This window comes from Notolabrus celidotus, chromosome 23 (assembly GCF_009762535.1).
Source record: "Notolabrus celidotus isolate fNotCel1 chromosome 23, fNotCel1.pri, whole genome shotgun sequence".
NCBI lineage: Eukaryota > Metazoa > Chordata > Actinopteri > Labriformes > Labridae > Notolabrus > Notolabrus celidotus.
Window position 1 is genome coordinate 5,538,031 of NC_048294.1, and position 144,179 is coordinate 5,682,209.

Below are 144,179 nucleotides of genomic sequence, written 5' to 3' on the forward strand. Positions count from 1 at the left end.
ATAATGTCAATCAGGAGAGTTAATTAAGTAAAGATATTTATTTTAAGTCTGAGTGATATTGAATTATTGACAGAGTCTCATTAGCGTGTGAACTCTACAGGGAGATAAGGTGATCGAAGGGTGTCTGCCAACACCTAACCCCCCCACCCCCCCTGTGGAGTTCAGACGCTGGCGGTGGAGGTGTTGCTCATGAGAAAAGGAGCTGATTGAAAACTGCAAAGAGAAGGCGGTGATCTGAGCTGGTTGAGGAAGTCGTCCAGGTCTGATGAAGCTGAAGGACTGCAAAGACTGGACGGTGATAGCAAGAGTGCAAAAGATGACGTCTACAGCGGTGATGGAAGGTGGAGGTGGAGGGGCGCACGAATCAAATGAATGAGGGTAGATTGTGCCGTACAGTGATGTATCAAGGAAAAAAAGTAAATGCACTACACCACCTGACCAGTAGAGGGCAGTAAAACGAAGACGAATGCCATTCAGAACAGATGACACCATAGAAGCAGACGGACAGGCAGGTGTCATTATGAGCAACACAACAGTTAGCCTGTTAGCATCAAGTGAATCACAGATGGACAAACAATGACTGGGAAGGGTTTTTGGAAAAATTTGACAAAAAAATAAAAAATAAATAATAAAAATTTGAAAAAAATATTGGAAGAAACAAATTTGAAAAAAAGTTTTTGAAAAAAAGTTTTTGAAAAAAAGTTTTTGAAAAAAAGTTTTTGAAAAAAAGTTTTTGAAAAAAAGTTTTGAACAAAAAGTTTTGAAAAAAAAAGTTTTAAAAAAAATTTAATTTTTTTTTTTCAAAATATGAATTTGACAAAAAAAATTAGATTTTTTTTTTTTTTGAAAAAAAAAAATTTGACCAAAAAAAATTGAAAAAAAAGAAAAAATAAAAATTTGAAAAAAAATTGACAAAAAAGTTGACTACATGTCAAATGTACATTTTCCTGAAATTTGAAATTGTGCTCCAAAATTAGAAAAACATGAAAAAAGTGAAAATTTTGCGCCTGCGGTTAAAAACATGGAAAAAGCAATGAATGATTCAACACGTGAGAGGAGATAAGCGCGAGTAGCAAAGACGTTTCAACACGGCTTTAAAATCCTTTTGAACTCAAAAAGCCGTGGCAGAGATCGGGCGGTGTTTTGGTTTAAACAGCGACCCTGTTAACTGGAAACTCTCAGCCGGATGCATCCCTCATAAATGTCTTTAGACGATCATTAAATATCTGATGAGGATATTTTGAAATCTTCATAAAAAACTAAACTAGATTGCATTCCCGGGAACTCCCTCTGTGTTTCAACAGCTGTGTAAACTCCACAAACACTGACACGTTCAGCTGAAGGTCTCCAGTTTACAGGGTCACTTTTAAAACCGGAACACCGAGAGAGACGCGTTCGCGGTGGGCTGAGAGAAGACTACTGTTACAAGCTGCTAAATCAAGAGAATCACAGCTTCTTCTTTTGAAAAGTACACACACATACAAAAAAGATAGAACAAATAAAAACTAATGAAAGAAAGAGAAATCAAGTGAATCACAGATGTGTGTGATGTTATTGTGGACGGCGGGCGGAATAAAAACACTGAAGTTAATCTACCAATCAGACACGTTCAGCATTACAGGCCCTGCCCCACGAAAGTCCCAGGACCTTTGAAAAGTACTACCCCACTAGAAGGGGCATTTTAAGGGGGGAGATTATCTACCATTGAACTAAATTTAGACCCTGGGTCCTCCGGTTCAAACGCACGTAGTTCAGGGGTAAAGTTCCACCGGTCGAAAATTGCCTTTAGATGTAGAAGTGTTGTATCAGTCCCCCCTAAATGTTTGGAGGGCAGGTACAAGGGAAGGACCCAAATACAGACATTAATTAGCTGTGAAATTCAATGGTTTCGTCTCCATGTGATAGCTTCAAAGCAGGTTTTGGCAGACAGGGAGGTTCAATAGAATTAGGTCATGTTCGGGTATGAATGCATTTCAAAAAGTAGGACAAGGGAAGAACCTTTTGCAACAAGAATGAAACGACAATAAAAACAAAGGAAAGGTCAACGAGGCGGATCGGGGGAATTGGTGGCAGATGAGCAGATGTGTTGGGAATGTCAAGAAACTGTGAGGCTGAAAAAGGTGTGAAGATGGTTAAAGGAGGGAGAGAATGAGGGCAAATGGTGAAGTGTGAATGAGGGCTCTTGAAAACCTTGAGACACGAGTAGCCAATAGACGGTTTCCATAGCAAAGAGGAACATAGATCACTGAAGAGCAAGAAGATCACCAACAAACAATCCATTAGCCTCATTTCAAGATGTAGAAATATCCATCGGCAGCCAAAACCAAGCATGGACTCCAGCTGAGAGTAATCCAAAAGTCCTGTAGATAATAAGGAGAATGTTTTCACACTGTGTGACCTGAAGGCTTCACACATGTGAAGGTGTGTCATTTCTTACATCAGTACATCTCTCTCGTGAACCGAGTCACTTCACAGGTGCAAGGAAAGTCATTCCATCGTCTTAGGAAATGAAACATCTCGTGTAAGTGAACCCATACGGCCGCTGCTGGCTTCACACTATCCCAGCAAGGGTTTCTGATTCAGTTCCAAAGGGCACGGGTTGGCAGCAGCCAATGCAGATGTACCTGAGGACCCACAGATAGATGCTGCCCGACAGGATGACGGTTAGAGCCAGAAGCAGGAGGCTGACGAGGGACTGGGGACTCATATTGATCAACAACATGAAGGTGTTGAAGGAGTCATCGCCGGATTTCTGAGCTGGAAAAATCAGTCAGAGAAAAGAGACATGAGGGGAAGACATAAGTGTGAGAGAGGATTTATCATCTGGGAACCATGAAGGACAAGATCTGGCAGGTTCTTTGATACATGGATACATAGAGGATAAGCCCTGGTATGACCAACGTTAGTACGGCTTATCCCAAGGAGACCATGAACGTGTACACAAATCTTTTTAGCCTATTTCTTGAGCAGGTATGTCGACGTTATCATGCATAAAAGAAAACTTCGACCTCATGTTCAGGACAGAAGAAAAGTCATGGCATAGCATCTTCTACGACCTTCCTTCAAAACAACTCAACAAACTACAATATATCCAGAACTCTGCCACCCGCCCACTCACCCACACCCGCTCCCGTGACCACATCACCCCTGTCCTCCAAAACCTCCACTGGCTCCCTATCAAACAGCGCATACATTTCAAAATCCTCCTTCTCACCCACAAAGCCCTCCATAACCAGGCCCCCTCTTACCTCACTGACCTGCTCCATCACCACACCCCCTCCCGTAACCTCCCACCCTCCAACGCCCACCTCCTCTCCCTACCACCTGACACCAAGCACTGAACCTGGGGGGACAGAGCTTTCTCTGTCGCCGCCCCCACCCTCTGGAATGCCTTACCAGTTAACATTAGAAACTGCCCCAACCTGTCCACCTTCAAATCACTCACCAAAACCCTCCTATTTAGAACTGCTTTTAACGTATGATTGCTTTTAAATCATGGACAGTGAATGTAAAATTTTGATTTTAAGGTCATGTAAGAGAAAAAGCCATGGAATTACCAAAAACCAAAACGTTTCTATCTTATCCTGAGGGGACCATGAATGTCCCAAAAATACAAAATCCATGACATAGTGAATGTGTTTTACCACAACAAACACAAACATCAACCCCAATGAAGCCACTAGAAAGAAGAGGGGGAAAGAAAACCTACACAATAAAGTCATAAAGGTGTATCATCAGGGGATCATGAATGTCCGTACACAGTTCTGTGTCAATCTGCCTTTTAGGCGCACCTACAGGTCATCATAAGTTGTCTTGATGATGATGTAAGAGGAAGATCCATCCAGTATCATTAAGGTTAAAGTGGTTGAGTCTGAGATGACCAAGAAAACACAGTAAAGTCTAAAAGTTAAAATGTTAAAACATTTCACTTAAATTGAAAATGTCAATTTTGGTAAAACTTTAAGAAAGGTCAAGGGCTCACTAAAGTTTTGGGAGATTTGACATCTGGGAACATTTAATGTATATTTATATAAACATAAATATTTTTTTAGTAAATCTGGGAACATTTAATGTATATTTACATGAACAGAATTTTTTTTAGTAAATCTGAGAACATTTAATGTATATTTATATAAACATAATTTTTTTTAAAGTAAATCTTAGTAAATCAAAAATAAAAGTCAAGGGCTCACTAATGTTTTGGGGGATTTGACGTTTGGGAACATTTAATGTATATATATATAAAAATGAATATTTTGTTAAGAAAATCTGGGAATCTTCAATGTATATTTATTTAAACGCAAATATTTTTTTTGTAAATCTGGGAACATTTAATGTATATTTATTTAAACAAATATATTTTTTAATAAATCTGGGAACATTTAATGTATTTATATAAACAAATATTTTTTTTAGTAAATCTCAGAACATTTAATGTATATGTATACAAACAATTTTTTTTTTCGTAAATCTGGGAACATTTAATGTATATTTATTTAAAAATCCTTTTTTTTTGTAAATCTGGGAACATTTAATGTATATATATTTAAACAAATATTTTTTTAGTAAATCTGGGAACATTTAATGTATTTTTATATAAACATATTTTTTTTTAGTAAATCTTAGTAAATCTGAAATAAAAGTCAAGGGCACATGGGAACATTTAATGTATATTTATTTAAACATAAATATTTTTTTTTAGTAAATCTCAGTAAATTAGAAATGAAAGTGAAGGGCTCACTAATGTTTTGGGGGATTTGACATCTGGGAACATTGAATGTATATTTATATAAACAGAAATATATATTTTTTGCAAGATATAAAATTTGAGATCGATAAAGTGATTAAAGTTCATCCCCTGGAGAGCATGAATGTAAACCCAAGATCCAGAAATACACCCAAAAATTAAGACAAAAATGTAATTGAAGAATAAAAAAGCTAAACTTACGTGGTTCTAGAGACATTGAAGGTATCACCAAAGAAATAGGACTGGAGTCATCCTCTGGGGACCGTGAATCCCATGACGCATTTCAGAAAGGAAGAGAAAACAGAAAGAGAAATCCTTAGAAAAGAAAAGGCACTATATTTGGAAATAAGACCTTTCATGCTGCAAGGGTCAAAGATGCCCCCCCTTCTAATTGAGGCTTTTGAAAATTGGAGGGTGCTGACACAGAGACCATGTTAACATGTAATTGAAGAGTCCTTAATGATAGCAGGGTGTATAAACACTGAGAATGAGGAAGCTGCTGGTCAAGAAGGCTTATTTCTGCTCCATGGTCCCCTCTCTGGTTAATCCAGCCATGATTGTATGTGAGGTGAAGCTCTGACTAAGGTCTTACTGAGAGACTGAGAGGCAACAGAAGATTGTTTTTTTAATAGAGCTGCAGCAGGGGGTTTGACTGGCTTATTGGTGAAAGGTTTATAAAACAGTCTTGCATGTGCACACACAATCAGGAGTCAATACTGTGGTTTATCTTTTCCAATTTCATACACAACATGATTTCAAGGGAAACAGCCAGATTCTCTTCTGAAGTCCATCCACTTGACAGACCACTTTTGAAAACACAATTTGGCTGTAAAATGAGGACGGATGGTACACACAATAAAAATGACAAATGAATGATTTGACATGTTTCTGCACCAGACCTTGAACCAAAATAGTGGTTCTTTTTCAAAAGGCTTTGCTCCAGGTTTCAACAATCTGAAGAATAATTTAACTTCATACTGATCAGCAACTGAAAAGACAAAGGATTGTTTCAGGAGAGAAATACATTTTGCTTAACCCTCCTGTTATGTTTCTTTCTCTGGAACAGCAATAATGTTCCTGGGTCAATTTGACCCGGGGCATATTCAATTATCCAAAAGTGTCAAAACCCCCACAAAAACCCAATACACATTTTTTTAAATCAAATTTTTAACTCCATTACTAACCATTTAAATCAAAACTTAGTCCATTGGTGTTCTTTAATTCTGTCAGAACATGGTTCAATGAGGATAACTCACTAATTTTCAATTAAAAATAATGTTAATTTTTTTTAATGTTCATTGAAAAGACCTAAATATAAATACAATACTTTTACATGACATAGATTTTTGTTTATTTTCTAAAAAAAAAAAAAAAAAAAAAGATTTATTTTTATTTTTATGAAGTGATGTTGATAAACTACCACGACACCTGTTCTGTCACATGCTGCCCATATTTTTTATGCTGCATTTAGCTGGTTTGGAAGGTCTATATCGCCTAAAATAGACTTTTAAAAGGGTCAATTTGACCCGCATCATAACAGGGGGGTTACATATTAGTCACAGTTACACCAGATCTAATATTAGTACACAACCACTTCCACACTGACATAACTGTTTGTGTTACATGATAAAATGGGATGTTAGCTAGCTAAAAGTGATGTTAAGCTAACAGAAATATAAGCTAGGAAACGTATGTTTGCTAGCTAACAATATTGTTTGATAAGCTAACAGCAATGTTAGTGTAGTGACTGTGCTTGGCCTGTCTTTCAGTCACTTTGGGAAGTGATGTCAATGTTCTTACGCATATTAAGTGCACAGAGTGAAACAAATGTGACTTACATTGTCCAGTTTTTGTAGATTTAGTTGTATGCATATGTATGGTAAGAACCATGTGCTCCCTTCACCTTCCATCAGAGACTAGGCTTACCTGCCCTAATTTATATCACCTGGTGATCTGACCTTCAAAGTTAACACTCTGACAAAGAAAACACCAACACCATCTAGTGGCGACCAAAATACCCACACAAGTGGCTCCTGCAGTTAGTGAGGAAGTGTTTTTATGCCAATGTGATGTGAAATGATTACAAAGCTAAAATGAAGCAGTATCCATAGACTGTATCAACATGGCGATTGTGAAGGTCTCTGCCAATCAGCCATTGGTGTCTGAAGAGAGGCAATGATGGCGGCCGCCATATTGGAAACGCTGACTCAACCTCAACTTTTGATGAATATTAAAACAGGCAAAGAGGTGGAGATAAGGCAGGCTTTTAACCTCCTAGCAAACAGCTACTACACATCCACCTGTCAGTGAAATCAGCCGTTGTTAGAGCTGGCTCAGGCTTGGACCAGGTCTTAGTTATGCTGCTATAGGCTTAGACTGCTGGTGGAACTGACACACTGGGACCTCCCCCCCAAATCACTTACTTTAACTCTACCTGTCCCATTAAAGTTACTATCTCATCCTGTCTTGATGTTGGGTCTTTGTTAATAATAGAACACAGAGTACGGTCTAGACCTGCTCTGTTTGTAAAGCATCTTGAGATAATGTTTGTTGTCATTTTGGCGCTATATAAATAAAGATTGAATGATTGAAAAGGTATAGAGTCCCAAGTTGTTTTTGTACCAGGCTGTAAACATGTTTATTTCTGCTGTTAAGTCGGACACTTTAAAATGAGTGCTGGTGAGGATTCCTCAGCTTTGGATACAGCCCCTAGTGGCCACTTAGGGTACTGCAATTTTCCAAACTATCACCCTGGCTCCATTTTTCAACACTGGAGGTTGCTACTTGAGTGTAAAATGGTACTTAGGCACGATTATGGAAATGATTATCATAACTGATGATAACGATGGAGAGATAATTGTCCTGTTATTACTCCGCAGCATCACTAATAGCTTGCAGGAATGAAGGTCCCCAGGGTCACTTACCAGTGTCATGTCTGATACAAGGCTCTGAACATGTTTTCTGAAGGGTACTCAGTTTGACACACTCACCTCTGCTGAAGTGCAGCATCAGGAACAGACTGACGAGGATCCCGACAGCAGCGGCCATCTTCAGGGAGGACTGGATTACCAAGACATTACCTGTGTGATTGAAACATGCAGAATTATTCAAATCTATCAGGTCTTCTTCAAATATAAATAATATACAATAATGTTAGAAGTGAATGTGAATGAAATAGTCTGCCAAAGGGACAAAAGAACATATTTGTTCAAGTACAAGAACAAGTCATACAGAAGTGAGAGGGAACAATTCAGAGTGTTGAAATGAGAATGAAAGACAACAATGCAAAGAGTCAAGGTGATGGTGATTACTTCAGACATGTATGTAAACACATGTCAATGTAGTCAGAAAGAAACCTGCTACTACAAAACAACACAATCTATTTTTAGAATACAGTGAACAGGATCAGATTTTAAATATTTTTTAAGATTTGATCTCCTTCATTCCCAGTGCTTCTGTACATAGCTTACTCTAACTAGTATGTGCTTCTGTATATACTTTATTATTTTATTTGATCTTTATTTTATATTTATTTAATTTTGTTCTATTTGACTTGATCTTTATTTTATTTGATCTTTATTTTATTTTATATTTCTCCTGTTTTTATTTTATTTTGTTCTTTTTGACTTGATCTTTATTTGATTTGATGTTTATCTTATTGTATCCTATTTTTATGTTGTTCTATTTTATTTTATTAAAATTAAATTTTACTCTATTTTTATTTTATTTTGTTCTATTTTACTTGATCTTTTTTTATTTGATAATTATTTTAATTTTATCCTATTTTATTAAGTTCCATTTCATTTGGTGTTTATTTTATTTTATTCTAGTTTTATTTTATTTGATGTTTATTTTGTTGCATCCTATTTTTATTGTGTTCTATTTTATTTTATTAAAATTTAATTTTACCCTATTTTTATTTTATGTTCTATTTTATTTGATCTCTATTAAACTTTATCCTATTTTTATTTTGTTCTATTTTATTTTATTTCATTTGATCTTAATTTATTTTATCCTATTTTTATTTTATTTTGTTTTATTTTATTTGATCTTTATTTTTTTATATTTCTAATTCATTTTATTCGTATTTCTATCTTCTTTTATTCCTTCTTCTAATCATATCTAGCGTTCTTGCATACTGTTTATAAGAGCTCTGTAATGCCTGAAATTTCCCTCCCAGTGATAAATAAAGTATTTCTGATTTTAAAATGAGGTTTTCTTAAAAATAAACAAACATGCTGACTTTCTCTCTAAGAATCAAAAACTGTGAACAAGACAAGTCAACAAGAATCCAGCAAGAAATATGAAACGAGACTGTGAAACAAACACAACGTGGATACAAAAGAAAAACAGAAATACAAATTATTCCAAGAAAAAAAACTTCTCATTACCTCACAGAACGAATAGTGACAAATCCTGCCTGTGCTGCCGTCTCTCCTCTGATAAGACACAAAAGGTTCCTTCACAGAATCACCCCAATGATCCGTTCTCCTCTCAAAGGAACCAAAGACAAACAAATCAATTCAGCGGGGAGCTTCCGCAGCCGGCATCTGCTCCTGAGACGACATGCAGCCTTCCAGTCTGGAGGACTTTGCAGCAACCTCTTCTACCAACACAGACAGCGGCCCATCCCCCTCCTCCGTCATTCAGCGGAGATCTTTGCCTTCTTCTTGAACCAATTCTGATCACACAAACAACCATTACATAGAGACAACAGAGAGAGGAGCTGGAACAGGTTTCACTCCTACACAAGCAAGGAGGAGGAGAGTGAGAGAAGAGGAGAGGAGGAGAGGTAGAAGAAGAAGCAGCAGTGTGCTACTTTAAAACATACAGAAGGTTATTCATTTTCAGTGTATTCACATACTTTTCAGCCTGACATGAGCTGCACATCATTGTCTTAGAGTCTACTTTTAAATGAAAACACAGCTTTTGGCATCCTCTAGTGGTTCAATCAGCACGCTGTACCTCTCCAAACACAACACACAAGAAGAGCTGTGACAGATATGTGTATCAATGCACGTGATCCAATAATATAGTCATGATATTAGATTGAAATTGTGGTTAAATAGCAGTTCTTTGTGTGTCAAGGAGGATGAGTTGAGCACATGGAAAGTGCTTAAAAGAGATTTAAAAACGTGTTATTAAGTCCCAATTAACAAAAAATGACTCATTTTAAAAACAGAAAGAAGATTCAAGATGAAAAATGGCGTTTAAATATCTGTTTGGAGATTATAAGAGGAAAGAGAAGGCACAAACATGGATCTATTACCTCCTCTAGTGATGCATGAAGACATGATGATAATCCTAATGTAGCACAAAAGTGAGAAAATTGCTACTGTGCAACATTTAATGAAGCACAATCTTTCTCCTGCCAAATGTTTGCAAAGATTGTCTCTTCTCTTCACCAAGCCACAGCTTTCAACTTAACTGTCTCAGTTGGAAGCTGAAAACACATCTAGGAAACGTGACAACATGCTTTTGTAGGACTTCAAATTTCCACCACATGGCAGTCATTTCAAAATGATATATAGAATGCGTCTAATTCTGCTAACTTTTACTAACTAGACACTTCCGTGAATCAGATTTTATGTGGTAACATACTGCTTCAATTTGAGGGAAAACTAAAGAAGGTAAGCTAGGCTAGTTAGCTTGTGTTGTGCAGCCTAAAGTCCAAAGTCAGACGCTGTAAGCTAACTGCAGGTATTAACCAAGCGCCAACCTCTGGTCTCAAACGATGAAGCCCATGCCCATGTGTTATAAAGTGCAATTCATCGAGAATCCTCTTGAGGCTGGCTGCAGAAACACCGGAAACCACATAGACATGAATGGGAAAAAGACGATCTTTGCAGCATTAATAAACATGTTTACAGCCTGGTTCAAAAAACGGCTTGGCCCTATGAAGCTAATCTCTCTATCGGCACCATAGACTGTAAATAAAAATGGACAGCATTGCTCCGCCTCTTCCCGTTGTACGGTTCTGAAGCCAAAAAATCCCGCTCCTGGGCGCCGCCATTGTGCAGCCAGAGCCTGTGAAGCCACTGTAATAAGCTCCGCCCTACAGCGTGACGTCACAAGACGCTGTGTGCCCTTTGAAGTTTCCCTCTACGGCGGCTGTGAATCAAAGGAAACAGGAAGTAAAACCCCGTTTTTTAAACTCTAATAACTAACAAAAAATAAACTTTTCAGAAAAAAGAGGCCTTGGACACAAAACAGTCAAATACTAACTACATATCACCACAGCATACGGATGTGAGAAAGATTCGTCCGGCACGCTTGATTGTCACACACTGTACAGGGGGGTGAATTTTTTTCTAACGTGACAGTTCAGAAGATATTAAGATTACGAGTTTTGCCCAAATAAGGACATGACGGACGTGACTCCCGGTCGGAAACACATAGCTATTGGCTAAGAGGCTCACACTACGTCACACTCTGCCTGGTTGAGTTCCGCATTTCCAATATGGCTGCCGCCGTCGATTAGCTTCAAAACAGCGCTCAGGAACAGATGGGTGACGTCACAGATACTACGTCCATATCTTATACAGTCTATGGTATTAACATACAATGACAATAATGCAATGAGTTTCTAATCTAGCTTTAGCAACAATACGACTTATTTTGCTAGCTATTAGGTAGCTTAGCGTCAGATGTCACTCAATAACAAACTGCTGGTTTTTGAGAAAGCTAAAGAAGCGAATGTAAGTTAGCGTAAGTAGCCTCAAATGTTAGCAAATAGACTAGCATCACATTAACAAGATGTGCATTCTCCAAAGGATGTAGCTCTGAACAAAATGCAAGCAGACCTTGTATTGCCACTAATAAGACTGCTCTTGCTAGCTTGGTATGAGCTACACACTTGTCTGTGTTTAATTGTGCTAGGAGATAATTACTATAGTTTGTGATTAACCTGAATTAGCAAACAGATACATACTGTCACTGATAGAGTCACACTTTCAGCTAACTGCTGACATTAGCATGCTAACAATGACAGTAAGGCAATAATGACTCCCAACTGAGCATTGACAATAATATGACCCATTCTGCTAGCAATGAGCTGTACCTAATAGTCTCAGATTTCACTTTATGGAAAACTGTGGGCAAAGTTAAGAAGCTAAAATAGAGCGGTAAGCAGTGCTGGGCTCATGTCCATTAGTCTAATAAGGTATTAACGCAAATATGACTGAGTCAGCTAGCTTAGCATAAGCAACACACTTTGTATTTGATTTTGCTTGAACTTTAACATAAATTAAACTAATAAGCAAATTAGGCCGCTCATGCTCAGCTTGTGTGGGCAGCCTTAAATGCTAACGAAAAGCTAGCCCCCTTGAAACAATGGATGTGCACACCGAAAAAAAAAGGATTGCTTTGTGCTAAATGCTGAGATTAGCATGCTAACAATGACAAGATTATAATGCTAGCATTTACAAGGACGTTTTTACCTTGATAAATATTTTGTGTTTAGCGTGCTAACGTAGCTTATTAGCACTAATAACAAAATTCAGCCACATGTTTTTAGTCTTTAACAACAGCAAACATTAAAGTTTGTGGCTAATTTCAAGGCAGTGTGTCCTTCTGTTGTAATTAAGTTTATAAAGTGAAGGAGCAATTTGACAGACCACCATTTTTAAAGCTATACGGCTAACTTTAAGAATTTAGTCTATTAACAGCAATATTTGACAGAAAATAATGGAAAATGCGAAAATGTACAACCCTGTTTTTGCTGGAGTTTGCGTTTCTATCCACAGACTTTGAAAAGGTAAAGACAGAACAGCTTCATATTGAAGCTATAAAAATGTACCTGATGCACCTCAGTGGGGACATTGTGAATGCCTCTCTGTCTTCACCTGTCGGTTTTCCCAGAAAAACATGATTCACAGCTTTCCAAAACAACATTTACAACAAACTAGAATTGATTCTTTTCAGTCCGCTGCACTGTGAACGCTTCATAAATCGAAGGGGGTGATGGAAAATAGAAACACATTACCAACAGCAAGTTATTATTACGTGTTCTCAGGATCAGTGAAAGGGGAATTTTCACATGGATGGGTGGGTGGTAAAATTACAGTGAATTATCCGTCAAGCAGAACGGGAACTAGCCAGAACATTTTCTGCTTTGACAATCTCATCTATAATTAGAGTTTGATTCCAAGCTTTCAACTACAGAGCAACACAGCTGGATGAGCTGGGGAATACAGTCAGAGAACAGAGACACTGGAGGGAGAGAAATCAAATCAAAACAGGGAAGAAGGAGGAAAGACGAGCAGCTTTAAAGGCGAAAATGTTGTTTTGGTAAAACTGAGGTTTAGTTAATGTCATCAACTAATTATTTTCAACATAGTAGATTAATACTGAAGACATCAAAACTATGAAATAATCTGGTTTTGCCATAATCTGGATTACAACAGTAGTCAAATAGGGATATCCATTGTGTACTAACCCTACCTCTGAACAACACAACTGATGGTCTCAAACACATTAAGAAGGCAAGTCATTCTACAAATGAACTCTTGACAAGGCTCATGTTAATTAGAAAGCATTCCAGGAGACCACTTCATGAAGCAGACTGAGAGAATACCAAGAGTGTGCAAAGCTGTCATGAAGGAAAAAGGGGGCTACTTTACAGAATCTAAAATATAGAACATATTCTGCTTTGTTTAACACTTTTTAAAAAATTAAATAATTCCATATATGTTCTTTGATAGTTTTGATGTCTTCAGTATTAATCTACAGTGTTTACAATAATTAAAATAAATACAAACCCTGGAATGAGAAGGTGTTTCCAAACGTTTGACTGGTAGTGTATACAGTATTGAATATTTGTAATTAAGTGCTTTTTCTTCACAGCAAATGAAACTAGCTCCAAACTGACTGAGGACATTATTAAAGTACTAAAAGTTAAACAAAAATGTTCTTTGACTTTTAAAATATTTTCTTCTTTTTTTTTTGATTTCAATGAAGGTTAAAACATGTTGTGGAATTTTTATTACAAAAGCATTAAACCACAAAACAAGACATTCAAAAGATGTTGACAAGATACAGAGCAGAGCTGTGTCACAGGTTCAAAGTGCGGCTTGCACTGCAGTTTTTTTTTTTAAAGTATTCTTTAAATCCTTTGTTTACTATTTAAAAACTGGAAACCATGAAAATGACGCCATCTTTTTTTTGGGAGACTTTCAGAGGGAAAAAACTGTGTTCCTGTGTCGAGACTAAGAGGCAACCTCCGGTCTCAAAATATGAAGCCCATGCAGAAGTGTTATAAACTGCAATTAATCAAGGATCCACATGAGGCTGGCTGCAGAAACACCGGAAACCACATAGACACCAATTCAAAAAAGACGATCTTTGCATCATAAATAAACATGTTTACAGCCTGGTTCAAAAAACGGCATCGGTCTACGTCACTAATTCCTCTATCGGCACACACTGTAAGGGGGAGAATTTTTTTGTAACACGACGGTTCACAAGATATTAAGATTAGGAGTGTTTGCCCAAATAAGGACATGACTGACTTGATTGACCGGCAGAGCTATTGGCTAGGAGGCTCAAACCCCGCCTCTTTACTTCACACTAACTTGGCAGAAGTTTGGTTGAGTTCAGCATTTCCAATATGGCTCCCGCCGACAATCAGCTTCAAAACAGCGCTCAGAAACAGATGCGTGATGTCATGGATACTACGTCCATTATTTATACAGTCTGTGGTCGAGACTTCTACTGCATTCAGCAATCTGGAGTTCCTATGCAGCCGTGCAGCTCTTTCAAATAATACCTGTATTGCCGACCTGCTAGCTACGTGTGCGATAGTTAAGCACAGTCGATGGTAGCGTTGATAGTTGTGAGGTACAAACAGACCCTCTGCTTGTGATTGATTCCCCAGCATTCGTGCAAACTCCCTCTACTGGTCACAAATTGAAGTTTCTAAAATTGCGTCTTATACACTGAAGTTAATGGTATTCCAAGGATATTTATCCATCTTATTTTATCTGCTGTGCTGCAGAAAAAACGTTTGTCTTCTAGTTTCTAAAACATTTCTGGAGTTTAAAAACACGATGTTAAGAATGCAGGTCTTAGAAAAAGCTTTAAAAGGGGGGAAAAAAAACACCAAACTCTGGATTCGGATACATTTTTTGTATCATCCGGTTACATCTACAAAAACACACATTTGGACCGAGGTGGGATTTAAGTCACACCAAAATAACCACACATTAAAGGGACTTTCCTCCTCGCTCTGCTCTGTCCAGTCACAGTCTCTCAGTTCAGACCGATCCATCCATCTGTTTACTTTCAGGCATTGTCTCCCTCTCTGGATTTATGTGACGAACACCCTGAACATCCGTTGAGTCCCTTCTCTCTGGTGTTGTACTCGAATCGAGGCAGAACAAGGACGTTGCCTTCAGGCTCATTTCTGCCGGCGCCGGCAGCGGAGGCTTCTCTCGACTCTCTCTCCTCCTCCACGGACATGATGTTCCTCACCAGGCAGGTGATGGCGGCGTCGATGTTGGTGTTGTCCTGGAGAGAGAGAGGGGGGAAATGTGAAGAGTTATCAAGACAGGATAAGATCCAGTCCCATCTTACAGACAGGACTTGGTCTGATCTCATCTTAATCCACCATGAGCAGAGCACTTTGCAGCATTTAGCAAGCTACAGTGGCAAGGACAAACTTCCCTTAACAGGCAGAAACCTCCAGCAGGACCGGACTCATGTTAGACACACATCTGCTGAGACCGAGTTGGGGTACAAGGGTACAAAACAACCACTAGATGGCCAGGATCTCAGGCAGTACTACATTAAAACAGACATGACTCTGTAGTGGACGTCACTGCATGGGTCCAAAATCTCTTCCAAAAACGACTGTTCAAGAACACAGATCATCGCTGTATCCACAAATGCAGGTTAAAACTGTACCATGCCATGAGGACACCATACATAAACATGATCTGATGTAGTTTGTCTTTGCGTGACACAAAGGATGAACTGAAAGATGCTCAAATGTGTTTAATTCAGGGTTATCTCTCTTACTTCTTCATCTGGGTTGTAAAAAAAGAGGATTAAAAAGTGATCAGAGGTTAAAAAGGGAAGTGAAAGCAGGGTCAAGAAGTTAAAGATACTGTATAAAGGTTCTTCATTGTTCATCAACATGAAATAAATGCTTCTATCTTACTGCGCCAGATTAAGGTCTGCTGAGTCAGTAAAGAGAATCGAATCAGCAAGACAGAGCAGACGAGCCACAGTACATTCACTGTCTTTCAATCCTTTTATGTTGACCTGGGCTCTAAGTAACAACTGAACGTGCAGATTACTGTTTCTGAATTTAGAGGGAGAGAGAGAGAGAGAGAGAGAGAGAGAGAGAGAGAGAGAGAGAGAGAGAGAGAGAGAGAGAGAAAAATAGTGGTAGTAATCATGTCTTACCTTCGCAGAGGTTTCGTACCAGCCGACGAATCCGTACTCTCTGGAGAAGTTCTCCATTTTGGGCAGCTTCGGGCACAAACCATGACGCCGCTGATCACACTTGTTGGCTAACAGAACAGCTGGGACCGACCTCCCATTGCCAAGAGCGACCTGACAGAACCAGGAATTACAATTTAGTACCACAAAGCAACTTAGATTCACTCCGTCTTTAATGTCACATTCAAATTCAGTTGATTAGAATGGAAGTTTGAAAAAACAACACAAATTTGGAAAAATATGGAAGACATAGCTAAACAATATATCTAACACAAGCTTCCTTTACTTTAGTGTGGATTTACATAGAGTGTAATAATTTCAGGTTTAGTCTAGTTGTGTTTATTAAAGTTTTAGAGTTAATGTTTTTTATGCCTTCTCTGGTCATTCCTCCTTGACTCTCAAGAGAAGCAGCTAAACAGAGCTGTCAATCATGGCGTTATGCTAATTTTATAGCATCAAATAACTAACGAAAACTAACTTCTGCTGAATATCGAACACTATGACATAATTCAACATGATAAGACACAACTATAATGACAGAAATCATGTTTGAGAACAATTTATTGGACGTGTATCTTGATTTTAAAGTTTGACCCATGTCCCATTTGTTTACATGGAGGAGGCGGGGCCAGTCACCATGGGAGGCTCTACTTTGGCGTCACTCTTGCAGGGCTGTCATGTCGTACATCTTTTTATACAGTTGATGATTCCAAGAAAGAAATATTTCACAATTAAATTTTGTTGCAAAGTTTTTGTACATTTTTTATTTAAAAAGATAAAAAATTAAAGTCACATCATCAAGTTTTTTTTTTTTTCAAGTTATATTTTTGGGCTTTTTACATCTTTATTTTAGAGAGGATAGGACAGTGAATAGAGCAGGGAAGCAATGGAGAGTAGGGACATGTAGGGAAAGGAATTGAACCCATGCTGCCCGCTTTGTGGGCGCGCAACTTAACCTTTAGGCTAAGTCCGTGCTAGCAAAGGTTTCTTTTCAACTAAAATATTAAATAAAATTCAAGGACTTTTCTTTTTAATCCTTCATCATATTCACCTTCGAGTCTAGGTCTCCTTTCCATTTGAGGACAGCCTGAAACGTGGACAGCCTGGTCATGTCGAAGACCACCAGAGCCCCCACCGCCTCTCGGTAGTACACCCGGGTCATGTTGCCATAGCGTTCCTGCCCTTTTGAAGGAAACGGAGAAGACGACAGAATGAACACAGTCACATGACATCGGCTTGAGGCTCTGCTGCAACACCAAAGCACCAGAGCTCATCTGAGACTTCGTTTAACTTGATTAAATACATGAATGTTCTCTGAGTTTGAAGCTAAACTCGATTACTGACCAACTCTAAAGAGAGGACGCTTCTTTTTTTGAGAGTAGCAAGGCCTGCCCTCGTGTAAGAGATGGTTTTTGGTCAAACTGCCCTTAAAAGCAACTTGCAGCAGAACTGGTTGATTCTCTGACTAACTGTTGCAAATCTGATATTATTGTCCAGCAGAATGAGGGAAGAGACAGTGTAAGGTTGAAGCATGTGTGTGTGTGTGTCAGTAGGAAAATGTTGCTGATTGTGTGTGTGTAACTCAATGTATGAATAAGTCTCTATCCTGAACGCTAACTTCCTCCACATGATCCTAATACGGTGGTGAATCAGCAAGTGAGGATGTGATACACACACACACACACACCGAGCACACATGACCTACACAGCAACACAACAGCTGATACAAAAAAATTCCAGATGTCACAAACACAAGCATGTCAACTGTTTTCTTATTTACAAAGAAAGAAAGTGACACTCCAAAAACATTCTTGGTACTTTCTAGATATCTTATCAGGATCTCCCCTGGGCGTCTCCTTTTGGAGGTTTTTCGGGTATGTTCAGTTGGAAGGAGGCCTCGGGGTAGACCCAGAGCTAGCTGGGGGGATTATGTATCCCATCTTGCCTGGGAGTTCCTCATAATCCCAAGGAAGGGCTGGGAAGCGTCACTAAAGCCTAATTACCAGAAAAATTCTTTGAAAATTGAGTGTTTATTGAGCCTTCTGACGAAAAAGAAAAAAAAAATGAATAGTAATTTTCATATGAGTATTAATTTGTATCATATGTGATATATCAGACATTTTGGTGCAATTTTTTTGCTCAAAGTTTCTTCTTTTTTTAGAAACTAAAACATTTTTAGCCTATTAAACTTTGAGTTTCCTTCAAATTTTATCCAAAGTAATTTCAAACCTAGAAGTTGTTTTTTTTTCCCATTCTGCACAACACCGTCATACATATTTTGTATCTACTTCACAGAAAAAAATACCTAATTTATTGTATATTTCTTCTCTGACATTTTCAATTTTTAGTGGAGTTAAATGAGCAACAGACATTTTTTTTACTAGGGAGCCATGGCAACATTTAACCAGTCATCAATCATCATGATACAGCAGGTAACATATATAAAAATACAATATTTCCTTTATAAATATCTCAATTTGTTTTGCCTCTGACCACGCCCCCTCAGGAAGTGGATGTGCCCTCGGCTCTCCGGCATGTTGATCTAATGTTTACATGTTGGCTGAATATACACGGCTGCTCACAGACCTGCGTTACTTCAACCCTCTGAATCTGATCCAGAATCTGATCCTGACGGAGAGGCGCCTGAAGCAGGACCTTTCTGAACCATTGGTCACAGATTTAGTGTTTCTTGTTGTTTTATTTATCAGTATGTCGACGTGTGTCTTGGTACACAGCTACAGCTACGACGTGTAGCTATGTGGCTATGCTAACTAGCGCTAGCACTTATCCATGATAATTAAAAATAATCCACTAGATCTTCAAATCTGCAGACGTGGGGAGTAAAACCGACCTTTGTGTTTATTAAGACAGCCTACAACTAGCATGTCTCCCTCCTAAGCTCCTTGTTAGCACACATTTGTGCAGGGAATGAAAAACGGAAGTTGTGTTGTATTTTATACAGTCTATGGGCTGAACAACCTCCGAGCTCTGACTCCGTGACAGACCGGATATTGTTGTTACGTAACAAAAACACGGAAGTCTGAAACGGCTCGTTTCACACACATTTACAGAAAGGTGGAGAAATCAGAACAGGGGCAGAATGGATTTTTTTCATTCTCGGGGGGTTTGTAGACAGGGAAACATATTTCAGGTAAAGAACCATTAAAAAGTCGATTTTGCATGATATGTCACCTTTAATATTAACCTGTAATCTCATTGTTTTACCTTCTTTCAATGCAAAACTGCCAGTTGAAACTTTGCAAACAGCATCTTAAAACTGATCTTTCTTTCTTCATCTTCATCACGACACATGAACCCACTACTAAATCTTTGACACACTCATCATGTTGCGACTGTATATGAATAACAAAGGGGGCGAAGTTTGACGTCATCTAGATAAGCACTCACAACACTGATGTAATTATCCATATGATGATGATTAACTGCCAAGTGTGTGTTAGAAAAGACCCATTGACCCAGTTTAATGAAGGGACTCCAGTGTGAAACCATCCCTGGTTACTGGTGTAAAGTCCAATTGGCTGACGGCCTCAAAAAGATGATTACATGTAAATGAGCGCTGATATCAGCCGTCATGTTGTTAAACACCCAAATACCCAGCGAGAGAAGATAAGTGTTGAGTGTGTTCACAGCAGAGAGAAATGCTTCCACAAGAGCATCGAATTACGAGCGATCCGAGAGACGTGGTGTGTTCTATAAGCAGAAGACAAAAAGCCTTTCTCTGTTGAATGAGCTAACAGGAAGTGATGGAGCGTTAACTTAACATTTTGCAGAAACAAAGGCTAACCACATTGGCTGGGCGGTCAACACTTGAATTGTGCATCATCATTGTTGAGTGTGTCAGCAAGATGCAGCCAAAGATACTAGAGGAGACGTTCAATCAATCTGAAGACTCCTTTCAAACAGAGCAGGTCTAGACCGTACTCTATGTTCTATTATTAACAAAGACCCAACATCAAGACCAGATATAAACCAGTCCCATCTTACAGACAGGACTCGGTCTGATCTCATCTTAATCCACCATGAGCAGAGCACTTTGCAGCATTTAGCAAGTTATAGTGGCAAGGACAAACTTCCTTCAACAGGCAGAAACCTCCAGCAGGACCAGACTCATGTTAGACACACATCTGCCAGATCAGGATACAAATATCTACAATGCATCCATGTCTTTCCAAAGAAGTAATCTATAATGTATCATTTATTCTTAGACACATATATATTTTAATTTAAGGTAACTACTTTACTATTCCAACATAAGGGCCTGTGTCCACTTACAGTATTTTCTACTGGTCCCCAAATTCCCCAGCAAGTGACTTATTTAGACAGTTATTAGGTGTGTTGACATTATTCGTGACCATTTTAGTGGAAGGCTTGTTAGCTTACCTCAAACCTGGCTCCTACGACCTGGAGCCTTGGCTGTTTCCAACCACAAGCTCTTAGCTCTTAGTTGAATGGACAGCTAACACCTTACGTACGCAAAAATGCCTTTAGTGGCGACAGGCCCTAAATGAATAATGCAGCTGGAAGGTAGCATAGAAAACTGTGTAGAAAGAAAGGCTAACAAAGTTTGTAGTGTGGGAATTATATTCACATACATAAAAACACACAGAGGAGAATAAAAACTACATTTTGACTCCAGCTATTACTCCATTTAAAAATAATTCAAAACAAGTTAGAGTCTTTCTTTCAGATTCTTATTAAAGAAGCAGTCAAGCTAAGTATTGGAAGCTAATTCTATGTCATGTATCCAAAGGAAAATAACTTTTTTGGACATTTTTGGACCAATAATACAGCTACTTTAACGTGTATTTAACCCTTTCACTGCTTATAGATTTTGGAACAACATTACATACTGTTGGGTAATTTGATTTAACATACTTCTTTAGCATTTTAGCTCCTTTTGCAAAAAGAAAGCCTCGTTTGAATAAGCTCATAAGCAGAAACAGGCCTGTTTTCAGCTTTGTGACTGTGCATTTTTCAGTTAATCCAGCTGAGGTTTTATACAGTTTATTTAGTGTAAGAAGCAGGAGCATTTTCTCAACCCATAGAGGGACATTTTATTCTTTTGTTTATCGAAATCAGATGAATTTAACATGTATGGTTAACACTGGACTGATAGGGTATGAAAAACTGCACACTGGATGGTATATGAAGCTGTCAGACAAGATTTAAAGGAGTAAAAGAAGTATATGGTATGTGTAACTGTGCAACTTGTTGAAACACAGTCTTGCATGTTTGATGTCAAGAATAATTAAATAACTGTATAAATGATGGTATTGATGATATCTGGTACTGCTGCAAACCCAGTCTGCAGATGACCTCATCCTATATATTTGTAAACTGGGCCAAATTTAACATTTAGATTTCACAGTTTCAAATTTTTTCTTATTTGACTATGCAAATCCAGGGTATCTATATAATAATAATAATTATAATAATAGTAATAATAATAATAACAATAATAATAATAATAATAATAATAATAATAATAATAATAAAGGTATTTGTATAGTTGTAGGACTTCTTACAACGCAAAAAAATACAACGTGGAAGATTGAAAATATTAACCAGAAATTAAACAGAATTAAGTTAAAAATAAGTAAATAAATAAATAAAATTAAATAAATCAAAATCAATAAATTAAATGAGATAAATGAATTAAAATAAAATAAATAAATAAATTGAATAAATTAAAAATAAATGAATAAATCAAATTAAAAAAAAATCAAAATCAATCAAAACAAATAAATAGAAATACATAAAAATAAATAAAATTAAAAATACAAAATAAATTGAAACAAATCAAAACAAATAATTAAGAATTTAAATTTAAAATAAATAAATAAAAATTGAATACATAAATAAATAAAATAATTCAAAATAAATGAGTAAATAAAAACACAAAGGACAATAGAAAGGTTTTAAGAATAAGAGAATACATCCCATATTAATGTTTTCTAACTATCTAACCAAAAATGTAAACACACACACACACACACACACACACACACACACACACACACACACACACTCTCTCTCTCTCTCTGTTCTACATACCAGCAATGTCCCACAGCTGCAGCCGCACCACCGTCTTCTGGTCCCAGTTGAGCACTTTAAGAGCGAAGTCGACCCCGATGGTGGCCCGGTAGTGCTGGGAGAAGACCTGGTGCACGTACCGCTTTATGATGGAGGTCTTACCGACTCCGAGGTCTCCGATGACCAGGACTTTGAGCAGGCGCTCGTGCTGCATCATGCCTGCTGCGGACGGGAGCGCACGCAGAAGAGTGAGGTCTCCAATTAGTAGTATGGGTTCCGCATGAGGAACGGTTGCGAAACACGGAGGGTTTGGCCAACGACGGTCGCTCTGGAGTCATGTACCGAGGCAGAGAGCTAAAACCTGGCTCTGAAATAAGACTTCAAATGTCTTTAAATGGTCTCCACAAGAGAAAAACACACTTAAAAGTTAAGTATATAATAAAAAGTTGATAAAAGACGCTCTGACCCGGAGTTAAATCCAAAGTGGTATTCAAAAAGTGAGCAGCCTGTTGTATTCCATAGTTTAAAAGCACTAAAAGTCGCTCAAATTCAAAATAAATGCTGCAACAGGCAACAAAAAACTGCAGTCTCAAACTTAAAGGTTTGAAAAGTCTCTTCAAAGAGGTAGAAGTGTTTTAAAAAATGTGTTGTCTGTTTAGCCTGCGGTTTGTGTGTACATCTCCTCTTCTGCTGCCAGCTGTTAAGAGAAGACAGTGTCGAGCCTGTCAGCAGTTTGTGCACGAGCTGTCAGGACGGCCACGCCCCCCAGACTGAGTGTGTGTGTGTCTACTAATTTAACACACTTTTGGGGTCACATTGAAGATGAGGACTAACTGGGGACGGCTAGTCCAACCAGCAACAAAAACCTGGATTATAAAAATAATGCAGTTAGTGGAGGTGACTGGGTTTATTGTTTGGGTTGGCACCCTTGTATCTTAAAGAGCTCATAGTGCCCTATTACCCCTCTAGAACTCTACGCTCCCAACACGCAGGCTTGCTAGTTGTACCTAAAATCTCTAAAAGTAGTATGGGAGGTAGAACCTTCAGTTATAAGGCCCCTTTCCTTTGGAATCATCTACCAGTCAGGGTCCGGGAGGCAGACACCCTCTCTACTTTTAAGAGTAGGCTTAAAACTTTCCTTTTTGACAAAGCTTATAGTTAGAGCTGGATCAGGCTTGGACCAGCTTTTGTCATGCTGCTATAGTCCTAGACTGCCGGGGGAACTGGCGCACTGACACACTGGGATCATAGCTCACCCCCTTCCCCCCCCAACCCCCTCAGCACTTACTTTAACTCTGCCTGTCCCATTAAAGTTACTAACCATAGACGTTTCTGGAGTCCCTGAGCTCCCTTGTCTCGTAGGTTCCTCCGAGGAGCTGGACTCCAGCTGTAATATGTATTAAATACATATTATCATCATTATTATTATTGTTATATGTGTGTACGTATGTGTATATATTGTATTTGTATTTAGGCCTATGAAATTGTTTAAAACAGGGGTTCCCAAAATTTTCAGCCCACAACCCCCAAAATATAGGTGCCAAAGACTTGTGACCCCCACTGTCCCTTGAAGTCATTCAATGCAGCTTCATAATTAATTTAGATGGTCTGCAGAAAATTAGCCGCCTACATGCACATGTGGCTGTTTCCTGTGCTGTTATGAATTAACCGCTGCTACTGATGCTTTTGTTAAATAACTGTAAACTAACCCTAATTACTGGAAGAGTAGCATCATGCTAACAGAGCTAACACCGGACACTAACGCCACATTGGAAGGAATTCACCTGCTGTGGGCGGACAGGATACAGGAGAGCGAGACTGAACTAACTGGGGAAGAAGGCCAGCTCAGTCCTGGACCCTGTGGAGGTAGTGGCTGACAGGAGAATTATGGCCAAGCTGTCATCTCTGATGAACATTTTTTTCTATATATATTCTTGTTGAAATTTTTTAACTGTACACCCCTTTGTTTGCTGCTGTAACTCCATGAATTTCCCTGTTGTGGGACGAATAAAGAAGTATCTTATCTTATCTTATTATAACCCTAACATTAGGAGTCATCTAAAGTAAGGCAACTAATGAAAAAGAAGTCATTGCAGGAGTTGAAAGGTTTTATTTCTAAATGAATTACTTTAAAAAAAACATATTTTACAGTAATGGTAATATATGAAATTTAAGATTACTTGAAAAAAAAATAAAAAAAATTGTGACCCCCAATTAGTGTCTGGCGACCCCCCAGGGGGTCCTGACCCCCACTTTGGGAACCCCTGGTTTAAAACACATTAATGTTTGAATATTGGACATGTTTCAAGATTTGCGTTTTGCTAATAAAAACAAATCTAAGCAACAAAAAAAAAAAAATAACTGAGAGAAGATAAAAAAAACTACACTTCCCAACTTGCAGCGCGTGCACTTCCGCTCCTGCGCAGTGGTGCTTGTGCACATGGTCAGCACACTGGCGCAGTGAGTGTGCAGCTTCCTCTATGTTGCTCTCTTTACTGCACAGCAGGACACTTTAAAACAGTGGAAACAAACACCACAGTATTAATAAAGCACTGTTATTGTGTCATATTCATAAATATGAGTGCTTGTGTTTGTTGTTAGCTCGAATTTTCTTAAAGATACAGAAAATACCAGGCTTGTGTCACTTCATGTTGCATGCCCACTTGTACAACATGCACTTTTATATTTATAACATGTAAAAAAGAGATGATAACATGCACAGTTATGTTATAACTTCCTTCCTCTGATCACTTTAGTAGTATTTTGTTGTTAGAGGTTGATCTCGGTGGATTTCCTGGTGTGCTGCGCCTCTCCTCGGTCCTTTACGGTAGTGGTACTGATGCGGGATGAGTCAGGCTATATCATGCTGCTGCTACTGCTGCCATTTCATCAGCAGCGAAAAGCCCACAAACACACAGCAAACACAGACATGATACCTCGGGATTCCCCTCTGACAGCGCTCATCCTGCCTTCATAAACCCCCTGCAGAGAGAGAGAGAGAGAACCAGCCTGGCGCGTCGTTTCTTCTCCACCCTGTTAAGAAAAGCGCATGATCCGGTTTTTCTTATTTTGGTCACATCGCACCTGCTCTGAGTCTGGATGCGTTTTTCCTCTCTCTCTACTCTCCATCGGGGCCTGACATTAGCAAAGGAAATCAGCCCTTAGCTCCAGGGGCCTGCAAGTGTATACAGCAGCCTGTGTTTTTCAAGACAAACACCGAGTCTCGGAGGCGGTGTCAGAGAGTCGGCTGCTTTCCCTGCGTCCTGAGGATCGATCCAGACAGACTCGACGGTGCCATGGAGCCCACATCAGCCTGGTCCTGAGCGGTACAAGGGTACAAGGGAACAAGGAAGCAGTCTGGCCTGAACAACACTCCTGCTCCAAGTAAGGGTTTTTAATTTGGGGGGTATTTATCCTTGTGTTTGTGGTTTGTCAGCCTTGGAATGGATCTCTATATATAAGGACGCACGGGGCCTATTTTACAGTCATGATGTATCTAATAATAGCAGTCCAACCTGATTTTAATTAGCCTGTAATATAAAGTAATTATCACACATACTAGGCTACACATCAGGGTGGAGAGAATAACATGCGCTATGGTGCCATATTATATTTAAATGTTATTCTAACCCTCCATTAAACACCACAAACAACAACAACAACACATCCAAAGTACCCTGTGTGATATCTGGGACGTGACTGGAGACAGATGGGTATGTTAATGTTGGACATGTGATGTGTGTGTGTGAGTGTGCGCGTCGTGCCGGACCTCCATATTGCCATAAAACGCATCCGGTGTGAGAGAGCCCATAAGGCGGCTATTCACCGGGGATTCAGCCACTAATGTTTGCATACCGAGCGAGCTACGCAACCTGACTCTACAGACACACGGAGGGGGCTGATGGGAGGCTCTCTGCCCGCCCTGTGGCCTGATCAGACTCAGTTTGTAGTAAGAGAGGAGACACGTTAGTACTGTGTAGTAAGCAGACTTAAATTAGGGGATGAAAGTATGCAATGCAATCAGGAGTACGGTAGCCTAAAAGTGCAAAAGTGTAAACATCAGAATAAACACAAAAATAAAAATGTTTGTTGTGCAAAACATCAAATGTAGCCCATATTACACATGTAGGTCAGGCATGTCCAAAGTACAGCCCGGGGGCCAATTGCAGCCCAAGGTCCATTTATTTATGGCCCCAAGCTTCCATCTTAAAATGTGTTATTTATAGCAAAGAAATGAATCACCTTCTGAATCATCTGTACATTTTCAGTTTCTTTCAAGCGCACAAACAAAACTAAAGTCAATCCAGAAACGTCACAAAAAGCTTCACATGGACTATTTGTATAAAAGCCAAAGCTCTGGGAATTCTGCAAGACGGCAATAAAGAAGAAACACAAGAACTCTTAAAGTTGACAGGTTTTCAAATTATTGTTTTCATCATGATGTGAAAATGTTCTTGATGAACATTTAAAGTTCAGAAGACACAAAAGAGGACACAAGACAAGATCAAAATTATGAAATTGTACAGAAAAGGCAAAATTTGGTGCTTAAAAAAATGTTCAGAACTCAGGACAATAATTATTTAGTTCTTAGATTGTTGTCTTCTGGTCAGAACAGTCTTAAAAACAACATGAAAAAGAAGTGTGATGAAATCCAGATCGTGATCCTGCCATAGGAAAATAATGATACAATATTTTTCCCACATTGCCCGACCCTAATGAAAAACATTTTCCCCCAGAAGAAGATAAAGTTTGCTAATCTTTACATGGTACTTCCTAGTTACTGTTTTATTGAGAAAACATTTAAAATAATTGTTATTAAATATTTCATATATAACTTTTAGGATTCCAAAGTCTCAGTAGGAGCCACTGGCCCTGAGGTATTCTGACATCATATGTGGCCCTCTTTGAAAAAAGTTTGGACACCCCCTGATGTAGGTCATATTTACTGTAGCTGTCACTGATGTTTGACCCGGAGGAGGTGGAGCCAGTTTCAGACACTGTTTTGAAACTCAGATGTCAAAATCCCACATCATACCTATTGTTACTTATTGGTACAGTAAGGCAATATATGTGTGTGTATCCACACTCTGGGGGTTCAAATAGCACCACAACTCTGTGTCACATGTAGAATGATGAGTGGGATGCATGTTTGTTTGTCTACGCCGGGGGTTCCCAAAGTGGGGGTCGGGACCCCCTGGGGGGTGCTAGGTTGTTGTTGTTTTGTTCAAGAGTACTCTGAAGTGTCATATTTCGTTTATTATTGTAAATTATTTTTAAAAAGGGGGTTAAGGGTTAGGTTTAGGGTAGGGTAGGGTTAAGATTAGGGTTTAGGGTTTCTGGTTAAGGTTTAGGGTTAGTGTTAAATGTATGGTTAGGGTTGGGTAGGGTTAGGGGTTAGGGTTTAAGGTTAGTGTCAGGTTTAGGGTTAGGGTTTGGTTAGGGTTTAAGGTTAAGGTTCATGGTTAGGGTTAGGATTAGGGGCTTGGGTTTAGGGGTAAGGGTTGGTGTTACGGTTATTGTCAGGTTTAGGGTTGGGTTAGGGTTTATGGTTCAGGATTAGGGTTAGTGTTAGGGGTATGGTTAGGGTTGGGGGTTAGGGGTTAGGGTTTAGGGTTAGCGTTGGGTAGGTTTAGGGATAACGGTTAAGGGATACTGGTTAAGGTTTAGGGTTAGTGTTAACGGTATGGTTAGGGTTAGGGTTTAGGGGTTAGGGTTTAGGGGTAAGGGTTGGTGTTAGGGTTATTGTCAGGTTTAGGGTTAGTGTTAACGGTATGGTTAGGGTTGGGGGTTAGGGTTTAGGGTTTAGGGTTAGCTTTAGGTAGGTTTAGGGATACCGGTTAATGTTTATGGTTAGTGTTAACGGTATGGTTAAGGTTGGGTTAGGGGTTAGGGTTCACGGTTAAGGTTTAGGGTTAGGGTTTACGGTTAGGCTTAGGGGTATGGTTAGGGGTAAGGGTTAGGGTTTAAGACTAGTGTCAAGTTTAGGATTAGGGTTAACCTTAGCCTGTAAAATTTGAAATAAACCTTGCAAATCATTTTTTTTTATCAGTTTTCTGTGATTCCTTTTTGCTCGGTGAGTAGGTGGCTAATTCTCTGCAGACCAGCTAAATTAAACATGAAGCTACATTAAATCACTTTGAGGAACGGTCAGGGTCGCTACTCTTCGACACCTTTATTTTTGGGTCGTGGGATGAAAGGCTTGGGAACCCCTGGTCTACGCCGCCATCTAATATCTGGATAGGAACAGAATAAGTTGCGGTCGGTCAGGAAGTTGGCTTGCTAGACCGTACTCTATGTTCTATTATTAACAAAGACCCAACATCAAGCCAGGGTAAGATCCAGTCCCATCTTACAGACAGGACTCAGTCTGATCTCATCTTAATCCACCATGAGCAGAGCACTTTGCAGCATTTAGCAAGTTACAGTGGCAAGGACAAACTTCCTTTAACAGGCAGAAACCTCCAGCAGGACCAGACTCATGTTAGACACTGAGACTGAGTTTTGGTTGTCATCACTTCTAAACAATGTCACATAATTCAAGACCTTTATCCTCACATCAAGCATCAAAAGATCAATCCTATAACACCGGTGTTATGTAGGGATTGGTTCGCGTTTGTCATTGTCCTTGGTCCAGTAAACTCCATTTAACTGCAGATATACACCCCTCCTGATTCACGTGTAGTACTGTAGCAGGAGACTAGAATAACAGAGTGAAGTACACATACTTCAAAAGTGTTCCTGAGAAGAGTATGAGTAAAAGCTTTCTGAAATGGGGTCACTCAGACATCTTTGCAGAGTCTTGTCATAAAAAAGAAATGCAGAAAAACGCTGCTATGATCCAAATTTATCAACAAGCCAACAGGGTCACACATTCAAATACCAAAGCCTGGTATCAAAAGGAGCCAATAATCCAAAAAGCTGGCTTATTAAAACATCAATTGACGCCATCAAGTGACGAGGAAAAGCGTAAGAGGCTTTTCTCATATATCTCGTGGTTTTAATTGAATCACGCACTGACTACAATGAAGCACAGTAATGTGTGTTAAAGGGGCAGAGGGGGGCTGGCAAAGGGCCAAATTTGGGTTCTATATCAGAGTTTTTCCCAAAGTATTTATCCTTTAACATATATCTGTCTCCCATGACTTTTCTGAGTTTGCATTCATGTGATTCTTAAAGGAAGACTGATGAAATGTAAGATTAGACGGCTGTAGAGGTATTATTAGAGCGCAGAGTCAATTATGTGCTTAAAGCTCCAGTAAGGAGTTTTTAGCTGGTCATGAAACATGCTGGAATTAACACTGATGCCTCTTTATGACCTGTGGCCTGATCAGACTCAGTTTGTAGTAAGAGAGGAGACACGTTAGTACTGTGTAGTAAGCAGACTTAAATTAGGGGATGAAAGTATGCAATGCAATCAGGAGTACGGTAGCCTAAAAGTGCAACAGTGTGAACATCAGAATAAACACAAAAATAAAAATATTTGTTGTGCAAAACATCAAATGTAGCCCATATTACACATGTAGGTCAGGCATGTCCAAAGTACGGCCCGGGGGCCAATTGCAGCCCAAGGTCCATTTATTTATGGCCCCAAGCTTCCATCTTAAAATGTGTTATTTATAGCAAAGAAATGAATCACCTTCTGAATCATCTGTACATTTTCAGTGTCTTTCAAGCGCACAAACAAAACTAAAGTCAATCCAGAAACGTCACAAAAAGCTTCATATGGACTACCTGTCCAAAGCCAAAGCACTCGGAATTCTGCAAGACGGTAATAAAGAAGAAACACAAGAACTCTTAAAGTTGACAGGTTTTCAAATTAATGTTTTTATCATGATGTGGAAATGTTCTTGATGAACACTAAAAGTTCAGAAGACACAAAAGAGGACCCAAGACAAGATCAAAATTATGAAATTGTACAGAAAAGGCAAAATTTGGTGCTTAAAAAAATGTTCAGAACTCAGGACAATAATTATTTAGTTCTTAGATTGTTGTCTGCTGGTCAGAACAGTCTTAAAAACAACATGAAAAAGAAGTATGATGAAATCCAGATCGTGATCCTGCCATAGGAAAATAATGATACAATATTTTTTTGGGGGGCTTTTTTTTGCATGTTCAATGGCCAAAATGTAGAATGTTGCTCCCTGTCCATCAAGTGGAACTCCTTCAGCGATCCGTCATTTGCGCACAAGGTAGAGCAACGCAACTTAATTAATTATTCAAAACTCAGGATGCGCCGTCAGTGTCAGAGATATCTAATGATAACTAACAGGACGTGTGTTTAAAATCAAAGAAAGCTAGTCTGTTAATCTGCACTTGCACTCGCAATGGATAACCTACTTTCCGGCCACGAGAATTGCCAATGCGGAAGTGTTAAAAACTGCAGTTCCTCGAGTGTCCACTTGAGGCTGGCTCCAGAAGTACCGGAAACCACATACACACCCATTCAAAGAAGCCGATCTTTACAGCAGAAATAAACATGTTTACAGCCTGGTATAAAAAGCGTCCGTAGTCTGGATAGCTCATTTCTTGATCGGCACACACTGTACGGGGGTGAATTTTGTCCTAACGTTGCAATTTCGAAGGTATTAAGATTACGAGTTTCCATTACGAGAGGCACGGCTGACTTGACTGACAGGCGGGAACACTGTAGCTGTTAGCTAGGAGGCTAAAGGCCTGCCTCTTTACCTTGACAGATGTTAGGTTGAGTTTGGCATTTCCAATATGGCTCCCACCGACGATTGGGTTCAAAACAGCGCTTCAGAAACAGATAGCTGACATTGCGGATATACTACGTCCATTATTTATACGGTCTATGATATTTTTGGGCTCAATGGTTGATGGTACGTGGAAAGTTGAGATTTAGAAATCTAAAATAAATGTTAAGCTCAATAGTGTTGAGGCACTACATGCCTTCTGTGTGGGCCACTTTGTCATTCTTGTAAATAATAGGCTTCTGTCGGGCGTAGCCCAAGGGTTACAGGTGTGTCATTATGCTGTAAGAACTCATTAATTCAGACAGATTCATTTGAGTGTACAGTAAATAAGCACAACATCCTATATATCAGGCCTACTCGTTTTTTCATATACATATGGAACAAATCAGTGTGTATACATTGTTGTATTAAAAAGTACAACAACAACAAAAGACTTACTATTAGGGCTTGCCTGTAAAATTTGAATACTTGAACTGATTTCTAAAAAGAAAATGTGGCACACCCAGTTTTCTGATGCACACCCAACGTCTCTTTTTCTGACTACGCTAGTGTGTGTTTTTGACATTGAACTGATTTACAGCATGTCATTTTGTTTCATGATACTTTTATATAGTACTATTTATTTTTCTCTTTCTCTTCATACAGTCATATTACATACGCATATATATTTGTATTTATTTATATTGCATACAATCTGTCATAACCAAACAATAATCTCACCATGTCAACCTGTTGGTATGGTATAATACTTGCCTACTGCCTGTAATTATAACTATTTTAACAATGTGTAACATTTGTATATACCTTCAATTTTAATTTGTATCTTTATGTATTTTTATTCTTTAATTATTTAAACTTATTCTCAATTTGTGGTTATGTCTGTGTTGCTGCAACAACTCAATTTCCAACCGGGAATCAATAAAGTATTATCTTATTATCTTGTCTTATCTTTTCTAGTAGTTGTTTAGGATTTCAGCATACATTTTTCAGTTATGTTATTGCTGATATTTCCTAATGGATTTTTTTTGTGGCCATGCAGTGTTGGCCCTTTTTGGCCACCGTACAATCTTACAGTATGTTGGGAAAGCTGTCATAAGCTAGACATTAATGAGACATTGCATACACAAATTTAACATTTTCTAGATATTCTGCAGGTGTTTTCAAAAAAATATTTAAATCACAAAAATTAATTAATTCAGGATTTGAGAAACGAACATTGTCCTTATTCTGGAAATATTGTCGAAAAAAAATGTTAAAGCAGGAAACTTCTGAAATATCCATAGACTGTATAAAATATGGACGCAGTATCCGTGACGTCACCCATCTGATTCTGAAGAGCTGTTTTGAGGCCAATCGGCGGCGGCGGCGGCCATATTGCTGCTGTGGAGACAGTGTGACGTGAAGAGGCGGGCTTTGAGCCTCCTAGCCAACAGCTACAGTGTTCCCACAGGCAGCTGTACCTCTCATTGGAAGACTAGTAATCTCAATATCTTCGAAATTGCCGCGTTAGAAAAAATATCCCCCCCCTCACAGTGAGAGGACATCGAGAAATTAGCTATTCAGACTACACTCGTCTTTTGTACCAGGCTGTAAACATGTTTATTTCTGCTGTAAAGATCGTCTTTTCCCCATTCATGTGTATGTGACTTCCGGTACTTCCGGAGCCAGCCTCAAGCGGATCCTCGATGAACTGCAGCTTTTAACACTTCCGCATTGGAGTCATATTTTTAGACCGGAGGTTGCCGCTTTGGAATCAACTGAAGTTGGGTGGCTTTGACTTAGTAAAAATGACAATTACTAATTAGAGGTAACTTCAAAAATGCGAATTTATTAAAAATGTTTATAAAAAATAAATGTGTTTTTTTGGAAAATGTATAAAAACTGAGTTATCTGTTTTTGCAAATGAACTCTTCATGTGTTTTATAGTAGTTGTTTTGGCTTTCAGCAGCTTTTTTTAGTTAAGTTATTGTCAATATAATTTTTAGGGGCCATGCAGTGTTGGCCCTTTTTGGCCACCGTACAATCTCATGTTGTGAAAGCTGTCAGACATTATTGAGACATTGCATACACGAATTTAACATTTTCGAGATATTCTGCAGGTGTTTGTTGAATATTCAGACCGAAAAAGAATTAATTCAGCCTTTTAGAATTAAACATTGTCCTTATTCTGGAAATATTTTTAAATTTTAAAGAAGCAGGAAACTTCTGAAATATCACATTCATGTGCAATATTTTAATTTAATCCGTAACCTAATTTATTATTATATTAACCTGCTAAAATGTCTTGAAATAATACTTTTATACTTATTTGTACAGAAGGTATTTTTACTTAGTATTTTTATATTGAGTTTTCTTTATTGTCTCTACTGTCTTCCTTTAATTCCTTGTGTGTGTGAGCTCACTCGGCAATAAAGCTGACTCTTGAATCTTGAAACTCTGGTGTTAGTTGACGCCTCTCTTTCTGTTTCTCTTTCCCTCACTGACAGATTGACAGACAGACCGACAGACAGACCGACCCAGCGCTGAGAGCGACAGACAGGCACAGCCGAAGTCATGGAGGCGATCTGGCTCTACCAGTTCCGTCTGATCGTCATCGGGGACTCCACCGTGGGAAAGTCGTGTCTGATCCGGCGGTTCACGGAGGGTCGCTTCGCCCAGGTGTCGGACCCCACCGTCGGCGTTGACTTCTTCTCCCGGCTGGTGGAGATCGAGCCCGGGAAGAGGATCAAGCTGCAGATCTGGGACACGGCGGGTCAGGAGCGCTTCAGGTGAGAACAGCTGGGTGTGTGTGTTATGAGTGTGTGTGTGTGCGTAAATATAATAGACTAAAGGTGAAAACATGCAGGATTTTGTAGATACTTAGATTGAAAAATAGAGTTATATCTGAGATTTATGTCTTTATATGACGATAATTAATCAAATGCAGAATTGAAAGGTGGTTATTTGCAGTGTTTGTTTGTTTGTTACAGTATAATTTCAAGGTTGCATTTGCAAAAAAAATAGATGCAGGCTATCTCAAGTCAACTTTCTAGTTATGCAGAATGACTATTCCAAATGTTATGATGTACACTACCAGTCAAAAGTTTGGAAACACCTTCTCATTCAAGGGTTTGTGTTTATTTTAATTATTGTAAACACTGTAAATTAATACTGAAGACATCAAAACTATGAAAGAACATATATGGAATTATTTAATTCACAAAAAAAGTGTTAAACAAAGCAGAATATGTTTTATATTTTAGATTCTGTAAAGTAGCCCCCTTTTTCCTTCATGACAGCTTTGCACACTCTTGGTATTCTCTCAGTCTGCTTCATGAAGTGGTCTCCTGGAATGGGTCTAATTAACATGAGCCTTGTCAAGAGTTCATTTGTAGAATGACTTGCCTTCTTAATGTGTTTGAGACCATCAGTTGTGTTGTTCAGAGGTAGGGTTAGTACACAATGGATAGACCTATTTGACTACTGTTGTAATCCAGATTATGGCCAAACCAGATTATTTCATAGTTTTGATGTCTTCAGTATTAATCTACAATGTTGAAAATAATTAAAATAAATGAAACCAATTGAATGAGAAGGTGTGTCCAAACTTTTGACTGGTAGTGTAGATGAATCAACTGTGTGAGCAGGAGGGCATTTAAAATACAAAATCACATTGATGTTAGGTTTTTAAGCTATATTCAACATGATCATAATTTGATTTTTATAGAAAAGTCAAATTTAGTTTAAAATGATGCACAGTACTCAAGCAATGAGATGAAATTAATTTAAGTGCATGAAGGAGAATTAAAAAAAAAAAAGCACAAGTTAAAAAAGGTAGTGTGTTCTGTATTTTTATTATTTTTTAAAGTTGTGTTTTTGGGCATTTTCACCATTAATGGATAGGACAGCTGACAAGAGACAGGGAATGTGGGGAGTGGAGAGTGGGGGAGGACATGGGGAAATGATCAAGGCTGGAATCAAACCTGCAGCCTCTACAATGAGGGCTATAGCCTCTGTGTATGAGGTGCAAACTTAGACCGCGAGGCTAACGGCGCCCCCCGTGTCCAATAACTTTAAACTATTTGCCATGGAGTCCCTACTTTGCAACATTTCTTCATAAACATGTTAGGACACTGTAAGAGAATGAAAAAGAAAACATCTCTCATATACATGAGATGATTGTGGAAATACAAATGAGTACATAAAGGGGTCTCCTTTAAAGGCACAGTATGTCATTTTTGGAAATGGGAGTTATTGTCTTTATAGCTCAAGAAACATCATTGGTAGTGAAAGTGATGTGATGTAATTTGAATGGGTGTTTACAAAAGAGATAATGATTTGAAAAGTAAGAAATGTTAGCTAGCTTTACAAAAACGTAAGTGACTCAGTGAAATGTACTGTACCTTTAAATTAAATTAGAAATTTGGGGGTGTTGTTACATTTTTGGAAACATAAGAAAGTGTAAACACAGCAAGTAAAGCAACATAGGCATTGATCAGCTGAAACATAGAAACCTATGTGTTATAAATTGTAAATGCCAAGTTGAACTGGTCCCAATCACAGACTGTTATGGAGTCACAAGAGCTTCATGATGGGAGGTAACTCCCTGTGTGTGTCTGACTGAAGAAAAACTTATTCAGCAAAGATTTGTGATGACAGGTCAGAGTATTCAGAATGTACTCTTGTACTGAGGTTATTTCTGGGATATAGAGTTCAGAATCAACCTCAAATGTCTACAAAACTCCCAGAATAGGGAACTTGTGGTTTGTGATATGATAATCTGGTACATGTTGAAACCGAAAGATGCATCCAGTGTTAACAAAAAAATCCATATCTTGTGTCATATGAAGAAACACTGGACTTCCCTCAGTGGGAAAACCTGCTGCTGCTGACCTTTGAACTCTTAGTTGGAATGTGAAACTAAGCAAAACGTCTGATATAGAACGAGAAAGGAAAAAGAAAAAATACACATTATTGGAAAATCCGAAAGATTACCAGCCAAGAAGTGCTTCAAAAAAGTGCAAACTTTGCTTTTCCTAATCAGGAGTTCTGGGTAAGAGGACCTTGAAGTAAGACAGAGGGTCTTGACTCTTTAGACTCACAATTTTTTTTACCACAGTGTCAAACTTCTGCCTGTGAAAAATGAATCCGATATTGAAGTGCTAAAAAAACTGCAGTTCCTTGAGTGTCCACTTGAGGCTGGCTCTGGAAGCATCAGAAACCACATACACACCCATTCAAATAAGCTGATGTTTACAGCAATAATAAACATGTTTACAGCCTGGTTGATTGACAGGCGGGAACACTGTAGCTGTTTGCTAGGAGGCTCAAGGCCCGCCTCAATACCTCTTGCTAGGTCGACCAACAGTAAGTCAGCCTTTTCAATGTGGCGACCGACGTCACAGAGACTACACCCATGTTTTATATTTCATACATCTATGGTCAACAGTCAGTTAGTTCTTCGTTTCCTTACTTTGAGGTCTGCTGAGGGCTAAATAACAGCCTCCAGCTTTTTAAACCTGAATTTCTACCTGAAGTTGAATCCGTTTGCCCTCCTTAAAAGAAAAAGCAGTTACACAAATGAGTCTTTCGGTGATATGAGCACAGCAAACGACTGCAGGGTTTGTTTCTACTGAGTAAACAGCTGTGTTCATGATCACATGGGAAACGTTTAGTGAGTGAAGGTTCTTTGGGTTTTCCTGTGACATGAAGAAATGTTCAACGTTTGAGCTTTGGATGCGTCATGTCATCTCTGTCTTGTAACCTTTGTAATAATATACATTGATAACACGGTGAAACAGTCTGGGTTGTTTTGACGCCAAAACTACCAGTACACGTTTGGGAAGAGCTTGAAATACAGCTTTATCTAAGGTCAGGTGTGTTTGGTATACGACTGATCGACTACACGTGCGTGCCAGTCAACTGTTACATTTGGACATTGGACATAAACACTGTCCTGTGTTTGTTTCACCCACTTATCCACTATGACCTGCTACCTGTGGAGACTTGGTCCTTCTGCACAATGTTATTTTACTACACACCAAATGGCGTGAAAGGCATGTGAAATGCTAAATATGTTATGTTGAAACACCTGAAGAGTGTCTCATTCTCTGCTTTAACATGCCGACAATCCTGAGCCCAAGTATAGTGGAATCATGTGTGTGTGTGTGTGTGTGTGTGTGTGTGTGTGTGTGTGCCCCCATCATAAAAGCGATTACTTTATCATCTTCCTGAGATAGCTAGGCATGCTAACACTGTGTTCCTCAGATGTAATCTCTTTATAGCCTTGTTTTCACTGAGCTGTTATGTAACTGCTTCAGAGATATGTATCTAAACAAGGATGTATAGATAACTTTGAAAACGCTTGTCATCAACATGCCTCATATAAGAGAAAGCGACTATAAATCAGCTGGAACTAGTCATTGGCCGGTATGAGATCCTGATGGTATGCTTACCTTAAGCTTAAAAAACATCATGGTTTCATGGTATTGTGGTTACAGCTCTGACATGTGTTGTTATGAAACGTCTGGGACTCTGGACAAAAACAACACCTGAGAATATTTGGATCATTAGTTAACATGTATGTTAAAGAGGCGGTATTATACTTTCTTACATTTCAAAGATAGATATAAAGAAGCAATGTTGGAAGTCTATACTAAACTGGTGCAAATTTTCAAATTGCTAGGTATTCATATGTTGTAGTAATCCCTGATTTTGTGCGTAAACAGCTCAAAACGGTCCATTCTTAAAATACCGTGAGATCTTAACGAGATCTTGGCGAGATCTTCACGAGACTTGCTGAAATGATGAGGTCATCGCAGGAGCTCGTAAATTTCTATGGCTCGGCTAGCACCAGGAAACCCGGAAGGAAACTGTCTGCCAGTAGCTCCGCCCCCGACAGGCTTCCATAAGGCTAGCCAATCAGAAGAAAGGGTGTTCGTGGAGTGGGGGAGGCCTTAAAGAGACAGCCGCTAAAACAAAGTGTTTCTGACAGAGGCTGAAATGAGGGTTTTCTAAAACACCAGTGTGAGAAAGGTAGGGATTTTTGGGAGCTGTGAATCATGTAACGTTACAACAGAGGTACAAAAAGGACAGAATAAAGCCTGAAAGAAAGCACAACACCCCTTCTTTAAGTTAAAATAATGCACTGAATACTTGATTATTGGGCAGTTCTACTATTACTACTAAGAATAATCTCAAATCAAGCTCATGTTTCTGTTCATTTAATGTAGATGCACCCTAACTGTCCCATAAATGGGCTCCTCTATCTCTCTGATGATTATCTGACATCTACTCTCCATGCTATCTGAGGGACCAGTCCTGCCCCATCGAGCTAGCACAGGCTAGCACTAGCTAGCTAGACTAAAATAACTCTGAGTGATCTGAAAAAGATGCTGGATGCAGCGTTTTTCTCTGTTCTTGCACGCTCTCATCTCTAACTTGGGATCAGCTAAATAGACTTCCACTTTAAATAATTAATACAGTGTTTATTTATTTATCTATCTATTCATCTATCTAAACATCATGTTTTATATACTTCTTGTAAGTTTTATGCAGAAAAATCCTAATCTGAAGTAACAGCTGTTCAAGTTGAGTAAAAAGTATGTTTATAATGTCCTCAAAAAAGTGGATGTTTAATGTTCATTCACGGGAACATAACTCGAGTTAAAGCATACGTTACATCTCACCTCTCCGGGTATTGGACTCTATCGCTCATAAACCAAAAGTGTCACACTCAAATCTTCCCCTCAGTGTGACGTACGTATAACTCACAGCCTGAAATGCATCTTTCACACATGCTTACACCCTCACCCACACAAACACAGCTCCACGCATCATCCTGACAGAAGGGGACTAATCTCACCTGTCAGCATCATCACCGTCTCCATGGCAACTGTGACATGTCCCTTCAAGGCCTGAAGGACGAATCTGAAACCTTCTTCAAACATTGAGGGGCCATTTTGAAAAGAAGGTCTGAGGCTTTCTTACAAACAGATATGATCGTTCTTTGCCTTTAAACCAAGCGGATTACAAATATGAGTCCAATGTGGAAGTGTTAAAAACTGCAGTTCATGGAGGATCAGCTTGAGGCTGGCTGCAGAAGTACCAGAAACCACATACACACCAATGCAAAGAAGGTGATCTTTACAGCAGAAATAAACATGTTTACAGCCTGGTACTAAAGATGAGTGTAATCTGGAAAGCTAATTTCTTGATTGTCACACACTGTACAGGGGGTGAATTTTTTCATAAGATATTGAGAGTACGAGTCTTCCAATGAGAGGCACAGCTGACTTGATTGACAGGTGGGAACCATAGACTGTAAATAAAAATGGACAGCGTTGCTCCGCCTCTTCCCGTTGTACGGTTCTGAAGCCAAAAAATCCCACTCCTGGGCGCCGCCATTATGCAGCCAGAGCCTGTGAAGCCACTGTAATAAGCTCCGCCCTGCAGCGTAGCGTCACAAGACGCTGTGTGTTCTTTGAAGTTTCACTCTACGGCGGCTGTGAATCAAAGGAAACAGGAAGTAAAACCCCGTTTTTTAAACTCTAATAACTAATGAAAAAGAAACTTTTCAGAAAAAAGAGGCCTTGGACACAAAACAGTCAAATACTAGCTAACTAACTACATCACCACAGCATACGGATGTGAGAAACATTCGTACGACGTGTATTTCTTTTTTAAAGTTTGACTGCTCCTCCATTCAAATGAATGTGGGAGACGGATTTTTTGACCTATACTGCAGCCAGCCACCAGGGGGCAGACACACGGCTGAAAGCCTCACCACCAGCCACCGGAACCTCTCCCTTGGTGGGAACATTGTAGCTGTTGGCTAGGAGGCTCAAAGCCCGCCTCTTCACGTCACACCCACTTGACAGCAGCAATATGGCTCCCGCCACCAATTGGCCTCAAAACAGCGCTTCAGAAACAGATGTTTGACGTCACAGATACTACGTCCATTATTTATACAGTCTATGCTTTAAACAGCTCGTTTAATACGAGTTGGCAGGATGATTTTCAAAGTTACATTTCTTTTATTGAGAGCACTGCAATACAAGTTTTTCCCCACCAAGCTCCTCACTGTGTATTTCTCTTCTTCACTTTTCTGAGGGAGTCAAACCGGAGCCAACGCCACATTTGGTGTAACCTCCGTGTACGTATGTTTATGGGGTGCTCAATTAAACACTGCACCAAGCTGGCTCCTTATATCTTCTTCAATAGTTCCTAAAACATAGTCTTGTCAAAGAAATAGACCGTAGATTGACTGAGCTTCGTTTTGTGGTTCTTCTGCTTTTTAGTAAAATATTGCACATCCTTCTTCCTTGAATTTCATGCTCTCGTGGCAGGATCTAGGGCACAAGACAGCATCCTTTGATTTGCTAACGAAACTATTTCGACACACGTACTGTAGCCATTTTGGGAAAGTATTTCAGGCTCATTAATACCCCCAGTTTTACATATATTAGGATTATAAGAAAAGTGGTTAATTTTTTGTCTTATCCAGCTTATACTTCCTAACCGACAGCTTCTCCTCTGACTTTAATCCTCCTCATACTCTGTATTTCATCTCTGTACTAGACGACACACATCTCATCAGAGTCCCCGTCATCTTACGTTTGTGGTCCTTACTTTGACATAAAAACAAACAAATGTGTTTGTCTGTCAAATTGAATTGATTACTCGCTGGGTTCTGGTTTTTTTCCACCCCTCCTTTTTTACTGTATCCCCCTCTCTGCGGACTAATCCGCCCTCCTTCCTCCTTCGTGACACGTCTGTCTTTCCAGCTCTACCTCCAGTCTGTAATTTTCCCTCTCATTATATTTATGCTGACGTTCTCTCTGTGAGGATATTGTGGGAAGATAGAAGCATCACAAGGGGGTTGGTTGGTGTGTGTGTGTGTGTGTGTGCATGTAGGTTGTCACAGCTTGTCAAAATCTAGCAGCACTTCTCTTCCAGTCAGGCTGCAGTGTGAGCTTTGGAGAGTAGAAACGACTGATCTCAGACATTAAAGGTTGAAATTAGAATTTTTGTACGAAAGCTACGACTGTTTTTAAAGGTATCAGTTGAGACGCTAGGCACTAAGGCAGTGCTATTATATAGTTTGACATGAAGTTATATGTCGAGAGGCCGACGAAAGAACCGGCTAGTTGTTATATTTTGATTTTTGAAGTTATTATTTTGTGTCCGACATTTGAACATTTACTCTCCAGAGACATTTCTTTTTATAACACTCCTTGTTCTTGTCTGTTCAACAGCTACTACTACTTGTCTCATCACTATCACCACTCCCTCCATCTCTTATTCTCCTCTATCCCTCTTTCCAACCCTAACTTGGTCTCAGCAGATGTGTGTCTAACATGAGTCTGGTTCTGCTCGAGGTTGCTGCCTGTTAAAGGAAGGTTTTCCTCGCCGCTGTAACTAGCTAAATACTGCGAGGTGCAATGCTCATGGTGGATTAAGATCCAGTCCTGTCAGTAAGAGGGGACTGGATCTTATCCTGTCTTGGTGTTGGGTCTCTGTTCATAGTTTGACATAGAGTGGTCTAGACCTCCTATGTTTGTAAAAGCGTCTTGAAATAACCTTTGTTGTGATTTGGCGCTATACAAATAAAGACTGATTGATTGCCTGCTAGTTAAAGGCGGGATATGTAGCTCCCTGTAATGTTGTTGAGTTCACACCTGACATGAATAAAATCATTATCGCAAGTGAATTACATGTAAAGTAAATGTTAAGATGCGAATAGACGGAAGTTCTTGTCGGGCAAAACAAATGATGCAAATTTCAAATTCTTCACTGATCGAAATCTGACCTTCAGCAAATCATTCACCCCGAAAAGGCCAGTCATCACTGAGACAGTCCTCTAACGTACAGTATGATGTGACAAGTAGTAGAGGTTCATTCTTCTGGAAAATTAAAAACAAATGGATAGCGTCTGTGTGCGGCTATCCTGAATGTACGACACGAATCAGGACCAAACACGAGCTTGCTTGGAGGAAAGTGAGTGAGGACGTCGGATTATCTGACAAGTTGTGAAAACCTTTCTCCATCATTTGATTCTAGCTATCAGATGTAATAGCAAGTTAGCACTGCACCAATTAGCATAAATAGCCTTGCATCTTTGGGAAGTTACGTACACGCAAATTGACACGTGAGAATAACCATAGACCTTTCTGGAGTCCCTAAGCTCCCTTGTCTCGTAGGTTCCTCTGCCATAGTCGGCCTGCTGTGTGGGCGTGCCAGACTCCAGCTGCTACAACTACCACCATCCATCTCACCACTATCAACCTTCTCTCTCTTCATCTCTCTCTATCCCTCTCTCCAACCACAACACAGCCTCAGCAGATGTGTGTCTAACACGAGTCTGATTCTGCTCGAGGTTTCTGTCTGTTAAAGGAAGTTTGTCCTTGCCGCTGTAACTTGCGTAAGGTGGGACCAAGTGGGTTAACACATCATGCCTCCAGTACTTCCATCACACACTGGGACACCAATAACACACCACTTAGAAGCCAATGTTAAAGTACAAAGTTGTACTGATGGTGGAGTTTCGTTGAGATGTTGGTTCAGACTGGTGATATAAAAGGAGACATTTTTGCTGTGTGAAATTGATCTTTTTCGCAACTAGAATCATCAAAACAAAAGAAGAAACTGATCCCAGTCGCTGCCAAAATGATCCAGATTATCATTTCCGCTTGCTTTCTTCTACTAAGATAACTTTAACATCTTCTCTCTCTATAATAAGTTCCAGTTTCTCAGCTCCTCCGGCTGACACCTTCATCACCTCTGCTTTTTTTTCCTTCACACCTCCTGTCATCTATTTTTTCTTCTGATAAGCTTTCCCCGTTTTTTTTTTTTTTCGTGTCTTATCATCCCTTCGACTAAAAAGGCTTATCTGCTGGCTTCCTCAAACTTGGACAGAGATAAAAAAAGTATTTTTGAAACTTAAAAACCCAGAAGCGAAAGAGTTAGAGACGGATTTATCTGTGTGATCGTCTGGGGTGGGGGTGGAGTTGAAAAGCAGGTAAATCATGAGTAGAGTGAAGAAGAGATGATTGGTTGATACTGCAGCAGTTCACAGTGATATGCATCAGGCGTTGGTTTGATGTTCCCAGTTGCTTGCTCACATTAAAAATGGCTTCAACCTTATAATGAAAGGTGTTCTGAAGAATCCATTATGGGACGCCGTGGTCGGTTTGCCTCTGCATCAATCTCACAGTTCGTTAAATGTACTTTGTTACCAAGCGGCGACTGCAGTTCATCGAGCATTCATCGAAACAAATGGGTGATGTCATGGAGACTACCTCCATTTTTTTATACAGTCTATGTTTGTGACTCATCTCTCCCTCTGTCCTGTAACCTCTGCAGGTCCATCACCAGGGCTTACTACCGCAACTCTGTCGGTGGGCTCCTCCTCTTCGACATCACCAACCGCCGCTCCTTCCAGAACGTCCACGATTGGCTGGAAGAGGCTCGCAGCCACGTCCAGCCGCACAGCATCGTCTTCCTATTGGTGGGCCACAAGTGTGACCTGGAGGCACAGCGCCAGGTGTGTACGATGGGAACGTGAATGGAGAGGCTGCTTTTGAGTTGACTGGATAGTGGCGTTGTTGAGCGTTATGTAATGCACAAAGGCGGCAGCATTAAAAATAAACTTTTGTTCACATTTAGATCAGCACATATTTGGATCACAGGCGAGTCATCTTTCTTTGTTGAAATCTCTTGACGCTGCTGGCAGGCGGGGAGCAAAAATATCCTCACTGATACTCAGACATTGCAGGATGACACTGCAAAACTCTCTGCAAACACTCCATGTACACATATAAAACAGAGATATATAGGGGGAGGATTAAAGTCTCCCCTGTGTGCTTCATTTATCACCTAGGCTGTAAACTCAGTCTGTGGCTTCCAGACTAAGTTTCTCTGCTAACGCTTTGATACTTCCTGACAGCCCAAGGACTAATAGGCTTGGGTTTCTCTTGGGTTGTCATTAGGCCGCAGTGAACACTGGAATAGGAATGCACAGAAGACATCTCCAGTTGTCCGGTTGATCTCAAACCAGCCTCCTTTTACTGTAAAGAACTTGAATTGGACTCAGTAGCAGAGGAAAGGACCTCTTTAGGGACCTCCATCCTGACTTTATTATCTAATCTCGCAGCAGACACACCCTACTAATTTTCCAAACCTGAAGAGGCTTTCAGTGAAAGATGGTGGTTTGCTTCAATTGTCATTTGTGTCGGAAGAACCAAACTAACAAGGACGGGTAAAAAAAATACCAACTTGTCCAATGATTCGGACAAGTGCATACAAGCATTAGGTTTTAAAGGTGACATATCATGCAAAATCGAATTATTAATGGTCCTCTACCTGAAATATGTGTCCCTGGCATGTCTACAAACCCCCCTAAAATGAAAAAAAAATCCATTCTGCCCCTGTTCTGATTTCTCCACCTTTCTGTAAATGTGTGCTGAAACGAGCCGTTTCAGACTTCCGTGTTTTTGTTACGTCACAATAATATCCGGTCTGTCACGGAGTCAGAGCTCCCCACGTCTGCAGATTTGAAGATCTAGTGGATGATTTTTATTTTTCATGTAAAAGTGCTAGCGCTAGTTAGCATAGCTACAGAGCTACATGTCGTAGCTGTAGCTGTAGCTGTGTACCAAGACACACGTCAACATACTGACAAATAAAACAAGTGACACAGAATCTGTGACCAATCCTTCAGAAACGTCCCGCTGCCTTTCTGGCAGAGGTCAGTTTTACTCCCCACGTCTGCAGATTTGAAGATCTAGTGGATGATTTTTATTTATCATGGATAAGTGCTAGCGCTAGTTAGCATAGCCACATAGCTACATGTTGGTATCTGTGTACCAAAACACGTCTAAATACTGATAAATAAAACAACAAGTAACACTAAATCTGTGACCAATGGTTCAGAAAGGTCCTGCTGCAGGCGCCTCTCCGTCAGGATCAGATTCTGGATCAGATTCAGAGGGTTGAAGTAACGCGGGTCTGTGAGCAGCCGTGTATATTCAGCCAACATGTAAACGTTAGATCAACGTGCTTGAGAGCCGAGGCCCACATCCACTTCCTGAGGGGGCGTGGTCAGAGAGAAAACAGAGTGTTCTGAGGAGGGCTGAAGAAGAGGGCTTTTCAGGCAGACCAAAATCTGATTTCAAAGTGTTTTTTTGAGCATAAACTTTAAAGACATGTTTTGGGGACCTCTTAGACCAATATATATTGATGAAAAAAAGCGTGATATGTCACCTTTAAAGGCTATGTTCACACTGCAGGCAAAAGTGTCCCAAATCCGATTTTTTGGGGGGTCAAGTGACCAGGTCAGATTTTATAGAGGCAGTGTGAACACTCAAATCAGATTTTTTCAAATCAGATTTAGACCACTTTCATATGTGGTCCTGAATCAGATACAGATCTAATATTTTTCAATGTGACCTCAGTGTGAACCGCCAAGCAAATTTGATGCGCATTTGATACTTTCACGTCACTTTATAGCGACACGTCACAATTCTGCACGGCGGTAGCCTTGCAGAAATGGAGGATAGCAACGATGGAGCAAGTCAATAGAGCAACCCTACAAGCAAAGTTTGCACTGCACAAAAACAAAGGCAAAAATGCTGACTTCCTCCATGTTTATGTTTGTGAAACAGCTGCATGTGATGCCATTTGGTTCTGTTCTTTTGCGCATGTGGGGCAGTTCGGAGCCGCTAACAGTTCACACTGGAATCGGATCCAAGTCACATTATAGATGGTAATGTGAACAGGCAAACAAAAACGGATCTGAGCAAAAAATCGGAATTGAGCATTAAGCCTCGCAGTGTGAACGTAGCCAAAGGGTCCTAGTTGCTGCATTTAGTTCCTAGCACTTGTGTCTGTTTCCCACATTTGAAAGATTCATTTGATCTCATTTCATCTTCTAGGTAACTCGCCAGGAAGCAGAGAAACTAGCGGGGGCATACGGAATGCGCTACGTGGAAACATCGGCCCGTGACGCCATCAACGTTGAGCACGCCTTCACCGAGCTGACCAGAGACATCTTCGCGTTGGTGCGGTCTGGAGATATCACAATCCAGGAGGGCTGGGAGGGCGTGAAGAGCGGGTTTGTCCCCAACGTGGTCCACTCTTCGGAGGAAGTAACTAAGAGTGACCGCCGCTGTCTATGTTGATCTGGGGAAGAGTTTTGGGACTGAAGGTGAAAAGAGGAGGGATCCTGGAAGGATTCAGAGGGAAGTGGGGCTGACGGACTAGGGCATCAGCCCTGTGACTGAACCGTCAGGACCCTTCTGTTGTTCCTTCTGCAGACTGGATACCTAAGCGGGTGATGGAGGGATTCAATGAAATGGCTGGTAGAAGTCGGGCAAAACATCTTAACGTTGGTGGATCATTGACAGACTCTGCCCATTTCTGTGTACCTTTGATTTCTTGGGGAGGAACGATCACAGATGCCCGTTTACTCGTGATGGCTCCCATGATTCCGTTTCTTCAGTTTTGGTTTGAGATTTTTGCCGGGGAATCCCTCCCTGAAAGTCTTTGAAAGGCCTTAGAAAGAGGATCCATTTTGGGTTCTTCACCAACATGTGACAACACTCTTGACTAGTTTTATCTTTCTTTCTCCCATCAATACTTCCCTCCACTTCTTAATACTGTCCTCTCCTCCAATATGCAATTACATGATCACATACAAAACGATCACTCTTACGTTGGTTTCCAAACATCCTCCTTGCAGATATCATTTGAGAGTTAAGTCAGCAACTTTAGGTTCAACCTCCTTCATTAACAAGAGTTGTGTTTCTCTTTAAGCTGACATTTTGCTCCACATTCCACCATCAGAGCTCAATGGAGGAGTCCTGGAGGTCCTGAAACAAGGGGAGACTGATTCTCTTCCCAGAACTGTGATTTTTGTCCCCAGAGACCATACTATTCCTCTTTGGAGCAACTAGGGCCTCCAGTGAGCTCAATGACATTAGCCGGATGGTTATATCTATTATCATTCTGCTAAATATTGCGCTTTAACAAAACATCATTACCCATCTAACTCCTTAAGGACTCCCTGAAGCAGGAAGAAGCAATGTGTACAGCTAAACTGACAGAGGTGGACTTGATAAGGCACACCAGGTAAGAATCCTGGAGCCAGAAAGCACCTTACCTGCCAAGTCCACCTTAACTCTGGAGCTTAGGGACTTCTGAAGGGTACTAAACAAGCTGGAGATTATTTATTTCTTGTAAGCAAAGCAGAGAGGTACAAGACTCCACAAGAGAACCACACTACCCACAATGCACGCCTATGGACAACATAATCATGCATAGATAGTCTCATTGGCAGGCATTGAATCGAGCCAACGGAAACACAGGCACGAGGGGAACTACGAGGTTAACTACGAGGTTACTTTTTCTCCTGAGCAAGCGGTTTACATGCCTTTATGATATGTGTGCTAAAGTGTAAACTCTCATCCAACTTCTGTTTTCATTTCAATTCACTCCATTGCTACAGATTGGCACAAAGGGCATATGTTCAGGTATTTCTTGCAGGTCGAAAATCTTACTTACACGGCCAAACTTTGAAACCATGCTTCGGAAGTGAGCTGAGAATGTTTAAATCCACGCAGAGTACTTTTAGATTCATCACTTGCCAGGTTAAGAAGCTTGGCATCATAGTCCACTGGGATTTGGCTGACAAAGTATTTGCTGACATGTTAATTCATTAGGGTTTAAGTTTGTCATATTGGGTAGCATACTGCAATTCTGGGCAATAAAATATGTAAGGGATGGAGAGATGGTTTAACTCAGTTGGTCATGCAGTCTCCTGTGAACAGAGGCTACCTTCCTTGTCGCACTGGTCATGGGATTGAGTCCCAGTCCTGGCATGATTTGGTGCAAGTCAATCTCCGCACATTTCCTGTCTCTCTCAAGCTGTGCTATAAATATGGATTGTTGTGCAGATTAGAGTCGTGACAGGCTGAGCAAGACCTCTATGCTTCATATCAGGGTCTTGACAGGCCTGTAAATGTCTCCATTTCCCCTTTTTGCCACAATGACAATAGGCAGAGGTCAAATGAATCAGATCTCTTTTGCAGGATTGGTTTGATTTGACATGTGTGATCTGCTTTCTTGTCTCTGGCGTCCCTTAGCTATTAAGAATTGATCCCTATTCTTATGAGGTTTTGACCAATCAGAAACAAGTATTTAACTCAGCCAGGAAACAAAAAAGGGGAAGACACCAAAGTTACGTGATCAGCTTTCCAAGAATCCGAGAAATGCATGACTAGAGTTGAAGCCTCTTTTCTGCCCAGTGTGCAAATTTACCCTCTCACTAGGCAATGCTTTTACAAATGCATTAAAGGTTTAACATTTTCACTCAAGATGTTTGGCCATTTCTTGTGAGAAGACAAAAAAAAAAAAAGGGTTTATAAGATTTTTGAATTGGGCGCAGACAAACATATTTTTAAAAGCACAGGACTGTTTATCTGTCTCATGTTATTCTCAGCTACATTAACTGAACGCCAATTTTGGCATTTAAACCCAACCAACTGTTAGCAAATTAGCGTGTGAATCTATATTCACCTTGTGCTTAATGTGTTCCCACATTTACTCAATATTTGTAGCTTTTTTTTTACCCTGATCTGATACACTTCCACATGAATGCCTCAGTCTCTGCTATATCTGGTTTATCCCATGCCTTTCATCGTGCAGTTAATAACTTACAGTCCTGCGTCGATCTGTTAGGAAACTGTAAGTGCTTCATTTCTCACACTGTATGCCTTCTTTTGACATGTCTCCAAAGATTTCTGCTCATGTTACCTTCTTTTTTTTTTAACATGAATGTATCAGATGGAAAAAGGTGAGATTTTTACACCGGCTTGTCAGATGAAATGTGTGTACGAGGAAGATTTACAGTCCAAATGAGATCATTTTCCTTACAAAAGCGTGACGTTTTGGGACTTGATTGAAGATTATTGAAATGACGGTCCATTACCATAGCTATACGCGATTAAACGGAAAAGACTGACTTGAAAGTATCCTACGAAGAATAAAGAGAAAGCCTGATGCCCTTGTGTTTTGTAAATCAACAATAAGAGCTGCTTTACCCCGCTAAAGAACGCCTGTTTTATTTCCCCCATGCTTGCTGTATCATCACCAGTGCTTTCTACTTTAACTGATCCCATGTGGACGTCACAGAGTTTACTGCTCAGGAAGTGTCAAGAAGGTCTGTGTGGGTGGGTGGGTGTGGATGCAAGTCTCCTGTGTGTGTGCAGCTCCACCTTAAGGACTGCCAAGACTCTTAAACCAGATGTCAGCTAGCTGGTAGATCTGCTCTGCTGTACAGCACGCAGTTGGATATCTCTACACTCTGTAATATCTTGCTTCTACTCTGAAATATTGTCTTAAAATACTACCATAGTTACACATTTTGGGACAAACACTATATCTCTTTCCTGTTAAAAGTCAGATGAGATGGTTGGTACCACTCTTGTGTTTCAAGCTTGAAACTATTGCTAGTAGCCAACTTGCTTAGCTTAGCTTAGCATAACACACAGAAACAGGTTCAGTTAGAAAGTACCAAAACCCCCCCTTACAAATCCTATAACTAATACTTTTATTAAAACACAAGGAGCTTTAATCAAATCATATAGGATAAAGCAGAACCTCCTGCTCAATGTTAAACGTATAAATGTGCAATATCTGACAAAGATTTAGCATTCCGCTATTTCACAGGGTGCAAATCTTGACCATCATTGGACCATGTTCTGATGTTAATATTTTTTGGAACAAACCAACTGAATGCTATCTTTATACAACAGCTGATGATAGTATCCCTTATTTTCAGCTAATGCTAAGCTAGCTGGCTGCCCTAGTAGCATCATTTTTAGCCAACAGAGAAAAGAGTGGTTTCAATCTAATCATCCAACTCTAGGCAAGAAAGAAACAAAGAGTGACATCCCAAAATGTTGAATTATGAATTTAAGTAATACAATAAAATTCAAAGTCTCTAAAATCTCATGTTTGCAGTCTACTTCTTCTCTTCCTCCAAACCATTATCTCTTATTTCTTTATTGTTTTTTGCCATCAATTTGACTTTCTCTTACCATAGAAGTTGTATTTTCATAATATTTGTTGGCATGAAAAACCAATGTGATGGTGTGGACGCAGATTTAACATTTCCTAATCTAGAGTTTATACACTTTCGGCTGCTTTAGGTGCCGCTGAAAACAATGTTTCTATAAAGTTGATGATTTGGATTCTTCAAATATACAATATATAGATAGAGACATCTCGGATTCATGTTTGGCCATACAAACCATCTGTGTTTGGTTAATATTTTGGAGACAGAAATGCGATATCATTTTTTTAATTAATAAAATCTTGGCAACAGTTGAACAAAAAATATTTTAAATATGTATTTGGATTAAACCTGTGAGATGTTTAAGCATTTTCTTACTTTTAGCTCTGTTTTAAAATGTCAAGTCTTAAAATGTCCAAGCTACTTGACTGTTTAATTTCGGCCCATCCAGTCGAGGCAGATGTCCGTTAACCAATGAGTCTGGTTCTCCTCGAGGTTTCTGCCTTTCAAAGGAAGGTTTACGTCACCATTACTGCGAGGTGTTTGCTCCTGGAGGATAAATATTGGGTATCTCTTGAGAGCACATTCCCCTTCTGTTTTAAAAAATGTGCCATAAAAATAAAACTTGATGGTAGATTGGTTAGGTTGAGATGTGTATGTAATCAGATATTTAAATTGGGGCTGTCAAGCGATACATTTTTTTAGTAGCAATCTATTGCAAATTTAAGGGTCTTAAAGGGATATTTTCCAAGTTTTTAAAACTCTTGGCAGTATGTGAATGTATGATTACTATTACTGCAACAATCCGAAACAATAACAAACACTGTTGCCATTCAGAAATACTTATATCCTTCTTATATCCGTACAGAGGAGAAAAGTTATCACACTCGTTTTTTCAAGGAACAATTTCCAAGTTTAGAGCTGCTGCTAATGCTATGACATGATTTATATCAATATTTTTTACAGTTCACTGATGAAATGCTTTTGAACTGAAGCAAGTATGAAGCACACAGAGCACTTTTTTAAACAGGCCTAACAGTCACTACTTAGGGAAGCACTGCTGGTTTACTTTCGTAATCTAGCAACAGTAAACACTGGTGAGAAGCACTCTGAAATTGAGGTCGTGGGCGCTCCAAGCGCAAAAAAACGGCGGCAATGGAGACGGCATCTTAATTCTGTTTAACTAAGCATTTTAATATGCTACCAAGGGGCAACCTCTAGTCTAAAAACATGAGTCTAATGTGGAAGTGTTAAAAACTGCAGTTCCTCAAGGATCCGCTTGAAGCTGGCTCCGGAAGTACCGTAAACCACATACACACAAATTCAAAAAAGCCAATCTTTACAGCAGAAATAAACATGTTTACAGCCTGGTAAAAAAGACGAGTGTAGTCTGGATAGCTCATTTCTTGATCGGCACACACTGTACGGGGGGGGTGAATTTTTTCATAATGCGGCAATTTAAAAGATATTGAGATTACAAGTCTTCCAATGAGAGGCACAGCTGACTTGATGGACAGGCGGGAACACTGTAGCTGTTGGCTAGGAGGCTCAAACTCCACCTCTTTATGTCACAATCGCTCGACGGCAGCAATATGGCTGCCGCCCCCGATTGTTCTCAAGACAGCGCTTCAGAAACAGATGGGTGACGTCACAGATACTACGTCCATATTTTATACAGTCTAAGTATGCGACCTTGTGGGGCTTCCTTGGCTTTTGAGCCAGCCTCTAGTGGACCCTGGAGGAACGGCAGTTCTCGCACTTCCACATTCGTTTTTCACCTGCTTGCTCTCCCCCTCTCAAAACTGTGTTACCTAAACTGAATACACATCCAATATAATAGTAGGGATTCATCTGAAAGCCTCTCTGCTTCATTAGCATTCAGCTGATTCCATTAAAGCACAATTAAGCCAGTGTTTGTTGTGTAATGGCCTTTTTTTCCCCTCCTAGGAGCACAATCAGCTGCTCAAGGTCGGGGAACAACCAGTGACTTTTCTTCTGGCTTCACCGTGAGTAAAGTGAACTCGTTTACTCCAACGCAGACCGTTGAGTCACATGATATCACTAAACCTGAAAGCAGCATTTTCGGCCGACTTGGCATTCCACTCGGTCAAAAGCTTGTCCCCCCCACACACACACACACACAAGCCTCTTTTATTGATCTGAGACTCAGCTCAAAGATGTAGCTGCTGGAAAAAGTCACCTCAGGACTCAAGAAAGGAAGGAGGAGGACAGGTGGAAGGACACGCTCACATGATCGAGAGTAGTTTTGTATTTGACAGCAAAGCAATCAGGTCGTTGGCTCGTTCGCACTGAAACGCTGATTTACTGGCTCTCTGGAGTTTTCTGTGCCAGGATCCTTGGCAGGGGTTGGTTTCATTAAGGCGGCCTGCACACACAGAATGCAAAATCTGCTGGACTAAGAGGTAGCCAAGAACAAAACTGCACCCTCACACAAGCTGAAAATAGGCTTGGGTTGTAATCTGTTCCCTTTTGTTTGACAGAGCGGTTTGACATTTCGGTTCCAGCTTTTGAAATCCATTGAATTTTCAAATCAGTGACATCAACAATCAACTAATTGTGCAAGTTAATGTGGACAGTCTCTCTTCACCTGCTCTACAAATCTCTCCACAAACTGAAATGTAACGGGACTGAAACTTAACAGTGAATGGAAAAACAAACCTTCTTACTAATCTTACAAAAATATATCATCTTTGTGAATTTTAAGAGGAATCATGCTGCTTATTTGTAAGTGAATTGCAATATCATAGTCTTGATTTGGTCCTTGAAAACCTCCTGAGCTTTTCAGGCTGTGGTGTAGTTCCAAACATCACCACTAGGTGGAGCCATTGAGACGCTTGACTTTTGAGGTTTAACCATTTGCAGCCAAACATCCAACATGTCTAATGAGGAAACAGCTTTCTGTTCAAGACGAATGAAGGGGAAATTATTCATTTATTGGAGGGGACGAAGTATGCCAACAGAGATTTTAGAAGTACACTACCAGTCAAAATTTTGGACACACCTTCTCATTCAATGGTTATTATTTATTTTAATTATTTTCAACATGGTAGATTAATACTGAAGACACCAAAACTATGAAATAATATGGTTTTCTTATGATATGGATTACAACAGTAGTCAAATAGGGCTGTCCATTGTGTAGTAACCCTACCTCTGAACAACACAACTGAAAGGCCCAATCTTAATGTCCTCCCTAAACCCTGAGCCCTTCTTGACTTCATTGACGTCCGCTGGAAAGTGATAGAGGGCAGGAGGCTGTAAGGGCTCAAAACTGTAGAACTGGATAGGGACAGCACTGAGACTTCTAACCTAACCTGCATGACATCACCAGCTCACCTTAGTGATATTTGGAATTTTTATTGCACAATTTTTACTTTCCTCAAATTCAAGGCGCTTAAAGGTGACATCTCATGCAAAAATCGACTATTTAATGGTTCTCTACTTGAAATATGTTTCCCTGGCATGTCTACAAACCCCCCTAAAATGAAAAAAAATCCACTCTGCCCCTGTTCTGATTTCTCCACCTTTCTGCAAATGTGTGTGAAACGAGCCGTTTCAGACTTCCGTGTTTTTGTTACGTCACAACGACATCTGGTCTGTAACAGAAGCCAGACTCGGAGCTTGTTCAGCCCATAGACTGTATAAAATACAACTCAACCCCTCCTCCGTTCTTCATTCCTTGCACAGGTGTGTGCTAACAAGGAGCTTAGGAGGGAGGCATGCTAGTTGTAGGCTGTCTTAATAAACACAAAGGTCGGTTTTACTCCCCACGTCTGCAGATTTGAAGATCTAGTGGATGATTTTTATTTATCATGGAAAAGTGCTAGCGCTAGTTAGCATAGCCACAAAGCTACATGTTCGTAGCTGTGTACCAAGACACACGTCGACATACTGACAAATAAAACAAGAAACACTAAATCTGTGACCAATGGTTCAGAAAGGTCCTGCTGCAGGCGCCTCTCCGTCAGGATCAGATTCAGAGGGTTGAAGTAACACGGGTCTGTGAGCAGCCGTGTATATTCAGCCAACATGTAAACATTAGATCAACGTGCTGGACAGCCGAGGCCACATCCACTTCCTGAGGGGGCGTGGTCAGAGAGAAAACAGACCGTTCAGCAGGGCTGAAAAAGAGGGTTTTTCAGACATGCCAAAATCTGATTTCAAAGTGTTTTTTTGAGCATAAACTTTAAAGACATGTTTTGGGGACCTCTTAAACCAATATATATTGATGAAAAAAGCGTGATATGTCACCTTTAAGGGACGACTGACTCATGTGATCCAGGCTCTTATCGTACAGACTGCTTAACCGCAACATTTAAAATATATAAATAGGCCATATAACTATTTTATATAAATTATACTGTCTAAACATATGTGTGAAGATAAATAGATTAAGGCTGTGTTTTATATTTATATAGGTCAACTTTTTTACCTGTAAATTTCATTGAAAAAGTTTCATGTCATGGCGTTTGTTTATCTTTCCATGCTTGCAGGCTTCCCCTCGGAATCCCGTGTTTCACGTCACACTGCTATGAACTCTGGGTCATTCCCTTATGCTAAGTTTGCAAAAAATGCCCACTTAAGGAAAGGGGGCATAAAGGGCTCAAAAAGTCAGTGAGAGATCTCTCACACACTTGATGATTTGACAATGGGAAAGCCCTCAGCCCTCACGGCCTTAGTGGGATCGCGCCTCAAAGTCAGTGAGGGTGGAAATTGAGATTGGGCCCAGCTGTCCGGAGGTGCTGTCCCCTTCTGAAAACGCAACCGGTGGGTGTTGACGGACGAGAGAGCATGGAGACGGACCGGACGTGGATCTGGTGGAAGTCCTGTGTTAGAGTTGGATGAGGATTGTAAAACACTATTTAAAATGTACGATTAGATAGAAGTTATTAAAAGGCATTATTATGCATTATTTTGACACTTGTGGTTCAACTATAGATATTGTCAATCAATGCTTGTTTTGTTATCTTCATTCTTTACATGCTCCTATGTGTTTTCTTACTCCTCTCAGTGACCTGCAGGTAGAGAAGTCCAAACATGCTGCATCTGTGACGAGTTTTAATGAGGAAAAGAAGAAACAATGAACAGCAGATCCAGGTTTCTCTTTGCCCAAATGTTCTTCTTTTACTTCATTCATGTTTATAATGAATACAGTGAGAGTCAAATAAATAAAGACAGAACAGCTGGTGGAAGAGGAGCAGAGAACAGAGAGGAAGAGATGGTCGAGTGCGGAGAGATGAAATGACTGAGGAAGTGGAAGAGGAGGACTACAGTGATCCCTCTGAACTCCGTAAAGTCCTGCAGTGAGCAAAAACTGGTCTGTAATCGTCTTCTGTGGGTTTCTTCTTACGAGCCTGATTCTAAACAACAGCAACTAGGTGTGCCTCAACTCAAGTGAAAAGTCCAACAAGTGAAGAAGAAGGAGGAAAAAGGCAGGAAGAGAAGGCGACCCTCACTCTCATTCTGCCGAAGATAACAGGAACAAACTGAAAGCATTAAAAAGAATACAAAAGTTGCCTCTTTGCCTTTGTTTTTTGTTCGTTTTTACTTGAAAAAATACTTTAAAAAGTAACAAATCAACAGAAAACAGTGGAGGGAGCTCTGGGTGAACACAGACATGACTTCAGGGGGTTGTTTGTTATTGACTAAGAACATCGTTAGCAGAAAGGGGGTGGAGATGTTGTTAGGTTGCTATTAAGACTTGTCTGCTGATTTGAGGAGGTTTTCTTTGCTCCTTCTCTTCACGTCCCAGTTGTAGACTCGCGCCATGTCTGAGGAGAGCAGGGAGTTATGGAAAACTGGCAGCAGCATTGACATCACTACATTGATAGTGCGGTCATGAAATGTTAAATGGTAGATGAGCAACATTTTTCAGGACAAGAGGAGAGTTCGTTTTTGTATTATACAGCATCAACTTCTTCAAGAAAATGGGGTCCACTGATTTTTTTTTATTCACTTTTTCCAAAAATTGTGACTTAAATCTAGGAATTCAAATAAAAGGAAATAATTTTCGCAAAAATGTTAAAAAAAAAAAAAAGAAGAGCTACTCCTGAGAAAAAAATTCTGTGGTAATAATCTTCTAAGTTTAGAGTCACTGATTTCAAACTAATGTTTCTGTTTTCTCCAATTAAAAAAAAAAAATCTAATAATTCCAACATGTTTATTTTTCAAAGCCTTTGCTCTTTCAGAATTTTAACATTTTATCAAGGAGGTCTGACATTTCAGAATTCTTTTTTTTATAAATATTTTATTTTCCCACATAATTTTACATTTTTGTCTCTGAATTCTGTCATTTACACAGAATTTCTTTATTTTTTATTATTCTTGAACTCCATTTAAAAAAAAAATCAGTTTTGACTTAATATTCATATTTTTAACATTTTCCTACATATAGAAAGAATAATAATATTGTATTAATTAATTGCATATAGGTCAACTGTATTATTTTGATCATCTATAGATAACTTGAATTATATTGATTAATAATAAACGTATATGAAAATAAGTATTAATATAAGTATTGTATTTGTTTTGTACACCGCTTTGACAATAAATTAACTATACTACTAATATTAATAATTGAATGAAAATATTAAGTTACAATTCTACCTTCAATCTAATAATTCTGACTTTTTTCTCACTTTCTGATTTTTCTCTCCGCTTAAAACTTTTATTGTTAATATTAATATTAAAGTATATTGTTAATATACTTTTTCAGATTTCTGCCCCTTTCTCATGAATCAATATTTTGTATCTCAGAATTCTGACTTCTTTTTTTTTTTTTTTACATTTAATCAGAATTGACTTTTAAAAAAATCAGAATTCTGACTAACATTAGTCAGTATTGTGACTTTCCTCTTGGACTCTCAGACACCAGAATCCTGAGAATCATGGGAGGTGACACTTCTCTGTATTTCTTATTTTTTAAAAGTGTATATTTTATATAGTCAACTTTATAATTTTACCTTTGAATGATTACAGTGATGTTGATTTTTCTTAAGAAGTAACACACACACATTTCAATGTACCAGTACTGACTTGTACTTGTGCAAACAGTAATAGACATCTGGTGAAAGCACACGTCTCTGTTATTCGTCTGAAACATGGACCCACTCTCAACAAACCTTCAAAGTGCTTCATTCAGCATTGCAACCTTCTCTCACTCACAATCATCCGCTGCACAGTGGAAGGATACTGACTTCAGTGGTAGTGAACTGGTCTCGCAGGAAGTCCAGGTCATCCTCGAGTGTCTCCAGGTTGCGAGACGCCGTGGATAGATTCTTCTCTAGGAGAGCCTGGGCTTCGTCGATGTCGTACTCTAACATGACGTTAGCCTTTGGAGAGGGAAATGTGAGGGGGTGGAGTGGGCGGGGAGTGGGGTGGAGTGGGGTGGGGTGACCATAAGTGGTTTGGTTTTAATCACCAGCAGACAAACACTGATGTTTGAGTGAGACTGACTCCTTAAGTTGAAGTTTTTCTTTGCACAGTGAGGTTGAAGTAAAGCTGCAAACTGGAGACGAGTCAAACCCACTAAATACAACAAGTATGGAGGAAAAGGACTCATGGGGAGGCACATCACCCTTATTTCAGCATCCCTACACTGGCTCCCTGTTGTTTTTAGGATGATTTTTAGATACTTTTATTCACAAATTAAAGCACAACATGGACTCGCCCCTCAATGCATCTCTGAGCTCTTATCCCCCCATAAACCAGAACGCAGTCTAAGATTCTCTGGCAGTGCTCTGCTTGCTGTTCCACGGTCTAGACTAAAAACTAAAGACAACATGACCTCTGCTGTCAGAGACCCCCTGACTGTGGAACAGCCTGCCAGAGGAAATCAGACTCACAAGGTCAGTCCCTCATTTTATTTCCCTACTCAAGACACAGCTTTCTAGTAAAGCTTTCATTTTGTGAATTTATTTGAATTTGTAACATTTTACTTCTCTGCTTTTATTCTCTGTTTGCTTGTATTGCCTCTCTCCTTCTATTGAGAGCTTTTATTGTTTTGTTGTTTTTGTGAAGCACTTTGTCACTTCTATATTATGCTCAGTGGAACGTGGAAGCTTTAACTAGTACAGCTCCATCTAGTGGTTAAAATACTGCAGCACAATGAAACACCTCGCAGAAAATAAGGTACTGCAAGTGCATCTTATGGTAGAAATGTTCCACTAAATATTTAGACTACATACTTAAAATGTCTTTCTCAGATACTGCTCATGTTAGTGTTCTGAGACACTGAGCGTGTCCGATGAAGCTCAAAGTGTTGTTTTTTTGTACGTATGAAAATCTTCTTCTTACCTTCAAGATCAGACTTTTCTATTTAAAGATTTTCTGTACATTCTTTAAATGAATTCATTTTTTAATTTGACTTCTACTCACCCCTAACCATAGGCAGACTTTGTCGGTGGGGGGCACTGAGGCCTTACAGTAAACATTGTTAGCCAGGAGGAAGAATGTATCCATGGGGTCTGTGGTCTCCTGAGGAACAACACAAACATTAAAGTTGAATGAAATAAAACATATTGCAGTAAATTCTGTGGAACGTGTTTAAAGATGGTTCAGAAAAATGATCACTCACCTTCTTCTTCTGCATGTGTCGTAGGATTTCTAGCGTCTGTTTGATTTGTGGAATCTGATTTTTCAACCTACGAATCAAGAAAAGAAACAAAGCCGACATTAATGTGGCGAAAATGTGTCGACAGGACTTTGTGTTCAGGTTCTTTTTGACCAGGAACTAAATGTTTCCTGTTTCCACTGAGGCCTGAAGTCCGTTAAGTAAATCAAACCAGGGAAGTAAGGAGGCAAAAAAACATATGCACTACACCGCCTGAACAGTAGAGGGCAGTAAGAGAGAGACAAACAACTCAACTAAGATGACACCACAGAAGGAGACAGAAAGGGCGTCATCATCATGTCTGACAGTTAGCCGATTGAGAAATGAGCTATCGAGACTACACTCGTCTTTTGTACCAGGCTGTAAACATGTTCTGCTGTAAAGATCGGCTTTTTTGAATTGGTGTGTATGTGGTTTCTGGTACTTCCGGAGCTAGCCTCAAGCGGATCCTCGATGAACTGCAGTTCTTAGTACTTCTGCATTGGCCTCATATTTTTAGAGTGGAGGTTGCAGCTTGGTTTAAACTCGAAAAACCACTGACATGTTCAGCTGAAGGTCTCCAGTTAACACGGTCACTATTCAGACTGTAACACCGGGAGCTATCAGAGACACATTTGCGTTATCATGCTCAAAAAAGACGGTTGTTTAGGAGCTGTTAAATCAAGTGAATCACAGATGTGTGTGATGTAATTGGGGTGGCGGGTACTCTACCAATCAGAAATGGTCTGAATCACAAGCCCCGCCCCAAAAAGTTCCTGGACCTTTAGGAAGTACTACTCCCAAGCAGAGGCCTTTATGGGGGAAGATTAACTACACTGGAACTAAGGTTTAAAGACTCTGGTTCCTGCTGTTGAAACGTGCATAGTTCCTCAAAAGGCCCCTAGTTCCCTGCGGTTGAAAAGCACCCTGAAGTACTGACAATGAGAAGTACATGAGTATGACTTATTGTTTGGTGTTACCTGAGCTTCTTCTGCGACAGGTTCAGCTCCATGTATTTATACTTCTGGTACTGTTCGTCCAGCTTCCTCAGTGCCGAGTCTGCCGTCTCGTTGCCCGGCTGCTTCATATACGAGTCGACATCCTCCTGTGAAATCCAGCAGAGAGAACAGAGGAGATTCAATACAAATATATCTGCTGATTTTGTGGTTTTAGACTCAAGATACATCCAGGAAATTGAAGGAAAATTGTCGGTGAGCCTTCGTTTGTCAGAGTAGTTTGAAACTTCATACTTTGGGGTGTGTCATTTGTCCTTTATGTCTTTAAAAAAGTGAAAAAATGCCCATTACACTTTCCAAAACTCCAAATTGGTGTATAAAATTTAGGCATGCGCTGAAAAATTGACCACCGAAAAATTTCGACCGAAAATGGCTCAAAAGTGCTTTTTCCGTTTTTCGGCCAAAATACTTTTATCACCGAAACAGAATGTTGTGATGACGCAAGCAAAAAAACCGTGGCCAGTACGCACTTGTCTGGATAAGGGCCAACATGTCTGCATCCGTTCTTCCTTTAATCGCAGCACTAAAGCGTCTTCTAAGCAAAGAGGTTGAGACGGAACCACGGAGTGAAAACAATGAAAAGTACACTCTTAAGGCAGATTTATACTTCTGCGTCGTAGCCTACGGCAGGGGTTCGGGTAGCTCCCGTACCTACGCAGTGGCCTACGCACATAGCTGACGTGCCCCTCCTCCAAAATGTAACTATGCGTAGAATCGATGCGGACCATGAGCTCTGTGATTGGTCCGCTCGGCGGCATTGTGTTTCCCGCATTTATATCACTTCCGGGATCCCAGACATCGGCCGCACATCAGCCGTGTATTTCATCTCCTCCTCTCTATTCTTCATGTAATCATGTCTGTATGATAAACAGCAACATGTATCAGCTGTAGATTAACATAACACGCTCTGAATCACTGTGGAAAAGTAAACAGAGATTGTAGTGGGGCCAGAAGCTGGCGACCGGCTATTAGAGAGACCACACTGCCCTCAAGCGTTTCGGCAGAGAATTGCTGCGCCTCACGGACGCCTCGACGCACAAGTATGTGGGGCTCATGTCCACGTCAGCCCCTGCTGCGTAGGGGAGACGCAGAAGTATAAATCAGCCTTCAGAGTCTTTCAGCACACGTTTCACTGAGATCTATTCGGATATTCGTTGTCTGATACGGTCAAAGAGATCCTTGATTTTAGTGAGGTCAGTACACAGTCAATTTTCATTTTCATTTCAGTGCATCCCTAAATAATAGTTATTTAAATTTTGAGTTCAATCCAGTTTTCTTGAAAATCGTTAGAGAATCGTGAGTGTATCGTATCGCGAACCAATAATCAGGATTCGAATCAAATCGTGGGTTGAATGTATCCTTACATCCCGAGTTAGAATGCATTGATTTATCATTAGCATCAGCTTACATCATCCAACTATGACAGTTATTGATGTTCGATACCACCGATTTCCTTTCCGATCCGATACTGAGTAAAATTCAGGCTAGTATCGGCGATACCGATCCGATACCGATACTTTGTGCAAATACACCCCTAATGTGTCTGGTAAATCTAAGAAAAGTATTGTATTTCTGAGTAATTTATTAATGTATTTTGAACTCGTAAGTCTATTGAGGTAGCGTCCTCAATATAGCCGAGCTAACACAATAACGGAAAAACCAAACAGAGGACACAATCATACAAAATATGTGAAAATGGTGTTTTAAACACACAAAAAAGAAAATAAGTAAAACAATTAAACCATTACAATAAATTATTGTTTAATTATTAAGACCTAGATCTAGTAGTTCCCACCAACCGCGTATCATTTAGACAAGATCTCAATGGTTTAGTTACTTTCCACTGTGTTCCTGTTAATGATAGACATTGTCTTAAATGACTGAAGTATCAAAAGTTTTGATATTTAGATTTGAGAATCGATTTTACAGCATAAAGATCTGGTATCAGACGTATTGATATTACAGTATCAATCTGCACATCACTAATGACAGTAACAAACATAAATGTTGCATTGCACTCATTTAAGTGTGTTAAGCTAGCTGATTCAGACCTAAACACCTGTAAAATGGCTGTGTAATGCAGCTAACTGCTATTTTAAAAGCTAATTTAGCTTACATTAAGCATAAAATCCAACCTGTACCCAGAGCAATGTTATATTCTGACTGTCAGTGTGTGTGCTGCTTGTCTGTGTCATCCACATTATCATAATAACCAACAACTACCAGGAGAGAGGTCCATTAAGGGAGGTTACCGTCAGGAAGAGGGATATTAGCATTAGCATTATTAATTCAACATGTGGAAACCTTTATAAGGAAACAACACACAGTGTGGATGAGAAGAAGAAGAAGCATGCTAGCTATCACTGATGTCCATAGAAGGACGTGAGCAGCCGCCCAGCCCGCAGCTCTGCACACACAGCAGGATTCACCCAGCTAGCTCTCCGGCTAGCTTAGTTAGCTTAGCATGTATCCAGCATGACTCGCCCACTCTCGGTCTCTGCGGACACAGGCGAGTTTTCTACCGTCAGATCCTACCGTGGACACCGGGGACAGAGAGAGAAAGGACGGTACGCACCACAAACACAGCTTCGGGGATCCCGAGGTGCTTCTTCTTTGTCGCCTGTACGGCATTGCTGTTGTCTATGGTCGCCGCCATCTTGGAGAGAGGCTGCTTCTTCTTCTTCTTGTTCCTTCCTTACGTACAAGCAGGCAGGGCGTCAACCGTCTCGGGAGGAGATGGGAGGCTCGAGCGCCCCTTGTGGTCACGGTGTGTAACTGCTGTGACTCATACTACCCCTCTAAAGTCCACTCTACACTCAAGTCCACTAAAGTAGGGGTCCCCAGCACCGACCCCAGACCCAGCCCACAATCCATAGGTAGGGTTAAGTTGATATATGCAAAAAATATTAAATAAATGATTAATACAATTTTTAAAAATTCTGTCATGATAACTTAATGAGGAAACACTGGAGGAAAAATAAGTTGTTAAAACTAACCAAAATTAAATAAATTACTGAGATAAAGAAACAATAAAATATTAAAAACTGTGAAATTAACTAAGATACTACATTAAAAGTAAATATAGCAAAGTAAAATAGAATACAATATTTATAAATATATATTAAAATTCACTACACACAACTTAATACTTTTAACAACTTTTAATCTAGCTTTTAATTTGGAGTAATTTATTTTAGCCCTGGACAGCATTATTATTATTATTATTATTATTATTATTATTATTATTATTATTATTATTATTATTATTATTATTAATAATAATAATAATATTATTTATTTATTTTAATTATTTTAATTATGTTTATCATTATTATCTAAACCATTGTTTTAACATGTATTTATTTATCTTATTTATTTATTGTGTTCATCTGATCTTGCTAACTCAACCTTATTTTTAACTTTTATTTCCACTCTTACTTATTTTATTAATGTTAATTTTTTGATTTTCTTTTCTTTTTTTTTTTTTTCTTTTTTTTTTTTTAAATCATGCCTTCTTTAATTTTACCATTGCTGTTGTTTTTTGACTGTCTGTTACTCTGTGAAGCACTTTGGGCTGCATGTTTTTATGTATGAAAGGTGCTTTATAAATAAAATTGAGTTGAGTTGAGTTAATAAAAAAAGAAATGATCCACAATACATAAGAAAATTGATTTAGGAATTAAAAATTAACTAAATATATATCATATATGTGTCTTTAATAATTTAAAATAAGTTGGGAAGATGGGAGTTTAGTTTGACATCCCAGAACTGTTTATTGATTTAAGTGTTTAATCAGTTACCCTTTTATACCTCTGGCTGTTTTTAAAAGACCTCATGAAAAGCACCAGATCAAATTTTACTATAATGTAAGCTTCTTTCAGGGATTTTATTTAATTTTTTTCGTATTTATGTATCAAAAATGTTGTGTTTTTCTTTTACATAAATTATTGTCCAGCACAAATGGTCATATAAATATTCACCAGATTGCAGGGAATTAAGTGTTAGATGCTCAAAATGTTATGGGGGAGGACCCCTGGCCTCCCTCTTGTGACCTCTGCCTTGAAATGTTCAAATAAACCCTGAACTTTGAGTATCAGGGGTTTGAAAGTAAGCACTCTTTTTACTTTCCTCACCCTCGCCCTTCAAGCAGCTTGAGTACATCACTTTCCATTCTTATGTGAAGTCCTATAAATGTGATCTAAATAAGTGCACGTGATTAAGTGTGAGTACATGTGAATACATCCATGTCATAAAAACCTTACTCAAGCCAGACACTCAAAGTTGGCAACCCGTTAAAGGAAAAACTCTACAAGTGTGTAATTAATACCCACAGAGGGGATTTACTATCTGAGACCACTTAGGAATGAACTCACTTAAGTTTTTTTTAAACTTTATTTTTATTGCATATTACCTTATTATGTGAACATTTACACTCAAAACAAACAAAAACAATAAAACAGTCTTTATCAATAAGTAGTTTCAGTCGTAACACAGTCAATGCTCGAGTCTAGTCTCAAGTCTGGAAATCAGAACTTGAGTTTGACTTAGAGTTTGAGTCCTGGAGTACCTCTACACTGCTATAACATTTACAAAAAGGACAAACATGCAGAAATAAATTAATTAAAAGATACAATTATGGTTGGACATAAACATATAGATTAAACGGATATACAGTACGTACATTATGTGAATAAGCATGATTTAGTCTCCTACCTCCCAGACAGACCTCAATACATCTCCATCAATCACAGCAAATCCCATACCACCCGCCACACATGGTGTCCCCCGAGGCTCGGTGCTTGGTCCCCTCCTGCTCCCATTGGTAACATCATACGCCACCATGGACTACACTTTCACTGCTACGCCGATGATACGCAGCTCTACATCTCCACAAAAAGCATCATTCCTACCATCCTCTCCATCTTCACAAACTGCCTCATGGACCTCAAAAACTGGATGAGAAACAACTTCCTCAAACTTAACTACGGCCCCAAAATCCTCCTCCCCTGTCACACCCTCCCCAGTTGTCAGTAACCTCGGTATCATCCTTGATCCCGCTCTCTCCTTCAAACCACGCATCAGAAACATCATCACAACATCCTTCTTCCACCTCCGTAACATTGCACGCCTCAGATCCTCTCTCTCATCCACGCCTTCATAACCTCCAGACTGGACTACTGTCCCCAGCATCCTCTACGGCCTTCCCTTCACGGACCTCCAGTACAACCCCCCCATCACACATGGTGTCCCCCAAGGCTGAGTGCTTAGTCCCCTCCTGTTCATCCTTTACATGCTCCCCCTCGGACACATCATACCCCACCATGACTGCACTTTCACCGCTACACCGATGATACCCAGCTCTCCACCAAAACCATCACTCCTTATCAGAAACATCACCAAAACATCCGTCTTCCATCTCTGTAACATTACACGCCTCAGATCCTCTCTCTCATCCACGCCTTCACAACCTCCAGACTGGACTACCACGCCTGACCTCCAAAAACTACTACCTGTCCAAAACTCAGCTGCCCAGTTACTCATCCACTCCCGCTCCAGAGCTCATCACATCACACCCATCCTTTAGCACCTCCACTGGCTCCCCATACCGCACCAAATCAACTTCAAGATCCTGCTCATCCCCTACAAAGCCCTCACCAACCTCGCCCCCTCATACCTGACCAACCTCCTTAAACCCCACTCCACATCTAGCTGCCTCAGATCCTCAGGTGCTAATCTCCCGTCCCCTATCACCAAGTCCAAGCGGCGCACCTTGGGGGACAGAGCCTTTGCCATCGCTGCCCCGACTCTCTAGAACTCTCTCCCCTCCGCACATCCACAACTCTGACTCACTTCAATCATTTAAAAACCACCTCAAGACCTTCCTGTTCCAAAAACACATGACCCCACTCCCTCCCCACCTCGTTTTATTTATTCTCTATTCTATTTTTTTGCACTTTATTTAAAGTGTCTTTAGATACCCAGAGAAGCGCTAAATAAGTCCTATAAATTATTTTATTATTTTTAAGATTTGATTAATTCATAGAAATGTACAGAAGTGTCCATATTCATTACGGACGGCACATGCCTTCTTCGCTTTTGTCCTGTTTCGTGTTTTCGACCTTCTCTGGAGGTTTGGTCCAGCTCAGTTTCAGATGTTCAGATTTTCCTTGATCTCTCAGCGTCTTTTCCACCTTTGAAAGAGAAAAGTTAAAAACAGGTTAAAGGTTGTTCCTCGTGCAATTAAACTTTATAACTCCTCACTTGGAGGGAGGAGGGGGGGCGAGAGGAGGACAGAGGATTGGGGGGAGAAAAATAGTCTTAACTGAACTGACCACAACACAATTCAAACAAGCTTGCACTACTCATTATTTATAGTTAATTATCAATCTATTTATTATTGCTGCTGCTATTTTATTATAAACCTGCACCGGTATTCCTTTTTAGACTTGTATATTGCTGCTACTGTGAACTGTACTGTGTATATAACCTGTGATTTTTTTATCTTTGATATCTGCGTGCTGTTTTTTCTGTCCTCTGGTGTTACCTGCTGCTGGAATCTGAATTTCCTGAGGGAATCTTCCTAAAGGATTAATAAAGTTTCTATCTATCTATCTATCTATCTATCTATCTATCTATCTATCTATCTATCTATCTATCTATCTATCTATCTATCTATCTATCTATCTATCTATCTATCTATCTATCTATCTATCTAAATGGGAAAAATAGCCCTTCCCATTACATTTAGATACATATCATTAAGCCACAAACTGTAATAGCATTAGCTTAATTAAGGACCATACACATGCCGGTACGTTGACACAAAGAATCTATCAGGTGTTTAATGTGGAAAGTGGCAGTCACCCATTTCAAGATGGCCTCCTGCACAGCTGGGGCTGACATGTTCAGAGAGGAGCCGTCCGTGGTCAGCGTCAGTCTCACCAGGTGTTTCCGGATCGGAGCTGGGATATATATGAGAGGGAATAATTTCTTTCTTAAGACCTTTTTATTACCCTGAACAGACCGACCGATCTAACTCAAAGCTTATTCTCTCAATAGCTAAGATTAGAAATTTTTCAACATTGGTATCCTCAGCTGTTTGATCGAGTTAGAACCAAATACTGGAACTTAAAAGTTTACTCAGTCATTTTAAAGCTGCTGTTGGTAGGAATGGTGTAAAAAAATGTACTTTTTTTCTGCTGGGTTTGGAGTAAAGGTCATAATACCCATCATTACTCATCTGTAAGTGAAGTAATTTGAGATTAAGGCGAAATCTCTGTGTTTTCAGTTGCCTTTGTATCAAGCAATGTATCAATCCCCTCGTTCCCGTTATCACAGACTAAGCAGAGCTACTCCCCGACCGTCTGTCGTCCTGATTGGCTGGGAAGCCACTTCCTCCTCATAGAACGCGCACAACAATCATTTGTGGGCGGGTTTACGGGAGCTCACATTCAAAATCTCTCTCCGAACTGATGTTTATATCACGACTATCAACAGCAGCTTTAAAGGTGACATATCACGCTTTTTTCATCAATAAATATTGGTCTCAGAGGTCCCCAAAACATGTCTTTAAAGTTTATGCTCAAAAAACCACTTTGAAATCTGATTTTGGTCTGCCTGAAAAACTCTCTTTCTCAGCCCGGCTCAGAACAGGCTATTTTCTCTCTGACCACGCCCCCTCAGGAAGTGGGTGTGGCCTCCGCTCTCCAGCACGTTGATCTAATGTTTCCATGTTGGCTGAACATACACGGCTGCTCAGAGACCCGCGTTACTTCAACCCTCTAAATCTGATCCAGAATCTGATCCTGACGGAGATTGCGCCCGCAGCAGGACCTTTCTGAACCATTGGTCACAGATTTAGTGTTTCTTGTTGTTTTATTTGTCAGTATGTCAACGTGTGTCTTGGTACACAGCTACGAACATGTAGCTATGTGGCTATGCTAACTAAGCACTTTTCCATGAAAAATAAAAATCATCCACTAGATCTTCAAATCTGCAGACGTGGGGAGTAAAACCGACCTTTGCGTTTATTAAGACAGCCTACAACTAGCATGCCTCCCTCCTAAGCTCCTTGTTAGCACACGTGTGCAGGGAATGAAAAACAGAGGAGGGGTTGAGTTGTATTTTATACAGTCTATGGACTGAACAAGCTCTGAGCTCTGACTCCGTTACAGACCGGATATTGTTGTTGTGACAAAAACACTGAAAACTGAAACGGCTCATTTCAGCACACATTTACAGAAAGGTGGAGAAATCGGAACAGGGGCAGAATGGATTTTTTTCATTCTCGGGGGGTTGGTAGACATGCCAGGGACACATATTTCAGGTAGAGGACCATTAAAAAGTCGTTTTTTACATGATATGTCACCTATAAGTCCGCCCTTGAAGGATGCAGCCCTCGACATATCTCTAGGATTGGAAGCTGGATAACAGCGGGCCATGTTTCATTTCAAAGCATTATATTTTATAATAACCAAACCTTCAAAACAACTATCATTAGCATTCAACCACTTTCAGCTAAACTGATGTTTATAGAGTAGCATGTATATTTGACATATAGAAACCTCTGAACTTTTGATGTTAAAGTAATCAAAACCAAAGGATAGTCTTCCAAAGGTTGATCCTAAAAGTTAACTGGACTTGGTAGAAATTCTTGAAGACGTTTCATCTCTCCTCCAAGAGGTTCGAATCAAGTGGTTGAGGTTTAGAGCTTTAGGAGTCCAGTTGCCTTGTGGGATCAAGCTTTGAAATACCAATACCTGGATGACTGAGAACCTTCACAGGCTAAGGATGGTCCTTAATTTCTCAAGTGTTCAGGGGGTAAGAGTCATGAACTGACATTGCGAGAATAAACATGATAACGTATGATGACAGAAAGAGTTGTTTACCCTGGTAGCAAAAAAAGGCCCTTTTTTGATAGCAGTTGATGTTTGTCATTCCAAGAGAGTTACTGTTGACCTGAAGCACACCACAGCGAGCCAATTTATTGTTCAAGGCCTGAAGTGGTTTCCAGGGTGTGAATGTGGCTTCACTCCCATCGGACCACAGCAAGAAGGACCGAGTCAGCCCTATCCAGGACCAGGACCTGTACTTTGGCATGCTGTCCAGCAGCTTTTTCAGCTCCTGGTTGTCAAGCTTGTCGCGCACTCTGGCCAGCACCATTTGCCGTCCCCTGCAGTGCGCCCGAGCCTGTGTCCAGTTTAAGGGGACATTCTCCAAAACAAATCTTTCAGAAATGTTTGTAGTGGACCCTGTGAACGACAACAGCACGACTGATTTTGTACTTTGTTTGATTCTCATTAAGTCATGCACCATACAAATTGGTCAACTTTTGGACATCGGGAGAAAAATCAGAAGCAAAAGCATCATCAGAGCATGCTTAATAACCAAAGTTTCAGCTGGGTAACAATGCAGCTGCATTGGAAATCATCCAACTGGGTTGGACTTAAAATATCAGAGAGTATAAATAATAATACAATTTATATATCCATTAAAATATACCATCCAACACGTCTTACCGTTGTAGCAGAAGAATGTACGCTTGTTGCTGCATGGATGAGTCAACCACATTCCATCAAGTCTCATGACCACACAGTTATCATTTCCAGCATCCATTACCCAGTTTTGGAAGGCTGGTTCTCCCTCTTTGTGGTCGCCAGCGTCTGACCGGGTCCAGGCCCACTGTTTTCTTAGACCTACGAAGGCTTCTGTAACACCAGACCCAATCAGACCTGCCAGGTCCTCCAGCTCCTTCTGGTCGCTGATAGTGGCCAAATCAGTGTGTTCTTTTTGGCAATATGTCAAAGCTTCCTTCCAGGTTGTCTTCTTGTTGACAAAGTAATGTTTTCGATGATGAAGGCAGGACGCAAAAGTGTACAGACCTGCCGACCATGCAGAAAACAAAAGATTTAGAGCCTAATTTTTGTTTGCACATTTGAAAATGATACAGATTTGATTTAATAAATACCTCACCTGCAAGTACCACAATGCATAAAATTCTCCCCTCCATGGTTTGTGTTTTGAGAATCAAGAGTTTTTATCTGCAGCAGATTCAGAAACTGTTTTTGAAATCATCAGCAATATTCTCTCGTAGCCGTAAGAATATCACTCACCTGTGAGCGAGGAAGCAGGAGATCTCTTATGGGACAAACTGAATACAGCCTGCTCTTTTACCTGGTGTCTTGATTCCGTCTTTTACATTTTAAATCAACGTACCCCAAATACATTCAAAACAGGTTACCTACACTTAATCCTTTTAGAAATTTCCCTGTCTTACAGATGCAAAACCAACTTCCCTCCAAGGACACGACTCTCTTAGACTCAGGGAGGGTATATTTTAGTGGCCTTTAGCAATGATAAAGACAATGCACTATGTGAGTTTGATTGCTCTTAGTGACAGATACTAAAGGCTTTGTACTTCAATCAATCAATCTTTATTTGTATAGTGCCAAATCACAACAAACATTATCTTAAGCCGCGTTTATAAACATAGATCTCTTCTTTTTTCAGAGAAATAGTCCCAGTGATTCCTCGTCAGTCAGCGTTCCATGGTGATGGATTCTTATCTGCCTGTTGAGGTGGATTTAACATGAAACCGTCCTCATTCAGCTCTCCTTCTTGTCTGAGCTCTGCGGTTCACACACCTTTAAAAGTAAACGAGGCAAATGTCACAACTTTGAACCCTTTTAACGGTTTTGTCTCACCTTATGGTTTATGGTGTCAACTTGCAGAATCAAAATGTGCCAGAACCCCTTTCCTTGGATTGATTTGACATGACGTGTGATTAGTTTGCCTCTGGTGTTGCTCATTTAAGTGAAAGTTAATAACCATTGTCACGTTTTTTTTTAAGTTATATTTTTGGGCATTTTTGCCTTTATTGAATAGGACAGCTAAAGAGAGACAGGAAATGTGGGGAGTAAAGAGTGGGGGAGGACATGCAAGAAATGGTTGAGGCTGGAATCGAACCTACGACGAGGGCAAAGCTTCTGTCAAAGGGTTTTGACCAATCAGAGTCAAGCGTCTTACACAATCGGTAAGAGAGATGGGTAATACAATAAAATAAATTACAGTTATAGAATGTAGAAATGTCTCTAGTTTGCATCTTTTAAAATATATTCTATACATATGCTGAGTATTTGGCAGGAAATTATATCTTCCAGTTTTATCGCCACTCGCTCATAGACTGTATAAAACATGGACGTAGTCTCTGTGATGTCACAGAGTTTTGAAGCCTATCGTTGGCGGTCACCATATTGGAAATGCTGACTCAAACTAATGTTGGTTGACCTAGCAAGACACAAAGAGGCAGAGGTAAGGCAGGCCTGTACAGAGTGAACGCCAGACAGTCAAATCAGCCATACCCTTAATTATGCAAAACCTTAGACTGTCTAAATAATGTACATAGTATCCATGACGTCACCTATCTGTTTCTGAACCGCTGTTTTGAGGCAGGAGCCATATTGGAAATGCTGAACTCATAACTGCTGTCGAGCGAGTGTGACGTAAAGAGGCGGGCTTTGAGCCTCCTAGCCAACAGCTACAGCATTCCCACCTGTCAATCAAGTCAGCTGTGCCTCTCTTGGAAGGCTCGTAATCTTAATATCTTACAACCCGTACAGTGTGTGCCGATCAAGAAAGCTATCCAGACTACACTTATTTCTGTACCAGGCTGTAAACATGTTTATTTTTGCTGTAAAGATCGGCTATTTTGAATTTGTGTGTATGTGGTCTCCAGTACTTCTGGAGCAAGCCTCTAGTGGACACTCATGGAACTGCAGTTTTACACACTTCCACATTGGACTCAATTCTTGTAGCCAGAGGGTTGCAAAACTTGTAATATTAATATCTTTGAAAATGACGAGTTATAGAAAAAATTCACCTTGATACAACTTAGCATTAACAAAGACCTGATGTCACCCTCCTGAAAAAAACATTTATTATATTTACTTTTCCTATAATCAGTTTGCAGTTGTTTATTTGCCCTGTGTCCACTTTGAAGCTTGGAATACGACTTAAGATGAATGCTAATGCTGCTCTTTAACTAGGCAGCTGTTTGCTAACCCATTAGCCATGACAGCTTTATGAGGCTGTGAAGCTTGTTCTACAGCCTTTATGCAAACATGAGCTACAGACACACCGATGAGTCATATTTCCATGTCTGTTTCAACAGGATGGAGTTCAGAACTCTCTGAGAACACTCGCCTGTGAAGCACAGTTTGAACTTAGGACTGACTTTTTTCCTGTTGTTATTCTCCTTGCATGACCGAGAACACAGCCTCTAAGAATGCAAAGCACATGAAAAGACTGCAGCTCAGCAGAGACGAATGCAAAGGGTTTGCAAAACAGAGAAGGTTGTAGACAAGTAAACAATCTTTATTCCAGAAACAAATCATCGGAGAAACACAAAATAAGATGTCTTCAAATGATGATAAAAAGTAAACAAGCACCTCCTGAATATCAATATGATGTCTACATTTAAGACCTGGACTGCAAACACAAAGAGTAATACAATCCTCAGCCCGGTGGGTTCACAACACGACAATTAACATGTCAGGTATCATTTCATACAGGTGTGGTGATGAATCAACATTCATCAATTCTTCATACAAACATTTATTGTACAGTGGCGATAAAGTGGTTTTGATTTGACTTACAATTGTGTACATTTTGGTGTAATTTCAAAGTACATAAATACAGAACTTTAATGTGTACTCCCTCCATGAAAAATACTCATATTGACTCCTCGTATTATATTCAAACATAACAGAGCACATACAATGTAGAGCATGTTTTTCAGGGGTCCTGATGTACTTCAGGTATGTTAACATGCAGTAGAACCAGGGGTTCAGCTTGCTCGGCTGGAAGTGAAGCTTCCAGCAAAGCGTCTGCCCCCTGGTGGCTGGCTGCAGTATAGGTCAAAAACTCTGTCTCCCCCATTCATTTGAATGGGGCTGCAGTCAAACTTTAAAAAATAAATACACGTCGTACGAATGTTTCTCACATCCGTATGCTGTGGTGATATGTAGTTAGTATTTGACTGTTTTGTGTTCAAGGCCTCATTTTTCTGAAAAGTTTCTTTTTCGTTAGTTATCAGAGTTTAAAAAACGGGGTTTTACATCCGGGTTTGCTTTGATTGACAGCTGCCGTAGAGGGAAACTCCATAGGATCTTGTGACACTACGCTGTTGGGTGGAGCTCGTTACCGTGGCAACATAGAAATTACCATGGCAACACGGAAATTCTGTGGCTTCCCAGACTCTGGCTGCACAATGGCTGCGCCCTGGATCGGGGAAAAGGTGGAGCAACACTGTCCATTTTTATTTACAGTTTATGGTGAAGAGGTCTTGGCGCACACGTATGGTTTGCTTTGAAAACTATGAACAGGATTACTTTCAATGTATTTTAAAAATACTGTCATCTAATGCAGGGGTTCCCAAACTTTTCAGCCTGAAACCCCCAAATGAAAGGTATTTCATTTAAAGTTATATTTATGTCTATAATTTTAGAATAATTTGTAAAATATGCAACTTTGGATTGCTTAGAAATAAATAGAAATAAAAATGTTGGACATCTCACGACCCCCAACTAGTGTCATGCGACCTCCCAGGGGGTCCCAACCCCTCGCTTTGGCAACCACCAATCCAATGAAAGACAATCGTGTAAAAAAATCAGCAGCATCTTTTCATATTTGTGTGAAAATGTTTGTGTCGTGTGAAGAATTGTTCTGACTAAACTGATTCCAATACAGCCTGATAATGCAGGTACAGGTAGAGCTGGGCGATATTGGAAATTATGTTATCACAATAAAATATCTATTATCAGTCAATACCAATAATTATCACGATAAATATCAAATCCTTATTTCATTTGAATTCAAAGTTAGATTTTTGGTCCTGAGTGAAAGTTGAAGACGGTTTGTAAGTATCTGGATTTAGTTCACAGATAAACTTATTGAATCCATCATTTCTGACAGTGCTAAGTCATATGTGTAAGTTTTCTTTCACCAAACGTCTTTAAGCCCCGCCTACCTCTCACCCTGCGACATGATTGGGTGTTCAATGCCGTCTTCTTCTTCTGTCTAATGTTGTGTGTCAACTTGTGTTTAAGGCTCATTAGCGCCCCTCCCTTTCCAGTGGTTGGGGGGGTGTAATTACAGGTTTAAATACATCAAACTTTTATTGAACATTTGTGATATTTATATTGAGAAAAATTATACCACGATAATTATTGTTATCGAATTATTGCCCTGCCCTAGGTACGGGTATCCATCACTGCATCACTACGATAAACAGAGGCATCATTTAAAAGCCCCTTTAAATGTGAACTCTTCTTCAAAACAGAAGCTAACGCAGTAATGATGTTTACTATGGTTGCTAAAAATTACTTTAGGCCAGAAAAGATGTGAGGGAAACATTTTTAACACGTTAAGCAAAGAAAAGTTAATCCCAGTGACAGCAGGGGGCAGGAGGTGACCGTTCTGGATCTAGGTGTTGAAAGGGAAAAATGGTACACCTGTCATTTTGTGGGGTATTACAATCTGCTGATGTTTATACTGAAGGGATTCAGACAAAGACAAAGCAATACTTCAGACCAGTTTTCTGGGTCTTTACAGGACTCGGTCTACGTCTAATGACTAACAGCTGTGATGATCAGAGGCGCCTTATTCTTCCCTTCATCACAAACCCCCGGGCTGAAGAAGGGGAAGATCCTCTCTGAGAACAAACACCCGGTGAAGGTGTACATGTGCAACCTTCTGTCCACATCGAAGAATGACACGATCCCCTCCTCGTAATCCACAAACACTCCCACGGTCTGTGGCTGCCCTTTGAGGGAGATAAGGACCGAAGGGGAGTCCAGAGCGCGATACTCATTCCCGTTCCTCAGCCGCACAGTCCAGTACCCGTTCTCCGGCTTGGAGGTGATCATCCCTTTTCTGTTGACGGACTCTTTGACCACGCCAAGATCCCAGAAGGTTTTTGTTCCCACTGCAACCTGAATGATGACAGAACAGAGTGTGGAGTACTGATCAGTCACTTTAAAGTTTAGCGGCATTATAACAGTGTTCATGAATGAATAAATAATGGATGAAGACCTGGAAGTACATCCTCCCCGATAGGAAGCCTCTCTTGGCCACCACGCAGATGACGGGGTCGAAGCGTTGGGGGTTATCAGGCACAATGTAAAGCAGCTCTCCGCGGCCTGCCTGCTTTCCATCAGCCGACAGGACGATGTTTGGATGGGCAGAGTCTGGGTCCAAAACCACATCAACTACAGAGTACATGAAAACAGATCAAACAGATCAATCAAAAGGAAGAGACCCTACCACTCCTACAGGGAACACTTGTTTCCTCACCTATCCTTAAATTTAAATGCGGACTGATCAGCCTTCTCACAACAAACACACTGATCTGATCACAAATGAACTGATTTTAGGAGATTCATTGAAATGTGTTTTTACATCCAAATACTCATTATTCTGTAGTTTTCACAGATCTTTAACAAATGCAATTTCAACATGATTGGTGAATGAATGTAAACAGTTTGGTCTTACCTGCATATTTCTGCATCTTCTTCATCTCTAAAAGGAAGATTAAAGTTCCAGTCAGTTTTTTGCATCGTCATCAGATGTAATTAATGCCGGAGCTCTCCACAGGTACGGTCAGTTCAGTGTTACCTTCTCCCTTCAAAGTGTTCAGTTCATTCTGTAGACTGGCGCCCAGTTTGGACAGGGCCTTCCTCGTCGTCCCCACACAGAGCTCAGGATAGACGCCGATCTCCTTCCACTCTTTGCTGGGCGGAGGGGACGTGAGAGAGGGCAACCTCTGCCAGAAGAGAAACGAATGTTTGTTGAGCTTTCAGTTTTTAAATAATTATCTCAGGACCACAAATTAAATCTTTCCAAGTGTTGTAATCTTGAGGTAACAAGATAAAAGCCTCATCACAGGAAAAGATAAGGTTTGGTTCATTTTCTTTCCTCATGTCTTCTATGCAAAGACAGCATTATCAAACAATAGTGACATATTTAAGCTCAAAATGTACCCATTATTGATCAGTCCATTATCGATTAGTCATGACAGCGATCTTGTAGACTATAAAGCTTATAGTTAGAGCTGGCTCAGGCTTGGACCAGCTCTTGGTTATGCCGCTATAGGCTTAGACCAGGGATGTCAAACATGCGGCCCGTGGGCCAAAACCGGCCGGCCAGAGGTTGCAATCCGGCCCGCGGAAAAAATGACAGAGAAGACATTAACTGCAATTTTTCAATAAAAGTAACTACTATTTCAAATTTGTCCTCTGGGGGTTGCATAAAATCATAGAGCTGATGGAGCGCACCTTAAAGGCGTTTTTTTCAGGGACTTTTTTTTAGAGCTCTAAAAAATGATCCACTAACTTCTAACACAACACTGTCCAGCAAGCAAACTGTTCATGCTGGAGCTGAGGGGTCCAACATAATCAACTTTACCTTCTTAATTATTATAATCTCTGTACTTTTGCTGTAAACAATACACTCTGTGTGTCAGGTGAATGGGTAACCTGTGTGTTTGGTGTGTTTGCAGAAGGTTTCAGGGCTTAAAGAGTCAAATATTTGGCCCACTATGAGACTCATCATGGTGAAAAATACAACATCTGTTTTTGTAGAAAGACAGTTCATTAAATGTGATGATTTCAGAATGCACTTGTACTCTTTTGCACTAAAACGAAGGGAAACAGTTTGAGTTATTGTTATTTATAGGTTATTATGTTATGATTTAACTGGTCCGGCCCACTTCAGATCAACTTGGGCTGTATGCGGCCCCTGAACTGAAATGAGTTTGACGCCCCTGGCTTAGACTGTCTGGGAACTGACACACTGGGATCCTGTCTTTCCCTCTCTGTCTTCTGTCTGCCTATCACAAACTTTAAGTCTTCCTGTCCCATTAAAGTTACTAACCATAGACCTTTCTGGAGTCCCTGAGCTCCCTTGTCCCGTAGGTTCCTCTGAGTGGCTGCCGAAGAAGGCCTGCTGCTACAACTACTACTATCCGTCTCACCACTATCATCTCTCTCGCTTCATCTCCCTCTATCCCTCTTTCCAACCCCAACTCAGTCTCAGCAGATGTGTGTCTAACATGAGTCTGGTCCTGCTTGAGGTTTCTGCCTGTTAAAGGAAGTTTGTCTGTGTTGTTCATGGTAACCTGTAAGAGGTGCAAGTGGTCGTCGGTGTTCTCCAGCTCCTCCAGCTCGGCGTTCCTCCTCTGCAGTTCGTTGATTTCCTGCTGCAGCTCGTTGGTGAGCTCCTCCGCTCTCCTCTCTGCAGCCGTCTGCTTCTCTCTGATCTCCGTGTTCACTTCAGTTTGCCTCTCCTGGACGGAGCGAACCAGAGACGAGAAGAGGCGGTCGCTCTCCTTCATCTCCTTCTCTCCGCTCACCTGGAGGGGGAGCGATAATGTTAGCACTAATATATCCAAGGGAATTAATGTAGACCTGGTTCCCCCCTCCTTGAAGCCTAGGCGGTGCACTTCTGGATTTCCATCTACGAACTACGGATACCACTAAGAGATTTCACAACGCTCAGAGACAGAACTTACCCAGTCTATGGTACACACAAGCTAAGTTGCTATTGCTAAGTCTCTATCACTTTGTGAAGTTTTTATTTTGGTATTTCAGCTAGGCGGCAGTGTGAGTTTGCATATCAGATAAATATTTAGGATTGCAGAGCAACATTTAACATTTAGATTTAACATTTGGATTTATATTTAACATTTAGATTTAACATTTGTGTTTATATTTAACATTTATATTTAACATTTAGATGTATATATAACATTTAGATTTAAGATTTAGAATTATTTTGATTTCGATTTAACAATTAGATTTATTTTAACATTTAGATTTATATTCAACATTAACATTTAGATTCAACATTTAGATTTATCTTTGAACATTTATATTTATATTTAACATTTATATTTATTTTAACATTTAGATTTAACATTTAGATTTATTTTAACATTTCCATTTATATCCAACATTAACATTTAGATTCAACATTTAGATTTAACTTTGAACATTTATATTTATATTTAAGATTTATATTTATAGTTAGTATTTATATTTAATGTTTAGGTTTATATTTAACATTTGAATTTATATGTAACATTTAGATTTATATTTTAAATTTAGATTTGCATTTGAACATTTAGATTTATTTTTAACATTTAGGTTTATATTAATATCAATATTTATCATTTATATTTAACATTTATATTTATATTTCACATTTAGGTTTATATTTAACATTTATATTTAACATTTATATTTATTATTTATATTTAACATTTCTATTTAACATTTATATTTATTATTTATATTTAACATTTATATGTAACATTTAACATTTATATTTTATATTTAGATTTGTATCCAACATTTAGATTTATATTTAAAATCTAAATTTAACGTTGAACATTTATATTTATATTTAACATTTATATTTAGCATTGGGATTCCACAGTGATTTTAACTAAACATATTTTTCCCAACAAAATTAAATGTAAAGAAGATCACATATATTCCTCTAAATGTGATAAAAAAAAAGTGACTTTTAAAAATTCACTCAATATTTTTATGACGTTTTGGAGCTAAATGTGGAGAACTGTAGCTCTTGTTTTCAGTGTGCACAACTTTCCAAACGGCGCCCCATAGAAAACATACAGCTTTTGTCCTTCTTATCTTTAAGCAGCAAGAGATGATTCTGTTATGTTTATAAAATATAGGCAAACTACTTAAAATACTGAAGTCAGATCCACAGGAATGGCAACAAAGAAGGATGAACGTTTCTAATACGACTGACCGTACTGAGCTTCATACAGTTTTTGATCTCCTCCACTTTCCTCAGTCGTTCCTGGATCATCTGCTGGAAACCTGCCTCTGTCGTCTTCATCTGAACCTGAGAGGACAAACAGAGAGTGAGACCATGGAAACCTTGGGGAAACACTGCTGTGTTAAATCTTTCCCAACCCTCCTGCTGATACAAAGGATACCCGTACCTTCCTCTCCTCGCTCTCCTGCTCTATCGTGACGGCCTGGTGACCTTTGTGCTGGGTCTCTGTGCAGAACTGACACACGCACTTCTGTTCGTCCCTGCAGAACATCTCCAGCAGCCTGTCGTGCTTCTTACACATCCTCTCCTGCAGGTTCTTCACCGGATTGATCAGCTTGTGCACCTTCAGCGTGGCCACTCTCTGGTGGGGCTCCAGGTGGGCCTGGCAGTACGAGGTCAAGCACCCCAGACAGGATTTCAAGGCCTTCACTTGCAGGGACGTCGCGGCGCAGACATCACACACCACATCGCCGGCTTTGGCTGCCGACAGCGGTGAAGCCGACGAACTGACGATGATGTTCCTGAATGTGTCCGCGAGCTCTTTGAAAGCTGTGTTGATGCTGATTTCAGGCTGAGACGTGAATGATTTGTTACAGGTGGGACACTGGCAGACGTCACTGCTGCCCCACACACTCTGGAGGCAGGAGAGGCAGAAGTTGTGTCCGCAGGGAGTGGTGACAGGGTCTGCAAACACCTGCTGACAGATTGTGCACTGGAACTGCTTCTCTGGTAGCATGTTACCTGAGGAAGCCATTGTCTGCAAAGAAGGAAGTTCAGAAATGGTGTTTATGGAGGAAGTGCAAGTTAAGATTAACATCAACTGAACAAACTTGAACAGTAACAGGTAGAAGTACAGATTTTCCATTCTGTTCATGGTGGAAAAAGTGAAGTGGAAACTGACTCTGAAATCATATTTACAATCTCGTTCTGAATGTCAGTTCATGGAACTTTGCACAGCTTGAATATCAGGACTCGTCCACCCTGCACTGTTTGGTGTGTGTGGTGTATGAGTCAATGTTTTCTCAGCCTAGTACTCACACCAGACACACCCACAATTCCCACAGAAAAGATCCACATGATTACACCGGTGCACCAACACCCTATTACTGATGGAAAAATCCTATAATTATATTCAAGAGAGAAGTTATAATTTAACTACTGCTTGCTACATGAGAGACTAACATACTTTAAAGAGACAAAGGACGTACAAAACTGAGGAAAGCATTAATTCCCCCATATATTGGATTAACGTGTCTGTGAATTATTTTTCATCAATATTATTGTTTGATCCCAATAGAAGAAAGTGATTTCAGAAATAATCTACCAGAATAAAACTAAAGAAAATTAAGGAAATAAGATTTTAGCGACATAAAACATGTTAGCAGTACTTTTTAAAATGTTAATCAGGTAGCATCCATAGCTAAAGCTGCCAAAATGTTGTTTACATGAGTCCAGGAACATATAAATATACAACCATCCATTTAGAAATACACAAAGAAACACACATTTCACAATTTTGATTTTTTCTTTGCAAAGGAGAAGGAGATAAAAAGCCAACTAAGCTAATGTAGCTACCCCTGATTAGTACAGGAGATGAATATGAGTATAAGTTTGTGTTATATAATGTTAGAATTGTTCTTAATATTAAGTTGAATCAGATTTTTTTAAATTTACTTAGTAATACAGGTTATTTTGTATTTCAGATCCCTGTTTTTTTCTTTCAATAGGAGATACTACCAAGCTTACGTAAGTTCTGGGCGCTGGTGGCCTAGCGGTCTAAGCGCCCCACGTATCAATGCTAAAGTCCTCGTTGCCGGTTCAACTCTTGGCGGTCGACCATTCGCTGCATGTCTTCCCCCACTCTCTACTCCCCACGTTTCCTGTCTCTCTTCAGCTGTCCTGTCAATAAAGGCCAAAAAGCCCCCAAATATATATAACTTAAAAAAAAAAAAAGCTAACGAAAGTTTTACCACTAAGCTACAAAACAGTAAGATTTGGAGGAAGCTAACGAAGCAACAACAAATGTATTTTCCAATCGTGTAATTTATATAGTGATGTGAAGACCTCAGTGCAGGACTGACAGGGGACTGTTTAAATCTTCTGAAGAGCTAATTCAACTTAAACCCTATGCTAGCTCAGGGGTTCCCAAACTTTTCAGCCTGTGACCCCCAAAATATAGGTACCAAAGACTTGCGAACCCCACTGTCCCTCAGAGTGATTTAATGTGGCTTCATTTATCTGGTCTGCATAAAATGACCCTACCTATATGAGCATGTGTCTGTGTTTTCTGTGCCGTTATGAATAAACCTGCTGCTATTGATGCTTTTGATAATTAACTGTTCACTGACCCTAAACTTAGGAGTCATCTGACAAAAAGAAAGGCAGAAAATTCATTACATTTTCTATTTTCAAGGTTTTATTTCAATTTAGCTACTATTTTTGTTGATATTATTTACTATAATTGGTAAAATGTACTATTTTTAGATAATAACAAAAAAGAAACATTATGGAAGACATCTCACATGCCCCCATTTGCGTCTCCCAAACCCCCAGGAGGTCCCAATCCACACTTTGGGAACCCCTGTGCTAGCTAACGAAATGTAGCACAGGTGCAGGAATAAGAAGTGGCTTGAAAGCGAAAGAGATTGCGCAATGGTAATAAAAAACACCTGCTGAGTCAGAGTTTAAAGGAATGAACCTTTACAGCTACAACCAGTTTGTATAGCACAAATTATAAAGTTATTGAGAAACAGCTAGCTTAGCATTGTCTGAAAGTTAAAAATTAGCCTACTAGCGACCATAAAACATGTAAAATTAGCATGTTATATCTTGTGTTTGACAATTAAAGGGCATATCCACTGCCATGACAGAGAGATACTCAACAAACAGGTTAGTTTTCTGACACAGAATTTGACATTTTGGAAAATTAGCTTATTTAGCTTTCAAAATGAAGCTAGTGTAAGATTATATTAGCAAAGCTTAGCATAGATTTGGACAGAAGTGACTAACAGCTAGCTTAACTAAGCTTGGATGGGTCAAAATCAGCTTATCTGTACTTTGTAAACTCACTGCTGATTGTCCAGGTTAAACAAATTGATTAACTTTACTTTTCTTTCACAACATGCTAAGTTATATCGTTAAGCTCTTATTTAATATTGCTCATACTTACAGGTACTCCTTTTAGTAAAGCTGCTCTGTCACACTTCTTGTCCTCAGTGGCAGCAGAGCAGGTGACTCCTGCTGTATGAATGGTTATGAATACATTACAGAGCTAGCTGTGAAACAGGAAAATGTAACGTCAACACAGTTATTCATCAGCTAGGCCGGCCCTCCCTCCCTCCCCGGAGCCCAGAGGACTCCTTTCTGCTGACTGTCTGCTTCACTGGAACTACCTTGTTGAAACCCACCATTAGTTCCTGTATTGACAGTATTATGCTCTGATGTGGAACAAACTTGGTGCGCATGTGTGTGTGTAGGAATATGAAATCATGGGAAGACATAATAGTAGTTCTCACACAGGGAAGGATTGAGTTCGCCTCATGGGTGTGGCGTCTAAGTCCAATGGTTAACATTTTCCAGTTACGACACACCTGAAAGACACACAGCAGATCTGGGGAATGCTGCGGCTCTGCACTGTAAATATTCCCTGTTAATGAGATGTGGGTGACATGTTTTGCTTCAGATAAGAGCATTATCAACTTGGGTACATATGCTTGGAGAAATATTATGAATGGGATTATGTTAGAGTATGGGAGAAGCCGTTAAACTGAACATTTAGTGTTGTATTTTGAGTAGCAGAGTGGTTTACTGTCAGACAATGACTGGAACAAAACCACTCGTCCCAAACTGGTGGCTCAAGTTCAGTTGTGAGAACACGTGACAGACTTGTGATGGGAACTTTTACAAGCCTATAAAGGACAAACTGGATGATCTCTGACGGACTATAATAGTTCATGAAAATGCATATTTGTCAAGTGTTGTAAGTCATTGCTTTGATGTGATGGTGATAGAACAAGATAGCTTAGAGGCTTTGTTGTTAAACTCATATTTAAGGATTACATTTTTGAAGATTAATCAGGAGGCAGGCTTAAACTTCAGCTCCTGTTAGAAATCAACATCTGCCATAAAAGTTGGAAAGATATAATATTTTGGATCAATTGAAATAGGTATCTGTCTGAGCTCAAAGTTAGGTTAATATCAACCTTTGAATTCACTAGACATTCATAGGAAAAGCTTCCCTCTCACCCTCTCCACAGTCTCTTCCAGCTACTGCCCACACAGAGACGCTACCGCAGCCAAAAGTGCAAAACCAGCAGGCTGCCAAACAGTTTCCTACCGTAGGCTATGAGACTGTTGAACGTGTCACAATTATAACAAGAATAAACTGCTGCATTTTTACCTGCTTGCTGCACTTTGACTGCATGTATGACTCGGCTTTCTTACAGCTGTGTCAGATGCTTAATTCTGATTGGTCCAAAAACCCGTGACGACAGTTATTAACTTTCACTAACATGAGCAGTGTCAGAAGCAAACTGATCACACCTCATACAATGTTACAATGTCATTTAGCAGACGCTTTTATCCAAAGCGACGTACATACGAGAACAAGAACAACACAAGCAAAGATCTAGACAAGAGGAAACAAGATCAGTAAGAGTAACAAAGTGCTTCAAGTCCATTTGGGTGCAGGTACTGCCAAGCAGTGTAAAGGCAATGCACAAAAGTAAATAAGGATTTTTTTATATATATATATATATAAATAAGGAACATCTACAATGAGGCAACCAAACCATTTAAGACTTTCCATTATCATCCCCACAATAATGACCAAAGTACCAAGTGCTGAGTCACTCAAGACCTGAACACAGATTCCCAGAGTAGAGCAGGACAGTGTGAGTCAACTGTAGCTGGAAGACATGATCTCCCACTGGGGACAACAGTGGAGAACAGTCTAACTGAGTGCATAGTGCTTCCTAAAGAGCTTGGTCTTTAGCTGTCTTTTGAAAGTAGAGAGGGACTCTGCAGATCTGAATGGAGTTGACCAATTTATTCCACCATTTAGGGGCAACAGAAGAGAAGAGTCCAGCTAGTGATTTTGAGGCCTGTGTGCTTGAAGCACTAGGCGCTTTTCAGAGGCTGAGCGTAGAAGGGCAGTAGACCTGGATGAGAGGTTCCAGGTAAACTGGAGCGGTTTTGGTGACTGCTTTGTAAGTCATGATTAGAGTTTTGTATCTGATGCAAGCTGCAACTGGAAGCCAGTGTAGCGAAATGAGCAGGGGAGTGACATGAGCTGTCTTAGGCTGGTTGAAGACCAGACGTGCTGCTGCTTCTGGATCATTTGCAGAGGTTAACATGTGCATGCAGGGAGGCCTGCCAGTAGAGAGTTGCAGTAGTCAATGTGTGACATTACAAGAGCCTGAATGATCACTGACAGATGTCATGTCATGTCAAATCCATCCGCAGAAAAGAGTCCTGGTACATTTTGCTTCTGCTTGTTGACGCCATAGACGGTGACACTGTTAGCTTCGGTTAGCATGCTAAATCAGCAGGCATGGGACATTTTCTTTCGTTATATTTTTGGGCTTTTTGCCTTTATTGATAGTACAACTGAAAAGAGACAGGAAATGTGGGGAGTAGAGAGAGGGGGAAGACATGCAGCAAATGGTTGTGGCCAGGAGTCGAACCAGCAACCTCTGCAACAAAGACTATAGCCTCTGTATGTGGGGCGCTTAGACCGCTAGGCCACCAGTGGGGGCAAGAATGTTTGATTTGATATTGGTTTACTGTAAATCAGACATCCATTGTAACTGGATGATTGACTGGATCACTCTCTTCCTTTATACAGCCATCAAAATGTGGTTGGATATGAAATTTGCAACCAACAGTGTCATCAAAAACCAACATAGACTCAAATTTGTAAGCCTGACAGAAACTAAATTTAGGTAACTTAAAATTCGGTGAACCTCAAATCGCAATGTTTCTACAAACTGTATCATTAAAACCTAAAACTTCATGAACAAACATTAGCCTTCATTTTTGGACATTCATTGAATTATTGTTTGAAACTTACATCTGGTTGAATTCAATATCACATATTGTCTGATTTGCCACACAAATTGGACCAACGTTGTGTTTTTAATTTGACTGCAGCTCAATTATTTTAGAAGCTCTACATAAACTGATGTGTTTATCTTCCTATCACATCTCTTAGTTATGCACGCTGTCTTTATGTAGGTAACCAGATAATATTCTAATGTCCTCTTGACCTGATTTTATCCTGAATGTATATTTGTTTAGCCAAACAAGGGACCCTGTGTTACCTCATGTTAGCATACTATTTGAATGAGGTGACTGCATGTGGCTTTACATCTGGTTTGCATCTTTGAACTCACCACAACACAGTAAACATTTTGTAAGCCATCCATACACAATGCAGGATACACAGTTAAACTTTAATCGCTTTGTCATTACATCTCACACCGTAATGGACAAACCATGTGACACCTTTACTAAAGTGTTTATTCAAATACTGTCACACATAAAAATGCCAGTCTCTTATTCTATAAAATAACTCTAAATAACTTAAACACTACTTCTTAATCCTGTTTGATTCTTCATTTTGAGTCTTAGAGCCAAAGATGCTTTAACCCTCCTGTTATCTTTGGGGTCAATTTGACCCCATTTAATGTTTAATGTCTCTAGAAATACGGTTAACCCTCCTGATATATTGTGGGTCAAATTGACCCTTTTTAAAGTTTAAAAATAAAAAATTTAAAAGTATTTTTTCAGCATGAAACGTCTTTGCTTGGCTGAATAGGTGAAATCAACATATAAAATAAAAATGGTTAATTTAACATTTTAGGCAATAAATGCCTTCCAAACCAGCTAAAAACAGCCTAAATATCTGGGCAGCATGTGACAGAAGAGGTGTCGTGTTCATTTATCAACAAAATAAAACAAAATCTATATCATGCAATACTGTTGTATTTATATTTAGGTCTTTCCTACGTACATTTTAAAAAGTTTTAATAAGAATTTTCATTAAAAATGAGTGAGATATCCTCATTGAAGCATGATCTGTGAGGATTAAAGAACACTATTGCACTAAATATTTATTTAAATGGTTAGTAATGGAGTTAATAATGAGATTAAATTTTTTTTTATTGGGTTTTGTTTGGGTTCTGACACTTTGGGTAATTAAATACCCAGGAACATTATTTCTCTTCCTGAGAAACGAACATAACAGGAGGGTTAACATATGATTTTTGCTTCATATTTCATGTCTTTTCCTAATTTAAAGGGGACAACTGGGTAAACATAAAATTTATATGAGGATTTGTTCCAATTTCCTCCACAAATTTTATACGCATCCATGTTCTCTGGGGTCAGTTTGACCCCTGGCTGTTATAGCTGTTTAAAACATAAGAAATATCTACTTTTTAACACATATTTGTTTTGGTTGTTTTTGGATGATACTGAGGTCCCTATAACAAACAATTCTATTATCAAGGAAAACCAACCTCTGCTTTAAGGCCCTAACCTGACATCACCATACCTGTCATACTGTGAGAACTTCTGGTAGGTCGAACAACATGGGACAGGGGGGAAATTTCTTTCCCAGGAGAACATTGATAATTGCTAGACTGTTGGATGGGAAATATTGTCCTGTGAAGACATTGATGATTCACACAACATAGGAGTTGAGTTGACATATAGACGAATGCACAGCTCAGTCAAATTTGAGGATAACAGGAGGGTTTAAGATCCAAAGAGGCTTCAGTCTCTGGTGCCTCAAAAGAAAGGAGCAGGGGATCACGTTACATGTGTCAGAAGTTGGGATGGTTAGTGCTTTGCATCTCTAATATGAATATTTGCTGTCAAGAGAGGATATAAGGAAAAGATGAAGGAGTGGTTATAAAAAAGCACAGTTGGGATGTTGGTTCATTAGTAGCTGAAATATTGGGTGGACTTAGACTGGAAGGTTTGGGAGGATTTGAAGATGACTCTGTCTTGGAGGCCAGCATGTCCAGGTAAGAAATTGAACAATGCAACTATTTCATGGCTTGCTGAAATTTCAAGTAATCAAGAATTATTTTAAAGATCATTTTGACAGTAATGTTGTTTCCTCCTTAGGTATAGGAGAGGCCATCGTGTGTGTTCTTCTGTTTTCAGGTCAGTTTTTATTTGTAAGTGTTGACGTCTGTTTTCAGCAAAGCTTTGATAGCATGCGTATGTTTGGGAACAAGTGTCACATGGTCTCTGAAGTGGTCACCATTTCTTCCAGAGGAAAAAAGGATGCCTTTGCAGCATTTACTAATTTGATTGTTTAAATTCAAAGTCTTACATCAAACACTGCTGGGTTGGATAGTTTAGACATACAAAGACGTTAGACTAGTTTTAAAAAAAACATGTCTCCCATCAGTTGTCTGTATTCTATCTAAATTATAACCAATGTTAATTGGTTAACAACAGTTATGACGATACAAGCTGATCAACTTCTTTTTTTTTACCGATAGAGATGAGACATGAGCTAAAATTACATCAGTGATAATAGAACTCCATTGGCCTAATGCATTTCTGTAACTGGCTGAATTGGTTGAGAGTTCGATTCTCAATTTCATTGATCATTTTTGACACTTTGTACAACCTCGGTAGCAGAATCTGATCAGGTCATTGAATAAATGTGAGAAAACATAGTGTCTGAAAGTGACGGCTAAAATAGAACAAAGCTTCATTGACAAAAACTAGACTAAAATTCTAAAGGGCAGAAATTATTAAAATGTGATTAAAACCAAAAGGCATTTTTGTCTAAAGACAAACACTAAGGGCCTGATCTACTAAGATCTCAAATAATGAGCGCTATATTGCATGAGCAAACAAAAACATTGCACGTGCTTTTTCTAGGCGTGTTGCAGGTGATCTACTATGATTGTATGATTGCAAAAGTGCAAAAGTGGAACAGACCGCCCTTAAATGAGGATTTTGCATGTGCTACCGGCTGTCCCCATGGATAGTTTTGGAGAGCAGAGTGGCTGTAAACAAAAAATGAAGTTTGAAGCCATGTAGTTGGAGGTTTTAGTGGAGGATGCAAACAAACACAAGCTTTGCGTGCGCTATCAAGTTTGCACATGTATTTATACACGCAAACATTTAGTAGATCGGGCCCTAAGAGTCACATAAATGCAAAAAATTATCACTGACCATGACCAAGATCAATCCCTAACTTGTAGCGTTGTTGGTCACGTTGTTGGACCCATGGTCAATTTTCATCCATTCAAATTTAGATTCAAATTTTAACCCTTGTTGGAAAATATGAAGAAGTGTATGCAAATGGCTGCATGTTTTGTCAGTTGGGTGAATCAGATTTTCACATTTAGTCCTGATTTTTTTATTTACTCAAGAAATGAAGTGTAATTATTTTCCCAAATTTCTGAAAGGTTCTGAATCACGCCACCAGCACGTAAACCTGTCCCCCCTTGTTAACAGGACTCTGCTCATGCCTCCATGAATACCACTTCATTGATGAACCAGAGGCTTGGCATCACGCCAAAGGGTACTGCAAAGAGAAGTACACAGCACTGGCAACCATCAACAACTTAAAGGACATGGGGCGGCTGAAGGCGGCGGTCGGCAGCGGTTTCGAGGGGAAAGTGTGGATCGGCCTGAATGACGGCCGCTCGAAATGGAAGTGGTCAAGATATGACCCAATGGCAAAGGTGGAAGTTAACTTTACGAGTTGGCACTCAGGTCAACCAAATGACACACAACCAAATGGGAAGCTGTGCGTTGCTTTTCAACAAGGTACCTGGTATGACTTCGGCTGTGGGTCAACATTCCCCTTTGTCTGCTACGATGGAGACGTCTCCAGTGAGTAACAGTTTGGGTTTGTTTTGGAGCAAGGGGTAGCTGTGTAGCTGAACAAACCTACATCATACCACTGCAAGTAGTTGATCAAATATAAACAAACCTTAAAGTCTGATTCTGTACGGTAAAGTAAAACAGTGTGTCATCTGTTAAAAGGGTGTTTTGATTTGTGAGCTTTTTGACCTTCAATGACAACTTCCTATTTTACGTTGCAGCAAACCTCTTAACCCTCCTGTTATGTTGCAGGTCAAATTGACCCTTTTAAAAGTCAAAGAAAAACCAAAAAAAAAAATGTTAAAAGGATTTTTCAGAATAAAACGTCTTTGCTCGGCTTAATAGGTTTGATTTGATTTGATTTGATTTGATGACTTTATTTCGAACATGTAAAAGTAAAAAAAATACAATTAAAAAAAAAGCAGAAAAGAAGAAAGAGTTATACAAACATAAAATAAAAAGAAACAGTTTTACAAAAGAAACAAAATCAATATTAGCAAGCAGTGAAACAATTCACTCTACATGTACGAAAAGGAGTAGGAAGAAGTTTAAAACTTATCTAATCCTACCCCTCTATTCACTATTTTCTGCCATTATATGAGTGCAGTCCCACATTTCAAATCTTCATATATTATCTTCATATTTATGCTAACAAACAAAAGTAAACCCCTCGTGATTATATACACTTGTCTTCCTCCTTGTACCTTATTAAAATCATTTCTTTGTACTTCTTCTTGAATTGAATTATGTTCAGACATTGCTTTAGTTCCATACTGAGACTGTTCCATAGTTTAACACCACAGACTGAAATACAAAAGCTTTTCCTTGTGGTCCGAACACTCATCATCTTTAATCTCAACTTCCCTCTGAAGTTATAACCCCCCTCTCTTTCAAAGAATAATCTTTGAATATTTCCTGGAAGGAGATTTTTGCTAGCCTTGTACACAATTTGTGCAGTTTTACAATCTATGAGGTCAAATAATTTCAGTGTTTTTGATTTGAGGAACAATGAATTTGTGTGTTCGTGGAAATCAACATTGTGAACTATTCTTATAGCTCTTTTCTGTAGGTCTGACAGTGGTTGCAGGGAGCTTTTATAGGTGTTTCCCCAAACCTCAGCACAGTAACTGAGATATGGTAAGATCAGTGAACAGTAGAGAATAAGAAGTGATCTATGATCCACTTCAACATATACAATTAAAATGGTTCAATTCACATTTTTGGCAATAAATGCCTTCCAAACCAGCTAAAAACAGCTTAAATATCTGGGCAGCATGTGACAGAAGAGGTGACTCGTGTTAATTTATCAACATCACTTCTTTAAAAAAATAATGCATTCAAAATTCAAAATAAAATAAAACAAAATCTGTCATGTAAAACTATTGTCTTCTTATTTAGGTCTTTCAAATGTACATTTAAAAAAAGTTTTAAGATGAATTTTCATTAAAAACAAGTGAATTATCCTCATTGAACCATGATATGTGAGAATTAAAGAACATCATCGCACCAAATATTGATTTAAATTGAGTTAATAATGACATTTTAAAAAATGGTTATTGGGATTTTTTGGGGTTCTGACACTTTTGGATACTTAAATATGCCCCGGGTCAAGTTGACCCAGGAACATTATTGCTGTTCCTGAGAGACAAACATAACAGGAGGGTTAAACAAATCTAATGCATATCAACTTAAGACCTGAACACATTTTTTTAAGCTACAATGACTCCAAATATTAAAATGTTCTGTTTCTTTTATATAATTGTAAGTTTGAATAAGGAATTTCAGATTGTTGGTTGTACAAAAAATGTCATCCAAAAAAGTCAAAGAGGATAGTCCACCTTTATCAATTTTACATTTCATTTTAGACTCCTCACTTGGATATGTCATGATTGACCAAGAGATGACTTGGAAGCAGGCCCAGACCTACTGCAGGGCAAACCACCAAGACCTGGCCGCTGTGAGGTCCGACCATGATAACTCAGAGATCCAGCAGCTGGTAGGAGATGACCGGTTTGTCTGGATCGGCCTCTTCAGACACGTCTGGAGCCTGTGGGCAGGTGTAGACAGTGGCTTCCAAAACTGGGTCATCGGACACCCGAAAAATTTATCCGAGAGCTGTGCTACCAGCGTGTTTGACGCTGACCATGCTGGAGAGTGGGTGGAAACACACTGTCATGAGAAACACCCTTTTGTTTGCCACAACAGTAAGTCATTTTTGTTTATCTCTGAACCATTCTGCATTCATTTGAACCTATTAACAGTGATACAGGGGAAATTACTAATCACCTCTAGAGTTGAAAATTACTACATTTCCACCAGAAAAAAAGCAGATGTTTCATATCAAGATGACAGCGCTGAAATCCACCATCGACCTGAATGACCCTGCTGTGACCGAGGCCTTGTTAAACCAGGTAAATATCAGCAATCATGAGGTTAAATGTGGCTCTTTGTACTTCTGTAAGTACTTTAAGTGCCATAGGTCATTTCCTTTAGCAAATAGAAAACTATTCAGTGCTTCTGTATACAATGACTACTTTGCTTGCAGCTGCTAGTTGCCATAATTTTGCCCCCCACCACTTGCTGATATATGAAAACGAGTCTGAGGGAAGGCTTTCAAAGCAGTGGAATATACGTGGGCACTGACCTAAGCAAGCTGGAACATATCAATGTTAAGTGGCTAAAACAGAGGGGGGAAAGCACAGTTTGAGTTTCTTGTCATTTAAAAGCCTCGCTAAAATGTATACAGTTGTGCTCATAAGTTTACATACCCTGGCAGAATTTATGGTTTCTTGGGTAGCTTCTGTTGTCTTTATGATATAAAAAGAGTAAACACAGTTGTTTGATAAAAATTTTGCTTCACCCAACCACTAACCATGAGTGGAAAAAAAGTTTTTCTCTTATCTTTCATATGCTCTGAAAAATGGCCAAAAAAAATCACAAATTCTGCCAGGGTATGTAAACTTATGAGCACAACTGTAATTTGGTGTCAAGAAAGTTGACTACAGAACTGTAAGGGTGGCTAGTTTTGCTTTAGTAAATGGGTTCTCATTAGTGCTGTCACAATACACTGATATTGATGATGATTGGCCTTGTCCTGATTCTTATTCCATGACAATGACTGTCACAAAGAACCCAAAAGCACGACTAAGTTGAAATAACAAAGAGAGGCTCTTTATTAGAGTAGGTAAGAAACAAAGTACTAAAACCAAAAATCACAGCTTAGCTGGAAGAAACTCAGAAACACACTTGAAAAATGTAGATTTGGAGGACTCTAGACATCAGCACAACACACGACGATCTGGCCTAAGACAAAGGGAGACACAGACCTTTAGACATGAGGTAATGGGGCACAGGTGGAAACGATGAGGGGCGGGGATGACAACCACAAGGGCAGGAAGTGAAGTTGCCTGAAATCAGAGGAGAGACGTGACTACAAAATAAAAGCAGACATCACAAACATGAAAGACAAGATTGAAGAGTGAAAACTTAACATAAACGATGAGGCATGACAATTCCATTCTGTATATTTGAATATATTTGTAAGTCATGCCTCTGTTTTTTAACTTGTTGAATTTTTTTTATCCTTTTATTTCCTCTGCCTCGTGGGGAAATGTTTCAAGGCCCTGGACAGGTCCACAAACCAGCTGTTGGAAACCTCAAAACTTTACAGACTACTATTGTTCATCTAGTCCATTTCAAACCCTGTCAAAAAAAAACCAGTTTTAACATTTAGATCAAGAAGACATAAAAATAGCATAATAACATTTTTAACTGTGACGTTGCTTTGTCAGAATTGGGAAATTGACTTTGTATGTTTGTGTTTATTTTATTATGACGTAAAAATGAACCTTTTTCAGATTAAGGAGAGAATGACAGAGAGTGGGATCCCAAGAGATATCAAAGTTTCCTGGATCAAGAAGTCGAACGGGAAAATCTTCAACAAAGAAGAGAAGAGTGCAAAAGAAGTGGGGACAGAACTTTAACTGCATAGTATGTTTCATTCCTACATTAAAAGGCCTCAGTGCAACATGAAGGATATATGAAGAATAGAATAGAATAGAATAGATCTTTATTGTCATTGTTGTGAATCAATGAAAAACAGTTTATGACCTCTTCAAAAAACGAAAACACAATATGACAATAGAAATAAGAACAAGGCACGCTAAAATGATGAGATAAGTAAAAAAAAAAAAAAACTAGTTAAAATAAATTGCACTGTTCACATTATTGATTGCACTGAGTGTCTGTGCAGGTGTATACGCTAGTCATATCACTACAGATGTATATTAACGAAGTGCAAATACTGCTGTGGAAGGGATGAGGTAGATGTTGTTGAGTTGTGTACTACAGCAAAGTGTTGACGTTAGCCAAAATTACTTGCAGCTGTTTTATTTGAATTCAGTAAAAAAAATGAATTAAAGCTGGGGTTGGTAATCAGATTTAGATACACTTTTTGTTATACTGGTTAAAATGATCTTTATGTCCTGATGGCAATCAATACATGATGTTTTCCTAAAAAAGAGAGAAAAAAAGCTGCTATCTACAGCCGGAGTAAACCTGGGAAAACACCAACCAATCAGCCTTTTTTGGGTGCCAAAATTTTAAACCATTCAAATCCTGTCCTGCCGTTCTGCCCGCCTCCTGCACGTACATTTCCCGGCGTGCACTCCCCGTCCCCGTCTCCTGCCTCTGCTTCCCCTGACTCTACTCACTGCCCCTCTCGCTCGACCTCGGGCCTGTCCCCTCTGACCCGATGAGGTGCTTTGCTCAGGACTGTAGTCCGGATCAGAGTCTAAAAAGCTCTCACCACGGGGGCTCTGACAAGCAGAAGATTGAATGACATTCAGTAAGTCCTACAGAAATTTATATGTATTGTAGCGTCCGTCTAGATGCTGTAGGGATGACGAGCCGATTCGTGAACACGTTGAGTTTTAATAATCGGTCACTGTCGGCCGTGATCACTCCAACCAACAAAACAACAATCAATGTTTGAATGAATGAAGAACTTCTCCTCTTGTCTCTCCTCTCTCCCGCTCACACACTCTACACCTCTCCTGATGCCTTCACTAACCGTCAACACTGTAGGAATTAAGAACATCTACACTGAACACGTTTAACAAACAGAGTTGTTACAGTATTATATATGTGTTATAACTTTTCTCCTGATATCGTGTCACCAGTACAACTGGATAATGCTAGAATGACAGTTGTAAGTACTAACAGCAGCCATGTTTGTTTGTGTTTTTAACTTTCACTATGATAATGTTTTGGTGAGGACCGGTTTTGAATCAGTCACCATCATATGGTCGCAGGTCAGCGGCACTCGTGCATGTGAGTGGGGGGGCGTCGTTTTGGAGGAGCTCCGAGGGAGGAGGGGAGGGGTTAGACGGAGTCCTGAGGAAAAGCTACATTCAAATTCATGCTAGTTTTCCGAGACTGCCAGCCCCAGCTTTAAGATCTAATGTAAGATTAGTTCAACTTTAATACCTAACCTCATTTGTGAGAAGATAGATTTCCACGTATGTTTAGTTTTGAATACCACAACTCCCGATTAGCATTTAACACCCCTAGCAGCCAAAATTACATAACACCCCTTTAATCATTTTAAACACTGTACCCTTTCTCAAATTATAACACTGTATGTTAAATCACTTTTTGAATATCTTGATAGATGTTAAGCACTTCTGCTTGAAATCTTAGGTGTAATGATAATTAATATAGCAGAATTTTAAGAGAACCAGGAAAAAAGTTAATTAACAAGTAATGTGATTGTTTGCTGTGCGTTATGAAATATATATATATATTTTAACAGGTTTATACGAGTGTTATGCATCATGTTTAAATAATTATTAATCCATCCTTTAGATAGAAATTGAAGGCTCTGTTGATCTGGGTTGCTGTGACAGTGTGTGAAAGAAAGTAGTTGCGTGTTAACAATTAGTACAAAGATAACCAGTTCCATTTTAACGTTTTGTTAACATTAATATATGCAGTACATGTTATTTCTGTGTTATACAAAAAATATATTTATTCGTTTTTTTTGCTTTTTAACATTTTAGCTGTGTTATAATGTTAGAATTGTATGAGTGAAAACCAGTCTGTTGATAAGGTACTTTAATTAAAAATAATTATAACATGTTTTGTACTATACACTACCAGTCAAAAGTTTGGACACACCTTCTCATTCAATGGTTTTTATTTATTTATTTTTAATTAATTAATTTAATTTATTCATTAAGGGGGGGGGGGGGGGGGGGGGGGGGATAGAAACACATTACCAACAGCAAGTTATTATTACGTGTTCTCAGGATCAGTGAAAGGGGATTTTCACATGGGTGGGTGGGTGGTAAAATTACAGTGAATTATCCGTCAAGCAGAACGGGAACTAGCCAGAACATTTTCTGCTTTTACAATCTCATCTATAATTAGAGTTTGATTCCAAGCTTTCAACTACAGAGCAACACAGCTGGACAAGCTGGGGAATACAGTCAGAGAACAGAGACACTGGAGGGAGAGAAATAAAATCAAAACAGGGAAGAAGGAGGAAAGAAGAGCAGCTTTAATGGCGAAAATTTTGTCTTGGTAAAACCGAGGTTTAGCTAATGTCATCAACTAATTATTTTCAACATTGTAGATTAATACTGAAGACATCAAAACTATGAAATAATCTGGTTTCGCCTCAATCTGGATTACAACAGAAGTCAAATAGGGCTATCCATTGTGTACTAACCCTACCTCTGAACAACACAACTGATGATCTCAAACGCATTAAGAAGGCAAGTCATTCTACAAATGAACTCTTGACAAGGCTCATGTTAATTAGAAACCATTCCAGGGGACCACTTCATGAAGCAGACTGAGAGAATACCAAGAGTGTGCAAAGCTGTCATGAAGGAAAAAGGGGGCTACTTTACAGGATCTAAAATATAAAACATATTCTGCTTTGTTTAACACTTTTGTGTGAATTAAATAATTCCATATATGATCTTTCATCGTGTTGATGTCTTCAGTATTAATCTACAGGGTTTCAAATAATTAAAACAGATACAAAACCTTGAATGAATTGAACTTTTGACTGGTATTGTATATAAAATGTTATGAATTATAGTACAGATCTATAAGCATAATTTAGCATCATATTGTTTACTTGTTTTATTTCTGAAATGAATGTAGTAATACCATAATCACTGCAATATGTGAGCTATTAAAGTCAAACTGATTAAAAAAGCTTTTGTCCATATTTTAAAAGTGTTTGTGGCAATGTCCTGAATGCTTCACAGCGTGGCAGTGAAGAGCAGACAGCTCTTTTTCTGTGACTGGGAAAACTGGCTCAAGTATATGAGGTGTGACAACAAGTGAAAGGTAATACATTGACTCTGCCTGTTGAGATTTTTTGAATAACTCGGTCTCACCACACTTGTTGAGGTATTATTAATGGAGGAAAAACTTCCTCTTCTGACGAGCAGTAGCTTGACAGCAGCGGCACAGAGAGTGTCCTTTCAGAAACCTGAACTGGAGTCAGAGCTGGTGAGCCGAGAGAGAGACAGATAAGCAGACAGACAATCAGACAGACAATCAGACATGGAGGTTTACAGACAGCCAAAACAGTGACTCCAACTAAAAGTATGATAATAAACAACCCTATAAAAGCAGCAGTGTCAGTAAACTTAATAGTAACAAGATGACTAATATCCGTGGTAACGTGGTTTCATAGTTACACAAGTATGACTGATGATTTTCATTGTTGAGGTTTGAGCAGAGCCGTGGGCCACAACAACTCACAGAAGCCTTTGATTTGATTTAATTTGATGTCTTTATTTCGAACATGTAAAAGTAAAATAGAAAACAAAAACATACAAGTAAAAAAGAAGAAATAGTTATGCAAAAATCCTCAAATCAATGAGCTCCATTAGCAAGCACTGAAACATTTTACTTTACATGTGTGAAAAGGAGTAGGATGAAGTTAAAACTTATCTAATCCTCCCCCTTTATTCAGTATTTTCTGGCATTATACCTTTGCATTCCCACAAAACAAATCTTCATCTTCATACTTACACCTACAATCAAAAGCAAACCCCTCATGATTCTCAACACTCCTCCTTGTACCTCATGAAAATCATTTCTTTATACCTCTTTTTCCATGTTGAGTCTTTTCCACAGTTTTAAAGTCAAAGTTCAAAGTCTTCTTTATTGTCAAAGACTGCAGTATGCACCAGACATACAGAAGATTTGATACTACCTTTCTCTCTCTCACCCTCGCAATGACAACAACAGATAAACATAGGAAATAGCTTGAAAAGATAAGTTGAAATTAAAAAGAGTAAGCTAATAAAAATAACAAAATACAGTTTTGAAACAGTGCAAAAACTTTGCAATAGTGCAATTTAAATTTTTTATTTTTCTTATTTATTTGATTTATTTGTAAAGGCGCGCAGGACTTGGGAGCTCAGCTCTGAACTCCTTCTACACATGTGTGGTGGAGAGCGTCCTGAGCTCCTGCATCACTGTGTGGCATGGCAGCTGCTCTGCTGCAGAGAAGAAGACTCTGCAGAGGGTGGTGAAGGCCGCACAGAGGATTGTAGGGAACAGCTTACCACCAACCACTGACATTTACACCAGCAGATGCAGAAATAGGGCCTCTGGCATCATGAAGGACACCTCCCACCCTGCACACAAACTGTTTGCTCCTCTCCCCTCAGGCAGGAGGCTTCGGAGCATCAAGAGCAGAACCACCAGAATGAGGAACAGCTTCTTTCCTGAGGCTGTAAGACTGCTGAACTCTGGTGGTGCTCTGTAGTCTCGGCCGCTCCCAGCCATACAGACTCTGACATGAACAGTACAATAAAACGGACTGCCTCAAAACTTGCACACTGTACATTTGCACATTCAATTGCACTATGCACAATATTTATATTTGTATTTATATTTTTACATTTATTACTAATGTCTTCCCTTAATTGTATGTTCTTTTTTTGGCTTTATACGGGATCTGAGAAACGAAATTTCGTTCCATATCATGCGTCAGCTTGTATTGGTATGACAATAAAAAACCTTGAATCTTTGATTTGATGCATTGTACCAGAGTTAGCTTTAAGCTAATTTACATCTGCAGTCCCTTGGACACAAAGTGAGTGTGTGCATGTTCAGTCCTGAGGATGACAGACCTCAGCGTTGATTTGGGGGGGGGGGGGGGGGGGCAGTGACCAGGTTAAGTCTGTGAAGAAGCAATATGGGAAGAGGGGGCAAAACAGATAGAGAGTTCAGCATCCTGACTGCCTGGTGGATAAAACTGTCCCTCAGTCTGCTGGTTCTGGCCTGGAGACGGCGTAATCTCCTTCCTGATGGCAACAGGCTGAAGACTGAAATACAAAAGCTTCTCCTTGTGGTTGGAACACTCACCATCTTTAATCTTAACTTCCCTCTTTAAGTTATAACCCCCCTCTCTTTCAAAGAACAATCTTTCAATATTTCCTGGCAGTAGACTTTTTCTTGCCTTATACACAATTTGTGCAGTTTTAAAATCCACCAGATCAAATCATTTCAAAATCAACATTGTGAACTTTTCTGATGGCTCTTTTCTGCAGTACTGACAGTGGTTGCAGTGAGCTTTTTATAAGTGTTTCCCCAAACCTCAGTACAGTAACTGAGATATGGTGAAATAAGTGAGCAGCACAGAATAAGTAGTGATTTATGATCCAGACTGTTCTTGGCTTTGGCGAGCACTGAAATGCTTCGAGACAGGAAGGCCCAAAAATGCCAAGGTGAATACAAAGTAGGTAACATGCATCAACGGGACATTAATGCATAAAGACAGAGAGAAAGAGGAAGGGAAAAGAGCTCGATGTATCAAATCCCTTCGCAGTCTAAGCCTATAGCTGCAGAGCTGTTCCAAGGCAAGCTTAGAGCAGCCCTAACTATGGGCTCAAAGGACCCACACTGAAAGACAGCAACTTCACCGAGTATGGAGCCCAATAATTGAAGGCTCTGCCTCCCATACTACTCTTGGAGGCTTCAAGCCCCAACAACAGAACTGATGCAACAAGTTGACCTCAACAACGGAGGGAACAAACTCTTCCTCTGATTTTCAAGCAGTGTACAAACAAACCCTTTCTTTGGGTCCATGACTCATGTGCATTCAGCACCATTTAGTTTTCACGTGTTTATGTTTTGTTTAAAGGGCCACACCACAATAATCACTGTGCACCCAGTGTGTAATCAACAGATGTATGCCACTATCATTAATACATTTACTGTAATTTAGCTTATGGTGTCATTAAGAGAAGGAGGAGTGGTGGCACAAGTAGGCCACAGAGTTAATTGTAACGTTTGCAGATGCCTGGTAATTTTTTTGACTTCTGTGTAACCTTTTCAAAAGAGGGCGAGACGGTGGCCTTTTTTCACCGTTTATACAATAAGGGTTATATAACTTGCCCCCCCAATAGTTATTTGTCCTAGTTTGAAAGATCATTGTCTAAATGTATTTCTGGATTTGTGCCACAGGTATTTTGATTCAACTCCCAGATTTTACAGAAACCAATGCCGACAAAGCTCCAAAGCAATTTAAAATTCTGTAAAAACTGAGTGACATCTTTTATCAACTTAGAAAAGCCCTTATTGGAGCACTATTCAAATCAGCTTTTTTATATATTGTCTTTGATCCCTTTCTTATTAGAAAACATACAGGACATTCAAACATTACTAACTTTACAGACAAAAAACAAACAAATTACAACTCATTGCCAGTTCTGAAAAAAATAAACAGAAAGACAACCCAACAATAATGAAGTTAGTCAATCAAAACTTCACTTTAAGTGTCGGGCTCTAACAGTGACAGCAGAATAAGAGTTTTATAATGGGTATGACTTATCTCTAGATTTACTTTCAACTTAGTGAGGTATCAAGCTTGTCTCTAATGTAGTCTACAAAAGGTTTCCATGTTCTCTCAAACTTAGCAGATGAATTTTGTATTGTGAATATCAGTTTTTCAGGTTTAAGGTGTTGCATCACATCCCTCAGCCAATGAGTCCAGCTCGGGGAGTGAGAGGATTTCCACTGAAGAAGGATCAGCCTCCGAGATAACAAATGAGAAGAGTTCCTGTCAGTTTTCTTATTTTTTATCTCCAACTATCCCTAAGATAGCGATCAGAGGATCAGGTTTGACTACCTGCTGAAAAACATCAGATAGTGTTTGAAAGATGGAGCTCCAATAAGCAGACAGATTTGGACAATGCCAGAATGAATGTGCTAAGGAGGCAGGCGAGAGCTTGCATCTATCACAAGTTGAGTCTACACCTGGAAACATCTTAGAGAGCTTGACCCTTTGAGAAATGCAGGCGATGCAGCACCTTAAACTGAATCAGGCTGTGTCTAGCACAGATCGAAGTTGTGTACACTGCTTCCTGGGCTTTACACCATTTCTCCTGCGAGAAAGCCACCCCCAAGTTCTCCTCCCAAGCAGAGCGAATAACATCTAATGAGGGGTTGTTTAAGTTAGAGAAAAGACTGTAGGTATAAGAAACTTTTAATGCTCATCAATACAAGCGTGTTTAAATCAGTGAATTTGATGCAGTTAGAGGGTTCAAAGGTCTAGAAACATGCATGGCCTTGTATGTAACCTGTGCAACATCCTCTTCATTTCTTGTCCTAAAACTTCTTCAGATCAGGACTTAAGTTTGATCCTTAATGGGTGTGAAAGCGAGTGAAAGAGTTTTATCATCTGTCTGTGGAAATCAACAAACTGTTAATCGCATTTAAAATAGCAATCAATCATTAAAGAAAGAAATAAATTACCTATAACGAATAATTTCACTGACATACATAAGCCATGGATTCATTAAGTAGTCCAACCCAACCCTTTTTCAAATAAACGCGCAGCACAGAGCGCTTTTTAAAGTGCGGGACCATTCTTCTGACCTGTTTAAATAATTTGATCCGAAGCCAGAAGTTACGACAGCAGTCACTGTATTCAGCCATTTATGCAAGCAAGCCAACAACCTGGATGAACCTATGGTTAGCTAGCAGCTTTAGGGGCGTCCTGTCTTCCTTATAAAACTTGACTGAAATGATTCATGTTTACATTAGAGATCAAAAAGCAAGACAGAGAAACTAAATAATAAAAATTCTATTTGACTTCATTAGTCCAATCAGTTTATTTATAGTTAGCTAGCTTATTTCCTTACTGCAAATGTGTAGTGACGGGTGTATTATTTAATTAAGTCCCTTATTTCCTTACTGCAAATGTGTAGTGATGGGTGTATTATTTAATTAAGTCCCTTATTTCCTTACTGCAAATGTGTAGTGATGGGTGTATTATTTAATTAAGTCCCTTATTTCCTTACTGCAAATGTGTAGTGATGGGTGTATTATTTAATTAAGTCATAAAACATTCCTTAAATTTAATAGTGACCCAATTAACAGCGGTTTGGCATTGATGTGGAAGATTTGAGAAAAACAAGGATGATCTATTTACCTTTTAAAACTGTGTGTTGATATTTTGTTACGCTCCAGGCCAGTGTGTATCCATCAAACAAGACAAAGGTTATTTCAAGGTCACATTTTAAAAAAAATCCAATTGACCAAAGTGCATTGCAATTCTGAAAACATCGTACGAGTAAAAAGCAAATACAGGCTAAAAAAGCATTAAGAGCACATAAATCAAGGGTCTCACGTCAGCACATAGATGTCTTATGACACTATGAAAGCTGAGAAACATGGGAGTATCTCTTGTGTGGCAAAATGCCTAAATGGTGATTCATGGTTCAGCCGTTGGTCCAATTAGAGTCGTGAGAAATCGTCTTTTGGGTTTTTGATATCACAAAGCCCGAAGCACTTACGTCAACAGAAGTGTGTTGTGTCAAATTAACATTCCCCACTAGCTGACTGGAGGGCTTCAGTCCAATCAGCTTTACCCTCTGTATAAATGAGAGATTGATCAATGCTTAGCAACGGGTGTGGTACCGCAGAGTCCTGCAGGCTGCCAATTTGAGACGTCTGTCAAGGTGTTAATCTTATAATTAAGGACTGGGGCGTGTCTGGACTAAAATGCACACTGTTAATGCAGCTACTGAGTTTTCATGCATCCTGAAAGGTTCTGCTTTTGCATATAACATGCTGCTCGAGTCCTAACAAGGACCAAGAAAGTAGCACATCACTCCAGTTCTTAGATCTCTACACTGGCTTCCTGTCTGTCAGAGAATAGACTTTAAAATCCTGCTGATGGTTTATAAAGCACTGAATGGTTTAGGCCCAAAATACATTGCTGATCTGCTACTACTTTATGAACCATCTCGACCTCTGAGGTCATCAGGTACTGGTCTGCTTTCAGTTCCTAGAGTCAGAACGAAACATGGTGAAGCAGTGTTTAGTCATTATGTACCACATATCTGGAACACACTCCCTGAAAGCTGCAGGTCCGCTCCAACTCTCACCTCTTTTAATTCAAAGATTAAGACTTTTTTTATTTACCTCTGTTTTCCTATCTTAGCTCATTTTAACCCACTTTAAATGCAAATTTTAATGTAATTTTTAATAAATTATAATTTTCCTTTTCTTTTCTGTTTTATAATATTTGTCATTTTAATTGTGTTCTTTTATGCTTGCCTGAATGTCTCCAATGCTTTTGATGTTTTAATGTAAAGCACATTGAGTTGCACTCGTGAATGAAATGTGCTATACAAATAAATCTGCCTTGCCTTGCCTAAAGATGTTTCTGGTGTGTTGTTTGACCTCTTTGCTTCTGAATCTCTTTCTTTAGACTTAAAACAGGAAGTTGATTTAACAACGTTCCAACATAATTGTGCTTCTTAACCTCCAGCCTTTGTCCTTGACCGATTCTCGCAGGAAGCAGAGAGCCAGTCCATAATTAGAGAAAGCTAAATAGCTAATTTGATGTTGTTTATGCTAGCTCAAATGGAACAGTATGTACCTGCCTGGATCTTGTTTGAGGTCCCTCCAGGTTGCATCAGGTCTTCAAAGTTGTCCAATGTACTGTAGTTTAATTGTAACAACAAAAAAAAAAACTTAGAGAACACTGTGGAAGAGACACAATGAACTCACAAAGACAGAAGGGAAGCAGAGAAACTAAATACACAAAGGGTAATCAAACACAGGTGACACAACAGACACAGGTGCATTTCATCAGGGTGGGGCACACAATCACAGAGGAGGGAACACAGGAAGTGAAACTAGACTCGACACATGGGGGAAAAATACTGCAAAATAAAACAGGAAACACTACAAACACAAGGAGTATAGAATGACAATGAATGATAAATACATCACAAAAAAAATGTAACAACAGCAACTCAGGACACTTAGTTAGGTCAAAGCCCTTCAGTTTGTTTTATGGTTGGACTCAGTTACATTGCTGGGGTTTGTGGGCCCTTTAAGAAACTAGACTGTTGGTAGATTTTAAAGTTTTGGTGTTGAGACCATGAAAGGAATTGCACTGCTGGTAGATTTTAATACATTGAGGTAATGGAGGCGTTGGGTCCATTTTGGAATTGAACTCATGGTAGGTCTAAGGACAATTTTGGACTAAAACTACTGTTGTGTTTTATGCCCACTTATGAAATGGACTGCTAGTAGGTTTGGGTCTTTCTAAGGAATTGGACAGTTTGCAGTTGGAGCCTATAAAAGAATTGGACATCTTGTTAGTTCTGGGCCTAGACCATGGGTATGTTTTAGGCCCACTTATGAAAAGGAGTGCTAGTAGGTTTGGGCCTTTTTGAGAAACTGGACTAATTGCAGTTTGAACCTATGAAATAACTGGACCTCTTGTAGGTTTTGGGCCCACTTAGAAATTGGACTGTAGTTTTAAGGAATTGTACTTTATTTGCAGTTTAGCCAATTAAGGACTTAGACCACAGGTATGTTTTAGTCTCACTTACAAAATGGATTGCTGGTATGTTTGGGCCTTTTTAAGGACCTAGACCCCCTGGCAGTTTGAGCCTATAAAATAACTGGACCTCTTGTTGGTTTTGGGCCTACTTAGGAATTGGACCATTGGTAGGTTTGGGGCCCGTTAAGGAATCAGACTACTGGTATGTTTTAGGCCCACTTAGGGAAAGGACTGTAGTTAATTTCGGGGCTTTTTTAAGGAATTGGACTATTTGCAGTTTGAGCCTGTGAAACAACTTGACCTCTAGTAGTTATTCGAGCCCATTTAGGAATTGGACCATTGGTAGGTTTTGGGCTCATTTAGGACTTAGACTACTGGTTTGTTGTAGTCCCAATTACAAAATGGACTGTAGGTACGTTTTGGGCCTTTTAAAGAAACGGGACTATTTCTTTAAAACATCTTGACCTCTAGTAGTTCTTCGAACCCATTTAGGAATTGGACCATTGGTAGGTTTTGGGCCCATTAAAGACTCAGACTACTGGTATGTTTTATGCCTACTTAGGAATTGGACTGCAGGTAAGGTTTGGGCCTTTTTAAGGAATTTGACTATTTGCAGTTAGAGCCTGTGAAACAACTTGACCTCTAGTGGTTCTTTGAGCCCATTTAGGAATTGGACCATTGGTAGGTTTTGGGCCCATTAAGGACTTAGACTACTGTTTTTTACGCCCACCTATAAAATGGACTGCTGGAAGGTTTGGGCCTCTTTCAGGAACTGGACTATTGACAGTTTGAGCTTATAAAAGAATTGGACCTCTTGTTAGTTTTGGGCCCATTTAGGAATTAGACCATTGATAGGTTTAGGGCCCATTAAGGACTTAGACTGCTGGTATGTTTTAGGCCCACTTAGGAACTGGAGTGCAAGTAAGTTTTGGGCCTTTTGAAGGAATTGGACTATTTGCAGTTTGAGCCTATAAAACAACTTGACATTTTATAGTTCTGGGCCTTTTTACGTATTTGACCACTGGTAGGTTTGTGGCCCACTTAGGAACTGGACCATTGGTAGGTTTGGGCCTTTCTAAGGAACTGGACTATTGACAGTTTGAGCTTATAAAAGAATTGGACCTCTTGTTAGTTCTGGGCCTTTTTACGTATTTGACCACTGGTATGTTTGTGGCCCACTTATGAACTGGCTTGTAGGTAATTTTGGGGCCTTTTTAAGGTATTGGACTTTTTGCTTTTTGAACCTATTAAGAACTTTACCTCTAATAGTTCTTTGGGCCCATTTATGAAATGTACCACTGGTAGGTTTTGTGCCCATTTAGTAAGCAGACTTTTAGTAAGTTGTGAGCCCATTCAGAATGTTATGGTAGCTGACTTACATTCTATGTTGTTGAATCACATACTTCTACAACAATCAATCAACCCTCCTTCTGTTTGAGAGTGTTTGGGAAACCAGTTTCACTTAGCCATAATATACGATTCTGAGTACAAGGAAAGTGTAAAAAACGTGTCTTTAGTAGTGTTGTTTTAGCATTTGTTAAGACAGTGACGATGATATCAATAGGACAACTGCCAGGCACAACCTCAGCTCTTACATACCAGAGTTATTTTCAAGTTCACCGGTGTGTACTCCACCCAGTTATTAAGATTGCACAATGTATATGCGCATTAAGTCAATGGACTCTCAACAGACTGTCAGTAACAACTGTATTCAGTAACTGCCAACACAAACAGCTGAGCCCAGGAGCATTTGAAAACTGTATTCGAGAGTGTCAACAAACTTATGGAAGGTATCATAAATCTGGAGTAATGTGCAAGAAACGCCCACAGCTGACAAGTTTTCGATATACGTAGTTAGACGGGGAATGCTTCAAGGTAGTGTTGTTGTTGTTTGAGCTTGTCAGCCACTGTCGAACACTTATTTCACAAAACCTTCCCAGCATTTTGGGGAAACGTGTTTATAGTATTTGTCTGATGATGGCGTTGGTTGTCTCCAACTTCTTGGCCGGAAGCAACACATTGAATTGAAAGAAGCTCTACATTTCAATACCCCTGTGAATCACAGTTGGACAGTCCTGACTGAAGGCTTGTTGTCGTCAAAAGCTAACACGAAGGCTTGAGGAGAAAGAGAGGGAGGTGCAGGACGTCTGACAAGCTTTGCAAGGCCAACAAGAAAAAGGAGTGGATCAATGGAGTCCAGCTATAATTGACCTATAATAAGAAAAGAAAAGGCAACATTCTCAAGAAGCAGTTTCTCAGGGTTGTGTTGTTCTGATACCTTTGTTTGGATTTAAGTGAGCACAGTTCCCGAAACAAGAGTCATGGCTACCACCACTTGGTTTGGACCCTCATTGGCTTTGCAGCTACAAAATGCAACTTCCATGTGGAAGTAGGCAGTAAGGCAAAGTAGCTAGTTCAAGCATCAAGTAGAAATGGTTTTCAGATCGAAAAACAACAAAGACATCTACTGTGACATGATTTAGCGACAAACAAACCATTACTGTGTCTCATACTGACGCAATAGGAATACAACTTCAGCGGCCATACTTTATGTTTTACATAAACCTATGATTGGAGCTTCAACCCACCCAATATTACATAATTGCATGAGATCAGTCTTACGTGACTATAAGATTGAAAATCAGCGTGAACAGTAGGGAGCTATGTGCATCTGCCAAAGCAAACAGAGGATGTACTGGCGGATTCGTTGGTTATGTATCTTGATTGACACCTGAAAGTACATGAAAGCTATCCAATTAATTATAAATGCACAAAGAGACAGACTTATCACACGTCAGTGCATGCTTTCTGTCTGTTCTTTGTCTAGTGTCTGTTTGAATGTATGATAGACTTGGAAATACCTCTTCTCCCCTTGCAGCAACGTTTATCCGACAGTCAAGTCGTTGAGTAAGCACAGATTGTTAGAGTCAAAAGAAGGGCATGTTAAGTGTCGTTTTATTTGGTTACAAATTGCAGCAACGTTTCTCTGACAGTCAACTTGGTGAAGTTGTTGAGTAAGCACACATTGTTAGAGTCAAAAGAAGGGCATGTTAAGTGTCGTCTTATTTGGTAACAACTAAGTACTCAGAATTGTATTCTAAGTTGAACTTTAAAACTGCAAATACCTGATGTCCATATTGGGGAACTGTTCCAGGTTTCTGATGACTGCAAACATTTTGTTTCAGAGCAGAAAGTGGCAATCTCTTCAATGCACAGTGTACATGTTGTGAATTTGGGTTGATGTTACAGACTGGAGATATCCAGTGGTGGACAAAGTACACAGCTCCATTACTTAAGTCAAAGTATAGATCATCCATGTCAAATATTACTCCAATACAAGTGAAAGCTGCCCAGATTATTACTTAATTTAAAGTACTGAAGTAAACAAAAAAATTAAACTTGAACCTGCATTGTTTCTGTTGGGATTTCCACAAGATGGTCTCGATCTTAATCAATCACAATACACCCTTTTAATGAAATTGTTTCTACTAGCAAGAAGGTGTATTTTGTTTCAGTGGATCAAGGAAAAACCACCAACAGTGACACAGTGGTACAGAGAAGTATACAAGGTTATACCAATGGAGAGCCTCTCCTCAAAGTTAAAAGGGAACAACAGATATTTTTTTGAAATTTGACAACCAGTCTTAGTTTATCTACCCAATGAAATTGCAGATTTGTTACAAAAATCTGAACCCTATTTTTTAAATAAGAATTGCATTTTCCCATCCCCTTTTGCTGTTTTGGCGGGTTGCCGTTAGCCCTCTTTGGGAAGGGCTTGTGGCACGATGCCTTGTATATGTTTACCTCTTTGCCAGTGTGTGTTTTGCTACTTGAGCGGCATGTGCTATAGGGTGTTGCTGTCTGGTTGTGAGTCTTGATCTGGGGGCTGTCGGGTTATTGTCTTCTTGTCTTGTTTTGTTTGTATCTTGTGGATTGTTTTGGTGTTCTGTCTTTTTCGTCCTTTATCTGCTTTGTCTTGTACTGATGTGTGTTGTTGTTGTTTTTTTGCTGTTGTTGTTGTTTTTTTGCTGTTGTTTTTTGTCTTTCTAGTTTCTGTTTTTTTGTTGTTGTTGTTGTTGATGTCCACTTTGAAAATTAATTTAAAAAAATATATTAAAAAAAATAAATACTTAAAGGCACTATGAGGAGTTTTGAACTGGGTGAGAAACAGACTGAATCTGATACTGATGCCTCTTTATGACCTTTAAAAGCAAACAAGACCATCAGCAACAACACTGATGCCTGCTGTGATGACATTTTTAATGCCTGAAACCGCTGTGAGGGGGTAGGTGTCAGACCAGATGATTGACATATCGCTTTAGAAACAGTATTTGTTCGACTGTTTTCATGGAAAATAATCACATTGCGTGATGAATTTTACTGTTGGAAGACAACAGGATAATGTCTTTGTTGAGAACACTACTTTTGCATGGACAGTTAATGTTAAGTCAAACTGTAAAAATAGAATAAATAACAGTAGAAAAATGAACTAATCATAATTAACCAGGCTTTAATATATAAAAATATTTATATTTATATAATTGTATTAAATATTTATAATATTAGAAATAAAATCTACTCTATCCTAGGTGAGTTTACAAAAATAAGTATCTATTTAGTATGACTAAAACGTATGCTGCTATGCAGAACAAACAAATAAATAAATAAATAAATGAACAGATCAATGGATCAATAAACAAAATATGTTACAATAATGACTAGATAAATATACTAAATCATGATTAGATTGTTTAAAATGTAATATAAAAATCTGTAAATACGAGTAATCAGCTGTGAACAGCGGAAGGGCATGAGGTGTCTCATCAGGCGCACCTGGTGCAGGTCTGTCAGAGCGCGCACTGGAGAGCAGCGGGCAGGAGCGCTGCACTTTAAAACAGACTGCTAGATGGAGTAGATCGGTGGTGCAGAGGACAATCTAAAAGAAACCGAAGAGGCAGCCGGTTTTTCAACTAATTATTGGGAACTGTGTGTGAAAAACTCTGGGATGAAAGAAATCAAATAAAAGGAGGAAAATAAGATACACGTTGACTAATTTGAGTGGAGTCCAGTCACTTTTGGTCTGATTGTCTGTCTGTCCTTTCAAGTTGGGACGCTGCACAAAAATTAAAGAACTTGACAGTTAAAGAGATCAGAGGTATCAGTTTGTTCCCAAGGGGGCGCCAAAATCGATACAAATGAAAAATTCCTCACAGCAGCTTTAAGTACTTCTTAAAAAAACTTAAAACTTTGTATTTTCACAAAGAGTGCAGTCAAGAATACATAGGAATACATTCTGTTATGTTTATTTAGAAACCATTACTTTAAATCCCTAAAACCCTGGAATAAAAACAGCAACTAAGGTACTCCAAGCAGTGACAGTGACTGTCCAACCTGAATGTATTTATCCTCAGACTCGCTCTGTCTTTGGTAAAAGTGCTTTTAATGTCTTTGCTCCCTCAACTTGGTTTGAGCTTCAGGGTCACCTGAAACTGGATTCTTTAATTCGATTGGAGGATTTCAAAACTAGGATAAAGGATGATCTGATCAGCTTGTGCACATGTTTTTAGAGCTTAACACTGCTAATTTATAAATTAATGTAATAGTTACTTGTCACTTTATGTTTTGTCTTGTTCTATTTGTGAAACTGTTTATGCTGCTGTCTTGGCCAGGACTCCCTTGTAAAAGAGACTTTGTATCTCAATGGGACTATTCCTGGTAAAATAAAGGTTAAAAAAAAAAAAAAGTATGTTTGGGCAGAGTGGGAAACAGGGAGAACATTTCAAACAATATGTATCATTCTTCATTTCAAAAACCTCTAACACGGGCTGAAGATATGACCATGGGTGCTCAGGTGGAGAATTACAGCCATCATTACCACCTCTAAATGAACTGCCTGATCTGAGTGATCTGTGTTTGCTCCATGTTCAACCGTGGAGACACAGGATATACAGGTATGGCTAAACCACTGAGACAAACAGAACTACACAAACACATTTTTCTGTCTTAGGATCAGATTTCAGAAAAGAGAAGGAAATTCATGAGCTGACTTCAAAGCAAAAGTAGTGAGTAACTAGAGCACTGATAGAAATGCAGTGGAGTAAAAAGTACAGTAATTGTCTTCTGAAAGTAGTGGAGTAAAAGTAATAAGTTCCCTAAAAAATAATACTGAAGTGAAGTACAGATACTCAAAAAGTGTACGTAAGTACAGTACTCAAGTACATTTACTCTGTTACTGTCCACCACTGGAGATATCATTATAAAAACCTTTCTCAATGTGCATGTGTTGCAAAAGTGCCAATCTCAAAGCACTTTTTGTATCTGCACAAAAGGAAGAAAATCAACAATTACCATTAAGCACTCAAGTTTTAAGTTATTCTTCAAGTGCTGTTTGTCATAGGGCCCAGCGCCCTAGACATAAACCCCAACCACAGACAGTACGTGTGATAATTAATCTATTTGTACGCAGCAGAAACACCTACAGTGAAAGACTGTGATTGTTGAAACAAAGACGAAGAAGGAGAACCAGATTTACCTGTTTCACTCTGACACGTCTCAGTCTTTCATAGTTTGAGGTCGAAGTTGTTCTGCTCATACGGCTTCATTCGGTTGCTGATGACACATGTGTTCGGGAGTCTGGCCGTCAATCCACAAAGGTAAGACGTTATTCACAATCTGTAGCTCGGGGGGAAAGTAAAAACAAAGTAAACAAGGAGATATGTAAAGCCTTTGCATCAGGGTTAATGATAGTCTTTAAATGTAACTGCGCCATTGCGCCTCTTTTTAAAAGAGGTTGAAGCTAACTCTAGTGTAAAATGTGCCAGAACACGTGGAACAACCTTTTTTTCTACCATTTAAACTAACGTGTTTTACTTGGAAGTATCTGTAGGAGGAAATAAATTCTTCATGGTTGTGTATAAATCTCAAAAAAAGGTGTGCATACGCAGGAGGTTGGCGTGATGGGTCAAACTAGCATTTAATTACCAAACCAAAACCTGGTACAGAAAATAACTGAGTAGTTTTAGTACCTCCACCTGAACAGAATGTAACTCTGCATAGTTAACAAAAACTGAAACTTGCATTTTTGTGAAGTTTAGGCATTCAAACTCATCTTTTACAATTCTGAATAAGTCAAGGTTTGGACCACCTTGTTTTGTTTTGTAGCATAATCAGTCACAGGGGCGATTCTAGGATTGGATGTTTAGGGGTGCTGAGCCGGGCAAGATACATTTCACTGTTTTGTACATTTTAATGCAATTTCATTCCCACATTTGTGAACGAAAAGTACAACACTTTTTGGGAAAATCTGTGACTAAACCATCAAATCTGATAAAGGTTATTTAAATGCTGAGCAACAGCAAAAGAGAAATGGATTGGAATCATAAAATAAACATATTGTAACCCTAATCTCTGGGGAAAGACAACCCATTTTAAAACAGCAGCTCCTCAACATATACATAAACAGTATGTATGTTTCTGGAGTAAACCAGCCCCCCTATAGTGAGTACCAAAAGTACCAAAAACTGGCATTGGAGGGTTTTTTTGGACTTTCATTTGAAATGCAATGCACAGCATGTAAAACGAGGTGAAGCTGCTGTATTTTTATTGTTAAAATATGACGTTTCAACCCAGTACTGTGTGGTTTTGAAACTTTTCTAGCTTGTTAAAAAGGTCATACAGTAAAAACATGTTTTAAAATCTTTCAAATTTTATGTTGTGGGGTGCTGGGATTCAATTTAAAGGTGCAAAATAGGCTAGAAACGCTTATGATCAGTCAGCTCACGCTGTGTTGATCAAACTTTGGCGTATAGTCTCCGGACTTTCTCACACCTTGCAGATTAACTTACATGAAGGAGTGATGACGCAATATCTAAAAACTCTCTATAGTTGGAGCCTGCAGGTGGATGTTGGGGTTGTAAGTTTGAGCGCAACACTTGTGTAGGGCAAAGCAGAGGCAGTGACTGGAAACCCTGCTGCTTAAATAGAACCCCTGATTCGGAGGATACTTGCGTTGATTGTATAACCTGACCAGGATCCATCGGTCAGCAGGTGGAAGTCTTTGAAATGTACCCAGAGTCAAATCAAACCTAGAGAAGTGCTGCTAAAATACAACTAAAACTAAAGTGAATATATCCCAAATGAAGAAGTTGATAAAAAATGAGTGCAAAAATATTTTTTGAGTGAAAAAATACTAATTGTTAGCTTCCCTGGCTTATTCTGAGACACTAAGCTTTAAAATACTGGTAAAATATTGCTTAAAATAAGTTTTTAAGTGAAAACAATCTTGAAATGATCTTGTTTTGAGTTGTAATTTAGAGGAAACAAGGTTTATTTTACATTTCAGACATTTTTCAAGCTGAGATCTTATTTGTAGAAGACGGATAATCTTGATTTAAGACAAACACTCTATGTGATTTAAGTAAAGGCATTTTATTGGAGAATATATTAGAAAACAGCTCCATTGATAAAAGAAAGAAAGAAAAGCTGTTCTTTTTTAAGGGTGGGTTACAGTTTTTAGGCACTGTTTCTTCTAAATCAGATAAAAATAAACATCCTCAAACTACATGCACACAATGAAACACCTACTTTAGAGCATAGCTGTCTTATCCTAAAAAACAACATGACTGAGTATTAGTATATCCATCTCACTATGAGAAGACATTATATCTCAAAATGCTCAAATTAAACTTTGTCATCTTATTTCAAGTACAAGATGGTCTTAAACCTAGAGAAGTGCCGCTTTAATACAACTCAAATTAAGGTGAATATATCTCAAATGAAGAAGTTGACATGAAAATTATTAGTGCAAAAATATTTTTTTGAGTGAAAAAATATTAATTGTTATCATTCCTGTCTTATTCTGAGACACTAAGCTTTAAAATACTGGTTAAATATTGCTTAAAATAAGTTTTCCCTGCTAATTTTAAGATCACAGTTTTCTAAATATTATGTCTTATTTTAAGAAATCTCACCAAGCTAATTTTCACTTGTTCTATTGGCAGATATTTTTGCTTATTTCAAGGTACTTTTATCTTGAAGTAAGTTTTTTTTTCTTGTTTTTGGAGGGGCATTTTTTCCAGTGAAGATGAAAAGTTTATAATCTTTAAACGTGGACAGATAGTTTTACGATAAATCAAATAGGTTTTGGATATTTGACACATTAAATAAAATGTCATCTGCATATAAAAAATTCTCTAATGAACCTTCTAGTGTTTTCACGTAAAGTGTTATTTCTATCACACTTATTTCTTAAGATAAGATAAGATACTATTCGTCCCACAACAGGGAAATTCATGGAGTTACAGCAGCAAACAAGAAAGTGTACAGAACAAGAATTTCAACAAGAATATATATATTTAAAAAAAAGTCCATCAGAGACGACAGCTTGGCCATAATTCTCCTTTCAGCCACCACCTCCACAGGGTCCAGGACTGAGCTGGCCTTCTTCACCAGTTAGTTCAGCCTTGTTGTCCTGTATCCTGTCCGCCCACAGCAGGTGAAATCCTTCCAATGTGGCGTTAGTGTCCGCTGTTAGCTCTGTTAGCATGATGCTACTCTGCCAGTATTCCCTCTGGTGCTGGGTTAGCTCGTCCACCTTATCGTAGATAGATCTTACATTGCCCATAACGGTGGGTGGAAGGACAGGTTGATGTCGTCTTTTTTTAGCTTGCACCTCAGTACCAGCACGTTGTCCTTGCCTCCTTCTCCTTGGCTTGCAGGGAACATTGGGCCTAGCATTGTTTAGCATCGACATGCTACGGGCTGCTAACAGCTGATCTCGTATGTAAACAATGTTACCAAGCTTACACGTAGGATCTCTGGACACACACAGGATCAAAAACATCAAAAACACCACTGCAAACGTAGCCAGTTTGGTGTCTATGGCCAACAAATGAGACATTAAAAGTCATGACAGGCTCCAAATACAAAGAGAACTAAACAGATATGAAAAACAGTCGAAAAAAGAACAACGAAGAGAGAGCTGCTGCAACAAGCAGCCACTCGAGCGGTGCTAAGCAACGAAGGACAGCTGAAGAGAGGTTCTTAGATTAGTAACTGAGTTATCTCAAGTGGATTTCCTCACTCTGTCTAAGTTTTTAGTCATTTTCTTTTTTTCTACATAGAAGAATGAAGTTTGTAATTTTGCACTTAAATGTATGAGTAAAATTGTGTTATTCTTCTGTCAGAAACATGGCCACTGCACTGTCCGAGGAGCAGTTTCGGTGCAGCATCTGTCTGGACATCTTCAAAGACCCTGTCTCCATCTCATGCGGCCACAACTTCTGCCTGAGATGCATTAAACGCTTCTGGGATACGCGACACAAGTACGAGTGTCCACTCTGCAAGGAGTCCTTCAAAGCCCGCCCAGAACTCAGGATCAATGTCGTCTTAAGGGATATTACTGAAGGTTTCAAAAAGTGTGTTGACGTTAGATTCTTATTTAGGTACTTCTTTTCACGGCACGCTTGACCAAAGTTAACCCAGTTTGTCTTTAATCTAAAGGTCTTTGAGGGGCAAGCCAAACTTCAAGATTCAGCCAAGAAGAAGACCTATTCTGAGACGAGACTCCACCTGGGATGACGTTCCCTGTGACCTCTGCCAGGATAAGACCATAGTAGCAGTCAAGTCATGCCTTGTCTGCCAGAAGTCTTATTGTGAAGTTCACCTGACCCCTCACCTGAGGGATCAAGTGATGACCAAGCACCCGCTGACTGATCCGGCCACCTTCATCACCAGTAGCCTCTGCAAAAATCACAACCAGCTCCTGGAGATGTTTTGCGAGAGAGAGCAGACACCTGTTTGCTCCAAATGCACAGAGATGGATCACAAAAACCACAAGATTGTTTCCTTAGAGAAGGAGACCAGAAGGATCAAGGTGAGGACACAAGGTTTATTTTATCAACTGATTTTAAAATGTTTACCCTCAATTTTTCTAAATCTAAAACCAATCTGAAAGTGTTCCTGATGATGAATTTGTGTTTATAGTCTCAGATGAGGAGGCTCAATGCAGAGTCTGAACAGCTGATCCATGCCCGACTCATAAAGTTTGACGAGATCAAGTCTTCAGTGAACCTGGGCAAGGTCAGTGAAGTATTTAGATGTTAAATCTATAATATATTGTTCCGGCATCTCTTATTTAAACTCATCCTGTGAGAGGAGATATTTGTTTGTATATTTTGACATGCTAATAATTGGTTATTTATGTAAATCTGCAGGTAAACAGAGACAGAGAGATACAGAAAAGTGTCAAGGTCGCCACGATGGTGATAGGCACCATCGAGTCAAACCAGGCTGCGCTCATCAAGGACATCGGGGAGAAGCAGGAAGCAGTGGAGAGGAAGGCGGAGGTGATGCTCAAAGAGCTGGAGAAGGAGATCAATGATCTGCAGATTAGACGCACCGAGCTGCAGCAGCTGGAACACAACGAGGAACCCCTTCACCTCATACAGGTAGTCTAGGTTTTCATTCAAAACCAAGTGTATTTCAAAAATCATTCACCAAGTCCTGATAAATATTGATTGTGCACTCACAAAGATTTCGTGTCTGTCGTCCTGTTTGAATTTAGTGTTACTCGTCTCTGGGGAATCCCGGGACTAGGGACTGGTCCAAAGTTAAAATCCCCTCTGAGGACTTCATGGGGATAGTAAGGACTGCTTTCTCCGGACTGGTGACTGTCTGCAAAGATCTCGAGAAACAAATGGCAGCAGAAGGTCAGTAACTTCTGTAGGGATTTTGTTGTTGTCAAATTTTAACAGTAAGACATAAATTAACCCTGAAAAGCCGAATCAGAGGAACCACTAGACCCAACCCTTCTCACCAAATAAGCATCTCATACCCAGTTTTTGTGTGTCCTAAAATCATGTTCTGTACAGTTCTGCTGCACCACATATTTTTATGCAATAAAGATTAGCTGACAATGTTTGTTTTTCTTCTCTTTTGTAGAAGCCAACCAGCTACACCTGTATGCAGGTATGTGTATTCATCAATCAATCAATCAAACTTTATTTATATAGCGCCAAATCACAACAAACACTATCTCAAGACTCTTTAGCAAACAGAGCAGGTCTAGACCGTACTCTCTGTTCTATTATTAGCAAAGACCCAACATCAAGACAGGATGAGATCCAGTCTGATCTCATCTTAATCCACCATGAGCAGAGCACTTTGCAGCATTTAGCAAGTTACAGTGGCAAGGACAAACTTCCTTTAACAGGCAGAAACCTCCAGCAGAACCAGACTCATGTTAGACACACATCTGCTGAGACCGAGTTGGGGTTGGAGAGAGGGATAGAGGAGATGAAATAGGAGAGAGAGAGATGATAGTGCTGAGAAAGATAGTAGTAGTTGTAGCAACTTGAGTCTGGCACGTCCACAGAAGCAACTCAGAGGAACCTACGAGACAAGGGAGCTCAGGGACTCCAGAAAGGTCTATGGTTAGTAACTTTAATGGGACAGGAAGAGTTAAAGTGAGTGATGGGGGCATGAAATAAGACCCCAGTGTGTCAGTACTTCAATTCCCCCCAGCAGTCTAAGCCTATAGCAGCATAACTAAGAGCTGGTCAGTGCTGAGAAAGATAGTAGTAGTTGTAGCGACTTGAGTCTGGCACGTCCACAGAAGCAACTCAGAGGAACCTACGAGACAAGGGAGCTCAAGGACTCCAGAAAGGTCTATGGTTAGTAACTTTAATGGGGCAGGAAGAGTTAAAGTTACAGGAGAGGGGACAGAGGGAAAGACAGGATCCCAGTGTGTCAGTCTAAGCCTATAGTAGCATCAATAAGAGCTGATCCAAGCCTGATCCAGCTCTAACTATAAGCTTTATCAAAGAGGAAAGTTTGAAGCCTACTCTTAAAAGTAGAGAGGGTGTCTGCCTCCTGGACCCCGACTGGTAGATGATTCCAAAGGAGAGGTGCCTGATAACTGAAGGTTCTACCTCCCATGCTACTTTTAGAGACTTTTGGTGAGAACTTTATAGGGAGAATAGGTCAACTACAATTTAAACTGATGTCAACATTGAAATTACTTGAAATCTCATGCAAATCCCATTGAATAATTAATTGAAATCAGCTAATCTGATTTATTATTATTATTATATTATTATATTTCTCATCCCTATTTTATTTTGATCTCCAGTGGATGTGACTCTGGATCCGGACACAGCTTCAGGCTGGGTGATGCTGGCTGCAGATAGGAAACAGGTAAAGAAACTTTTTAGTATAAAGGAGTGAACTATGTAATATCTAATATCTATCAGAATAAGCTGTTGATAATCCTTTCCAATCAAATCCAAACATTGAAAAAGCTGTAAAATGCTCAAACAACAACAACAACAACAACAACAACAACAAAACTACCTGGAGGAACAGCCCATATTAATTACGTTAAGTTAGACAGGTTAGTTGCATGACTGGATATAAGAAGGCCATCCAAGAAAGGCGGAGTCTCTGAGAAGTAAAGAAAGGGAAGAGGTTTGTCACTGGCTGCGTAAGCAAGTAGTTCAACAGTTTCAGAATAATGCTCTTCAGAGTTTAATAACTTTATCATCTAAATAATCTCATTCAAAGATTGGCTGGAAATCCAATACTGGTGGCACTGCATTAAAAACAGGCATGACTCTGTAGTGGAATTCACTGCATGGGCTCAAAATTACTCCCAAAAACCATTGCCTCTGAGACCAGTTTGTCCCTGCATCCACAAATGATGGTTAAGATTGTATCATGCAAAGAGGAAACCATATATATATTTATGATCCAGAAATTCAGGCAACTTTTCTAAGCCAGCGTGGGGAAGTGGAAATATTTGGCAGAACATGAAACCAAAAATATAACAAAGACGACCCCAAACTGTAGATTAAGTCTGACATTTAACTTTTCAAAAATCCACAAAACTGGTCCAGTTGCTTCTCAAAGATTTACAGAGTGTTGTTGAAAGAAGAAGTGACATAACACAATGGATAACATGTCCCTGTCCAAACTTTTGTGACTAGTATAATGTGCACATATTTCTCATAAAACAATAACATTTCCTAGTTTCAACATGTTCAATAAGTTATAGGGTTTAAATAGTCAGCAAGCCATCGCTGGCTGCTTTGATTAACCCTCCTGTTATGTTCGTTTCTCTGGAACAGCAATAATGTTCCTGGGTCAATCTGACCCGGGGCATATTCAATTATCCAAAAGTGTCAGAACCCAAAAAAATCCCAATACACATTTTTTAAAATCAAATTTTTAACTCCATTACTAACCATTTAAATCAAGATTTAGTCCATTGGTGTTCTTTAACTCTCACAGATCATGGTTCAATGAGGATAACTCACTTGTTTTTTAATTCAAATTAATGTAAACACTTTTTTTAATGTACATTGGAAAGCCCTAAATATAAATACAACAGTTTTACATGACAGATTTTTGTTTTTTTTATTTTATTTTATGAAGTGATGTTAATAAACTAACACGACACATCTTCTGTCACATGCTGCCCATATTTTATGCTGCATTTAGCTGGTTTGGAAGGCATATATTGCCTAAATAGACTTAATAAAGGGTCAATTTGACCCGCAACATAACAGGAGGGTTAATCGTACCTTATTTGGACATGGGGTTGTACGTTATAGTCTGCTGTAGTTGTTCTATGCGCCTCTTTTTATTAAAAAGATGGTTACAAGCCTGGTAAAGGTAAAAAAATTGCATTTTAAGAGTATAGTTTCATATGCAGACGATACCATGTTATATAACCCCAAACAAAGTCCTTTTAATGTTACCGTCTTCTGTACATGGCCTCAGGTTCTTCATAATTATGTATAACTTGTTCTCAACAAGCGATTAGCCTGAATCTGGCATCTTCTCCGTTTGTACGTAGATGACACCATGTTATATCACCACTAATGTATGTTACAGTCTGCTTTAGATGACCTCTGGTTGTCCTTTGCGTTTCAAAACTTGTTCTCAACGAGGAAAAGACTAAATGTGAAAAAAACTGGCAGTGAAAACCAGTTATATAACATGTGTCTCTGTATAAAGGTTTGAAGGCAGCATATTTGTCTCTTTTTTAACTGGAGGTTGTCAAAAAGTTTGACATCTTTGGTTAAGAGATAAAAAACACGTGTCATGAGAACCCCGAAGAGATTAGCTTTCAAAGTTCCTCATTCCATTTCTAAGATGCTGAAACTGGTTTTTAGTACAATGTGCCTTTTCTACCTTAAATGATGAACACAGTTTTAAAGGTACAGAGACTTAATTCAGTTTCACACTCATTTCGTAGCTTGTATTCATGGTTACATCATCAGTATTGTAATGAGTGTGGTTTGTGGTTTTGTACGTGTTTAGTTGAATAGTTGTTCAGGCCTCTCTGACTGAATTGATCTTGATAAATTAGGGCGGACCTACTTGCTAGGTTTATCAGAATGTCTAAAGGTCTTTTGACGGTCACAACAGGTTTGGTTAGTGTAAGCTGAACTGAACACACGCACATGATGATCCATGACGGTAACTTGATAACCAAATGTGTCAATTCTGTTAACCCACAGGTGAGCCTCAGCTGCCAGAGAGTCTCGGTCCCTGACAACCCTCTCAGGTTCGACTCCTGCGTCTCAGTTCTTGGGACACAAAGCTTCAAATCAGGGAGAAGCTACTGGGTTGTCCAGGTGAGACTTGCTATCTCTAGTTACACTTAACACTCTGAAGAACTCTCTTTGTTGCACTGACATGTCTTTTATTATTTAACAAGGGCTGTCAGTCATAGCCCTCAAAGACCTAGACAGCCGCCGCCGCCGGCTACTTGTTCTTAAATGTTTGATAACTTTAAACCGCTTATCCAGTCAACAAGCTTTGAAAACTCAGTCACAGTAGACATTCTCAGCTTTCCATTGATACCACATTTGTCTCATTCAGCATTGCAAAATAATTCCAAGAGAGTCTGGCGCCCCCAAAAATGGTCTAGGCCTTTAATGAATCATGGTGCGAATACGGTCCAAAATAAATGTGTCGACTTCTTTAAATCACGTGCCTTTTATGTCCCTTTTGGCACACCATAGTTATGCTGACACTCCTGCTGCCAAGGGAAAACAACCCCACCACTACACATTTAAATGGCATTCATCACTTTTAAAACACTGACAGGTCAAAAGTAATATGGTGTCAAACAGATTCATAACATCACTGAAGCTCTCAAGTTTAAGCTAGCACCTATGAGCTAAGCATACAGGTGCAACTAAGCAGAATGATGTCAGCAGACCTGTGGCTCAGATTCAAGGGACATCATCAGGCTGACCAGTCATGCCTCACTGTCATGGGAATTAATAGTTTCGTGCATGAAATTAAGAAAGCAACCGAACTGGAAATCCTGAAAAGTGTAAATCCATTAACCAGGGATCAACAATGTTAAAACATAAAAATAAACTCTGCATTTCACAGAATGAGCACTTTAAAACTGTCTCCTACCTTTTAGTCATGGTATCAGACCACACTGTTCGATCAGTGCAGCTTTTATTATGAATAACAAATCAAAAAGTCAAGATCATAAAGTAGATGTTATTGTATTCATTTGATTCCCAATCAAGAAACTGGTAACAATTGTTTTACAATGTATTGGAAAACTGTTTTAAAATGAAAAATTAGGGAATTTTAAACATACAATTAAAAATGGGATTAATCGTGACTCAAGAACATTAATTGTTTAGCAGCCCTACTGATAACGTTTGTTAAGTTGTACACACAGAGACATTTAAATTGTGTTATTTGCTGCCATGTTTGGAAAAATGTGGTAGTTGTAGCGTATTTAAGGACGAGTTTTATAGTAACTACTGTTTGAAAACAACACAACAGCAATAAATAATAGTGTTCAAAGGAGCCTTGAAAAAGCATAAAAAAATAACAATAAACCACTGACAGTTTAAAAATGATACTTTAAATCATATCTGTTCCACTTTTAAAACTAATATAAAACAGAAAACCAGTGAGTTAGACCAAATGGTTTTTGATTTGATTTCCTTCCATTTGTAATTTTAAAGAAAATAAAGTTACAATGTTACAATGTCATTTAGCAGACGCTTTTATCCACAGCGACGTACATACGAGAACAAGAACAACACAAGCAAAGATCTAGACAAGAGGAAACAAGATCAGTAAGAGTAACAAAGTGATTCAAGTCAATTTGGGTGCAGGTACTGCCAAGCAGTGTAAAGGCAATGCACAAAAATAAGTAAGGATTTTTTTTAATATTTTTTTCCCGAAATAAGGAACATCTACAATGAAGCAACCAACCAATTTAAGACCTTCCATTATCATCATCAACAATTAACATCACCACAATAATGACCAAAGTACCAAGTGCTGGGTCACTCAAGACCTGAACACAGATTCCCAGAGTAGAGCAGGACAGTGTGGGTCAATCGTAGCTGGAAGACATGATCTGCCACTGGGGACAACAGTGGAGAACAGTCTAGCTAAGTGCATAGTGCTTCCCAAAGAGTTAAGACAAACAAAATAATAGAAACTAATACTTATTAAAAGGTCAAAGGTCATTACATTTTACTTGATTTGCTGTTCGTTTGAAGTTTGAGGTAGCCAGTGAATCTCAGCTGCAGATTTGCACCGTGTGCCCATGCAGTCTTGAAAGGGCTTTCACGCCCCCTTGTGGCCTGGAGGATACTACTACATGTCAATAAGCTGTATGTTCAGTTTACTGTCAAGTGAAAGCTTTAAAATTAGATCCAACCTTTTCTTATGTGACTAATAGAACAAGAATAGAAAAAGAACAAGACATACTTTGATTCATCAATGTATTCTACTAGTTTTGCACATTCCTGTTTTAATGAACTGATTAACTCACCTGGTAAATACGTGCTTACAACCTGTTTACATTACATTATTGTGTTATGTTATTATAATATCTATTACCACCTATCTGCACACTTCATAGTCTACAGACATTTATAAATGTATACTCTTAAAAATTATTTGATTTCAACCCTTTAACACACAACAGTCACTAGAGTGGATGGTTAGTAAGTAATCCCAAACTCTGCCACCTACTGGCCAAATGATGTAATTGTACCAGAAATCTGTCAAAGTCAAGAGGTTCGACGGAGAGTCAGAATGCCATGCAGTTTGGCAACATATTGCAAATCCCATATTCTAGAGGGAGCAAACAGGGTGGAGCTTTCAAGTAACAACTAAGGAACATTTTAATTGTTACATTTCCCAGGAATTTATTTTAAGTTTGGAAAAAATTGTGATTAATCATCCGTCCACTAAATTGAGCGTCACATTGCTGACCTTGACGTTCTTGAAAACACTTGATGTGGAATAACGTTGCCCTGTAAATAAATTTCAACATTCTAATTTTGTGTTTCTTTGTTGTCTTTCAGGTCAAAGATAAAACAGACTGGGATCTCGGCGTGGCGAAGAAGTCCATCAACAGGAAAGGGGCCATCACAGTGCGCCCTGACAGCGGTTACTGGGCGATCTGTCGCAGGAAGGGCGGCAGTCTCAGCGCCTGCGCCGGCCCTTCCGTCACCCTCCACCTCGAGGAAACCCCTCAGAAAGTGGGCGTGTTCCTGGACTATGAAGCTGGGTTGGTGTCCTTCTACGACGCAGAAGCAAAGACTCACATTTACACCTACAGTGGATGTGCCTTCGGTGAGCCCCTCTATCCGTATCTGAACCCCTGTCTGCATGATAACGGGAAGAACGTCGCCCCGCTGATCATCTGTCCGGTCGAGAGCGGCGTCCCTGCAATGTTGTAAAGACGAGACTCGGGTGAAGTCTACAAACATTTACTGAGCTCTTATGAGAAAGTTCAAACTGGATGCACACCAAATTTTGGATATTAAAATCTACACTGCAGATTATCGATGCACCCTCAAGTTTCTTCAGACACTGAAGCCCTTCCTCATGCTCAATTCACACCTCCACTCTGCGCTCTGTATGGAAGTTATGGAGGGTTTCCTGGAAAAGCCTCCTACATTATTACAGAGATCCCAACTTCAGAAAACACTCAAGATTTGGAAAAACATGAAAGAAAGACAAATGATTTACAAATGTGGCATGAAGAAATGTTAAAAAGAGGACGACAAGGATGCCAAGAAAAGTGAAGGCCAAACACAAGAGTTCTCTTTATGAATAATACTTAAAAAAGTGGGGTATAATAATCAATGCATTCATATATTTACCACTGTAATGTTACCTTATTCTCTAAAAGCCCTCTAGGTGTGAGCTTATGCTGCATTTATGCGCTCGTCGGATGCTCCCCGTTTCTGAGATGAGAAATCATTGGTCCATGTTTGGTGTTTTAACGTTTTCAAATTAGAGTTTAATGGAAGGTATTAAAATGAGTTGATAGCCTTTAAAGAAGCAAAAGAACACAATATCATTATTTCAGTCAAACATTAGTTTAAAGCTTGTGAGGAAATTTTGATTATATGGAATTTGGTGCCCCCTTGTGGAGAAAGTGATACCTCTTATTTCTTGTCCTGGACATGCAAAAGTAGTGTCTTTAGACATTAACCTGATCCTGATCCTGATTATCTGCCATGAAAAAAGTCAAATAAATGTTATTTCTAAAGCGAGATATCATCTGGTCTGACACCTACACCCTCAGGGCGGTTTCAGGCATTCAAAATGACAATAGAGAAGGTATCAGTGTTGCTACTGACAGTCTTGTTTGCTTTCAAAAGTCATGAAGAGGCATCAGTATCTGTTTCCATCAGTTTCTCAGCTTGTTAAAAAATCTGCACAGTGCCTTTAAATAAACATTTCTTCATTCTTTTTAATTTTAAAGCCAAAGAGGACGAAACCTGTCCAGGTCTTTGCTGCCACCTGCTGGACTGGAGTTAGCACTATAACTTGGGCTTTTCTCAGTTTTGACAGATTAAACAGACAGTATGGTTTAACTTCAGCTGTCTGTTTAATCAAGCTTTAATGCTAATTAATACTAAAATACAGCTTTAACTAGCACATGACATTTTACTATTTTTTAAATGACTTTGAATAGTAGCTAAATACCGTACTAATACATAACTTTCAGAATGAGTCTATTAATGGTGATATCATATTACAAGGTATATTTGAGCAAAACATTGATGTGCATTAATTAATTAAAAGTGTTTTAAAACTAGGGTTGGCAGTCAAGGAAAACTAACATGAATTTGAATGTAGCATTTCCTCAGGACTCCATCTATTTGATTGGTTTCATCATTTGGCTCCTGATGGCAGGGATTGGTTGGTGTTTTCCCAGGTTTACTCTGGCTGTAGATAGCAGCTTTTTTTCACTCTTTTTTTAAGAACATATTATGTATTGATTGCCATCGGGACATAAAGATCATTTTAACCAGTATAACAAAAAATGTAACTAAATCTGACTACCAACCCCAGCTTTAAAAGTGTTTTAACATAAACGATTTGTCGTTGTATGACAGCAAGTTGGGAACCAAATTGTTCTGAATTTTCAAACTCAGACGTCCATTTTTCCAATTTGGCCAACAGCACATAAATGCAGCATTAGATATTTTGGGACAAATTGTACAACTCTGCAAAGAAACTATGATTAAGTGTACAACATTTGCAAACTTAAAAAAAAAAAGTAACATTTGAAACAAGAATGCTTAAAGTTATCCTTTTTTTCTTGTCTTTCTTTCTTTTTTAAGCGCATTGCTAGGTTGCATATGTCTTAATTTGTGTTTTCTGAGGTGCTATGAAGAAATATAGGTATAAATACTGAGGCACAATATTTGATGACAAACTGACTTTTAATCAATCAATCAATCAATCAATCTTTATTTGTATAGCGCCAAATCACAACTAACGTTATCTCAAGATGCTTTTACAAACATAAGAGGTCTAGACCACTCTATGTCAATATACTGTATATCTAATCTATCAGAATATATATATAAAAAAAAGAAACGTTTATCAGAGACGACAGCTTGGCCATAATCCTCCTGTCAGCCACCACCTCCACAGGGTCCAGGACTGAGCTGGCCTTCTTCCCCAGTTGGTTCAGTCTTGCTCTCCTGTATCCTAAACTTTTAATGCCAACACTGATGCCAGACTTTTTTTCTTAAGGAAGCAGGAGGGGTTTTAACAATGACAGATCACTTTTAAAAATATTTGATTCATCTTTTTATTGAGTGTTATGTGTCTGCAAGCCGCATGACATGAAGGTCAGAGGTCATGGCCAGGGACACTAACAAAAAGAAAACCCTCAAATACAAACAAATGTAAGGCCTTTGGGGTCTAAAAGGTGGAGTGGAGGCGTAAAGCTCCACAGCCACCCTCTAATTATTCTGCAAAGAGTAGACAAACCAAGGAAAGGGCCAAAACCAACTGTTGCCACCCTCCTTCCCTCCACAGTACATCTTCAATACATCCACAATACATCTACAATACATCCACAATACATCCAAAATACATGCACAATACATCCAAAATACATGCACAATACATCCAAAATACATCCACAATACATCCACAATACATCCAAAATACATGCACAATACATCCAAAATACATCCAAAATACATGCACAATACATGCACTATACATCCACAATACATCTACAATACATCCACAATACATCCAAAATACATGCACAATACATGCACAATACATCCAAAATACATGCACAATACATCCACAATACATGCACAATACATCCAAAATACATCCAAAATACATCCACAATACATCCACAATACATGCACAACACATCCACACTCTCCCACAACACATCCACAACACATCCACAACACATCCACAACACCGCCACAACACCGCCACAACACCTCCACACTCTCTTCAAACAACTGAAGGTGTTGTCTTCTCTGTTGCACACACCTAACTGAGGTGAAAAGAGCTCCTTTTATCGAGCAGCCAGGCTGATGAGCTCAAGCTGGGTGCAATGAGGGCAGGTGCTCTCAATGATGGGCTCGTTAGGAGCCCTGGAGGTCTCAGACTGCATCTGGAACATGAGTCTATTTTAACTGTTGCTATGATCTATTGGTTTGGTTTCAAGAAGAGCATAAAGGGTTAATTTGACAAGATTGTAAATAGGTTATTGTACATTTTCATGATCAGGCTCTGAAACAAAGAAGCTTAAAGTTAAAGGAAGTGTAAGCAATGTTCAGATCTGACGAACTAGTTGATATTCACAAACTTAACATTTTCCTCTATGACTTATGCATTGCTGAATTTTTGATTTCACTTCTTTATTGATTTAAACACTGGAATGTCCATTTTAATTGTGTCTGTTAAGTAATACACAGCTGATAATCACTGTTAATATAAAATCAATCACACTTCATGAAGGAAGATATGCTGCCTCAGTCGACGTCACTTTCTATGATGTTTTAAGCTAACACCTTTAAAAGAAGGAGCACTTTATAAGCTTTTCTTCACACATTCAATCAAAAAGTGTGCTTCTGGTTTTCGGCATTAACTACTTTCACTCCTGCTTTTTTTGAGCCACAATATCAAAATATATTTGAGTTTTTCCTTCCTGCAGGATGAATGTACTTCACTGGTTTATGTTTGCTTACATTTATGAAGAAAGAGAGGAGTTACCACAAGATAGTGGGGTTTTTTGTTTTCTGAGGATGTAAGCTTTTAATGTTCAACAGATTGTGTATATTTTTAACTTAATGAAATAAATGTTATAAAACAAAAGGATTTGTGTTAGTGTTTCTTTTAATCTTTTAACTCTTCTATTTTTGATTGCTTTTATGTATGAGCTGCCACAAGGGGGCGCTAAAGAGAGAGAGAGATTTCATTAACATAAGGTTAGGGGGTGGCAGTAGCTCAGTCCATAGGGACCTGGCTTGGGAACCGAAGGGTCGCCGGTTCGAGTCCCAGCATGGAAGCTTGGCAAGTGGACTGGTGGCTGGAGAGGTGCTGGCTCACCTGCCTGGGCACTGCCGAGGTGCCCTTGAGCAAGGCACCGAACCCTCAACTGCTCGGGGTGCGCTGGTTGACGGCAGTATCCTCACTCTGACATCTCTCCCTAAGCATGTTCACTGCATGTGTGTGCATTTGTATGTATATACCAAAAAGACTGTGTGTAGCATGTCCAAAATAGCATGAGTGAAAAAATTGAATTTCCCCCCTGGGGATCAATAAAGTACCTTTCTTTCTAGATGTGATTTAAAAGAAGTTGCTATGAATGACTGCAGCCAGCAGGTGGCGATGGTTAGTCGTCAATAAATCAGTCTGTTAAAGGGAGAGACACTGTGAGGCTGCATTCCCTTCTTGGCCTGAAGTTAAAGACCTGACTGTGTGTGTGTGTGTGTGTGTGTGTGTGTGTGTGTGTGTGCGTGTGTGCGTGTGTGTGAGTCAGAGAAAGAGAGAGAGAGAGAGAGAGAGAGAGAGAGAGAATGCGTGTGTGTGTGTGTGTGTGTGTGTGTGCGTGTGTGCGTGTGTGTGTGAGTCAGAGAAATAGAGAGAGTGTGTGTGTGTGTTTGTCTTTATGTACTTGCAAGGACCAGCTCTTGTTGAACAGCCTTACTTTTGACGACACTCTTGCTCAAGGATTCAAGGTGTTTTAATCTCATTTCAATGCATGCTGTCGAAAGAGGTGGAATTAAATTTTGTTTAAGAACTCAGAACAAAGCATGAAGAAGCAGCATTTCATTATGATGCAGCACAGACCTTTAGTAACCTCCCTGATAGCTTTAGACAAGCCCCAACTCTGACTTCTTTTAAATCAAGACTAAAAACCTTCCTCCTTCACGCTGCTTGCTCTACTCTCTAATGAATGCGAACTCATTTTTAAACCTTATTATTTTTCAACCTTTTTACATCTTTAACAAGAAACTTTTAATAATTTTTATAAACTCTAAGGATTTCTTCTAACTTATTTTAACAAACTGAATTTTACTGAAATATTTTAACTAATTTTACTTTCTTTCTTTCTTGATCTTATATCTTAAAATATTTCATGTTTCAATGCTTATGTTTATTTAATGTCATATTTTAAATTGGATATTTTAACATTTAATGTCATATTTTACAATCGGATGTTGTTGGGCTGTCAGGCACCCTGCAGGGGTGTCAATAGGTCTGAACCAGCTTCAGGCTGCGACTCCACACAGAAAAGACTCAATCTGGGACGCTGGTGGCCTAGCGGTCTAAGCGCCCCACATACAGAGGCTACAGTCCTCGTCGCAGGGGTCAATGTGTGAGTCTTAATCCTTGGGAAGACATTCTGAGATGAATTGATGAATTAAAGGGTTCATTTCAGTTAAAACAAGATCAGTTGTGATTCTGTAACAGTAACCCGGGACTTCCACCAGATCCGTGTCCAGTACGGCTCCGTGCTCTCTCGTCCATCAACACCCAACGGTTGTGTTTTCAGAACGTAGCATGGAGCAGGACCGCCGGACAGCTGGAGTCATGTGACCGAGGTTTTCCCGTGGCAATCACTGAATCAAGGATTCTCCTCCTCCTCTCATCATCCATGTTGTCTTTCTGGTCCTCTGAAAACCTCTGACCTGTTGACTCCAGGCCTGGCTCCGCTCATCATGACGGTTGTTGCTCAGTGAAATACGATCTGCCTTCTTCACCAGGCAGGAAGTGTTCCTGCTCCAGATGACGTGTATTGTGAGGACGTTTTTAAGATAAGATAACATAAGATAACATAAGATAACATAAGATAACATAAGATAACATAAGATAACATAAGATAACATAAGATATACTTTATTGGTCCTCCATTGGGAGAAATTATTTTGTTACAGCAGCTTACAACACGGGACAGGGGAATACAACAATGTAGTAACATAGTTGAAAAATATAATAACATTAATAATAGCAATGATAAAGGTCAAATAGAATAAAATAGAATAGAATAGAATACAATAAATTAGAATACAATACAATAAAATAGAATAGAATAGAATAGAATAAAATAGAATAGAATAAAATAAAATAGAATTGAATAAAACAGAATAGAATAGAATAGGATAAAAAAATAGAATAGAATAAAATTAAATACAATTAAATAAAATTAAATACAATTAAAAGAAATAAAATAAAATAGAATAGAATAAAATATAGCAACTATTACAGATGCATACACACTATGTACACTTCTATCTGATTAATAGAAAAGGTAAGTTATTGCACGGATAACATTGCAGCAGGTTATTTAAAAAAACATACACTGTATGAAGAACAGTGTGATTCAGTTGTATACAATTTTTATTTTTTAATGTGCCAAGTCACATAGAAACTGCCATGTAGTGAAATGAAAGATGAGAACAGATAATTAATTGAAATAAATGTTCAAAGTCATCTTAAATAAAACGTTGTTGTGAATTTTTTTTTTTGTGGCATTTTAACTCTCTATTCCTGTCTGGTGGTAGGTCCTTTGTTTTGCACCATTCCAGTCACACACAAAGTATTTGCAGAATGTTTTGCTCACAAAGTATCAAAGACCTGTGTGTGTGTGTGTGTGTGTTACCATGTGTGAAGCGTAACGCAGACTGATGCATTCTGAGCTTTGTATTGCACTCCGGGTGTAGACAAAGCCTCACTTGTCAAAACACACAAAGAAAAGCAGCGTGTTGAGTTTCATTCCTAAAATCCTCTGTGACAGGTTTACTGTAAAAAAAACATCTCTGATGGTTTGGACTTTTGTTTGTGGTTTTGGTTCCCATGTTCCACAGTTGTTGTGCAGGTCATCCAGGTTATATGAGGTTATTGTATGCATCCTGGGGCTGCTTTCTCATTAAAGTGACAGATCACCTGGCTGTCCTCCACAAATACTTTTGGTGATACTGCAGGCTGAACACTGACACACTGTCTGAGATAAATTTGGATGTAATTAGGTTGCATTTGGACGAGCGCTAGAAACAGAAAGGGCCTCATGAGACTCTGAACTGGGATGCATCAACTGGCCAGGAGAAGAGTCCAGCCTGGCATTGCTAATGAAAGAGTTTGTGTTGTACAGGAGGTGTTGAGGGTTCAAAACACACAGACATACAGCACTATAAATATGCTTCCATTTTTAGCCATGCTAGCAGTGAGCCGCTGAGGAGGGCAATGACGACAGTGGCTGTTTCAGAAGTAAATTACTCAACATCTAGTTGATTGATCTGCACAAACTTTGGTAATGAGATTGATGCTTCCCAGAAGTAAAGTTCCATACATTTTAGTGATCACCTGAGATTTTCAAACAGTGGCATCCTATGGTTCACTAACAAAACTATGCTATTGTCCAGTAAAACATAGTTTACTTTAAATATACTAAAGGGTTAAGGGAGGGTTGGATGAAAAGAGCTCAAGATGGATGGAATCAAGGCAGCCTGAACTGTCAGTGTGGCATATCAAGACTCAGAGTGAGGGTGTATCTTTACACATTTCTGGTTCAGCAACCTGGTTGGGTTGAGTAGTAGAAGTGGTGGTAGAGTAGTGAGGTTTTGATGCAGGTGATTAAATTGGCTTTAGAGGCATGGTCCTGAACTTTCACTGTCATAACTTCTTTGAAATTGTAGTTATGTGGGACTTTGCTTTATGATAGATTGGGGTGTTGTACTGAAGCTCTGATGCTTCATGCTTTCAGAAAACACAACATTTCATAGAGGATCATACTCTGATTACATGTTCTCTGATTATTATAGGAACAGTAACATGATGTCATTCTATCTGATTAGTTAGGGGAAAGAACTCTGATCAATACTGGCATGCCAATTGTGTGGTGTGGTTAGCACTGAGAATCTTCACCAAAATAATTCTGGGTTCACATCCTGGACTTACGCTTTCCATGTGGGGAACAACTTTTTCACATTGTCTAACATGTGCTTTTAAAGTATCCTAATAAATGTTTAAATTCTAAAGATAAGAACTCCCAGGCAGGCCTGTGGTGAGGTGGTTGGTACTGTGGTCTTTCAGTGATATAGTTAAGGGTTCAAATCCTGGACAGAGGCCTATTGTGTAAGGTAGATCTGGAACTTTTTCAACACAATGGAGACAAGTTGTGCTTTTGAAGTACCATTAATATATAAATTGAAGGACCTAAAGAGGCAGCCACTGCCAGGTTGGCCTTTGGTGTTGGGGTTTGGGTTGCTGCCATTCAATGAAAGGGTCCTGGGTTTGAATCCTGGGCTTGGACTGTCCATGAGAGCTGAATTCAAAACACTTTCCTCACACTGTAGTTTAATCTGTGTTTTTCAAGTACAATATCCAAATGGTAAAGAAAGCTCATCAAAGCAGCCCTGTGGTGCTGAGGATAGGCCTGCTACCTTTGAATCTGATGGTCCTGGGTTCAAATCTATCAATTGACTTCAAATGTGAAATGGTGTGAAACACTTTCCTAACAATTAAGTTGAGCTGTGCTTTTGAAGTACAATATCTGAATCATGGAATGAAAATACTTTAAGAGACAAGCACTAACAAGCAGCTCTGTGGTGTGGTTGATCCTGCTGCTACCTTTCAATCAATCTGATTGTTCTGGGCTCAAATCCAACCATGGGCTTCCCATTTGAGATGGAAATAAAACACTTACCTCACAATGTGCATGAAACTGTGCTTTTAAAAAACTACTACAAAAGGTGAAATAAAAATAACTCAAGAGACAAGTACTGGCAAGCAACTCTGTGGTGTGGTTAACAGGGCCGCTCCCATTCAATAGAAGGGCCCTGAGTTGGAATCCTGATGTAGCCTTTCCATTGGTGATGGAAAGGAAAAACTTTCCTCACACTGTAGTTTGAACTGTACTTTTTCACAATCCAAATCATGGAACAAAAAGACCTACAAAAGAAAGCTCATCAAAGCAGCCCTATGGTGTTGAGGATAGGCCTGCTACCTTTCAATCTGATGGTTCTGGGTTCAAATCCCACTATGGGCATTCCCATTTGGGATGGAAATGAAACACTTACCTCACAATGTGCATGAAACTGTGCTTTTAAAAAACTACTACAAAAGGTGAAATAAAAATAACTCAAGAGACAAGCACTGGCAAGCAACTCTGTGGTGTGGTTAACAGGGCCGCTCCCATTCAATAGAAGGGTCCTGGGTTGGAATCCTGATGCAGCCTTTCCATTGGTGATGGAAAGGAAAAACTTTCCTCAAACTATAGTTTGAACTCTGCTTTTGTAGTTCACTATCCAAATCATGGAATGAAAAGACCTAAAAAAGAAAGGTCATTGCTGCAGTCCCATAGTGTTGAGGACAGGCCTGCTACCTTTCAAGCTGATGATTCTGGGTTCATATCCATCCATGGGCTTCCAATGTGAAATTGGAATTAAAAAACGTTCCTCACATTGAGTTTGAGCTGTGCTTTTGAATTAATAACAGAAAATGGTGGAATCAAAACACCCCATGAGACAAGCACTGGCAAGAAGCTCTGTGGTGTATTGGACAAGGCTGCTGCCTTTCAATCTGATGGTTCTGAGTTCAAATCCTGCCACGGGCATCCAATGTGAGATGGAAATGAAATTCTTTCCTCACACTGCAGCTGATACTGTGCTTTTGAAGTACAATAACAAAATGGTGGAATTAAAACACCCCAAGAGGCACACACTTCCAAGCTGGCCTGTGGTGTTTTGGTTTGGACTACTACCTTCCAATATAAGGATCCTAGGTATGAATCCCAGTGAGGACTGTCCATGTGAGATGGAAATTAAAACGTTTTCTCACAATGTGGTTGAGCTGTGCTTTTGAAGTACAATGTCTAAAAGGTGGAATGAAAAGACCTACAAAAGTAAGCCCATAAGAGCAGCCTTGTGGTGTTGAGGATAGGCCTGCTACCTTTCAATCTGGTGGTTCTGGGTTAAAATCCATCAATGGGCTTTCAACGTGAAGTGGGAATGAAAAACTTTCAATATCCAGGTCGTATAAGGTGGTACAGACGGTCCTTGCCCTCAGGCCAGAGAAGGTAGAGTAGGTGGTATGAGGTGGCTCTATAGCCAGACAGTTCAGTACACTTTGTGCTGTCAGTCCCACATTTAGAATAAATGGCACCACCCAAACTGTTCTTACAGCCTGTCATCATATTTAGCTATGAGAAGAGAAACACAATGTTGTGATGACAGATCGACACTTCTGACAGGTCTATTTTTAAGAATGGTGAGATACACAATAAAACAGATCAAGGTTTAACTCAGGTTTCAGACATTACAAAACAGTGTCAATGTCATTTAAAGAAAGTGTGTCCATGAGAGTGTACCCCTGATTTATGAAAATGTGCACACTGTACTGAAAACAAAGGAAAAGTCATCTCATGAGAATAAATCTTATGCAATTCTCTCCATTAAACATACACAAGCGGGGACAGGAATAGCACATACTGCGGCTTTGGCTGAACAGGTTGGTCTGGATAACTTAAAGCATCGTAAAATCATTGTACATTTATTATATAAGATACTTGGCCTTCATCTGTCAACTTTATAATCCTATTTAAGTTGACAGATGAAGGCCCATTTTCCCAACATTTTCCACCTCTTACCTTCTTCTTGAAACATGCGCTCCTTCTTATGCAATGAAAAATGTTTGACACAATTAACAACATCTTAATCATAAATTAGGGATTCAAATTAGAATTCGGGGATCATGTGCTGTTACGTGACTTTGTGTGGTTCTATAGATAACCACCTCGTGTTCACAGTGTTCTCCAAATAACCCGCATGAGGTATCAAATCTGTTCGCAAGCGCTGGCATGCTAGCACACTATGCTGTAACTTCTTTATATTTAAACAACTTCAAAGACAAATAAATGATCAACAAGCCAGAGCTAGACTTTGTGTTGCTTACACATTAGCATTCAGGTTGTTGTTATCCTATTAGCTTGCAGATGTTAGTGGTTAGCCATTGATGAATGTATATTTATTTCTGAATATATAATCTTAAATCATCTTTCCACTCTTACCCACTTACATCTGAAAACACTACAATATGGTATGGTTATTGCAAAAAGAAATATTTTAACTCATTGGTAAAAATAAGGATGTCCCTTCTTTTAAGACCTGGCTTGCAGAAATTACCATTCTGTTACATATGGAAAGAATCCGACACAACGTGTCTCTCAACTCTGCAGCCTTTGACATGATGTGGCAACCATTTCGGGACTGATCTAAGATCGCTATTTTTCAGTCCCTCCAGGATTTCGCAGGATTTTTTTGTGATTGTTGCGGCCCAAAAAACCTGAATTTGCAACAGCTTTTTGAAAAAATTGCGGTGAAAGTTGCGATTATTTTTTTTTGCTTTTTTCTCCCAATAACATCTCAGGGGCAAGTAAATATGCTAAATTACAGTTGTTTTTAGAAAACATTCTTGATGTGGCCACTGACTGTATTTTGATTCTCTTGATTCACAGAAAAATGCCATGAAAGGGCTGTATTGCACATTTACGACGGTCCCTGAATGCACCTCGCAGCGACTGATGCACAGTCAGTTCTGCATCTTTGATGACAAGGAGTTGATCAAAACTTACTGAATGTGTCTGATGTTTTACCAAACTGGATTAAATCAAGCTGTAGATGCAGAGCTTTTTACGGTAACCACGGCAACAACGTTAACATCAAATAGTAAACAGACGTCCCCCGGTTGTGTCTTTGTCACTAACGCACACCGGGGGTAGAAATCATCAATGAAGACGAGACAGATGCATGGAGGTGAGGAGAGCTGGTTCATAAAGCACACCTGCTGCAGGTAGAGACCAAGCTAACACTGAGCCCCTCAATCTATAAATAATAACGTTGTCATGGTCACTTGTCCTGCCTGCTGTCCTCTCTTTTCACCCGTTCTCTGTGCGTGTTTTGTTGTTGAAAAGTGCCAATCAAGTGAGGACTTATGTTTATGTTCCAAGGAAGTCAAATTGATGACAAAACCGATGACGTGCAGGGGCTGAGGTTAAGGTAATTGGTCAAATTTGCGGGAAAGTTGCGCTGATTGTAAAAAATTGCAAGGCTGCGAAAAAATCGAGCTGATTGGTTGAATTTGCGTTGATAGTTGCGATCGCGAAATCGCAACTTCCTGGAGGGACTGATAAGGTCTACTCATCATGCAATGGATAAAAAAATAAACCTTATGTAACCTCGGCGATGACACTACATTTCTTCACAGGAAGCCTTGCACAAGGAAAAGGGTTCAAAGATAACACAGTCTGCTGTTTCGGCTGGGCAGGTTCTTCAAGATGAGATTGGCACCTTTTCTGATCAATTAATTTATTACGTAAGATATAAATAGAGCAGTTATGTAGCTGGGAAAGGCCAATTTGAGTTAACTGTCCTATTAAAAAACCTGCTTCACTTGCAGACGATGTGGTTCTGTCGGCTCCTTCGAGGCATTGGGGCGGTTTGCGGCTGAGTGCCATGGTTCAAGTCTGAGACCAGTATTTTTTTGCTATGAAACTTCTTCTGTGTGACTTAATTAGCGTAAATAACATATAAATGAAAATGTGGCACATTTGCAACCCCTTGTCCCTGCATGTTTATATTACATAGATACTGGTTGAGGGTCCATTTGACCCTGCAGTCAAAGTGGAGGCTAAAATGGGTCAGCAGTGTCGAATACTTAAAGGTGACATATCATGCAAAATCGACTTTTTAATGGTTCTCTACCTGAAAGATGTGTCCCTGGCATGTCTACAAACCCCCCCGAAAATGAAAAAATCCATTCTGCCCCTGTTCTGATTTCTCCACCTTTCTGTAAATGTGTGCTGAAACGAGCCGTTTCAGTTTTCAGTGTTTTTCATACGTCACAACGACATCCGGTCTGTAACGGAAGTCAGAGCTCTGAGCTTGTTCAGCCCATAGACTGTATAAAATACAACTCAACCCCTCCTCTGTTTTTCATTACTTGCACACAAGGAGCTTAGGAGGGAGGCATGCTAGTTGTAGGCTGTCTTAATAAACACAAAGGTCGGTTTTACTCCCCACGTCTGCAGATTTGAAGATCTAGTGGATGATTTTTATTTATCATGGATAAGTGCTAGTGCTAGTTAGCATAGCCACATAGCTTCATGTTAGTAGCTGTGTACCAAGACACACGTCGACATACTGACAAATAAAACTACAAGAAACACTAAATCTGTGACCAATTGGTTCAGAAAGGTGTGCTTTTGAAGTACAATAACAAAACGGTGGAATTAAAACACCCCAAGAGGCACACACTTCCAAGCTGGCCTGTGGTGTTTTGGCTTAGACTACTACCTTCCAATATAAGGATCCTAGGTATGAATCCCAGTGAGGACTGTCCATGTGAGATGGAAATTAAAACGTTTTCTCACAATGTGGTTGAGCTGTGCTTTTGAAGTACAATGTCTAAAAGGTGGAATGAAAAGACCTACAAAAGTAAGCCCATAAGAGCAGCCTTGTGGTGTTGAGGATAGGCCTGCTACCTTTCAATCTGGTGGTTCTGGGTTAAAATCCATCAATGGGGTTTCAACGTGAAGTGGGAATGAAAAACTTTCAATATCCAGGTCGTATAAGGTGGTACAGACAGTCCTTGCCCTCAGGCCAGAGAAGGTAGAGTAGGTGGTATGAGGTGGCTCTATAGCCAGACAGTTCAGTACACTTTGTGCTGTCAGTCCAACATTTAGAATAAATGGCACCAATGGAGAAGAGAAACACAATGTTGTGATGACAGATCGACACTTCTGACAGGTCTATTTTTAAGAATGGTGAGATACACAATAAAACAGATCAAGGTTTAACTCAGGTTTCAGACATCACAAAACAGTGTCAATGTCATTTAAAGAAAGTGTGTCCATGAGAGTGTACCCCTGATTTATGAAAATGTGCACACTGTACTGAAAACAAAGGAAAAGTCATCTCATGAGAATAAATCTTATGCAATTCTCTCCATTAAACATACCCAAGCGGGGACAGGAATAGCACATACTGCGGCTTTGGCTGAACAGGTTGGTCTGGATAACTTAAAGCATCGTTAAATCATTGTACATTTATTATATAAGATACTTGGCCTTCATCTGTCAACTTTATAATCCTATTGAAGTTGACAGATGAAGGCCCATTTTCCCAACATTTTCCACCTCTTACCTTCTTCTTGAAACATGCGCTCCTTCTTATGCAATGAAAAATGTTTGACACAATTAACAACATCTTAATCATAAGTTAGTGATAAGATATAGAATTCGGGGATCATGTGTTTCAATTTTAAACTTAAAATGTCAAGCTGTTACGTGACTTTGTGTGGTTCTAGCTAGATAACCACCTCGTGTTCACAGTGTTCTCCAAATTACCCGCATGAGGTATCAAACCTGTTAGCAAGCGCTGGCATGCTAGCACACTAAGCTGTAACTTCTTTATATTTAAACAACTTCAAAGACAAATAAATGATCAACAAGCCAGAGCTAGACTTTGTGTTGCTTACACATTAGCATTCAGGTTGTTGTTATCCTATTAGCTTGCAGATGTTAGTGGTTAGCCATTGATGAATGTATATTTAATTACTGAATATATAAGTGTTTTTCAGATGTGTATAACTGTGACATCTCCCCTGACCCTTGCATATCAATCTCAAATCATCTTTCCACTCTTACCCACTTACATCTGAAAACACTACAATATGGTATGGTTATTGCAAAAAGAAATATTTTAACTCATTGGTAAAAATAAGGATGTCCCTTCTTTTAAGACCTGGCTTGCAGAAATTGCCAATCTGTTACATATGGAAAGAATCCGACACAACCTAAGACCTAAGATCACTATTTTTGTTCATGTGTTGGTTTATGTGATGTATCTATACTTCATTAGAAATTAATGTTGATGTATCCTGTTAGAGCAGGTTTTCCTTTGTCTGATGTTTTTTAAATTATTTATCTATGTAGGGATGTTTGTGTGTATGTGTACTTGTTTCCGTTTGCCCACTTCTGTTATTTTTTCTGTACTTTCTTTTTGTGTTACTTGTTTATACATTGAAAATCTATAAATAAAGAATTTAAAAAAGTTTAAAAAAAAAAGAAAATTACTGAATATATGAAATAGAGGTTTTGACATGAATTGTATGATACAAAGCCAAGTTTAGTGTCTTTAAAAAAAAACTAAATATTGAAAAGCTAATAACTCAACCCTCCTGTTATGTTGCAGGTCAAATTGACCATTTTTAAAGTTTTAAGAAAAGTATTTTTTTCAGTATGAAACTTCTTCTGCTTGGCTTAATAGATGAAATGAACATATAAAATGAAAATGGTTGATTTCACACATTTCCAACCCCCCTTGCACGTTTATAGATATAGATACTGTTTGTGGGTCAATTTGACCAAGCAGTCAAGGTGGAGTCTAAAAGGGGTCACAAGTGTCAAATACTAACTGCTTCTTTGCAACTGTGTGACATATTTCACCCCAATCCCACCCACATGCACACACACACACTTTTTTTATTTTACTGAATCCCCCCCCCCCCAGGATTAATAAAGTATTTCTGATTCTGATTTTAACATGAATTTTCATTAAAAAACGAGTGCCTCATTAAACCATGATATGTGAGGATTAAAGAACACTATTGCACTGAATATTGATTTAAATGGTTAGTAATGGAGTTCATAATGAGATTAAAAAAATATTTATTGGGATTTTTTGGGGTTTTGACACTTTTTGATAATTAAATATCCCCCGGGTCAAATTGACCCAGGAACATTATTGCTGTTCCTGAGAAACGAACATAACAGGAGGGTTAACAGCCAGGCTTTGTTATGCTCTATGATGCTGAGCCTTAAAGCAAACTTGTACTGTTTGTTACCAGTTGAGAATATGCATTTCATAATCTCATATTATCAGCATTTGTTTAAGCACTTTAGTTGCTGTTCGTGTATTCGCATATTACGCCTGTAGATGCCTCTTGAGAAATTGCATCTTAAACACCTTACTTATAAAACCAGGGAGATCAACATGTATAAGGTCTACTCATCATGCAATGGATTAAAAATAAACCTTATGTAACCTCGGCGATGACACTACATTTCTTCACAGGAAGCCTTGCACAAGGAAAAGGGTTCAAAGATAACACAGTCTGCTGTTTCGGCTGGGCAGGTTCTTCAAGATAAGATTGGCACCTTTTCTGATCAATTAATTTATTACGTAAGATATAAATAGAGCAGTTATGTAGCTGGGAAAGGCCAATTTGAGTTAATTGTCCTATTAAAAAACCTGCTTCACTTGCAGACCAGAGGTGGGTAGTAACGAGTTACATTTACTCCGTTACATGTACTTGAGTAGTTTTTTCCAAAAATTGTACTTCTGAGAGTATTTCTTTTGCAGATTACTTTTTACTCCTACTCAAGTAAATTTGTGTTAAAAAATATGTACTTTTACTTCGTTACATTGGGCTGTCCAGTCGCTACTTTTACCGTTCCTTTTTTCTTCATTTTATATTGTTTTATACTCGGCCGATCTCTCACGCAGCTCCTTCTGATCCAGAGCTATAAATACCCTCAACACTGAATGAACGGAGAAGTAGCCCCGCCCCCGCCTCCACCTACAGCTGGGGAGAGAGGCTGCGTAATACCTGCGTCCCCTTCGGAGGAACATGTTTACCCTGTACCCAACATCCGGACTCTCTCATAACTTCTAAATGACAAGGAGAAACAGTCACATTATGCGCTGCTTACTTTGTCTATACGGTGGAAATCTGGAGCTTCAACATAGAACAATTAAATCTTAAAAAGCATGTCATGGTGAGTTATCAGTTAAGTAAGCTAAGGATCATACTGGTTAATATTAAATCTTAAAAGCATGTCATGGTGAGTCATCTCAGCTATAAGGATAAAGTGGAGAGCATGTTCAGGGCTGGAAACTCTCGTCCTGCTTGGGACAGTGTAAAGTCCATGATGGGGATGCAGACCAACAAATGTGCAATCAACTTCAATGGCATGTCCAATTTTAACCTCTCCAATGATCTTAACACCTTTTATAACCGTTTTAATATCCATGATTTTAGTAAGGAGCTTGATGGTTTTAATAATGTTGCCGCTGGGCAGAACAATGTGGAGGTCAGGAGAGATATGGTTGTCAAACTTTTCCAGCAAGTTAAACCAAGGAAGAGCCCCGGTCCTGACGGAATTGGAGGTCGTATTCTTCGGAATTGTGCTGAACAGTTAGCGGACATCTTCTGTTTTATATTTTCAATGTCCCTTGATCTCCAGCGTGTCCCGAATATGTGGAAGAATTCAATCATTGTCCCGGTGCCAAAAAACAAAAGCACTTCCTCCTTGAATGACTTCAGGCCTGTGGCACTCACCTCCTTGGTCATGAAAACATTGGAGCGCATTGTAAAGGATCAACTTATGGAGGATGTCGAGGCAGATCTGGACCCACTGCAGTTTGCCTATAGGGCACGCAGGGGCGTTGAGGATGCACTAAGCACTTGACTAAATTTTACTGTATCACACCTTGAGGGGGCAAATTCTTTTGTACGTCTACTTTTAATCGATTTTTCGTCTGCTTTTAACTGTATCCAGCCACATATTTTAGCACAGAGACTGCAGAGCACTCATAACATTAATCATGGTCTCATCTGTTGGCTACTGGATTTTTTAACTGTTAGACCCATAGACTGTATAAAATATGGACGTAGTATCTGTGATGTCACCCATCTGTTCCTGAGAGCTGTTTTGAAGCAAATCGACGGCGGCAGCCATATTGGTAATGCGGAACTCAACCAGGCAGAGTGTGACGTAGTGTGAGCCTCTTAGCCAATGGCTGTGTGTTCCCAACCGGGAGTCACGTCAGTCATGTCCTTATTTGGGCAAAACTCGTAATCTTAATATCTTCTGAACCGTCACGTTAAAAAAAAATTCACCCCCCGTACAGTGTGTGCCGATAGAGAGATTAGCTTCTTAGGGCCAAGACGTTTTTTGAACCAGGCTGTAAACATGTTTATTAATGCTGCAAAGATTGTCTTTTTCCCATTCATATCTATGTGGTTTCCGGTGTTTCTGCAGCGAGCCTCAAGCGGATTCTCGATGTATTGCAGTTTATAGCACTTCCGCATTGGCTTCATTGTTTGAGACCGGAGTTTGCCGCTTGGTTAGACCACAACGGGTCAGGGTCAATGGTGTTTTATCAGATGTTCTTTTATCATCCACCGGTTCACCTCAGAGTTGTGTTTTATCTCCGCTTTTATTTGTTTTATACACAAACAATTGTCAGAGTAAACATGCAGGACACCACATTGTCAAGTTTGCCGATGATTCTGTGATCGTATCCCTGCTCAACAATAGCAACCCGGACCATGGCCCTGTGGTGGCAGAATTTACAAATTGGTGCAATAATTCTTTTCTGAGGATAAATTCTGGGAAGACAAAGGAGCTCGTCATTGATTTTAAGAAGACCCCCACTGCCTTTTCCCGTTTTTATTGATGATGCGGAAGTGGACATTGTGAACAAGCACAAATATCTTGGCACTTTTATCGACGACAAACTGACATTTGAGCATCAGGTCGACGCTGTCTGTAAAAAAGCCCACCAAAGAATGTACTTTTATCGGAAGCTCAGGGGTTTTAATGTCGACACGACTTTTATGAAGATGTTTTATTCCTGTTTTATTGAATCGCTTTTAACCTTTTCAATGGTGTCTTGGTATGGGTCAACGAGTCTAAAAAACAAAAACAGACTGCAGGCCATAGTCAAGAAATGCAGCAGGGTTGCTGGCACAGCCCTGCCTGACATGTCAAGCCTCCACCGAGCCAGGACCCTCAGCAAGGCCTGGTCCATCGTGGCTGACCCATACCATCCCCTTTTTCTTGAATTTCGCCGGCTTCCCTCAGGCCGAAGATTCGCGATGCCGAATAGCAGGACGAATAGGAAGAGGAACTCTTTTGTACCGACAGCAGCTAGTCTGCTTAACAATGCCGCATAACTGTTGTTTCCAGTTGTTACTGTTGTTGTTGTTACCGTTTGAATGTTTTGATGTTGGTGTTGTACTGTTTTGTTTGTGTCACCGCTGACTGAAAGACAAATTGCCCCCCGGGGATAATAAAGAAACCTTGAACCTTGAACCTTGAATCAGTTAGGTATGCTAAGGATCACACTGGTTAATATTAAATCTTAAAAACATGTTATAGTTAGGTATCACTTGGGTAAGCTAAGGATCATACTAGTTAATTTTAAATCTTAAAAACATGTTAGCAATGTTTTAAAGTAATCTAAACTAACTTATAAGAGATAATGATAAAAACAGCTGCTTCTGAAGCTCAACAGTCACCTCAGAGAGATTCTTCAGGACTGAGTTCATGGAAGGCCATGAACTCAGTTCCAAGTTGTTTTAGCACTTTCAAGAACTGTTTTTAAGTAAGATGTACTGAAAATAAGTTAAAGGTTAAAAAAGAAAGTTTGGAAGGCATAGATATATTTTTAATTGTAATGTTGGAGTTTTGACGTGCTGGAGTTCTGATGACATCCCAGACACAGTTTGAAGTTTCAGCTTGTTTTAAGATAAACCATGCCTAACAGCTTTCATTTTGGCATTTTCACATTGCACTTCAGTGCACACTGAATGTGGATTAGTGCACACTGAATCCCCCCCCAGGATTAATAAAGTATTTCTGATTCTGATTTTAACATGAATTTTCATTAAAAACGAGTGAGTTATCCTCATTAAACCATGATATGTGAGGATTAAAGAACACTATTGCACTAAATATTGATTTAAATGGTTAGTAATGGAGTTCATAATGAGATTTTAAAAATGTTTATTGGGATTTTTTGGGGTTTTGACACTTTTTGATAATTAAATATCCCCCGGGTCAAATTGACCCAGGAACATTATTGCTGTTCCTGAGAAACGAACATAACAGGAGGGTTAACAGCCAGGCTTTGTTATGCTCTATGATGCTGAGCCTTAAAGCAAACCTGTACTGTTTGTTACCAGTTGAGAATATGCATTTCATAATCTCATATTATCAGCATTTGTTTAAGCACTTTAGTTGCTGTTCGTGTATTCGCATATTACGCCTGTAGATGCCTCTTGAGAAATTGCATCTTAAACACCTTACTTAGAAAACCAGGGAGATCAACATATATAAGGTCTACTCATTGTGCAATGGATTAAAAATAAACCTTATGTAACCTCGGCGATGACACTACATTTCTTCACAGGAAGCCTTGCACAAGGAAAAGGGTTCAAAGATAACACAGTCTGCTGTTTCGGCTGGGCAGGTTCTTCAAGATGAGATTGGCACCTTTTCTGATCAATTAATTTATTACGTAAGATATAAATAGAGCAGTTATGTAGCTGGGAAAGGCCAATTTGAGTTAATTGTCCTATTGAAAAACCTGCTTCACTTGCAGACGATGTGGTTCTGTTGGCTCCTTCAAGGCATTGGGGCGGTTTGCGGCTGAGTGCCATGGTTCAAGTTTGAGACCAGTATTTTTTTGTTATGAAACTTCTTCTGTGTGATTTAATTAGCGTAAACAACATATAAATGAAAATTTGGCACATTTGCAACCCCCTGTCCCTGCATGTTTATATTACATAGATACTGGTTGTGGGCCCATTTGACCCTGCAGTCAAAGTGCAGGCTAAAAGGGGTCAGCAGTGTCAAATACTTAAAGGTGACATATCATGCAAAATCGACTTTTTAATGGTTCTCTACCTGAAATATGTTTCCCTGGCATGTCTACAAACCCCCCCGAAAATGAAAAAATCCATTCTGCCCCTGTTCTGATTTCTCCACCTTTCTGTAAATGTGTGCTGAAACGAGCCGTTTCAGTTTTCAGTGTTTTTGTTACGTCACAACAATATCCGGTCTGTCACGGAAGTCAGAGCTCGGAGCTTGTTCAGCCCATAGACTGTATAAAATACAACTCAACCCCTCCTCCGTTTTTCATTCCCTGCACACGTGTGCTAACAAGGAGCTTAGGAGGGAGGCATGCTAGTTGTAGGCTGTCTTAATAAACACAAAGGTCGGTTTTACTCCCCACGTCTGCAGATTTGAAGATCTAGTGGATGATTTTTATTTATCATGGATAAGTGCTAGCGCTAGTTAGCATACCCACGTAGCTACATGTTAGTAGCTGTGTACCAAGGTCCTGCTACAGGCGCTTCTCCGTCAGGATCAGATTCTGGATCAGATTCAGAGGGTTGAAGTAACGCGGGTCTGTGAGCAGCCGTGTTTATTCAGCCAACATGTAAACATTAGATCAACGTGCCGGAGAGCCGAGGCCACATCCACTTCCTGAGGGGGCGTGGTCAGAGAGAAAACAGACTGTTCTGAGCAGGGCTGAAGAAGAGTGTTTTTCAGGCATGCCAAAATCTGATTTCAAAGTGTTTTTTGAGCATAAACTTTAAAGACATGCTGCGCCTGCAGCAGGACCTTTCTGAACCATTGGTCACAGATTTAGTGTTTCTTGTTGTTTTATTTGTCAGTATGTCGACGTGTGTCTTGGTACACAGCTACGAACATGTAGCTATGTGGCTATGCTAACTAGCGCTAGCACTTTTCCATGAAAAATACAAATAATGCACTAGATCTTCAAATCTGCAGACGTGGGGAGTAAAACCGACCTTTGTGTTTATTAAGACAGCCTACAACTAGCATGCCTCCCTCCTAAGCTCTTTGTTAGCACACATGTGTGCAGGGAATGAAAAATGGAGGAGGGGTTGAGTTGTATTTTATACAGTCTATGGGCTGAACAAGCTCCGACCTCTGACTTCCGTTACAGACCGAATGTCGTTGTGACGTATGAAAAACACTGAAAACTGAAACGGCTCGTTTCACACACATTTACAGAAAGGTGGAGAAATCAGAACAGGGGCAGAATGGATTCTTTTCATTTTCGGGGGGTTTGTAGACATGCCAGGGACACATATTTCAGGTAGAGAACCATTAAAAAGTCGATTTTGCATGATATGTCACCTTTAATTCAGAATGGTCATTTTCATTCAGAATAAGGTGTTTACAAGGTCATTTTTATTTTTTTTAAAGAGGATTTAATTTTTATTCTGAATTAAAAGTCTCATGTAAATGTAGCCACTGTGATCATCAACATTCATCTAAAGGAACAAAAACCTCACACTTCTCCCTGTGCGCAACAGTAC

The 144,179-nt window shown here is 39.3% G+C and overlaps 7 protein-coding genes across 9 annotated transcripts; 3 read left to right on the forward strand and 4 right to left on the reverse strand.

The window, feature by feature from the left end:
• Positions 1-13,714: 13,714 nt before the first annotated feature.
• zgc:162171 (uncharacterized protein LOC565931 homolog) lies at positions 13,715-22,965 on the reverse strand. The gene is made up of 4 exons (XM_034676121.1): positions 22,265-22,965; positions 17,241-17,371; positions 16,154-16,303; positions 13,715-15,253 (listed from the first exon to the last, which is right to left on the reverse strand). The coding sequence occupies exons 1-4, from the start codon at positions 22,458-22,460 to the stop codon at positions 15,029-15,031; spliced, it is 702 nt and encodes a 233-aa protein (XP_034532012.1). The 5' UTR covers positions 22,461-22,965; the 3' UTR covers positions 13,715-15,028.
• A 2,096-nt stretch (positions 22,966-25,061) lies between these two features.
• Positions 25,062-48,993, forward strand: LOC117807347 (ras-related protein Rab-39B). The gene is made up of 4 exons (XM_034676603.1): positions 25,062-25,627; positions 33,444-33,725; positions 43,300-43,480; positions 45,870-48,993. Exons 2-4 carry the CDS (start codon positions 33,511-33,513, stop codon positions 46,113-46,115), a joined length of 642 nt encoding a protein of 213 aa, XP_034532494.1. The 5' UTR covers positions 25,062-25,627; positions 33,444-33,510; the 3' UTR covers positions 46,116-48,993.
• A 6,077-nt stretch (positions 48,994-55,070) lies between these two features.
• On the reverse strand, positions 55,071-62,345 carry vbp1 (von Hippel-Lindau binding protein 1). The gene is made up of 6 exons (XM_034676604.1): positions 62,214-62,345; positions 59,603-59,727; positions 58,608-58,674; positions 58,409-58,507; positions 57,225-57,363; positions 55,071-55,800 (listed from the first exon to the last, which is right to left on the reverse strand). Exons 1-6 carry the CDS (start codon positions 62,292-62,294, stop codon positions 55,724-55,726), a joined length of 588 nt encoding a protein of 195 aa, XP_034532495.1. The 5' UTR covers positions 62,295-62,345; the 3' UTR covers positions 55,071-55,723.
• Positions 62,346-65,706: 3,361 nt separating this feature from the next.
• Positions 65,707-68,800, reverse strand: LOC117807767. Its single transcript, XM_034677166.1, has 3 exons — positions 68,527-68,800; positions 66,503-66,600; positions 65,707-65,829 (listed from the first exon to the last, which is right to left on the reverse strand). The coding sequence occupies exons 1-3, from the start codon at positions 68,798-68,800 to the stop codon at positions 65,707-65,709; spliced, it is 495 nt and encodes a 164-aa protein (XP_034533057.1).
• A 5,238-nt stretch (positions 68,801-74,038) lies between these two features.
• Positions 74,039-81,815, reverse strand: LOC117807405 (E3 ubiquitin-protein ligase TRIM39-like). Of its 3 annotated transcripts, none has more exons than XM_034676692.1 (8): positions 81,669-81,815; positions 78,666-79,256; positions 78,470-78,565; positions 76,812-77,045; positions 75,311-75,458; positions 75,188-75,214; positions 74,729-74,904; positions 74,039-74,628 (listed from the first exon to the last, which is right to left on the reverse strand). In XM_034676692.1, the coding sequence occupies exons 2-8, from the start codon at positions 79,251-79,253 to the stop codon at positions 74,263-74,265; spliced, it is 1,635 nt and encodes a 544-aa protein (XP_034532583.1). In that variant the 5' UTR covers positions 79,254-79,256; positions 81,669-81,815; the 3' UTR covers positions 74,039-74,262. The 3 variants fall into 3 exon arrangements, with proteins under 3 accessions (XP_034532583.1, XP_034532585.1, XP_034532584.1); XM_034676694.1 differs by lacking the exon at positions 81,669-81,815 and adding an exon at positions 79,418-79,658; XM_034676693.1 differs by lacking the exon at positions 81,669-81,815 and adding an exon at positions 79,401-79,658.
• Positions 81,816-86,498: 4,683 nt separating this feature from the next.
• LOC117807771 (lymphocyte antigen 75-like) lies at positions 86,499-90,644 on the forward strand (the record flags this gene model as incomplete). The annotated part of the gene is made up of 4 exons (XM_034677176.1): positions 86,499-86,529; positions 86,633-86,671; positions 87,986-88,366; positions 90,223-90,644. Coding segments are annotated over exons 1-4 (873 nt in total), but the record flags the coding sequence as incomplete, so codon positions are not given.
• A 22,730-nt stretch (positions 90,645-113,374) lies between these two features.
• Positions 113,375-122,662, forward strand: LOC117807494 (E3 ubiquitin-protein ligase TRIM21-like). The gene is made up of 9 exons (XM_034676811.1): positions 113,375-113,611; positions 113,697-114,069; positions 114,180-114,275; positions 114,410-114,643; positions 114,760-114,904; positions 115,137-115,163; positions 116,326-116,390; positions 118,718-118,834; positions 121,559-122,662. The coding sequence occupies exons 1-9, from the start codon at positions 113,385-113,387 to the stop codon at positions 121,934-121,936; spliced, it is 1,662 nt and encodes a 553-aa protein (XP_034532702.1). The 5' UTR covers positions 113,375-113,384; the 3' UTR covers positions 121,937-122,662.
• The last annotated feature ends 21,517 nt before the right edge of the window (positions 122,663-144,179 follow it).

Bases quoted from the DNA above. Each gene is read 5' to 3' on its own strand.
- vbp1 (XM_034676604.1), bottom strand. From the start codon at position 62,294: ATGGCGGCGACCATAGACAACAGCAATGCCGTACAGGCGACAAAGAAG. The intron at 58,675-59,602 runs GTAACACCAAAC...CTTGATTCGTAG, and splicing joins CTGTCGCAGAAGAAGCTCAG to GTTGAAAAATCAGATTCCAC. The intron at 57,364-58,408 runs GTGAGTAGAAGT...CCCTCTCCAAAG, and splicing joins AAGTCTGCCTATGGTTAGGG to GCTAACGTCATGTTAGAGTA.
- LOC117807494 (XM_034676811.1), top strand. From the start codon at position 113,385: ATGGCCACTGCACTGTCCGAGGAGCAGTTTCGGTGCAGCATCTGTCTG. The intron at 114,905-115,136 runs GTCAGTAACTTC...TCTCTTTTGTAG, and splicing joins GAAACAAATGGCAGCAGAAG to AAGCCAACCAGCTACACCTG. The intron at 115,164-116,325 runs GTATGTGTATTC...TTTGATCTCCAG, and splicing joins CCAGCTACACCTGTATGCAG to TGGATGTGACTCTGGATCCG.
- LOC117807767 (XM_034677166.1), bottom strand. From the start codon at position 68,800: ATGGTGCTGGCCAGAGTGCGCGACAAGCTTGACAACCAGGAGCTGAAA. The intron at 66,601-68,526 runs GTAAACAACTCT...TATATATCCCAG, and splicing joins GGCCTTTTTTTGCTACCAGG to CTCCGATCCGGAAACACCTG. The intron at 65,830-66,502 runs GTGACTGCCACT...TCTCTTTCAAAG, and splicing joins AGGAGGCCATCTTGAAATGG to GTGGAAAAGACGCTGAGAGA.
- LOC117807405 (XM_034676692.1), bottom strand. From the start codon at position 79,253: ATGGCTTCCTCAGGTAACATGCTACCAGAGAAGCAGTTCCAGTGCACA. The intron at 78,566-78,665 runs GTACGGGTATCC...TTGTCCTCTCAG, and splicing joins AGGAGAGCGAGGAGAGGAAG to GTTCAGATGAAGACGACAGA. The intron at 77,046-78,469 runs GTCAGTCGTATT...CTCCCCCTCCAG, and splicing joins ACTGTATGAAGCTCAGTACG to GTGAGCGGAGAGAAGGAGAT.
- zgc:162171 (XM_034676121.1), bottom strand. From the start codon at position 22,460: ATGATGCAGCACGAGCGCCTGCTCAAAGTCCTGGTCATCGGAGACCTC. The intron at 16,304-17,240 runs GTGAATATGATG...TGGTTCTGTCAG, and splicing joins AAGGAGACCTAGACTCGAAG to GTCGCTCTTGGCAATGGGAG. The intron at 15,254-16,153 runs GTAAGACATGAT...CTCTCTCTCCAG, and splicing joins GGTACGAAACCTCTGCGAAG to GACAACACCAACATCGACGC.
- LOC117807347 (XM_034676603.1), top strand. From the start codon at position 33,511: ATGGAGGCGATCTGGCTCTACCAGTTCCGTCTGATCGTCATCGGGGAC. The intron at 33,726-43,299 runs GTGAGAACAGCT...TAACCTCTGCAG, and splicing joins GCGGGTCAGGAGCGCTTCAG to GTCCATCACCAGGGCTTACT. The intron at 43,481-45,869 runs GTGTGTACGATG...TTCATCTTCTAG, and splicing joins ACCTGGAGGCACAGCGCCAG to GTAACTCGCCAGGAAGCAGA.